At 46.5% G+C, this 142,929-nt stretch overlaps 1 protein-coding gene across 2 annotated transcripts; it reads left to right on the top strand.

Annotated features, from left to right (window-relative positions):
- The first annotated feature begins 37,110 nt into the window (after positions 1 to 37,110).
- Iqgap1 (IQ motif containing GTPase activating protein 1) lies at positions 37,111 to 131,497 on the top strand. Of its 2 annotated transcripts, XM_021663848.2 has the most exons (38): positions 37,111 to 37,278; positions 40,038 to 40,137; positions 70,070 to 70,226; positions 72,357 to 72,434; positions 75,568 to 75,644; positions 78,089 to 78,156; positions 79,584 to 79,697; positions 80,218 to 80,396; positions 81,883 to 81,967; positions 84,803 to 84,966; positions 85,810 to 85,894; positions 88,729 to 88,892; positions 89,076 to 89,236; positions 89,678 to 89,802; positions 91,748 to 91,911; positions 96,798 to 96,888; positions 97,055 to 97,222; positions 97,824 to 97,966; positions 100,554 to 100,724; positions 101,485 to 101,568; positions 101,659 to 101,730; positions 101,824 to 101,893; positions 102,248 to 102,456; positions 104,311 to 104,466; positions 104,987 to 105,150; positions 106,439 to 106,663; positions 110,943 to 111,083; positions 111,177 to 111,261; positions 112,333 to 112,565; positions 113,117 to 113,249; positions 114,359 to 114,461; positions 115,181 to 115,316; positions 115,632 to 115,719; positions 117,184 to 117,396; positions 117,989 to 118,155; positions 121,535 to 121,657; positions 126,328 to 126,436; positions 129,197 to 131,497. In XM_021663848.2, the coding sequence occupies exons 1-38, from the start codon at positions 37,224 to 37,226 to the stop codon at positions 129,308 to 129,310; spliced, it is 4,974 nt and encodes a 1,657-aa protein (XP_021519523.1). In that variant the 5' UTR covers positions 37,111 to 37,223; the 3' UTR covers positions 129,311 to 131,497. The 2 variants fall into 2 exon arrangements, with proteins under 2 accessions (XP_021519523.1, XP_021519524.1); XM_021663849.2 differs by lacking the exons at positions 37,111 to 37,278; positions 40,038 to 40,137; positions 70,070 to 70,226; positions 72,357 to 72,434; positions 75,568 to 75,644 and adding an exon at positions 75,661 to 77,586.
- The last annotated feature ends 11,432 nt before the right edge of the window (positions 131,498 to 142,929 follow it).

Below are 142,929 nucleotides of genomic sequence, written 5' to 3'. Positions count from 1 at the left end.
GCCAGGGTGAAAGGTGCTGTAGGTCCATATTAGGAGCATGCAGATTTTAATTCTCTTATTTAAAAGGTATTGGAGCATGGACTCTCACCATATTCCCATGTCCATCGGGTTGCTCCAGAACTGGAAAACTATAAAACTCAGATACATCTTCTCCATTCTGCCTGGCTTCTTGTAAAGAAGCTTGTAAAGCAGATACAGATGTTCGTACAGTGGACAAAGGGAAAGGTCCCCTTGCCTTCTGGGCCATTGAAACTGTAGCATTCCCAGGAGGAGGGCTTCAGCCTTCCACCAATGATGGCATTGGAGTACGAGATTGAGCCTCATTTTCCTTAGTAGTTAATTCTCCAATTTTTCTGTTTATTTCCTCCAAGCCATACTCCAGTCTTTTAATTTCTTTTTGCCAAGGCTTATGCTTTTTAACATGCATAGCCTGAATTGGAGGGTATCTCTCAGAATAGTACTGATCAGGATCTTCCTCCAACTCTGCAACCTCATTAGGTTGCAAGTCTTCTTCAAAGTCTCCTTCTGGCAAGAAATTATTGTCATCAGAAGGGAAATATAACTCCTCTGGAGGAGCTGATGGTATAATATCATTTTCTCTTGAAGCCTGCCATCTTTCTAACCTCCTTCTCTCTGAGCCTGAAAATTTAGCTTTCTCAGTTTCCTGTTGCTTATACAGACTACCTTTAATTAAGTTCCATAAAGAAAACACTAGGCTAATGCCTTGTCCCATTTTTATTCTGGGAATTACTCACCGCACCCTTTCTATTTAATGCGAGCTCGCCAACCAAACACTGCTGTGTCCTTCACTGAATCCCTGTATCTCAAGCCCCACGTTGGGTGCCAATCTGCCGGAGCCAGCCAGCAGAGTCCAAGGGTTCTTGAGTCGGGAGTGAGGATTAATATTAATAAAATAAACACACAGCACACAGGAAACCTTTTTTAAAGGTCCACACTCGACAGCCACAGCAAAAGGCAGGCTGCTGCAGCAAGCAGCAAGTCTCAAGTCTCTGCCTCTGCCTCCTCCGCCTCCAGCCCTCTGACCTCTTTTACTGTCAGGAGTTACTTTTAGGCAGTAAAACATCTCAGAACAATAGGCTAATTTGCACAAGGAGCTTGAGGAAGAGGTGTGACCCTCACAAGCTATCCCACCTGCTGTCACAAACAAAAGGAGATGGACTTGCAAGTTCTCCTCTGCCATTAGTAAAGGCCTGCTCAAAGCCATCTCTCCACCGAGATTTAAATATCAAAGCCGGCCGCTGGAGTCATGGCTCCCAACAGTAAGGTAAGTTAAGTAAGGTAAGGTGAGTAAGGTAAGGTAAGGTAAGTAAGTTACGTAAAGTATGTAAGTTACGTTAAGTAAAGTGAGTAAGTTAGGTAAAGTGTGTAAGTGACGTAAAGTGAGTGATTTACGTAAAGTGAGTGAGTTACATAAGGTAAGGTAAGTTAAGTAAGGTAAGTAAGTTAAGTAAAGTGAGTAAGTTAAGTAAAGTAAGTAAATTAATAAAGTATAGTTGAAGAGCTTAAGATAGCCTGTATATAACTCCATTTTGAAATAAAGATCTTGACTGGGAACTGAATTCAGGTACCAGGAAATATCACAGAATGTACACCTGGCAGAAAACAAAGTTAACTCTCCTAGCAACAGCCTCCAGGAAATATAACAGAATAAATGCTTCCTAGAAAATAGAGACAAACTCCCTGGCAATAATCAATGGGAATCGGTTGAGAATCAGGTGGGAAAATTCTCCCCAATGTTTCACATATGGTTTAGAAAAATAGCCATTGTGATTATATGCCTTAGCCATTGTGATTGTGTGCCTCAGAAAAGGTCACCCCGCCCTGCTAAACTTCACCCAATTCTGTAACACCAAGGCTTGTGCCCCCCTGCTTGCTGCCATGGAAACCCTCTGCTCACAGATTTTCCATTTAAAAATCCTGTTCACTCAGAGCTCTGGGTCCCGCTTCTCTACTGCTGATCCAGTGAGACTTGGGTCCCGAGTTTTATCGCTCTCATAATAAAGCTCTCTGGCAATTGCATCGAGTCATCTCCTGGTGGTCTCTGAGGGTCCCGTGAACCTGGCATAACATAGTAAGTAAGGTAAGTGAGTTAAGTAAGGTAAGGTAGATAAGGTAAGTTAAGGAAGGTAAGTTAAATAATGTAAGGTAAGTTAAGTAAAGCAAGTAAGTTAAATAAGGTAAGTAAGTTAAGTAAAGTAAGTAAATTAAGTAAAGTTAAGTAAGTTAAATAAGGTAAGGTAAGTTACATAAAGTGAGTAAGTTAAGTAAGTTACGTAAAGTGAATAAGTTACATAAAGTGAGGAAGTTCAGTAAAGTGAATGAGTTAAGTAAGGTAAGTAAAGTAAGTAAATAAATAAAAGCAAGGCTAATGATTCTTGCATTCTCTTTCCATCAGTCACATTATCTCCTGCAAGTGGCCACTGTGTGTGAAATGAATCTATACTTAATAGAATAACAATGAAACAAAATCTGTACTTAAAATTCTCAGAACAATTTCAACCTGCTTAATGACATCATTATAATTAAGTTTTGTTTGTCTGTCTGAGTTTGGGTGTTTTTTTTCTGGGGCGGGGGCTGGAGGGTTAGAGAGTTTCATGTTTTCCACTTACACAGCTGGGATCACAGGCTTTGTGTGGTGCCAGCGATCCAACCCAAGGGCCTCCTTCATGCTAGACAAGCGCTTACCAACCAACTGAGTTTGTAAAATTGTTTTAATCCAGAGAATTGGAATGTGATCCTATGGTTTGATTTGGTTTTGTTGTTGTTTGTTTTTTTGTTTTTGGTTTTTTTTTTTTTGTGAAACAGGGTCTCACTATATAGCTCTGTCTGTCCTGGACCTCACTCTGTAGACCAGGCTGGCCTCTGCCTCCCAGGTGCTGGGATTAAAGACACGTACCACTATGCCTGGCTTGGTTAAATAAATAGGACCGTACCTTATAAATGATCAATAGCAATATTAGTAAGTACGTAAAATTTTATGTATGTGTTGAAGTAGTAAACAGGGATTTTGATTGATGGGGTTAAAGATCGGAAAGACTAGAACCCCAACCCATCTGATTGTTTTTCTCCACTGACATGGAGACTTTTTAGTAACAGGTAGTTGATCAACTGGCTAAGTTCCGTTTCTTTCTACTGGGACTCCGTGTGCCTGTGTGCCTGTGTGTATGTGAATGTGTCCATGCACCTGGAGGCCAGAGGTCAGTGTCAGCCACACTCTACCTGAGTGTGCTTTATCATTACACAGTAAACATTTTTAATGGCTGAAGGAATCACCAACTGATTTAGTAGCCAACGTTGACCATCCTCCCCAAAGTCTGTGCTCGTCCTGTCAACTTAGGAATATAACTGTAGATCCAGCTCTCAAGGGTTACGCTTTATGCTTGTCCCATTGGCTTTCAGTTACTTTTACAACTTAGCTGTGTCTTTTTAAAAAAAGATTCGTTTTAAATGACTTTAGCGGCTGGAGAGATGGCTCAATGTGTAAGAGCGCTGTCTGCTTTTCCAAAGGACCTGGGCTCAATTCCCAGCACCCACATGGCAGCTCACAACTATCTGTAATGCCAGTTCCAAGGAATCTGACACCTTCACACTGATGCACATAAAATAAACAAATTAATTAAATAAATTTAAAAAACAAAACGGTTGACTTGTGAGTGCGGATGTCCATGGAAGACAAAGGCCTCGAATTCCTCTGGAGCCGGAGTTACAGGCAGCTCTGAGCTGCCTGATGTGGGGTGTGGGTGCTGGGAACCGAATCAGGTCCTTTGGAGGAGCTAAATCGAGGAGGTAGTCATACTGCCTAAGCCATCTCCCCAGCCCCGATTTTTCTTATCTTTTTATTTTCTATCAATGTCTTAAGTCACATTTCTGATTGTATTAGCCTTGAAGTAGAATGGTGCCCAGCATAGTTCTTTTCCGGTATCTACACGGGCTTTTTCTTTATTTTGAAGTTGGCATTCTCACAGCTAAAATTAGAATGCAGTCATTCCACACTTTTTTAACTTGTTGTGGAAAATGTCGTTGGAAAGAATGGAAACTTTTCTAGAAATTGAATTATTCATGAAATCTGACTCATGTGTACAAATAATGGAAACTTTTTTCCACTTCAAAAAGCTAATGGAGAAGCCAAGCAGAGGTGTTGACAGTGGTGGTGCACAGCTTTAATCCCAGTTCTCTGGAGACAGAGGCAGGCTGATCTTTATGAGTTCAAGGCCAGCCTGGTCTGCAAAGTGAATGCAGGTCAGCCAGGGCTCTGTTACACAAAGAAACCCTGTCTCCAAGAAAAAAAGAAAAAGGAAAAAAAAAAAAAAGAAGAAGAGGAAGAAAATAAACAAATCTAGAAATGGATACTTTAAAATATATATATGCAAAAGGCTAAGATCTTTAGAGATCTGTGTGGGAGGCTCAGGCTTCTCTTGATGAAGGAAAATTTGGGCAAGGGGAGGACCATGAGAAAACAGAACAACAGGAGCACCCTTCTGTGGCTGACAGCAATGACCTCAGGACTGTCAGAGTCAGGGGAACTTGTGTTTAGGGGTGCTGGTGGCCAGCTTTTGGTTCTCAGAAGATAGTAAGAATACCCAGGGAGCTGTTAATGTATGTAGGGGGGTTCTTGCTGTAGAGGCCTCTTTGGCTGTAGAGACCACTGTGGCTGGGGACTTCAAAGAAGAGCTGGTTACCTGGACATCTTTTAGAGTTTTCTTTAGGGATGCCATCAGCGCTGCTGGAAGAGTCGGTTCTCAAAGGGTACAGATGCCCTTCTTTAGATTTAGCACTGAAGTGCTGTGAGAGGACCGCCCTCCGAATGGTCTTTGAGGACATTGGTTTCTTGGAGCCTTTCTAACACAAGAATGACTCCCGCTTTTATGGCCTTTCATGGTTTGCAGCTGCCTTTCCTACCGTCTTCCTCCTATCTTACTGTAACCCTTTGACATAACATACTGCTATTCCTTCTTGCCGTCTAGGGACAAGTCAGAAGTGAGATGGCAAAGGTGAAAGACTGACCCAGGTCTTCTTGGAAAAGGGAGGACTGTTCCCATGGGGCAGTTGCCTGTCACTTAAAAAACAAACAAAGCCGGGATGATACTTCACATGTGTAATCCCACCACTCAGGTGGTGTAGCAAGAGGATCAGGAGTTCACAGCCATCATAACAAGGCCAATAGCCCTTGGCTCTTGCAGGGGATCCTAGTTCCTAGTACTTGGGAGGTATAAGCAGGTGGGTCAGGGGTTCAAGGTCATCCTTAGCTACAGTAGAGATTTCAAGACCAGCTATGTAGTACCGTTTCTTTTCTTTTTTGAGACTCACTATGTACATCCTGGAACTCACTATGTAGACCATGCTAGCCTTGAACTCACAGAGATCTGCCTGCCTCTGCCTCCCAAGTGCTGGGATTACAGGCGTGCACCACCACTGACCGGCCAGACCTTTCTTCTTACGAAAGTCTCCACTCGGCCTCTTGGAAGAAAAGAGCAAAGTGTCTTCATTTTGAGCAGCATTTCACTTCCTAGATTGTGACATGTCTTAAAGGAGTTGCTCAATTTTGACAATCTTGATATCATACATTATCGTACTAGAAATCAAACCTAGGGCCTTGCCCTAGCTAAGAAAGACCTCTGTCACTTAGCCATACCCGGAGTTCCCAACAGAATTTTCGCAGTCAAGAGAAGAGTGGTTAAATTAAGTGTGTAGTCTTGTCAGAAACATTGTTATTTTTGCAGTGTTTATTGTCATTTATTCTGTGTTCTGTTAATTTTTCAGACTTTGTATGTTAGATGGCAAAACTCAGCCAGGACATTTCTGAGATAAAAGAACAATATGAAACTGCTTCAAAAAGGACTCAGTAATAATATTTCTCATGCTTCTAACTGGGGAGGAACCTGGAGGAGGTTCTTGAGTTAGAAGAGCATCTTTGAACCCTCCTGGGCATGAGGCACAGATGCCCTTGGCATAGGAGAGAGACATAAGCCGTCTCCTGCATGGATACACAGGAAAGAAGGCTGTGTGTGCAGAATGTGGGGAAAGCTTTCACTAGAGTTCCTGAGAACCCGTGCTAGTGAGAGGCCTTATAAATGTGGGCAGTGTGGGAAAAGCAGCAAACAGTTTCCACCTTGTCACTCACCGCAGGACACACACAGAAGAGAGGCCCTACCAGTGCAGTAGCTGTGAGAAAAAAACTCAGCAGCTCCACGCTTGTAAAGCACCAGAGAACCCCACAGATGAGAGGCACTATGAGTGCCCAGATGTTGGGAGGCTTTTGGGCACAGGCCGCATCTCCTAATGCACCATCGAACACACACAGGAGAGAAGCCCTGCACTTGCCTGGAATGTCCTAACAGCTTTAGTCAATTTTCATCACTGACCAGATGATGTGCATGGGGCAAAGCCTTCCTGGTGTAAGCACTGTGGGGACAGTTTCAGCCAGAGCTCAGGCTAGATCAAGCCTGGAACAACCCACAGGGGAAAAAGGCCTTTTCAATGTCCAGAGTGAAGGAGGCTTCAGGGTCAGTGCTTGCTTTGTGGCTCCCATGAATAGACAGTCAGAAGAAAAGCCTTTCCGTTGTCTCAAATGCCACAGAAGTTTCAGTCAGCACTCACCTCTGGTCACTCCTCAGAGGACATACAGGGGTGAGAGGCCTTTTAAGTGCAGAGACTGTGGGAAAGGATTTGCTGATGGCTCCGCCCCCGTTAAACACCAACAAATCCGTATGGGAGAAAGACCTTCAGCCAGAGGTCACACTTCACAAGCCCTCACAGCGTCCACCTAGAACACAGACCCTATCTATGCCCCGAGGGTGGCAAGACCTTCAGCCAGCATTCCCATTTTCTTACCTGCCAGAGAACACATTCAGGAGGAAAGCCTTGTCACCGTGGAGACCGTGACAAGAGCTCCCAGCAGAAAGCACATTTTTCATGTCACCGCTCACCCTCTTGGTTTAGGGAATGGCTTCAGTGGCTCTGCGGTCTCCATCCGGGCTTTCCATGGCCATCTTCTGCTGCCCCAGACAGAAAACCTGAAGATCGGTAGCTCCGCCAGACCCTGATCTGTTCTTTCTATTTTATGTTGTAGTGAACAGGGTCCAAATTTACAGGGTCCAGTGTTCTAAACAGGAAAGACATTCCTTCACTGTGCCTACGTAACTGATTTTCGTATCCCCATGCCTGATACTAAACAAGATGTGAGACTGAGCCAGGCAGTGGTGCACACCTTTAATCCCAGCCCTTGGGAGACAGAGCAGGCAGATCTCTATGAGTTCAAGGCCAGCCTGGTCTACAAAAAGAGTCTGGGACAGCCAAGGCTACACAGAGAAACTCTGTCTCAAAAAACAAAACAAACAGAAAAAGAAGTGAGAGAATGATGACCTTCCAATCCCACATAAACTACTGAATGTGGTCCTTGGTGCAGAGTAGATTAATATCCGAGGTCTGGCTATAATGTACTTATCTGATTTAGGGAAGCTGGAGGATCTGGAGTTCACGTCCTCCCTAAGCTACACTGTGAGTTAAGGCAGCCTGGCCTACATGAGACTCTTCTTCCTTCTAAATATGAAATCTTACGGTTGTGTTCAGGGTCACAGGTTTGCTCCCAGCACTACAAAAAAAAAAAAAAAAAAAAAAAAAAAGTGGCTCAGGACTTGCAGGAGGGTAGTAACAGATTTAATAAAATGGAAACTCTCTCCCAGTGAGTTGCTGTTCAGCCATTAGTCACCATCTGTTCCGTCGCCATGACAAGGCAAAATTATCCTCGTGGGTGTCTGTGGTTAGACGCGGAAAGAATCTCAGGGGCTCTCTGTAAAGAAGTAGTACATTTGGCCCTTCCCGGCCTCTCTCTCTCTTTAGCAGCTTCCTCCTCTCCTGCTTTTCCTGTTTCTTCTTCCCTCCCTCCCTCCCTCCTTCCCTCCCTCCGCCTGTGTGTGTGTGTGTGTGTGTGTGTGTGTGTGTGTGTGTGCGCGCGCGCGCCTCTCACTGAATGTGGAGATTATGACTCACTCAGGCCCTCGAGCCCCAGGGTTCCTCATACGCTGGGATCACTAGTGTGTGCCTGACATTTTTAAACGTTTTGAAGATTGAACTCTGGTCCTCCTGCTTTTGAGACAATTATGCCCCACACACCCCACTCTCCTCACACTAGACTCAAGAGCCCGCCCAGCTAGGTAGCAAAGGAAAACCTTGCTCTCCTTCCTGATCGTCTGGCCTCCGTCTCCCGAGCGCAGAGGTCCAGGCATGCGCAGCAGCTAGTCCACCTCCCTGGAGTTCACCTGCCTTGTCCTTGCTGCGCCTCCCACACCTGCAGTCTTCCTCCTTTGGTTACAATAGTGCTGTTCCCTCTGCCCAGAATGTTCCTCACCGGCTCTTCACAGAGGCTGTTTTCAGGCAGGTTTAGCCTAAACTCGCCTCCTTACCAAGACTTCCTGTCTGCATTTGACCTCCGACCCCGACAGTCACTGTTGCATCTCCTTTTCTGCTCACTGAAGCCCTTATACTTACTGCACGATTTCCTGTTTGTTTTGATAAGTCCCATGAAAGGAAGAATCCGTTTATCATTTCCATTCTGTTCTGACGAGTGCTAAAGAGGTGCTGGTTGGATGGATGGATGAATGAATGAGTGAATGCACGCTTCTGCTTTTAGTCAAGGAACTTGCTATTCTGGAAAAGCGTCACACTGGGATGTGCCTGATTGCTAACCGGGGAGTCCGGAGGCTCTGCTCTGAAGAATGGGCGCTGTTAGCATGTTTTCCTGCACTGTGTACACTTCGTTCATTCACATGCTGATTTATCCACCCCAATATCTGGTTTCGATCCAAACATCGCATTGTAATGTTTATTCTAAGCATCTCCTGTCTCAAGTTTGTGTAAACATGCCCATCATTTGTTCTCTGTTGTGACAACAAAGAAGCCAGCTAGCCAATGCTGAGCAGAGAACAGGCTAGGACGTCTGGGTCCAGTGAGGGGCTTGAGGAGAAAGAAAAAGGAAGTAGGGATAGAGCCATGAGGAGAGGACCGGGAAACACCAGGAGAAATGAACCAGACCTGGGATATGACCAAAAGACAAGTGTAATATGGGAAATCTGAATAGGCAGAAGCTAGACTAGCTGGGAGGCTTAGGATAGAGTAATTATAGCTCAGTATTGTGCTCTAGGCCAGTTAAATAAATCCTAGTCTCTCTGTGTGGTTATTTGGGTACATTAATGGTTAGGGAGTAACCACTGCTTTACTGATAATACAAATCAATATTAAATATTAATAATCACTCAACAAATGTGGTTTTACCAACAGCTATCCAGGAGCAGAGAGTCATGGTCAGCGCCAGGAAAGGTAGACTTGGCAACCATGTGTAAGTCCTATTACCCAGAGGAAAGCTAAAGGCATTAAGACAGTGCCTGACATAAGTCTTCAGTAACTGGTCATGGTGAGTTCTAGAGACAACACCCCAAAATAGCAATCAGGAAGCCATTATTCTTCCTTTTCTTTTTCCTCAAACTTCTAATCATTGTGTTTATTCTCAAAGCTTTTGTGTCCAGACCCTTTAAGGATGATTTCTATGAAAACATGCTCCTGGAGTTGGCCTCTCAAAGGTCTTCTCATTTCATTTTATTTTTTTTTAAAGATTTATGTATTATGTACACAGCATTCTGTCTGCATCTACACCTGTACTCCAGAAGAGGGCACAAGATCTCTTTATAGATGGTTGTAGCCATCATATGGTTACTTGGAATTGAACTCAGGACCTTTGGAAGAGCAACCAGTGCTCTTAGCCTCTGGATTATCTCTCCAATCCCTCATTTCATTTCTTTCTTTCTTTTTTAATAATAATCCTCATTAATTTTTATTTCATTTATTTATTTATTTATTCATGTATTTATTTATTTATTTTAAGATTTGGTTTGGTTTTCAAGACAGGGTTTCTTTGTGTAGTCCTGCTGTCCTGGAACTCACTCTGTAGACCAGGAAGTCTGGCCTCAAATCTGCCAGCTTCTGCCTCCCAAGTGCTGGGATTAAAGGCAAGAGCTACCATTGCCCAGCTTTAAAATTGTTTTTTGTTTGTTTTGTTTATTTTTTGGTCTTATGTATACCAGGCTAGTCTCAAACTCACTGTGTAGCCCAGGACGACCTTAATTCCTAAGCTTGCTGTTTCTTCCCAAGTGATGGGAGTTGTGTTTTATTTGGTTGAGACAGGGCCTCAGCTCTAGCCCAGGCCAGCCTCAAACTTGTGGTAATCCTCTTGCTTCCGCCTCCTGAATGCTGGGCTGACAGGTATGACCCGTCACACCAGGCTCAACAAGTCTTTACTATTCAATGACACTGTCCACCCCTTCTGCCGGGAGTGAGGCCCTAACCGACAGTCTTTTCTCTACCAGCACGTTAATCTTTATAAACACACATAAGTATAAGCGTTTGTGCGTGTGTGTGTTCCCCTGCCTCCACCAGAATCCTTCAGAACATGGCCAACAAGATGGCTCAGCAGCCATGGGTGCTAGTGGCCAAGCCTGACAACCTAAATTCCACATGGTGAAAGGATAGAACTGATTCCCAGAAATTGTCCTCTGACTGCTGCACGTGTGTGCATAAGCATGCCTGCGTGTGCACGTGTACACACACACAAAACAAATGTAAGAAAAAATGAAAACACGGGGGGGGGGGTCTGCTTTTATTTTTCTGGACTTTCAGATCTGTAAGTTCAGCTGCGGCTTGACTACAGTCAGCCTCCCCTCCCAAGAGCATTCCTTTGGTCTCTCTCTCCCTGGAGCAACTCCTGCTCAGCCTGGCTCTTCCTCTCCCGGTTTCCTTTACATTGTTGGTGCCAAATCTTGTAGTAGCTGCCTCTGTACTGTGTGTGTGCTGAAAGCATTGTAAAAACACCTTCTGTTTGTTGAAATTAAATAAATAAATAAATAAATAAATAGAGCAGATGTACCCAAAGCCAAAGAACGGGAATGCCACGGGTCTTCCCGCCCCTCCCCTCCCCCAACCTCACTCCCTAGATCTCAGTTCATCTGTCTGGCAAGCCAGGTCTTGTTTCCAGCTCTTCGTTTCCATCCCCAGGGCCATCATCTGAATCACAGCAATGGTTTTCCATCTGTCTGTTTAACTTTTCCTTTCAGTTCATATCAGCAAGCCTTGAGAGCTTTCCACACACAGAGTCCTACCCTGAACCCTAGAGCTATGAGAACAAAAGATCCACATTTAAAAGCTGCTTGTCTCTGGCCACGTTACTTGAGCTTCCTCGTTTCCTTGTGTGTAAAATGAGCAGGGTCCCAGTCCCATCCTTATGGGGTTGGCTGACAGTTAATAGGATGATACTCAGAGCTCTGGACAGGGCCTGGAACACTATCTGCTCCATAAATGGCAATGACGACAATGCCAGAGATGACAATCTTGTCTTGGGATGAGTTACTGACCTTCCTACTTAGTATTTAGGTGAAGAAGCTGGGCGTGGTGGTTTATGCCTGAGAGGCAGGGGTGCTGCCATAAATTTGAGGCCAGCCTGGACTATAGAGTGAGACCTTCTCAAAAAAGAAGAGGCGGGGGAGGAAGGAAGAAGAAGAGACTGTAGAGATGGCTCAGCAGTTAAGAACAGTGGCTGCTCTTCTAGAGGACCTGGATTCCTAGGACCCAGGTTGTTTTCCATCTATAACTCCCCATCTCTTAGCCTCTGACTCTTCTAGCCTCTGTGGGTACCAGTCATGGAAGTGGTGAAGAGACATACCTTCAGGCAAAACACTATACACACAAAATAAAAACTGGCGTGGTGCATGCCTGTGATCCCATCTCGGGAGGCAGAGGCAGTTGGATCTCTGTGAGTTTGAGGCCAGCCTGGTCTACAAAGTGAGTGTAGGACAGCTGGGGCTACACAGAGAAACCCTGTGTCAACAAAAACTGTTAAAAAAAAGAATGAAAATCTAGGCCACAAGAGAAAGGCAAACTTTTTTTTTTTTTTTTAAAGGCAGGGGAACAATGTAAACAGAATTAAAAGGCTGAGGACGGGGCTGGTGGGATAGCTCAGTGCGTGAAGGCACTCATCGCCAGGCATGATGACTCCAGATCCCCGACACCCACATGGCAGAGGGAGAGAACTGACCACTCTCCTCTGTCTCCACATGTGCAATGTGACATGGGAAAAACCCGTGTGTACACGCCAATTCACCCTACACAAAATAAATAAAAATGTAATTAGAAAGAGAGAGGGAGGGAGAAACCCTGTCTCAAAAGGCCAAACACCACAATGACAAATAGGAAAACAGAACATTCTTCCAAAGACTGACCTTTCTACTCAAACCTCATAAAACTGAGTTATAGCAAGTGGGAGTCAATCCAAGTTCCTGGTCCCTGAATAGACACCAAAAACTTCCTGCCTCCCAACCTTTTTGCTTTTCTGTGGTACTGGGGATTGAATTAAAGCCTCAAGTGCCATAAACTCACCACCACCTTGAATTGGTCAGTTAAAGAAATGCCCAGAAGGTTCGTAGGCTCAGGCAGCCCATAACCCTCTAAACTTGGATCTCCTGTCTGAGCAGGGAATGCCCCTTCTGTTAGCAACCCTCCTGCGAACACCACTTTCCCCCCTCAGAGAGCAATGATTGTTTTCACAGGGTGTGAACATTTTACAGCTCTAGTCACTCCTGCCAAATCTTGTAAGTGGATCTGCCACTTCATAATGTTATCAGCAGTAATAACTGGCTACTGCTTTCATCACGCCCTCCTCCGTGAGAAGCAGCTCTGCTCAGCTAACAGGCAGGGTTCTCACATGCTGCTTTAATTTGTACATCTTTGAATACTCGTGAGGCTGAACATTCTTTCATGTTAGCTACTTTCCTGTATTTCGTCTGTCCATGATCCCGTGCCTTCCCAAGGCAGGATGGGGAATCAGAAACGTGACCATTTGATTTTGAGAAAGTCACTGACCTTTTTTTTTTTCTCCTCTCCCTCCATCCGTCCCTTCTTCCCTCCCTCTCTCCTTCTCTCCCTGGAAGATCATTTTGAAAACATTCTAAGCTATACATGTACATTTACAGAAATATTAGAAAACACAACAGTAAACAAACAAGAAAAAAAAATCTCCTGTATCCAACCAGGTGAGGCTCTACACACCTTTAATTCCAGATCTCTATTAGCTGAAGGCCAGCCTGGTCTACATAGTGAGGTCCTGGCCAGCCAGGGCTACACAATGAGACCCTGTTTCAAAAACCAAACCAACCAAACCAAAGCAACAGGCAGAGGTAGGTGGATGTCTGTGAGTTGGATTCAAGACAGCAAGGCTACAAAGTAAGACCTGTCTCAACAAGAAAAACAACAAAATGGCACTACTACCTCCAAATTGAAAATTACAAGAGCCACAATATGGAAAGGGCTTTTTTTTTTTGGGGGGGGGTTGTTGTTTTGTTTTGTTCTTGTGGGTTTTTTTTCGAGATAGGGTTTCTCTGTGTGGCCTTGGTTGTCCTAGACTTGCCAGAGACCAGGCTGGCCTCAAACTCACAGAGATCCTCCTGCCTCTGCCTCCCAGAATGCTGGAATTACAGGCATGCGCCCACCACACCTGGCTGAAAAGTTATTTTTAATTACAGTGTTTTGATGTATTTATTTATTGAGAGTGCTGAAAACTCCAAATTATTAAAAAAGTTTGTTCCGAGGTACCACACAGACACACAGAGCAAAAGCCACTAGGCAAGGCAAATTACTCTTGGGGGGCGGGGCTGGAGTGCCGGCTCAGCGGTTAATATCTCTAACGGCTCCTCCAGAGGACCCAGGTGTCCCAGCATCCACACGACAACCCCTAACTGTCTGTAACTCCCGTCCCAGGGGGTCCCTCTCCCTCTTCTGGGTTCCTCAGGCACCGAACCTTCATGTTGTGCCCAGTCACCCATGCAGGCAAACCCTTATACACACGAAATCATGAAAGCAGTTTTTTTGAGGTGTCAGGCATGGTGGCTGTTGTAAATTAGGCGCGCTATCAAGTGACTCCGAGGCCGCAGCTTACTTCGCCACCCTCTGCTGCCAGGTGCAAAGTATAAAAGGCCCCAGTGGACGAAGATATCTCCTCCGCCCCCTCTTTCCCCCTCCTCTGTCTTGTCTATTCTGTCTCTCTGTCTGTCTACCTCTCTCTCTCTCATGTCCCCACTCCAAAACAGCTCTCCCTCCCTTCCCCCAATAAACTTCTTGCCCCTGATCTGTGGCATGGCGTGATTTCTTAGAGGCATACCTGGGCCCGGGCCCACCAAAGGTTATACACACACACACACACACACACACACACACACGCACGCACGCACGCAGGCACGCACACACGCTCATGCATCAGCTTTATCTTAACAGTTGCACACACATTCAACCCCAGCACAGTGGGAGGCAGAGGCAGGTGAGTCTCTACTAGTATCTTGGGCTACATAATAAGATTCAGGCCAGCCAAGGCTGTATGGTAAGACCTCGTACTTAAGCATTTTTAAAGGAAAAAAAATAAAAAGTAACACAAGGCCCAAATGGGGTAAGCTGCCATATTGGGGTGGGTCACTTGGTTTTACTCCTGACAGAGGATGGTGTCGGTCTCACCTCACTGATGAGCTTCCTCCTTCACAATCAGATGTGACAGGCTAATTCATAATGGACACAAAGGGGAAGAATGGGATGACTTCAAGGGCCGGGAATGTCTGGCATCCCCGAGCGGAACGAACAGGTGAGAGTTTCACAAGATGGGGGCCATTTTTTAAATATTCGCTCTTGTGAGCTAGCCATCTTTGACAGGAAAGACTGTTTCTCACAATTTTGCCCTCTAGAGCATATATTTTCATTCTCTTCTTCAAACTCAGCCACCATATGATGACTTTCTGAAGTCTCTAATAACGGAAAAGTACTGTCGTAAGTGTCTGGAGATTGTTTGGTGAAGGTGGTCTTGATATGCTCTGGAAGAATGCCCGACACAGGGATCATTATTCCACCTGCCTTCCTAGCATGGCTAACAGCGAGCCCCACCATTCTAAGGGCAGTCCTTTGACTGGATGATTGACATGGCCTGACCTGAATGTCCCGTGTCCTTCCAGGCTAGAGTTCTATTCTCTTGACCAGTGGGAGTTTTCCTAATGGGCTTTTACTGGTGCTCTAACATCCTTTTCTGAAGAGATAATCCTGAAATCATTTTGGAATCAGATCAAAGATCAGAGCCCTCAGACACTTCTGGAATCTCTGCCCTCTAACAAGGAGGCTGCTATCTCAGTCAGTGTCCTATTTCCGTGAAGAGACACCACGACCACAGCAACTTCTACAAAAGAAAGCCTTAAAGTGGGGCTGGGTTACAGAGGTCTGGTCCATTAATGTTATGGTGGGAAGCTTGGTGACACACAAGTAGACATGGAGCTGGAGAAGCAGCTGAGAGTTCTACATCCAGATCTACAGGCAGCAGGAAGAGAGAGCACCACTGGACCTGGCCTGGACTTTTGAAACCTAAAAGCCCACCCACAGTGACACACTTCCTCCATCAAAGGCATGCCTACTCCAACAGGGCCACACCCTCTCAAATAGTTCCACTCCCTGATGACCAAGCACTCGAATGTATGAGCCTATGGGGGCCATTCTTATCCAAAACACGACAGCTGCCAAGAGGCCCAAGAATTTGGCTTTTAACCAGGAAAAGTTAAAAGCGGGAGGGTATTCTTACTTAGTCAGGGCTGGAGAGATGGCACAGAGGTTAAGAGCACTGGCTGCTAACAACTCCCAGCAACCACATGGTGGCTCACAACCATCTATAATGTGATCTGGTGTCCTCAGGCAGAACACTGTCTACATAATAAAGAAATATTAAAAAAAAAAAAAAAACTTAGTCAATTTCTATCTCTTGTCCTCATATCACCCACCCCCACCCCAAGAAGGTAAGCAGAGCTGTCCTTATGCAATTGGGGCAACCACCGATGTGGTTTCTTCAAGCTGAATGGTGGTCTTGAGCGGGGCAGTTGAAGTACTCCTGAGAGAAGGGACGTGAGTGGGGAGTAAAAGCAAGCTTTATTTACACTGAAAGCCCTTCTGCTAATGGAGAAGCCAGAATGGAGGATCTTTTTTTCAAATGTCCAATCAAAGTTCAATAGAATCTCTTGATAGGCCACCCGGTGGTGGTGCACACCTTGATCCCAGCACTCTGGAGGCAGAAGCAGGTGGATCTCCAAGCTTTCGAGGCCGGCCTCGTCTACAGGGTGAGTTTCAGGACAGCCAGGGCTGCATGGGGAAACCGTTTCAATAAACAAACAAACAAACAAAAATAAAATGACAAAGTCAAACTTAAACTACATACGTAGGATAATGTAATGAATTAATGTTACCTGTGTGAATGTCGTTAAACTGTAATTGTAATAATATATTTTAATATGCCACACATAATCGATCTGGTAGGAAGAGATTTATTGTATGTGGAGAGAAACAGAGAACGTAGAAGAGAAAGAGGAGGAGCGTGGGGCGCCCCAAGCAAGAAAGTCAGAAAGCAAAGGAGAGAAAAACTGAGGCAGAGAGGTCAAGAGAGGAGATAAAGAAAAGAGACTTTTATCCTTTTATCCTGGACCCCTAGCACTGGAGACCAATGACGATGTCACAGGTTGCTAAGCAGCCTAGAGTCAGGCTGCCTACATGCTAACACTAATGCTTTCTAAAGTTTCAGGAAAACCTCCTTTGTTGTTGCTGTTGTTTTATTTGACACAGGGTTTCTCTGTGTAGCTTTGGTTGTCCTGGACTCACTTTGTGGACCAGGCTGACCTCGAACTCACAGAGATCTGCCTGCCTCTGCCATCCTGGGTGCTGAGATTACAGGTGTGCGCCACCGCACCCAGCTTTCAGGGAATCTCTATAGAACACAGAAGGCAGTCAAAAATCTTTTATACACTCTGTACGGCCCCGAGCGTAAACGACCACAGCAGTGCTTTTAGGTTTTGAGTGAGTGCCAATAGCAGCTACAAGCAACAGTGAAACCTCATTGAACTGATGATGTTTGCAACTTCCAGCAGAAATGGATTAGAGAAGCCCTGTTAAGTCATCATGCTGGAGACTACAGAGAGATGTTTTCAGACAGAGGGTTCTTTCTGTCTGTCCTCTCTGTGGAGTGACTGTCAACCGTCTGTTTCTGTTTGTTTTTTGTTTTTTTTTTTTTTTTGTACCTGTAATTTGGAGACTACAGAAAACTAACTTCTACAAGAGCTTGGAAAAGGTTGGCATCAGCCTGCTCTCTCTCCTTAGCCTGTCCACCAGCGTAACTGGGAAGGAGAAACTCCATGGCGAAGAAACCAAAGCAGACAACCAGCATGGAGCAGAGGAGTCTTGAGGAGGGATGACTTTTTTATCTCCATTAGAGGAAAACAGGCCTGGAGATGCAAGACAGAAAGAAAAAACAAGCTTAGACCCAGCAGAGTTCAGCCTCTCACAGGAACAAGCGCTTTGCCTCAGGCTGCTGCAGTTGCCGAAAGGTTAGCTCCACCTGGCAATCTAGCCTTTGGGTCCTGATTGGTTCTGTGCTTCCCAAGCCTCAGCACTGGGCCACTCACTGCAAATTCACGGGGCCAGCTGGAAGTGTTAGCTTCTGCGGATAGCTGGCTTGTGCAAGAAGCACTGGATATTTTCTCTAGACACCAGTAAATACATCAAGCAAAAACAATTGTCAGAATTGAAAGTAACAAGCAAACAAAACCAGCATGAGGTCTGGTATTACCTTCTCAGTTCGATGTAAAAATGAACTGAGCTCATCACTTGGCAATAAAGCCTGTTTTTAAATCTCCTGTGGGTCGCCCACTCCCACGATCCCATTAGGCAACCAGGAAGGTGAAACCCAAAAGGCGAAGAATGTTGGGAATGTGTGACTGACTGAATGCCTGTGGTGCAGGAAAACTTTAGAAGCACTGTAATCTTTTGAGGGCTCAGTGGTACCAGGGAGGTTTAGGGGTACCGCCACTTTGCCTTATGCCATGTAATTGAGTTAGCCAAGATGGCAGTGAGGTCATAGGGCCTTCGCCATGCTTCTGAGTCACCAGCCAAGATAGCGACAAAGCCACGTGGTTACTTTTTGCTTGTGGGAAGCTCAACTCAATAACAGTAAAATGTAAAAGTAATGTAAATAACAATACTAAATAAACCAATAATAAAAAGATCACATTTTCTCATTGGAGCACAAGCACCTGTGGGATTCATACATCTCACGGATTAAACACGGACAGCCACCCCTTTTCTAAAACAATCAACAACAACAAATCTGAGTAAGGAAAAATTGTCCTTGGCACCATTGGTCCCATTGGAGCATGGCAGAGGCTGAGCTCAGATAGACATCTGTGACCTCTGACACTCCTTGTTAGTGGAAATTTAGAAACCAACTTGCTAAAAACAGTTAACCCAAGGGGGCAGTGGTGGCACACACTAATCCCAGCACTCAGGAGGCAGAGGCAGGAGGATCTCTGTGAATTAAGGCCAGCCTGGTCTACAGAGTCAGTTCTAGGACAGCCAAGGCTACACTGAAAAACCCTGTCTCAAACAAACAAACAAACAAACAAACAAACAAACAAACAAGTAATCCTGATTCAAAGCCTTAACAGCACCATGTGGTAGGAAAAAGTGCAGGAAGCACAGTCTAAGCTCTCCAGGGAGCTGGCTGCTCTCTCTTCCCTGACTCTTCTCTATCCAGACTCCCATGTTGAGGGAAAAACGGGAGAGATCGTGGAGAATTAAATAGCATCATTTAGATCCTTACACATGATGATCAGGTCAGTGAGCCACAGAAGCCGGGGTGGAGGGGGAGGGGGGAGGGAAAAAAAATAAAGAAAGGTTCTGGGTTTTTGCTGTTGTTGTTTTATCTCCTCCCCGGAAGACAGAGCACCATAGCCCCTGAGACAAGACAGATGAAGGAGACCGCCTGTTTTGTTTTCAGAGGGCGCATCACCAAATAGGCTACTGGATTTTTGGTGTCCCCCTGTGGCTGTCGGATGATACAGGGGGAACCTGAGTCCTCTGTTGAGGTTCTTAATCTCACCAATAAAACAATATAAGGGTGGATTCCAATGAAAGCTTAAAGGCAATTTTATTAGACTCTAAAAGAAGAGACCCCAAAGCAGGCAAGTCATAAATCTCAGCTATTGCCTGAGGAGAAGAATGAAAGAGAGAATGGGGAGGGTGGACGCGTGGGGGAAAGAAAGAGGCTTTAGCTTCTTTTTTGGGCAGTTGACCTCCGGGCCAGTCAGAGAGAATTAACAAAACCAGTTTCCTCCTGCTGGAAAGACGTCCCTCAGGGAAAATCAAGTCTGAAGTTTGCCTCCCAGGACTGGAAGGTTTTGAAGCTTCCTTCCTTATGGTACAATTTTTTGTTTGTTTTTCGGTCTCTCACTATCCTTCCAATTGTGAAGCATGAACTCTAAGGGGCTGTCAAAGGGGATTTTATTCCTCCTTTCATTTTCCCAACAGTTCTTTTTATTTTGGCTGTCTCCCACCACAGCCTTCAAGTCTGTGAGTTCCTTCTTAGAAGCTGAGTCCCCTTCCCTGAGGTAGAGGTTTCTTGCACACCAACTCAACTACTTTGCCCATCTCCTACCAATTCATGTTGGGGTGTTCAGTGCCAGCACCTCTTGGCAGCAGCAGTTTGGTGCAAAGCTCTGACGAGGTCTAAGGGACTGCTGCTGAGCCTCGTGAGGTGGTCTGAACACCTGTGGAACTGTGACTCTGGAAAGATTCTTCCTTTGTGTTCAAAGAAAATCTCATTCACTCTCACAAAACCTCTAAAAATATGTCCTGACCCTCAAGGAAATACTTTGCCACTTGCTCACTGAAGCACTTGCCTGGGCCCTTCCCTACGTTGCTAAGAATCTTCCCATTCTGGAAGGGATCCAGAGTATCTATGGGCTGGAGAGATGGCTCAGCATTGACGGCTCTTTAAGAGGACTGGGTTCTATTGCCAGCACCCGAATGGCTGCTCACAGCAGTTTGTAACTCCAAATTAGGGGATTTGATCCCCTCTTCTGGTTTCCACGGACTGTGCATGTGTGTGGTACACAAACATGCATGCAGATAGAACACCCACACTCGTAAATGTTTTTTTTTTTTGTTTTGTTTTAAATGGTTTTCTTTTTTTCTTTTTTGCCAGAGACCTTGGAGACACTGCACAGGGCCATTGGATATGCCTTGTCCAAGGGATGGGATCTGAACACCACAGGTTGTTGAAAAGAATATTCCTGGTGCCTCACAAAGAGAAACACACACAAAAAAAGTAACTCCGCAAGGCAATAGATTTTTTGGGGGGTTTGGTTTAGGTTTTTCAAGTCAGGGTTTTTCAAGTCCTGGACTTGTTTTGTAGACCGCTTGGCCCCGAACTCACATCGATACAAGTGTCTTTGCCTCCCTGAGGGCTGGGACCACAGGCGTGTGCCAATGCGCAGGGCCAAGGCAAGTGATTGTTAACCAATAGGTACATAACCATTCAAACCAGGTGAGCAGGGTGAGCGCTGCATGGGAAGCTCACCCCATTGGTGGGAGCCAGAGCTCACAATCTGATGTAATTGGCTAATCAAAAGGGACACAAAGGGTGTCCGGTCTCAAAGAGCCCCCCCCCACCACACACACACACAAGGCTAACTGGGTTCCTAGTTAACATGTCAAAGCAGAGGTTCCCCCAGTCTCTCTCAGCATCACCAACACCTATTGGTGGGAAGAGCCTTGAACTCATTGGCACAGGAGACAACTTCCTGAACAGAACACCAACAGCACAGGCTCTAAGAGCAATCAATAAAGGGGACCTCATGAAACTGAAAAGCTTCAGTAAAGCAAAGGACACTGTCATCAGAACAAAACGACAGCCTACAGATTGGGAAAGGATCTTCACCAACTCTATATCTGACAGAGAGCTAATATCCAGAATACATAAAGAACTCAAGAAGTTAAACAGGAAAAAATCATGTAATCCAATTAAAAATGGGGTACAGAGCTAAACAGAAAATTCTCAACAGAGGAATATCAGATGGCAGAGAAACACTTAAAGAAATGTACAACATCCTTAGTCATCAGGGAAATGCAAATCAAAACGACCCTGAGATTTCACCTTACACCCATCAGAATGGCTAAGATCAAAAACTCAAGTGACAATACATGCTGGAGAGGATGTGGAGAAAGGGGAACCCTCCTCCATTGCTGGTGGGAATGTAGACTTGTACAACCACTTTGGAAATCAGTCTAGCACTTTGTCAGACAATTAGCAATAATGCTACCTCAAGACCCAGCTATACCACTCCTAGGCATATATCCAAAATATGCTCAAATATACAACAAGGACATTTGCTCAATGATGTTCATAGCAGCTTTATTCTTAATAGCCAGAATCTGGAAATAACCCAGATGTCTCTCAACTGAGGAATAGATACAGAAATTGTGGTACATTTACATAATGGACTACTACTTAGCAATTAAAAACAAGGAAATAATGAAATTTGCAGGCAAATGGAGGGAGCTAGAAAAACTCATCCTGAGTGAGCAATCCCAGAAGCAGAAAGATAGATACACATGGTATATACTCACTTATAAGTGGATATTAGACATATAGGATAATCATACTAAAATCTGTACACCTAAAGAAGCTAATCAAGGAGGATCTTGGGTAAAATGCTTAATCCTCATTCAGAAAGGCAAATGGGATGGACATCGGAAGAGGGAGAAAACAAGGAACAGGACAGGAGCCTACCACAGAGGGGCTCTGAAAGATTCTACCCAGCAGGTAGAGTCTTTAAAGTAGATGCTGAGACTGATAGCCAAACTTTGGGTAGAAGGCAGGGAATCTTATGAAAGAAGGGGGAGATAGAAAGACCTGGAGGGGACAGGACCTCCACAAGGAGAGCACAGAACCAAAAAATCTGGGCCCAGGGGTCTTTTGTGAGACTGATACTCCAACCAAGGACCAGGCATGGAGATAACCTAGAACCCCTGCACAGATGTAGCCCATGGCAGTTCAGTGTCCAAGTGGGTACCCTAGTAAGGGGAACAGGGCCTGTCTCTGACAAGAACTCAGTGGCTGGCTCTTTGATCACCTCCCCCTGATTGGGGAGCAGCCTTACCAGGCCACAGAGGAAGACAATGCAGCCAGTCCTGAGGATACATGATAGGCTAGGATCAGATGGAAGGGGAGGAGGACCTCCACTATCAGTGGATTGGGGAAGGGGCATAGAAGGAGAAGAGGGAGGGAGGGCGGGACTGGGAAGGGAAGAGGGAGGGGACTACAGCTGGGATACAATGTGAATAAATTGTAATAAATAAAAAAAAATTTTAAATGGCAAAACAAAACAAAACACCTGTTAAAAGTTTTGGCTCCTCTCAGCGCAGTCTTAAGCCGCCCCTCCCCTGAACCTCGCCAGCTACTGAGCTTCCTTACCCCCGCCACCCCCCCACCCCCGATAACCCAGCTTCTCTGACTCCCATATAACCCTTGGTGCTGTTGGTCTCTGGGTCACCAGGTACCCTCTTTGCTCCCTCTGTCCTCTTCCTCTCTCGGTGCCCCACCCCCTTCTGTCGTCCCCTGGCCCAGTTTAGTCCGGACCCTTTCCAGCTGCCTCAGGCTGTTTTCTCCCGCCTGTCTACAATAAACCTCCTCAGCCCATACCGAGAAGCAGTTGTGTCCTCATTTTTCCCGTTCAAAGGAGAAGAGTGTGATGGAGTCAAATGTCAGGAATGTCTGGCATCCAGGAGCTGAGCAAATAGCCTAGAGTTTCACAAGATGGGGGCCATTCTCAGAATACTGGCTTTGGGTGGGCTAGCTGTGTTGATAGGAGACGCTTTTCGCAGGGCGCTTCTGGGGGTCAGAGGACAGTTTGTTGTCAGCTCTCTCCTTCTGCCATTGGATTTATGAGAGCAAACTTTGGCTACATGGTTTGGTGACAAGCACCTTTACCCATAAGCCATAGCAAGAGTATAATGTCCAGGTTACTATGAAATGCAAGCTGCTGCTCTTATGGCAAAATCGCCTCTATTCTGCCAACCAGAATGATGACGCTTTGTTCACTGAACAGTTGTGTTCTTGAGTACAGTTTCTTAATGTTTTCTCTCTAGAATGACTTCAAGTGTGTGTGTGTGTGTGTGTGTGTGTGTGTGTGTGTAGGCCACAGATCAATGTCTGGAATCTTCTTCAATTGCATTTCATGGTTTTGTTGTTGTTTGTTTGTTTGTTTCTGAAATAGGGTTTCTCTGTGTAGCCCTGGATGTCTGGACTTGCTTTGTAGACCTGTGTAGCCTTGAACTCAGAGATCAACCTGCCTCTGTCTCGAAAGTGCTGGGATTAAAGGCATGCCTGGGTTTTTTGTTGTTGTTTGGGGGAGGGGTGTTTTGTTGTTTTTTGAGGCAGAGTCTTATCTGGGACTCCTACTGTGAATTCTGCCTTCTGAGTGCTGGAAATTCAATCTAGAACTTTACATATGCTAAGAAAGTAATTCTATGACCCGGTCGCATCCTCAGCCTTTTCTTCCATTCTCCTGGAAAAGAGAAAATGTATTTCATTCGTGTGCTATGTAGAAATTCTCACATATTTACTGACATGATTGCATAACATTTAAACTTCTCCATGGGTATCAAACTAAGTATTCTATGTGTTTTTTCCATCAGTAGTTTGCTTTTCTTCCTTCCTTTCTTTCTTTGGACAGACTGTCCCCTGTAACCCAGGCTGGTCCGGATCTCACTGTGCAGTCCAGGCTGGCCTCGAACACCCAGCAGTCGTCTTGCCTCAGACTCCTACATGCTAGGACTTCGGGCATGAGCCATCCTGCCTGGCTCTTCCTTTTCAGTGTCATCTGGGGAAAGCCGTCTGCACTAATATAAGACCTATGTCTCATCCATCTCTGCAGTCTTAGTATTCAGAGCACACCCCGTGGTTTATCCGTCTTCCTATTGTGGTCATTCTGGTACCTTGGAGGGTTTAGTGTTGCAGGCGCTCTGCTGGCATGTTTTCGTACATGTTGTGTAAACATGTCTCTGGGGATGGAGTTCTGAGGGCACAGTCTCGGTGTGTAATTGATCAGACTATTTCCACGTTATTGTCTGCAGTGATTGTACCAGCTTCCTCTCTCAGCAGCGGGACACAGAAATCCCCATCACCCCAGGTGGATGTCAGTACGTCTAGCTGCCACAGTCCACGCTGGCCGCCAAACCCAGGGATTCCATTGCACTAGGCAAGCCCTCCGCCAACTGAGCTGCATCCCCAGTCCCTGACACGTGGTTTTGATGCCAAGAAAAAAAAAAAAGAAAAAGAACTAGAGAAGGGCTACCTTAAGAGATAAGGAATTCTTCCTGGATGTGTCTGGAAAGATCCGTACTGGTTTGTGGATGAGCCCACGAATGTTCCTCCTTGTCTGGAATCTTACAAGAGGCCCTGTAAGATTTTTCTTACCTCCTCTTCTTATTTCGAGGAAGAGGCTCAGGTTTGAAAGAAGGTCTTGTGTAACGTAGGTTGATCTTGAACTAGCTCTGTAGTTGAGGATGACCTTGAACTCTTGATCCTACTTCCTTTACCTGCCAGCTTCTCTTGTTTTAGTAGGCACCATCATGCCTGGCTTAATTTATTTATTTTTTTCTCTTCTAGACAACATTTCTCTGCACAGGCCTGGCTGAACTTTCCCTGTAGGTCAGCCTATCCTGGGACTGCCTCTGCCCCTTGAATGCTGGCCTTAAAGGTGTGTTTGCACCGCCACCCGGCTTACTCTGCTTCTAAAGAGTTTTAAGCGTCGATTTATTATTGCTGCGTGCGGGCATGTGCATGCAGTGGCAAATGTGTGGTGGCCAGAGGACAACTTCGTAGAGCTGGTTTTCTCTTTCCACCTTTTTTTGTAGATCCCAGGGATTGAACTCAGGTGGTCATGTTTACAGAGCGAGTGTCTTACGCTCTGTGCTATTCCAAGGGACCTGTTTTTGTTTGTTTGTTTGTTGTTTCGTCTTTTGACACAGGGTCTGTGCTCATTATTTTATTGCCAACTGGCCACAAACTAGAGTCACCTGGCAAGAGAAAACCTCAAGTGAGAAACTGTCTCTACCAGACTTGCCTCTGGCAGGTCTGTGGGTATTTTCTTTATTAATGATTGACGTGGGAGGGCCCAGCCAATGGACAGTTGGCTACGGGAAGTATTTAAAAAAAAGAAGAAAAAAAAAAAAAAAAGATGAGCAAGGTATGAAGAGCAATCTAATACCAGCATTTCTCTGTGGTTTCTGCCTGCAGTTTCTGCTCCTGAGTTCTAGCTTGGCTTCTCTTGACAATGAACTACGATTCCTAAAAGGAAATAAACCCTTTCCTTTCCGAGTTGGTTTTGGTAAATATGTTTTCCTGTTTTGTCTTTGTTGTTACTTTTTCCTAATATTTATTTTTTGAGGTGTGTATGTGTGAGAGTGTGCATGTGCTCGCTTGCACGTGTGAACACTAATGCAGTTGTCCGTAGAGGTTAGATGAGCAGGACCTCCCTGAAGCTGGTGTGTTCGGCTATTGTGAGCAGCCTGCGTGGGTGCTGGGAATTGAACTTGGGTCCTCTGAAAGAGCAGTCTGCTGAGCCATTTTTCTGTCTGCTCGGTCACTGTTTTGTCATAGCAACAGGAAAGTAATTAGGAGAGGGTCTCATGTAGCCCAGGCTGGTTTTGAACTTGCTAGGTAGTTGAGGATGGCCTTGAACTTCTGATTATCCAACCTCCGCCTGTCAAGCACTGGGATTATCGGCAGGTGCGGCCATGTCCAGTGGCGTGCCTAATTCAGTCCAATACCAGTCCTAATGAGAACAAGGAGGAACAAAGTGTTCCCCATCAGCCAGCAGTTCAAGGCATGCAAGAAGAGAGGAGGGGCCACTCTCTCCAAGGGGCAGGGCATCTTCCCAGAGTCCACTTCGGCCCTAGGAAGCATGGTGTGGCTTCTGCTCCTGGAGAAGACTGGAGTGAAGGCAGCCAGGCACTCAGGAGGGCCAGTCACACGCACACACCACAGGCATGCTTCTGACTTCATGGCTTTGTTGACTCCATTTCTCTAAACTTTCTTTCTGATGTCTTTCCCCAGCTGTTCTCAACCTGTGGGTTATGACCTCCTTGGAGGTCACATATCAGATATTCAGGATATCAGATATTTAAATTGTAACTCAAAACGGTTGCAAAAAATTACAGTTATGAAATAGCAACAAAAACAATTTTATGGTTGGGGGTCACCACAACGTGAGAAATTGTGTTAAGGGTGGCAACGTTAGGAAGGTTGAGAACTACTGCCTAAAAGCCTTTAAATAACATTTCTAGGAAACCTCTTAATACGGCCTAGTAAAAAACTGACTGTTTTCACTGAGGTCTGTAGGTATTCACCTGCATACAGGTACGCACCTAGAGGTATGCATAGCACTCAGGAGGTGGAGGCAGTAGGATTGCCACAGTTTGAAGCCAGTTTGGGCTATAGAGATCTAGACTAGCCAGGGCTACAAAGCCAGACCCTGTCACAAACAAAACAAACAAACAAACAAACAAACCCAAAAGGCAAAACCAAGCAGAGCTGTGAGACGGCCTGGCCACTAAAGGAATGCTTCATCAAGTCTTAGGACCCACGTGGTGAAAGGAGAGAATTAACTCCCCCATGTTATCCTCTGACCTCCACATGTATGTACAATTACACACACACACACACACACACACACACTGTATTAAAATAACAACCAAGCAAAGCAAAACCAAAAGAAAACAACAACAACAAAAACCTGAAAGGAGTACTATCACCATTTAAAACAAAAACAAGAACCAACTGGCTGTATCCCCAGATCCCTGTCAAAAAAATCTGAGAGTTCCTTGAGAGGCTTTGACACCTCTGTGACTCGCACATTTTTTTTGTTTGTTTGTTTTGAGACAGGACTCATTATCTCACCCTGGTTGTCTGGAACTCACTATCTAGACCACCGGCCTCAGGTCTGTGATACTCATGGGACTGAGGCACGCACCACCACATCTGGCCCGTGATTGTCACATTCTTTGTTTGCTGAGGCCTCACAGATCTGTGTAAGAAGACTGTGTAAGCAGGCTGGTCCCCGGGAGAATGAAGCGTATCAGTGGAAAACAGAGCTCATTCCTCGGAGGCTCTGGGCCAAGCGCAGTTTGATCCTGGCAGTGTCACCAACAAGTGTACAATCCTTGGAAAATGAATGTGTCAGATCTCAGTTCTTTGAATTGCAGAATTCTACACATACATACACCCCCCCCCAAAATAAACAAAATGTTAAAAAACAATAAGATGAGGCATATCAAATACTTATAAAGAGTACCCAAATGTCAGGGTATGTAGCTCAGTGGTACAGTGCATGTTTGGCATGTATGAGATCCCGGATGTGATGGCAGAGACTACCAGAACAATAATGTGTTACAGAAAAAAAATTGCATTTGGAAGGCATACACTGCAGGTCAGCCATTGATACTTATAATTCACTGTCATCCCTGGAGACCTGTCAGCCTCGTCTCAGAATCTCATCTGCACTGAACTGCCATCTCTGGCCCTGGTTACTTCCCCTTTCTCCACACTTTGAGTATTAGAGTTCCCCAGAGAACAGAACTGGCAGAACAGATGTATACAAAGGAGATGTGCTATATTGTTTTATATGATAAGGCTGCACAGTCCAATGATGGAGAGACTGAAAATACAGTAGCTGCTCAGTCTACGCAGCTGGATGCCCCAGCAGTCCCAATCTGGTGCTGACTATCTGGATGGCTCCTGGATAGCCACTGGCCTTGCATTGCAAGCGTTTTTTGTTTGTTTGTTTTTAATCTCATATAACCCAGGATGGCCTCATGTTTGTTAGATATCTGGTGTTAGCCTTAAAAATCCTATTCCTCTCTTCTCCAAGTCCCTAGCTGCTGGCATTTTCGAGTGTGGACCACTACACCTGGGTTAGTTTTCTGCTATAAGATGTCACTGGACTAGGACACTGTGTATTAATGTTTGAGGAAGAATTTCCAGAGGTGGATAGGAAGTAAATATGTAAATAACTTTGTTGATAAAAACAAACAACAAAACCAATCAAACAAACAGAAAAAAACACAGTTGCCCTCTCAAGTGGAATAGGAGAGCCTTTTAAGCCAAATATGAGTGACCTTGGCCCAGAGTAGGGATTAAGGTTGTCTGAAGTTCATGTTCCATTATGGAAACAGTTTAATGAGCTTTTACAGCCTCAGAACAAAAGTAAGAAAGAAGTCGAAGGATTTAGCAAATCCTCCGATGAGGACATCAGGCAGGTGGGCTTCAGCAGGACAGGAAAAGCTCTGCTCTGGGCCTCAGATGCTATCTGAGGACATTCTTAGCTAGGGCTAGGTAGCAGTGAGTGGTCTGCTAAGAATGCATTTCAAAGGTTTAACCAGATAGTAAATGGAATGCTTGGTCAGGCACAGAGGTGGGTGATAAATAACTACTAAAGGGACTGAAGATAGCACAAGATATTTTGACACTGGATCTGCGACATTCCACTTCTCCACAGTCATGGAAGTTCTCACAGGTCAGTCGGTGTACAGAATCCTCGACACAGGACTTTCCCAGTGAACTCGGTCCGCAACCTTCTCATCGATATGCTGTCCATAAAATGGGAGGTGATGGTCGGTGATGACTTGTCCATGATTCTGAGGTCAGAAAGACCTGGGATTCATTCTCAACTTTGAATCCTTGGACCTTGAGCAAAATACCTAATTAATTTGTTCCTGTACTCCATCTTCAATCAATCAATCAGGCTGTGTCTATACTGTAAACGTATTTTTTCCAAGCCCGCCCTATTATATTTTTAAAAGCTTCAGGTTATTTAGAATTTCTGGGCACATACTCAGCTATCCTAACCCAACTCTACTGGCCATGGCCCATTACCTGCCATCTTAGTCTTGTCCTGGCTGTTCCTTCTCCATCTATGTCCTGATGGCAACTCCCCTGGGTGTCCCACTGAGACCCTCTCCCTCTCTGAGTCTTGCCTTCTCCTCTCCTGACCAGCAAACAGCTGTTCAGCTCTTTATTTGACCAGTCATACTAAGGTGATGGAGAACCACGTTTATAACCCACCGAGACAGGAGATGCTTCATAACAGTTACAACGCCAAAGTCCAGATCGCACCCAGGTCTCTGGGATCAGAAATCAGCATTTGAATACACAGTGCACAAAAACACAGCTCTGGCACTATACAAAACACCAGCATGTTCTAGAACTTGGAAAACAGTGAGTGATGGTGGTCATTACAAACAGGAAGTTGGAGCTTTTGCTCCTTTCTGAAAATCAAGAGTTGAAGTGTCTGAAGTTAGGCCTGGCTGGAACTGCACAAGACACAAGATATCTGAATACCTGAAGGACAGGGCAAGATAGCTTCACGTGAGGAGGTCAGGGAGAACTAAGCTATGACGCCACTTTAAAGGGTTACAGAGACCAACACCGGAGCTGGAAGTAAGCCTCCGTGGTGGTACCCTGTCAGCGAGTGCTGCGCTCTTCCTTCTATCTCTAGAACCGGGTCATCCAGGGTGTTCAGTGGGTAGGAATGAAGAAATGAACTCAGATTGTGGGACCAGATTATTATGGGCTACGTCAGACCTGTCAGCAAGAAGTAAGGCGCTCAGCTAGCCGATAGTCTTTATTTGCACAAGCTTCTCTTATCTGTTTAGTTGACAGTGCTAATTAGGAGCCACCTCAGACTCCTCCTCAAATATCCAAAACGTTCCTGGGCATTTGTATTAGTTTTCTATTAAAAACCAAGTGGGCACCTCCTCTTCCTCCTCCTCCTTCTCTTCGTCTTCTTTTCTTTCTCCTTCTTTTTTTCTCTCCTTCTCTTTTTCTTCTTTTGAGACAGAGTCTTTCTATATCACCCAGATTGGCCTCAACCACACAGCAATCCTCCTGCCCTTACCTCCTGAGTGCTGGTATTACAGGCATGTACCACCATTCGCAGTTTGTAAAGCACCCCGCGGACTAAATACAGAGTTTTATGCATATCAGCATTCTCTCTATCAGCTGAGCCACATACCCATCTCTGATGTCACACACCTTTAGGCAATGGTAGGTTTCTTCTCCAGCTGGTTTTTTAATGAGGTTCTTCGCTAGTTGGTTTTTGTCTGTTTGCTTTGTGCTGATTCTGAGACCTATCATGATTTCAGAAGGACTTACTTGTGAAAACGTCTCCTACTTCTTTTTGAAGATATATGATTTTCAAACTGCAACTGGGAACTCAGGGAGGAAGTGATTAATTGAGGGAAGAAAGCAACATTTCATTCTGGTCTGGGAAGGTAAGTGGGAGATTCCCAGGCAGGTGACAGGCTAAAGTTATTCCAGGCCCAGGGAAACCTTTATTGACATTAGGGTGTTATCTCAAACTACTCTGTTAAGATTGTTCCCCTCCCATAAGTTTATAAAGCCCCTGAGGTCGTGGACCAATGTGACTTCCTAAAATGTCCAGACAGCTCATCATTTTGCCATTTAACTTTTATTTACACATTGATTTAGTATTTAATAAGCTTTATTTGTGTTTGTCTTCGCTGACAAGATTGTATTTCTAGTATTATACTGTGGAGATCATAGAGACAGAAACAAACTAGGCCCATACAAATCCAGTACTACCCAAAGAACCCACTGTTAATAAATTGTCCTGAATGCTTTTTTCTTTTTCTTTTTTGAGACAGGGTTGTATCATGTAACTGTGGCCTGTCTAGAACTCTCTGTGTAGATCAGGCTGACCTGGACTTCATAGCTATCTGCCTGCCTTTGCTTCTAGGCATGAAAGACAAGCACCATCATCCCAGATCCCCCACTCCAAACCCCAAGAGAGGGTCTTGGATCCACTATTCTCCTGTCTCAGGCTCCTGACCCCTGGGATATACAGATGTGCATCATTACTCCTGACTTTGTTTTCTCCTCTTCTTTTTCTTCGTCCTCCTCCTTTGTCAAAACATGGTCCAAGATTGGAGTCCAGGGGAAGGATATTTCTGAGTACCTCTGAGAAAACTCCAAGAAAACAAAACAAGACTGGTGACCTCAGTTTCTTCAAAAACAGGAAATTGTGCTTGGAATGTGTTTTTGTGACCATTGCGGGTGTAGCAGATGGGAGAGAGCTTACTTCAGATTACTCATTAAATCTGGCCGTCATTATTTGTTCATGTGCCGCTATGGAAACCTCTATGAATGCTTGGCCATAGGGAGTGGAATTAGTAGGAGGTGTGGCCGAGGAGGCGTGGCCTCATATAGTTTGTTGAAGGAAGCCTGTCACTGGGTAGGTGGGCTTTCAGGACTCCTATGCCCAGGCTCTGCCCAGTGCAAGCAGTAGTCTCCTTCCGGCTGCCTTCAGATTGGAGAGGTAGAACCACGTCTGCCTGCACCCTGCTGCTGTGCTTCCCACCATGATGATAATGGACTGAGCCTCTGAAACTGTGAGCCAGCCCCAATTAAATGTTTGCCTCTATAAGAGTTGCCTTGGTCATGTTGTCTCTTCACAGCAATAAAACTCAAACTAAGACAGAAGTTTATCTATTTTAAAGCAAAAATAGTATCATAATTTGTTGTGAGTTCAAAATTTACCTTGATTTAAAAATCATTTCAGAAATCCTGATGTCTCTTGATCACCCATCTTTCTACTAATGAAATACAGCTTCATCGCGGGTGTGGTTGCACATGCCTTTAATCCCAGCACTCAGGGAGGCAGAGGTAGGCAGAACTCTGTGAGTCTGAGGCCAGCCTGGTCTACAAAGTGAGTCCAGGACAACTAGGGTTACACAGAGAAACCCTGTCTCAGAAAACCAACCAACCAAACAAAACAAAAAGGTAACACAGATTCCCTTCTGCTTATGGTGACATGTCTCAAACAACCCACATACGCTGAAAACAAAAATTCACTAACACAGCCAGCTTAGTGGATGTCACAGCTTAATCTCACTGTGCAGAACACTTATCCCAAAGATGAGCATCTACTGACTATCTCCAGCCCAAGAAAAAAATTAGTTTAAAATTTGAAATATGGTTCCTATTGAACATGTAGCTTTTGCATCCTCAAAAAATTGAAAAGAATGTCTTCATTTGTTTACTTTGTTGTTGGAACAAGCTCTTACTATGTGGCCCAGGCTGATCTTAAATTTGTTATTCTCCTGTCTTATCCCTTCAAGTGTTATGATTAATATATATGTATTGGGCAGAGTGCAAGGAATCTTATTAAAGAAGGAAGAGATAGAAAGATCTGGATGGGACTGGAGCTCCTAAGGAAAGCAACAAAATTCTGGGCCCAGGGTCTTTTCTGAGACTGATACTCCAACCAAGGACCATGCATGGAGATAACTTAGAACCCCTGCATAGATGTAGCCCATGGCAGCTCAGTGTCCAAGTGGGTACCCTAGTAAGGGGAACAGGGACTGTCTCTTTGATCACCTCCCCCTGAGGGGGAGCAGCCTTTCCAGACCACAGAGGAAGACAATGCAGCCAGTCCTCATGAGACCTGATAGGCTAAGATCAGAGGGAAAGGTAGGAGAACCATCCCTATCAGTGGACTGGGGGAGGGGTGAGGGAGGAGAAGAGGGAGGGGACTACAGCTGGGATACAAAGTGAGAAAATTGTAATTAATAAAAATTAAAAAAAAAGGAAAAAATATATATGTACCACCATATTGGGTGGTAACTAGAGCCGTTATACGACCCGGGCCATTATCTATAACACAGTTTTGCATTTTTCTGTTCTTAATTGGCATCTAGTGCAAGAGCAGCTACAGTGGAAGTTTTGGTGTCTTTAAGAGCCCAGTTATGTTATCTAAACATGTTTGTGTTTTAATCCCAGATGTATGGAGCTGCTTTAGTTTGTCCACAGCTGTTAACTGTGATTGTCTCGTGTGCTGGAAGTGGGGGTGGTGATCTTTGCCAGTTGCAGATAATTTAATTCTGAAAACTCTGAGAGGATATGAATACCAGTGGGTGCCTGTGTGTGTGTGTGTAGGGGGGATTCTGGGAAAGAAGAAAGCTGCTGTTCCCTCCCTCCCCCTGTTGCTCCTGGTTGCAGTTGATGCAGTTTGACAAGAAGAAGTTAGAGATATTCTAAAATGGAGGTAAGAGTTGTCCAAGGAACCCAGCGATACGAAACAGTAGAAAGTAGCTAAGAGGCCTATGCTCCTCTTCCTCACTAACTTTCTTTCTCTCCTACCTGGTGTTGTCGGGGTGGTGGAAGGGGTTGGGGTGGAGAAGGGAGAAAGAGATTAAAAAATACTCGATATAGGCAGCCTGTCTGTGGGCTCATGTCAATGAGGTAAAAAGACGAGTTTAGATAGTTTCATGCCACTCAGTAGGTTACGGAATTGGGCAGCTGAGATGATTTTCAGTGGAGCCATTGCTGCAAAGAAGAGCTTTAATCGAGACCACGACAAGGAAAGAAGAAACAAAAGTTGTGAGGCAACAGCAAAGAATAGGGTGGAGGGTGATGGGGGTGTTCTCTTCTCTTCGTGAATGGCAGGATGACCGGGAAAGGCCTTGACCCCCAAGATAGGTGCAGGTGTCTTGGAAAGCTGCTTGTTTCCGCAGGCACCCAGTGACCTCTCACTGGCTCTCGAAAATCCTGTGAAGAGGGTGTGAGTTTCCCTGCGAGACACCTGACATGCGGCAGGTCTCCAAGGCGAACAGAGCTGGCATGTTGGAACAATGGAGGCTTGTGCGTGCTCATGCACAGCGCCACACTGCCCACGTGGAGCTGAGAGGATGACTTTCACAGCGTGTGAGTCCTTGTTCTCCATCCACTGTGGAGGACCCGGGCCTCAAACCCAGGCTCTGAGGCTTGCCAACAACTGCCTTTCCTCACCATCTCAAAGACCTGTTAACACAAACTTTGGCTCTGTCTGTCTCTCTGCAAATCCTCAGACTGGAAATCACAATGGAAGCCAGGCCAGGCTGGAATGGCTCTAAAGCACTTCAACCCCACACTCAGTGACCTTGGACAAGGACTGCCCTAATTTTAATAGCAGAGATGGCAGCCATCTTACATTCAAGATGGATCACACCTAGAATTGTGCACCATCGGATCTGGACTGCCCTCCTTTGAACCTCATAAATGACACACCTGGAACTACACATAAAAACAACTTCATCCTAACATGGGAAAACACCTGTCCCCTTGTCCCATGTGACCCTTTTATTAACCTATAGGTGGTTCCCTACTTGCCATTAGATAACTGAATTAAAAAGAAAATCAAATATAGACATTATTTTAAGTGCTTGAGGGTACAGAAGTAACCAAGTTACTGAATGTAACCAAGAGTATTTGGTTTCCAAAAGTTACTTGTGATGTCTAGAGAGATGGCTCAGAGACAGAGCAGCAGTAGCCACTCTTCCACAGAACCCGGGTTTGAATCCTGGTGCGGTGCCCACATGGGTCACAAGGGGCACCCACTGGAACTCCAGTCCCAGGGGAGCCAATACCTTCTTCTTGCCTCTGAGGGCACCAGGAACACACATGGTACAGAGATATACACATAGACAAAAACACTCATTCATGGAGACTGGACAGATGGCTCAGCAGTTAAGAGCAGTTAAGGGGATGTGAGTTTGATTCCCAATTGTAACTCCAGTTTGAGGGGATCCCATATCCTCTTCTGACTTCAGGCGTCAGGCACCCACATGGCACACATACATACAGGCAAATCACTCATACACAAAAAAATAAAATTGAAAAAAAAAAAGCCCTCTTCATATAAAACAGATTTTAAAGCTGGGCAATGGTAGCACATGTCTTTAATCCCAGCACTTGGGAGGCAGAGATTTGAAGCCAGCCTGGTCTACAGAGAGAGTTCCAGGACAGCCAGGGCTATACAGAGAAACCCTGTCTCAAAACAACAACAGCAACAAATAACATTTAAAAAATGTTTAAGAAGTGACTTGTAAAAAAACAAAAAACAAAAGAAGAACCAAACATGCTGGACTTCCACAAAGGATGAAACTTGCAAGTTGAGTTTAAAGGCCTGAGAAAGATGACCTGGTGCTCTGCTATGCACCTGGGGTCGCCAGCTGCGCAGCCTGGGGTAGAGGGGTTGGTTGAGCTCAAGGGTTCCAGGCAAGGAATAGCCAATATATTTGGATTTCATTTTAACAAATCAATAAAACTATCACTGCGTGCACACACACAACAAAACAGCAAAAAAACAAAAACAAAACCACCTTGAAAAAATAACTTAAGAGTGGTTATGAATAAGCGTCTGCATATTTTATGTATATGTGTTGCTGTAGATGAAACCTAGGGCTCCATGCATGCTAGGCCAGTGTTTTGCCTCTGAGTTGCATCCTCACCCCTTATAGGTTTTCTTTTTCCTATTTATTTATTTATTTATTTAAAGACAGGGTCTTGTACCCACTTGCCTACCCCGCTCTTGCCTCTGCCCCAGGAGTACTGAGAATACTGGTGAGCTCCAGCTGCTTGCAGATTGTCATGTATCTTCTTCAGGGCTTGACCAGCATAGGTCAGGGCATGAGCTGTATCCTTAGCACCATAAAAAGGAAGTTTTAAAGTTTTTAATTTTCTTTATTTTTGAGGCAGGGTCTCTCTACATAGCTCTGGCTGTCCTGACACTCATATGTAGCTCAAGCTGGCCTTGAACTCATAGAGATCTGCCTACCTCTGCCTCCCCGTGCCTAAAGAAGGATGTTTGTAAGGAAGAGTCAACAAATTGAAAACGGCTGGGACAAAAAGCCTGGAAGTCAGGTTGCAAAGGTGCTCGTCTGGCATGCTGAGGGACCTGAACCATATTTGTGAAGGAGAGAGCAGGGAAAAAGTACAAGAGCTCTGGAGCTAGTTGTGGTGGCGCATGCCTTGAGTCCCAGCACTCAGGAGGCAGAAGGCGGGTAGATCTTCAAGGCTAGCCTGGTCTACATAGTGAGTTCCAGGACAGCCAGAACTACACAGTGAGACCTTTTCACATCACCACTTCCCCCGCATCAAAAAAAAAAAAAAAAAAAAAAAAAAAAAGAGAACTGTGTTTTGGAAAGAACAAAAGAACACACTGGTGATGCTGGCAATCTGGTTCACAGAAATGAGAACAGAGATTATGATCATGTAAACAGTGTTATCGCAGGTGGGGACAGAAACAAAAACTAGATGCTTCAGAAACAGAGTCCAGGCAAGGAAGCTGGGGTGTGTGTGACTGGTGAGCGAATAGAGAATGGAGGAGGATGGAGGAGGAGCAGGATCTACGTTCGGCGTGGGAAGCTTTTAGTGTCTGTGGGACATGCAAGCTGAAGTGCGTGCTGGATAGCTTGAAATTACTGAGAGGCTTCCAGACGGCCTAGACTGTCGGTAGAGGCCTTCAGTGGTTTATGGTGAGCGGAAGGTCACTGAGAATGAGACTTTTACTTGAATTACTGTTATTTTTTTGGAGGCAGTGGCTCACTCTGAAATCCATGCTGGCCTCCAATTTGATCCTTCTGCCTCAACCTCCCAAGTATGGGCTGATTATTGGCATGCACCACTATGCCCGGCAAGTTATTGGTATGCACCACTATGCCCGGGATGGGGAGGGGAGCGAGATGAGAGAGAGGCTCAGGATAGAATTCGGTTGAATAATGATACCTACCGATCACAAGGGCAACAAGAAGGGGCATGCTTAACAGGGTCAAGATCCCCCTAAGAGCTTGCAAAGAAGAGTTTTCCCGCTCCAGCATCTTCACCTCCCCGATCTTAAGATACTGAGCGGTTCTAGACTCTAGCGCTGCTAGGGAGAACAGGGGCCAGATTGACAGACTGTGGCAGATAGTAGGGGTGGAAGTCTTTCCTTGTCAGTATGGGTCCTATTTGCGTCCACCGAGAACACCCTGGGCGACCTGAAACGGCTCCTTCAACGAGCCGCGGTGCAGAGAGGGTTAACTCAGCCGTCGGGGCGAGGCAGGCGGCCGAAAGCGTTGGGATTTCGAGCTGCCGACGGTGGCGGCCCTTTCAGTTCGAGCCGCGCGTAGGAGCCTCGGGACCATGGACCGAGCAGGTCTGAGGACTCGCCTAGCTCGCTCCGCCCCCTCGCTTCCGCCAGTGGAGAGCGAGGCGCGCAGGGGCGGGTCCCGCCCAGGCGACCACGCCCCTTCCGCCCGCTCTGGGTGAGGCCTCAAGGGCGGGGTCTGCGGGGCGGGGCCTGCAGGGTGGGGCCGATGGCGCGGGGCGGGGCCTTGGGGACAGCGACAGCCCGCGCACTGGGCAGGAGTTGCCGCTGCTACCGCCGCCCGCGTCTTCAAGGTCTCAGCGCTTCCTCGCCGGAGACCGGGACTCGGCCGCCATGTCCGCCGCGGAGGAGGTTGACGGGCTAGGTGTGGTCCGGCCGCACTATGGCTGTAAGTGCCGGGGGCTTCGGGGTGCGCGGGTGAGGGGCCAGGCTCGGCTCTTCCTGGGGGCTCAGCCGGGCGGGTGCTTGGGACCCGGAAGAGCAGCCCGGCTGGGTGCCTGGCAGCAAGGTCGGCGCCCCAGCCTTCCCGGGCTCCGGAGGCGGCGGGGAGGAACCGGCGCCTTCACTCGGCGCTGCGGCGGGGAGCCCCACCCAGCGCCTCCGCCGCTCGGCTCTGCCGAGATTGGGGAAGACGGCCTGGGGTGAGGTGGCAGGAGGATTGTGCAGGGCGTGTCCTTGGCACTCCACCCGGGGGTTCTGCTCAGGCGTGGTGGGGACGGTGCTGCCCCGATCGCCGCCTGCGGGGGTTACCCGGGGTGCAGACCCGCGCGGCTTCAGCCTAGCTGCGAGTTAACCTTCCCCGGGCTGCGTTCTCCGGTCAGCATTTCAAAAGTAGAATTAAAACGTACACACCTCTAACCCCCTCCCCGACTTCCTCATTTTCTGAGGCCATCCCTCCCTGCTACACCTGTGAGTTCACCAGCTGTACGTGGGATAGTAATTACAAGCCCATCCCTTTGAGTCTTGGGTTTCGATTTTGTTTATGGCCTGGAAAAAGTACATTTTTTAAAAATATTTTTTAATGTACATTTGACATACATACATACCCGTGTGAGGGAATCAGATCCGATCCACTGGAGTTACAGACCAGACAGTTGTGAGCTGCCGTGTGGGTACAGGGAATTGAACCAGGGTTACCCTGGAGGAACAGCCAGTGCTCCTCACCGCTGAGCCATTTCTCCAGCCCCGGAAAAGTACATTCTTAAAGGGTACTTTGACACACCTACAGTTATGTGTTGGGTAGTATGCCACGTTTGTGAAATTGGGAATGACTAAGACCAAGCAGGGCCTTTGAAAACTGTCAGAGAGAGGCGGGTGCACGAACGATTGATAATAAGATGTGGGGTTTAGGAATTTAGCCCAGTAGTAGAGTTCTTTTCCTGGCAAGTCAAAGGGTTCAGTCTTCAGCTGCAGGAAAGGAAAAAAAAAAAAGGTGCAATAAAGACGCAGGATGCATGAACTAGGTGTAAAGAGTAATGAGGGTGAAGAGAAGGGACTTGGGGAGGCCGTGGGAACACAGTTGGTGACCTTTGACCAGAGATTTGAACGGTGCCGACTTTGAGAGGGCAGAGAAACTTAAATATGGTATGGAAGAGTATAGCGATACTTGTATTGTGTGTGCGTAGACTGAGTGGCTTGCAGTGTAGTGGCAGAATTGAGTGGGAAAGGAGAAGGGTAAAAGGTATTTCTAAAAGTAGTTGAGGCCAGAGTGAGAACGGCTTTGATCACCTTCCCCAGGAGCTAGGGATTCATGGCATGCCTTGGCATAACTGTGGAGGAGGAGGCAGGTTGCTTTAAGGTTATGTCCACAAGCCCTGGAGACAGGCGGATTTGAATGTAGGCCCCTTTATTAGCCCCAGCCCTGAGTTCATCCAGCCTCAGTTTCCTCGTCCATCAAGTAGTGGTAATCACAGGCTTGTTCTGGGCTTTAGTGGGAGAATGAACATAAGCCGCTTAGTCTGATAGCCGCTGTCTTTGTTGATGAATAAAGAAGGGAGAGTATGATGCCCTCTGTTTAGTTCTGACCAACAGGACAGACCTTGGTACCTTCTGAGGCTTCAAGAAAACGTAGTACATACATATTTAAGACATTTAAAAATCTGATTTCGTGAGAACTTCACGCAGATAAAAATTGAAATATGATTGTATCTACCTCCCGTCTCTCCCCCTAATAATTTATCTGAGACAGGGTCTCACTTTTTAATTCTAGCTGGCCTGAACTTGCTATTTAAGACAGTATGGCTTATTCAGGGAGCCAGTGGCAAGTGGATTGCCTGGTCTACAAAGCGAACCAGGAGAGCCAAGGCTACACAAGAGAAACCCTGTCTCAAAAAAAGCCAAAAAAAAAAAAAAAAAGACAATATGGCTTTGGACTCAGAGATCTGCCCTCCTCTGCCTTCTAAGTGCTGGGATTACAGGGTTGTGCCATCATACCTGGTTCTTTTCTTTTAAGAAAATTTTATGTGTTTGGGTGGCTTGCCTGCATGTGTGATAGCTGTGTGCTGTGTGTACCTGGTGCCTACAGAGGCCAGAAGAGAATGTCTGATCCACTGGAACTGAAATTATAACTGGTTGTGAGCCTTCATGTGGGTGCCAGAAATCGAACCCAGGTCCTCTGCAAGAGCAGCTAATCCGCTTAACTGCTGAGTCATTTCTCCGGCTCCCAGACTTCTTAAAAAAAAAAAAAAAAAAAGGCCAGTTAGTGCTGCCCCTATGTGCATTGGCGCTTGGGCAGCGAGCTCTTCAGTGACTTCCGTACCTGGTGTCCTTGGAGGTCAGAGACAGGACACTGGATCTCCTTCAACTAAAATAACATACGCTTGTGAGTAGCCATGTGGGTGCTAGGAACTCAGAGGCTCTTCAAAACCAGCATGTGTTCTTCAGCTCCTTAACATCATACATCCGTGTGCGTGTGTGTGTGTGTGTGTGTGTATACACATATATACACATATATATAAGTATAGTAGAAAGCACATGGCTTGTTTTTCGGAAACTCATTTGTAGTGTACCTCATTTGTAGTGCACCACATAGCCACTAGCTAGCCTGCCTTTCTAGGCGGTTAGTAGCAATTCGAGGACTGTGGTCCTCGTTTATTGCTGAGGAAAAGTACAGACTTTGGAATTCATTCTCTTGTCCTCTTGTTTTAGCTGTCCTGGATAATGAGAGACTCACTGCAGAGGAGATGGATGAAAGGAGACGGCAGAATGTGGCCTATGAGTACCTCTGCCATTTGGAAGAAGCAAAGAGGTAAAGATGGACTAACTGCAGAGTAGGCCGGGAGAAGGGAACTGATGTTCTTTTTAAGAGATTTGTTTTTATGTATGTGTTCATTTTGGTACTTGCATATGGGTGCTTGGGAAGGTTAGAAGGAGGAGGTACGGTCACCTGACGTGGGCGCCGGCAGCCCAAGTCTGGTCGGTCCTCTGAAAGAGGACGTGTGTTAGCAAGTGTCCTAACTGCTGAGCCATCTATCCAGCCTCCACAGGTAGCTTTCTTTCTGTGTGTTGTATTTTAGGTGAGAGTGTTGGAGGCTGGTAGCTGAGAGGATAAGTAAGTAGGCTAAGTGTAGAGTGCTGATTCATGGGATCAAGTGGTTTATCGTGAAACATTGTGTTGAATATCTGTGCATACTGAAAAGATTTCCAGATTTGTGTTATTTAGTGTTTCTATTTATACTGGTTGTTTCGGGTGCTGCCAGCTGTCTGTGACGGTTGATCTTGGTTTATATATTGAGCCCTGTCTCCTCGAGACTCATGGAGTGGGCATTAGGTTTGGGGGCTAATGACAGTGGAGCTGTAAGGGGCTGAGGGTGTGCCTCAGTGGTTAAATGCTTGTCAAGGGCCCACGGTCCTGGAAGAGACACCACTACCAGAAGAAACTGCAGAACTTGTCTAACAAGGGCAGTGCTGTGGGTATAGATCATCCATTCGGCAGCACTGAGAGCCCTGTCATCAAACTTGTGTGCTCCTGGGTGCCACCCCCACCCCTATACACACACACACACACACACACACACACACACACACACACACACGTTTTGAGACAGGGTCTCAGGTAGCTCTAGGCTGGCTTCAGACTCTTTCTGTTGCTGAGGCCTGTCTGATCCTCCCGCCACCACCGCCGAGGGGCTGAGATCACAGGCACGCACCACCACGCCCATCTCCTCTCCACTCATTATGGAGTGCACGCACAGCTGCTGCTTATCTTTCCCACATATCTCAGGACTTGTGATCTTAATTTTAGGGTGTCAATTTGTTATCAGGAGTTCCTTTTGTTCTGTTGCTTACATGCTTTATGTAGGGTTCCAGAGTAGATAAACACAATTATAGACCCTGTACAGTGAGGAAACAGTGGAAGCTACTTGTCATCCAAGTTTTATGAAAATCAAGGATGTTTCAAGTGGGGCTGATTAAAACAAGAGGGAAGATCTTCTTTATTTCTTTATTTATTTTTAATGATTCTAAACCTGTTAAGATCACCCAGGGAGGTCAGCAGCAAATACAGGAAGTGTTCCTGAGGCCAGAATAAGCCCTTCAAGAGCTTCCCTTTCTCCAAAAATGACAAAGTCGGCCTCAGTTAGGGTCCCCTTGCTGCTCCTCTCTGGACTCTTTATAATATTTACTTTTTATTTTTAAGTGTGTATGTGAGGCATCAGATTCCCTGGAACTGGAGTTGAAGGAGGTCATGAGTCACTTGACATGGGTGCTAGGAACAGAAGCGTCTCTTAACTCCTGAGCCACCTTTCCTGTCCCTTATTCTATTTTCTCAACTCAGCTGCTTCTCTGAGGTTAATGCCTTTTCTGAGAGCCAGAGAAAGATCTTAGTGATAATTAGGTAAGGATTAATAAGAATGACACCAGTTTCTCTCTCTGTCTTTTTTTTTTTTTTTCTTCCAGACAGGGTCTTTCTTTTGTTTTCTGAGACAGGGTCTCTCTGCAACCCTGCCTGTCCTGAAGCTCACTCTGTAGACCAGGCTGCCCTCAAACTCAAAGATCCACCTGCCTCTGCCTCCTGAGTGCTGGGCTTAAAGGCGTGCGCCACTGCTGCCTGGCTGACGCTAGTCTTCTAAATGGAAGTTTATTACGATAGTTTTGGCAGTGCCAGGGGATGAGGAGTAGAGGGCATTTGCCATAGCGCTGAGCTTCTCTGTTGGTTTAACAGGCAATGAAAGCATAGGTAGCCAGAGAAGAGAACACTTTGAGAAAGGGAACCTTTTCTCATAGGAGGCTTGTAAGGGAACAGAAATGCTAAGTCCTCTGTCATTTAAATTGTGAATTTCTCCCAAGGAGTTTGTAAGCTGCAGCTGATCACAAAGGCCATCTTGTGCTCTATGGAGCCATTGGGGAAGAGCAGGAAGGCAGCAGCTTGTTGATTCCCTTCTCCTACCCGTGTCTCTTCTGCTTAGGTTTCAGTAGGGTTTCTTCTGTGACATCACCATTTTACAGTGTGACCCTGACATTTACATTTTACAGTTCATTCACAGTATTTCAAAGCATCTTCCCAATATCTACCATGATATTACCATACCTCTAGTCTAGCTTAAAGTTCTACTTTTCCTGAAGTGCTAGGGATTTGGGCCTTGTGCTTGCTAAGTCTACTTGTAGCTTCTTTTTCAGGGGTGAGGTCATATAACCTAGGCTGGCCTGGAGCTCGCAGTATAGCTGAGGATGATGGAAACCATGATCCCCGTGCCATAGTTGTCTGCCACCACGCCTGGCTTCTCCTGGTTTCTTGGTTAAGGACTGTTCCTTGTTTGTGCAGTCAGTGGTCATTAACTGGGTATGTGGTATGTACATTAGAATCCCCTGGGAAAGTTTTTGCGAATGCAGGCACTCTGGGTTTTAGCGTCAAACACTTAAGTGACTGCTCTGCCATACCTAAATATTTTAAATGCCTTAGGAACCTAGGTTCTTCTTACCCCGGCTGAGAAGTAGGATTGTCATCCTTTCACACATTTAAAAAATTTGAATGGTTCCTCGGCCATAACCTCTTAGGGAGTTAATGATGCTCTTAGCACTTTCTTCTCTTGCTGTATTTCAGAGCGTGTGCCTCCCAACAGGAATGTTTCCCTGTATAGGAAAGTAGCCCGTTTATAAAACCCATCGAGAGAAGCCGGTAGTCCCTGAAAGACTTTTCAGTTAGTTGTTTTCAAGAGCTTAGGAAGGAACTTGGGCAGTGGGACACATCTGTGATAGTCTCTGTTACTCATTTATTTGGTTTAGCTTTGGAATAATAGTTGTGCGTTGCCTTACCATACCCTGGCATTGTGGAGCTGTCACCTGGCTCAGGGAGTGAATGGTATCAAGGTTGGGTTCAGTACTCTTCCCCCGGCCCTCCCCCAAAAGCCAACAACAGCCTCTGATGAGAAAATCAGTTTTGGAAGTGTCCACATTGTGACTAGAGAGAACCAAGAGACCTCGGAATGTCTTGGTAGGACAAGAGGAGAATGTCTTCCAGTCTCCTAATGTGATGCCTGCCAGTCAGTCCTCATTAGCCAGGACTCCCTCTCCCTGCCCTGTTGCCTTACCTGGGCAGCTGGGCTCATCTTCCCCTCCAGTGAAAGCCCGGGTTATCTTTTTGGATTGGCCTGGTCCTATTTTTTCTCAAGTTGGAGGAGCCCCAAGATCTGGGGTTTACATCAGCTCCGAGGCCAGGAATAAAGATGAGAGAGGTCCAGGGAGAAAGGTTCCCACCTCACTTCTATTTATAACGCCTCTGCTCCTCCCAGCGAAAGCTCCACCTTTTCTTACAGAGGCACCATTGTGTGACCTGGGACTCTCTGTTTCCCCTGTGCCTTTAATAGAATTTGTTCTTGGGGAAAGAGAGGAGTTTAGAGAGTGAGCTTGAATATGTGGGGATTGTTGTGTCTCTGTGTGGACAGAGACTAGAGAATGCTGCAGGAGTGGGTTAGGGTTCATAGCTTCCCAAAAGGTTAAATAAGAACATTCATGAAGTGTGGGTTTCGCAAAAGTATGTACTGGGAATGGTCAAGAATATAATGCAGAGATTTCTGCTTTATTGTTTGAAAAGTGGCTTTGGTATGGAAATTAAGCTGATAGTCTTTTTTTAAAGAAAGATTTTATTTATTATTTATACAGTGTTCTGCCTGCACACCAGAAGAGACCATCAAGTCTCACTATAAATGATTATGAGCCACCGTGTGGTTGCTGGGAATTGAACTCAGGACCTTTGGAAGAACAGCCAGTGTTCTTAACCTCTGAGCCATCTTTCCAGTCCCTAAGCTGATAGTCTAATAAAATATTTTAGAATGCTAGGGGCTATATATAGTAGAGTTAATGGCTATATAGCAGAGCAAAGACTACCAAAAGACCTCTTTTAGTGCCTACATCTATCTATCTATCTATCTATCTATCTATCTATCTATCTATCTATCTATGTATCTATCTATCTATCTATCTATGCATGCCTGTCTTGATTGGGCTTGACAGTTATTTTAACTAAAGACTAGCTGTATGAGAGGAATGCCCTTTTACCCAGGTGAAGGAGGTGACATTGACATGTGAGGTATGTAGGTAGGTACTTGGGTCTTGAGGCAAGAAAATGTAACAGAGAAAGATCAGAAGGTGGCTTGAGTAAAAAGAGAAAAGGAATCAGGAGAGAGTGTATTAGATAGGTCAGAGGAGTGGGCAGAGTATGAGTGGGTTTGGAAAAGAAGGGGAATTCAGTTAGGTTAAAGGTCACACGAATACAGTTAATCCTAGTTCTCTTTCAACTAGTCTATTTAGACCCTTCTTTCCTTTGAACCTTCCCTGGGCCACCTTCTTCCTGAGTGCCCACACCCCACATTAACCACTATCGACACTCCCCCAGCTACCCTTGTGGAAGGGCAGGTACAGGCTGTTGCTGTTGGAGATTGTCGGTGACTACATGATGTTACCAAGAGCTGAGCATTAACTGGAAGCACTTTACCTTCAGTTGAGGGGAATTGAAGGTATTTTGGAGAGAAAACAAGTTCTCTGTCTCTCTCTCTCTCTTTTTTTTTTTTTTGCATACATCTTTGTTGTTGGCATAGAACATTTTCTGGGTTGCCCTTTCCTGAATGGTAGTAGAATTCTAGGAACATGTGGGTATTTGGGTATTTCCTGGCTCAGACTCTGTTCTTGAAAACAGAAGTTAAGATATTTACAAGGCAAAGCCCTAAATGCATAGGCGAGATACTGAGGAGGAGTAGCACGTCCACCAGCGTTTGGGGTTCTTGGGTGGAGGGGCCAGCTTCGATGGAGTGTAAGTCTTAGACGCTGGTTTTGCAAGCTGCTTAATCTCAAGCAGTGGGTCTGCCTGACTCTGCAGAGTGAAGGCTGTGGTTTTACAGAGTGGTGGGTGTTAAGTGGTGGCCCAGGGAGATACAGAAAACACTCAACAGATGGGTTTTTGGAAGCCTTGCTTGCTTAGTGAGGGTTTTGCCTGTATACTTGCGCCTAACCTCTGAGCCATCTCCGTGGTCCCAGTGAATACCTTCTTTATCCTGGTCTGTGGCCAGAGGGAGATTTAAAGAGTTAATAAGAACTTGATGCAAGGTTAATACACTTTAGAATCCCAAGCAAGTTGTAGTCCTATGTGGCCGAGGGTGCTGTGACTACGGCCCAGCACATTTGTGCGCAACAGCCCATGTCCTGATGGCAGAAGTTACACACCCCTGTAAGGCTGCTGGCCCTAATGTTTCCATTGGAGACTTGAGGAAGTTTTCGGAAGGAAACACAGTAGCAGGAGAAGACTAGAGGTAGAGGGAAAAAGAAGACCGCCCTTTTATTGACGCCTGTACCCTTGTCTCTAAAGTCCCTTTGCAGTGAGCTAGCAGTAAAAGGAAAGGGGGAATAAGCTATGTAAGTACATAATTTTAGATAGTTGTTCGCAAATTTGAAGGTTTGAAAAGATTCATTGTATTTTTACATGTATGTGCATCTGTCTCTTTGTGGGTGGATACGAGCACATGTGTATAAGTGCTTGGGGAGGTCAGGTGGAGTTAGGTCTCTGGGGCTGGACTCGCGGGTACTGTGTGCCTCTGACATGGGTGCCTCTGACGTTTAGGTCCTCTGCAAGGGCAGCATATGCACCTAACCATTGAGCATCTCTCCAGAACCACAAATGCAAAGTTCTCTTACTGTCTTCAGCATCTATATACTATCTTAATTTAGATTTATACCAGTTTAAAACGCTGCTTTGATTGTTGTCCAAGCTGAACACTTTCTTGCGTTTCTGTCCATAGTTTTTATTTTCATATCCAGGTTTTCTATTGTCTACCCACCTTTTACGGCTGTACTGTTAGCTTTTGTAAGCTCATACACACTTGTGTTATTTGTGTGCATACATGAGAGTATGCACATCCCTGTGGGTGAGAAATACGCTCATAAATATGGAAGCCAGATGTCAATTCCTCAGGCAAATATCCCTGCCCCCCCCCCTTATTTTTTGAGACAAGGTCTTACTATCCTGGCATTTGTAGAGTAAAGCTAGGCCGGCCGGCCAGTGGAGTCACCTGTTTCCACCTGCCCGGCATTGAGATTACAAGATGCTACCATGCCTGGCTCCTTCCCATGGTGCTGGGGGAACTCAGCTCTTCAGTTTGTAGTGAGCTCCTTCCTGTCTCTGCCCACTAGTGCTATGATTACAGGTCCACTTAACCTGTTAGCTTTTCTGTGATTTAATAATTTTACCTAAAACGATTTTTAAAAACATTACACTGTTTCAGAATACCCATCACCACCACCATGTGTGTGTGTGTGGGGGGGGGGGGGGATTTCAGGCTTGTTTTGAACCTTTGGTCTTCCTTCTTCTACTTCCTAAGTTCTGGGATTACAAATGAGTGCAGGTTAGCTGGGTGTAGGGGCACATGCCTTTAGTCCAGACCGGAGAGGCAGAGGCAGAGGCAGAGGAAGAGGCAGAGGCAGAGGCAGGCGTGTCTATGAATTTAAGGCCAGGCTGGTCTGCATAGTGGGCTCTGGGACATTGAGGGCTACATGGAGAGAGAGAGAGAGAGACCCTGTCTTAAGAAACCGGAAACCAAACCCCAAGTCAAAGCAAAATCACGAGTTTGAAGCTTAAAGCAATCTTTATTGTCTGGTAGGAATTTACGTCTAATTTGTTAAATATCAGATTATATAGTTGAGTTGTGGACTTGCCTGTTAAGGAGAATTGTCCACTCAGCTCATGGCTTCCTCCGCTTTCCTTCTTACTGAGAAGCTGAAGCCGTTTCATGTCGGTGCCCTGATAGGCGCTGTGACTTGTTTTTTTACTTCTATAGAATTCTTGTTCCCTTCTGACGGGTGTTGTCCTGCAGCTTTGTCTGTAATGTGGACCCTTCAGCGGTGGGGATTGAAGCCAGGGCCTCAGGTGTGCCGTGTGCGAGAGCCAGGCAGTCCACACCAAGTCAGCCCTCATTCTAAGACTCTCCTTGATTCATGTGTTTAAAAGCACCTCCCTCGCCGTTTTCTTTCTTAAAATCAGTTTTCGAGTTAGCATGCAAAGTACCGGGGTTTGCTGTGGCATTTTTATTTTAATGCATACGTGTCGTTACATTTTGTTCTTCGCCGTGTCCTCTGCCCTCCCTCTGGCTGGTCCCTCCTGTAATATCTTTTTGTTCATCTTAGCTCTAGGAAATTATCCATCTCCCTTTAATAATGGTTTTGATTCATTGGTTCTGTCTTGAGGGTGAGCGCTGCATAGCTTCCTTTTGACTCCTCTTCATTTCATTTGTTTACGTAAAGTCGTAGCCACACAGCTGTAGCATAAATCATCTGCGGCATCCATCCTAGGTGTGCGCTCACATGTCTGCCTTGATGTTCTGCAGTCTCGGCTTTGTTCTCACTGGCTCTGTTGTCTGACTTCTCACAGCTTTCATTTTGATCTCTTAGGCCTTTCTACTCTCATTAATACAGTCTTTTTACTTTCATTAACAGTTCATGAGGAACACCGGGGTATATAGAAATCCCCTTGGAGGTGGAGGAAAGGAGGGCTCATGGAAGACCTGGGTTTGACACTTTGTTGTTGTTTTCAGACAGGGTTTCTCTGTGTAGCCTTGGCTGCCTTGACTCACTGTGTAGACCGGGTTGGCCTCCAACTCACTAAGAAGCGTCTGCCTCTGCCTCCCGAGTGGTCAGTCTTGCACCACTGCCCAGCTGTGGGTTGACACTTTATAGTTCTTTTTTCAGACAGTGGTGTGGAGGTGGATATGACCACAGACAGAGCTAACCCACGGCTGTGTGTACATGCTGTTCACCAGTCAAGACTGAGAAAGTCTAGAGCTAAGCAGCCTGCTCATTTGACCTAATTTGGTGTCTCTTTCTCCTGGATTTAGAGATCAAAGCAGTCATCGTGCTCACGTATTTTAACCCCCAGTGACAAAATAGTAAAAATGGATTTGAAGTCTTAAGTTAGCCTATTCTAGGAGTTTCATTTCCTGGTCTTCTAGGTGTCCTGTCCCTGATTCTATGTATTTCCTCCTGCTTCAGTGTGTAGCAGTTTGGAGATAGCTGCTGGTAGGTGGCAGGGCCGGTTTTGAGTATTTTTAAACTTTGTGGTATTCGATGGGGTCCTGGTTGCTTATAATTGGGGCTGCCTAAATAAACCCTGTGACAAGTATTTGTGTAAAGAAAGTGCTGGTGGGCAATGTGAGCCTTTCCGGAAGTGATTCATATTATGGCTGCTGTTTGTTTAATTTGGGACTCTGTTGCTTAGAGACCATATCTTCAAGCAAGCTGAGTGTGAAGTCCTAGTCGAATGTCAAGGGCCAGGGCCTACCCGAGCAAGTAAATTGCAGCTCCACTTCTTCATTTTAATTTTGGAAGGCCCCTGATAGTGCCCTGTCAGTGTTTTTAATAAAAAAATGTAAACATATATATGAAGGATTTGGTTAGTGATTTCATCTGAAAAGCAAAGATTTACTTAAGTTTGAATTTCCAGGAAACTTCTTCTAATTGTTTGGGAAAACTTGGTTATTTCAGTCAGGCATTATATTATAGAAAACTTAATCTTTCTGTTTAAGACAGCTAAAAGAAAACCAAAAAAGCCCCATGAAATCCGAGGCTCCACAACCTGCAATTCGGCATGATAGAGTATTCCCTGTGTGTCCTGACGTCGGCGACTTCCTGGTGCTCGGCTCCCTGTCCTGTGGTCATCAGGACTGTTTTTTGAGCACTGTCTCTGTGCCCGGTGTGCCGCGCGCTTCACATTGATCTAGTCCGCTTTCTGCATGCCGATGATGTGCTCATTGCCCACAGTTAGTGGATGAGAGAGCGAAGCTCGGCGAAGCTCATCCGCCACTCCCATAGCAGATTTCTAGTTTGGCCAGGACGCCAAAGCCCTTGCTCCTGATGGCCACGTCCTCGCTGCTTCGGTGTTGCTGGCGATTGTGCAGTGACAGCAGTAGCCACTGTTAGTAAGCTCACTGCTCTTGATGATGATGAGGCTTAAGTCGAACATTATTGTGATGTAGGCTTTATTTTTATTCCAAGGGGAAAATGAATTAACTCTTGTCCCAAGGTCACTTCGCTGTTGGCATATCTCAAGGCTTGGTCTGTGTAACAGCAGCCATCGCCAGTGCGCCTGACGTCTGCAGACATGAAAGGACAGACAGCAAGGTCCAGTATTAAGACAGCTGGGGTCCAGGAATTGGAGCTGTGTCAGCTGCTCATTGCAGTCTGGTCCACCTGCTAATGTCCACTTTGTCTTTTAGTTTGTTTTATATATTGAGGATTGAACTAAGAGTCCCACACATGCCAGCCTAGTTGTCTGCTGCTAAACCACACCACAAACCCTGGAGATTTAAAAAAAAAAAAAAAAAAAGTTTGAAGCAGGGTCTCCTTAAGTTGTCTGGGCTGGCTTCAGATTTCATTTCTCCTGTTCTGGTCTCATGGGTAGGTTGGATTTACAGGCACAATCCACCACACCCAATTTGTTATATATTTTTGTGCTTAACTGGGTTGTTGGACTATTCCTCATAGTTTTTCTACTTTTTAATCTGGTCTCTGCCTTTGGATTTAGCTTCTGTCCCACCAGACTGTCGTTTGCTAAATAGTGACCTCATGCAGACAGGAGTGGCAAGCTGGATTGGAAATTGTCTTCCATCCCTTTGGCAAGAATCGTGTTTGGGGTTTGTGGGCGGGGGAAGTCCTTGTCTAAAGGCCTCTATTTCTTCTTTACTGAGAATGCCTTCCTGTTGACTCATTGGAAATCATAACGAAAAGCAGAAGGAGCCCTGGAGAAGCCGCTGCCAGCCCAGGGCTCTGCTGTTGCTGGGGCAGATGCTGGAGTTCTAAGGAGACACTGGGCTCTAAGATTTGTGAGATTTTTGAGGAAAGAAAGTAGAAGGGAATTTTGGTATTATCGTGAGAGGTAATTTAAAAAAAATGTCCCAGCTTATGTTCCAGGTTGGACTTTATTTTTTTAATTCAAAACCAGAGAATACATGGATGTGGGTACATAATTCAGAAGGTAGGGGAGGGTGTGCAGGAGAAGAGCAGCCTACCTCTCCTTGGTCCCATTTCCCACCCCTGGAGCACCCTTTCCAGACGGAAGGCTGATAGAACTGTCCCCTTCCAGAGCTTCTCTGCCAGTCAGGAGGAGCCACTCCTTCTTCAGTGGCTGTGCATCGTGGGACTCTTCCACCTGCAATGAAATGCCTCATCTTCATTTTCTGCGACTTCGCTTTTCAGTTACCGAGCTGGCGGGCATTTCTTGCCCCCCTTAGCCCTTTTATTATAAACAGTGCTGCAGTTAGCAATGTTGTGTGGGGGCCATTGGCAATCATCCTACCTCAGCCTCCTGAAAGCCAGGATTATAGACATGAACCACCAGGACTTATTCTATTGGTTTGTAGGAGCTTTTTATATAGTGAGGGGTCCTTTTTATGACATATGTGTTGTAAATATTCCAGTTTGCTGTTTAAACTTTATTTCTGTAAGGTGTTTAAAGTAACAGCATCTTAAAACATGGTTGAATTTATTAATCTTATTTTTTTTAGCTTCTGGGCTACCCCTTTCCAGGCCATTTTTATATACTCCTAATGTATATGAAATTACAGGAAAATCATTCTGGGGCTGGAGAGATGGCTAAACAGTTAAGAGCACTAATTGCTTTTCCAGAGGACCTGAGTTTGCTTCCAGCACCCATGTTGGGTGACTGACAGTTGCCCAGGGATTTGTGTCCTCTCTCTCTCTCTTACACGTGCACACACACACACACACACACACACACACACACACACTTTGTAATAGCAAAAAGCAAAAGAGCTTTTATTGAATGTAGCCATGCTGGGAAGAGGGACAAAGAGAGCCAGCACAGTTCCTAAAGTGCTCCCCAAGGGCCTGCCCTGAGGGTAGGGTTTGAGTAGGAAGCAAGATACACAGCTAAGTAGTCCAGTAAGGTGTGGCCCACCTCATCTCAGCTCTGACCAGGACTAAGTGATCTTCCTAAAAACAAGTTCTCTCCGGGTGTCCCCAGCGCGGCCCTGTGTTCCTCTCACAGCAGGAGAGTCCTGGGGACTCCGTAATTTCTTGGGGTCCATTCTTTCAGCAGTCTGACAGCCAAAGAAGGAGCACGCACATCTTCTTAAGAGCATATCTTGCTAAACAGACTTGTTACACACTTACACATACACATAATTAAAAATTACCAAAAACTAAGTCTTAAAAATATTCTCTTGTGTTTTTTCTCTCCCCCTCCCTTCAGTGGTAGAGATTGAACCCAGGCCTTTGACCATGAAAGGCAAGTATTCTGTTGGGCTTTACCTCCAGGCCAGCCCCTGGCCTCCATGTAAATGTAGTGTCATTATATATATAAAATATGAACGTGTATAATACACGTTAGCACACACACACAACATATAAATGATAAAATTGTACAGATATATACACACATATATGTTGAATTTTAGCATTTCATTTAACTCTTTGATTAATTTAGAATTTTGACTTGAGGACTTGGGTGGATGTCTTTTTTGTTTTGTTTTGTTTTTTGAGGTCAGGTCTCACTATGTAGGTCTGGCTGGGCTGGGACTCACTTGTGGACCAGGCTGGCCTTGAACTCACAGAGATTCACCTGCCTCTGCCTCGTGGGTGCTGGGATCAAAGGTGTGTGTAACCACATCTAACATGTGCATTTTACTCTGTTTTTGTCCAGATTTTTCTACTATATCATAAATTCTGTGTATCATTAATAGCTGTATTAATACACAGGCAGGAGAATGTACTGTACCTTTAGTATCTGAGTTGATACCTTAAATTTAGTGTGCGTGTGTGTGTGTGTGTGTGTGTGTGAGTGTGTGTGTGTGAATCTCTAAGGAAGAGGTTGGTGTATTCAGCATTCCTCAAGGTTGTTCAGTTTGTTGTCTCTCAGAGACTGCATGCCTTGGAACCAGTATTTTGGTTCTGGTCTGGGAAATATTGTTCTCTGTCAGTTAGGGATTTGAGCAATGATTTCATTAAGAACTTGTGATGTTTATTGTCATCTCTTTCCTACTGTATGTGTTATAAATATACTTTCCGTTGTCACTCAGTTCTCATTCCTGGAGGCTGACAGAGTTTAAATGAAAGACTTTCACTAATTGGTTGAATATAGTTGCTGAACTGTTGTCCTTGATCTTTAAGACAGTGGTTCCTTCCCTCCTTTTCTTTCTTTCTTTCTTTCTTTCTTTCTTTCTTTCTTTCTTTCTTTCTTCGATCTCAAGTAGTCAAGACTACTCCTACTTCTACTACTTCTACTGCCTAAGTGCTGGGATTACAGGTGCATACCATCACAGGCGGGCACCATCACACACAGGCATTGTAAAGAGCAGATCTATGATTCTTAAGAGCTGGGATTGCAAATGTACTAATTATTCAAAAGAAAAGAAAACATATCACAAATTCTGATGGAGTGAACCAGTTTCTGACAAAACACAGGAATGGCAAATTTCCAGGGCACATTGTCAGATAGCCCTCTTACGAGGATTTAGTGAGAACAGAAGGGATGCTAGGAGCCACACTGACTCCTCACCATAGACTCCTTTGGAGAGCTGTGTTGCAGAACCATCTCTTGAACAGGGTCACCAGACTGGTGAGTCAGAAAAACAAGTAATGTCTAGATTGCAGCAAGGCCTTTGCAAGTGTGTCTTGTGATACTTTGCAGAGAGGTTGGATAAATATGAGTTTGATTGCAGAGTAATTAAGATGACTTATAGCTGCCTGAGTAAACCAGGTTTTAAAAGGGGTGCAGGAGGGGAGTGGCTGCTTGAGGGGTGCCAGGCCTTCTCTTCAGGTGGTGACAGTACTCTGGGACTATATTATAACAATGCTGCACAGCGTAGTGACTGAACAACAAAAAACCACCAATCTGCTTGCCTTAAAATGGTTAAAAGTGGTGAGCCTGCAAGGCTCACTCAGAAAAAGAGCTGTTGGTTTTGCTCCCTTTGAGATACGGGATCTTGTGTAGCTCACGCTAACCTTAGCTGTGTTAGGCAGCCGAGGGTGGCCTCGGCCTTCTGGTCTTTCTGTCACTACCTCTTCAGTGCTAGAGACCTAACCCCGGCAGGGCTTCAAGCACGTCAGGCCAGCAGCCAAGCAACTGAGCTGTACTCCCAGCCCCTCCCTGCTTTTTGTTTCTTTGTCTTAAGGGGTAGGGTCTCGTGTAGCCCAGGGTGGCCTCCAACTCACTGTACAGCCAGAGATGACCTCGATGACCTCTTGATCTTCCTGCCTCTATCTCCCAAATTCTGGGATTACAGGTATAAGCCATCTGCCATCACTCTCAGCTGGATTTTTAACTCAAAGAAAGCTCTTTAGGGCATCTTCTGTGTCAAACATCAGATCATATGAAGGCATAAATGATGTGTCAATCAAATTTGAATTGCTAGGGAAATGGTTAATAGAACAAATTCTCTTTTTAAAATACATTGACTTATCAACAGTGTAATAATAATGATTTTCTACATTGTAGTGAAAAAGAGGTCTAGGGGCTGGAGAGATGGCTCAGCAGGTGAGAGTGCTGGCTGCTCTTCCAGAGGCCCTGAGTTCATTTCCCAGCACCCACATGGTGGCTTACAACTATCTATAACTGTAGTCCCGTGGAATCCAATGCCTTCTTCTGGTATGCAAATGTACATTCAGGCAAAACACCCATATCTATAACCTACATAAATAAATAAATCTTTGAAAAAGAAAAAGGTTTAAGCACAGACTAGGAGAGAAGTTGAATTAGTGGGAAGAACAAATGAAATCTGAGATATTTGTTCACCACTGAGTCTGACCTGAATTTGACCCCTGGAACCATTGAAAAGATGGAAGGAGAGACCCAGCCCTAACCTCATGTGTATAGTGTGGCCTGGAACACACACATAAAAATGTTGCAGGATATTTGATCCCAATATATTTTGATATATTCACCCTGAGAATATATCAAAACCTGTTAAAACCTGTTTCTTGTTTGGTATGGCTCAGCCGGAACACACACCTTTAATCCAAGAGCTTTCTGTACACAGGATTAAATAAAGTTTAACCGTAGGTCAAAAGAGGAAGCAAGAAACCAGCTGACAGGAAGTAAATGGAAAGGAGGGGCATTGAGAGGAGGGTGTTTAAGACATCTCGGAGAAGGAAAGGGGGCCTTCGGCCTTTTCCTTCTGGGACATGAGTAGAAAGGGCTTTTTCTTTCTGGGACATGAGCTGAGTAGACACCCCCCTCCCCCACCCGGACTTGAGCTGAGTAGAATCAGTTCTTTCCTTCTGGGATGTCAGCTGAGTCAGCTGGGCGCTTTCTCTGCCTCTCTATGCTGGTAGGCTTTTACCCCAGCATCTGGCTCCTTAGTCTTTATTGGTAAAATCGAACAATTGGGATTTTCTTCTTTAAAACAACACACATTCAATAAAAGTACAACACACACGCACATGCACACACGGTGGACAGCACCTGAGGAATGACATCTGAGGCTGACCTCTGGCCTTCACATGCCTATGCAAGCGTGTGCATAAGGCACCCTTTCCAAGAGCACTCACACGTGTCAGAGCCACTGTGGAAAACCAGATTGTAGAGGATTTTCAAGCATAGACTCAGAGTCAATGGAAGCTTCTTACTATGCTGAAACGATTTCTGAATTATTTAAAGATTCCTCCCTCCCTCCCTCCCTTTCCTCCTTCCTGTATCCTATCTGTGGGGTGCTTTGTCTGGGTGCACATGTATACTGGAAGAGGGCATCAGATTCTATTATAGACAGTTGTGAGCCACCATGTGGGTGCTGGGACTTGAACTCAGGACCTGTGGAAGAGCAGCCAGTGCTCTTAACAGCTGAGTCCTCACTCCAGCCCCTGTTTCTGAAGTTATTTAAAGTTAAGTTTTGTTTTCATTCCCATGTTTTTTAGACACTGTCTGGAATGACTTGATAATATTACACTGTCCATTTTTCTCTGATGTGGAAAAGTATGAGAATTTTTTTTATTAATTTAAAACAAGTGAAAAGCATTAAAAAAAAAAAAACCTCTTCCATTGTTCAGGATAGTTTGGTGGTAGTACCAGGGAGAATTTGAAACACTAAGTTAGCCTTGCCATTAGGAGGTTTCCATGTAGAACCTGGAGAGATGGCTCAGCAGTTAGTGCCTGCTGTTTTTCCAGTTCCATTCCTGGCTACCTATGTATGTGAAACTCCAGGCCCGGGGGGTTCTGGGGCCTCTTAGTCTCCTCTGTACCTGCACTAGTGTGTACAGAGCCCCCCAATTAAAAATAGCAAGTCTATTAAAAATGAGGCCTCCATATTAATTGGACAGAGAAGATGTAAGCATTGAAAAGTCACCCAACATGAAAGAGCTGACTGTCACAAGGCAGCATGTGGTGGCTGGTGGGTGATGGAGAAGGTTCCTGCCTAAAACTTGAGATGAGAGGGAGGCCATTTTTTGGCTGGGTTTTGCAAGAAACACTAAAACTGTGAAGGAGCATATGACGTCCGTATACTTGGTGTCCCCTTCCCTTACTTTTGGCACTCGGGAGCGCCTCTGACCATGGTGTGCCTCGTCAGGCAGGCACTCTGGTCGAGGCTCGGTTCAGAGTGTGGGGTGTGGGCGTTGTGGCGGGCTAGTGGTATGGTGTCATGGCTTTCTGTAGTTTTCTGGGTCTTATTTGTTTCTAGTTTCTTATTGTTCCGTTTGAACTGAGTCCAGGGGCAGTATGTTCCTAAAGCAAGAGAGACTGAGAGATCTTCCAAGAGCCAGGGCGCTTTGACTCAGACAAATGGGAGTCTGCTTTCTGTGGGTGATCGCTGCTTTTAGGAGTAGAGATATAGAGGCACTTGGTATAGGAGAGGTTACAAGTTTTGGTGGCGTACTTTCTGATCATGGGGAAGGTGAGGCTTTGTTGGGATTGGTAGGGCTGGTGAAGCTAGCTGATCAGCAAGTTCCGCCAGGCCTTTATTCTTGGCAGGCACCGCCAGCCATCCTTAGCTTCACTACATCGTGGCTTGATGACATTTGTCTTCTCCATAAAACCCTTCCAAATGTGTTCCACCCCAGCAGATCCCATTTCATTTGCTCTGCTCTCTTGGCCTCTCTTCCTGTTGTCCCCTCGTCTTTAGTGTGGTCGTCACAGTGTTATTTTCCTAACAATAGCACGCTCTTTGTGCCTCATGTCTTCCCACCGGGCACAAACCTCAGAACCCACTTACTCTGCGCCCCTTAGTGCTGTGCTGTCCTGCTCTCCCCCTGAGGATTGTCCCTGTTCCACCGGGGACAGGCTCCTCTGTGTGTGGCTGCTGGGCCTTTCTCACGCTGATGCTTTTTGCTGAGCTCAGCGATGACCCTGATTCTGTGTCCAGCGATGCTTTCTAGGGACTTGCCCCACTCTGACGCCAGAGCCTTTCATCTGTTCCCCACGTGAAGCCCTCTTCCTTTTACCTGTTTTTACTTTTTATTTTTCTGGATTTTGAACTGTGTGTGAAAACTGTTTCCTTTGTGAGAACATGAGCTCCAGAGTTCTCTCTCTGCACACGTTAAGGGGGTGCTGAGTTGAGGGCGCCTCTCTGCAGCTTTGCTGGCGCTTTTCACACCCCTCTTTCTAGGATGATATAAACCTCAAGTAGAGCTGTCCTGACTGAGATCCTAGTTAGGCGCTCCTCCGACTTTGTCCTTCCCAAGTCATAGACATGGAAATTAAAGTTGTGATGTATATGACTGTAGTGACCTGCCTTATTCAGGGCTCCTGAGAAGATTGCCGTCTCTCACAGAGAAATAGGAGACCTGTCTTCTACTTCCTGTCTGGGCTGCTCATCCTTTCAAGTGGCCTCTTCTTTTTTGTGAAGAGTTCTTAGGATGAAACCTAGGGCTTCACAAACTACACACCACCTCACCACTGAGCATACACTTGAGAGTGGCTCATAGCCACCAAAAGTAATCTAGAGCTGCTGAGACTTAGCTATTGTCTAGGCTTAATTCCGTTTCTGACTTTTTTTTAATTATTTAAAATTAAAATTTTAAATTATTATTTTTTTATGTTTAAAATTAAACATTCTGAAAGGTGGCTCAGTGGGTAAAGGCTTGCCACTAAGCCTTTCAAGTTCAGTCCCTGCAAGTTGTCCCGTGACCTCTGCATGTTCTGTGGCACACACACAAATAATTAAATGGAAAAAAAAAGATCTGTAGACTCTAATTTAAACGACATAAAGTTCACTTGTAATAGTGAGTGAATTTGCTTCTGCAACCTGTTTCCAAAGTCTGGTTTTTATCATTTCAGTCAGAGGTCCCATTGAGAGATGTGTGACACTTTTTCCAATTCAGCTCTTAAAAATGATTTGCTCAGGGATAGGTCTGTATTAGGTATAAACAAACACAGAAATTAAAGATGTTACTTAAAGAGAAAAAAATTTCTGTTTGTTTGTAACTTATTCCTACTTTTTTTCCCAACTGGTTTAATTTGTATTCAGAAATTTCTTTTAAAACAGATGCTATCAAAATTTCTCATTTTGCTGCTTTAGCCTGCAAATAAGCTTTTGTTTTTTTTTCCTTTACTGCAATATTTTCTTTTATTTCATGCCTTCTCTCATTAGTCCCGCATATCACTCACAATACTCTTTTAAAATCAAAGTCTTTATTTATTTTATTTTATTTATTTATTAATTTTTTGAGACTGGCTCAGGTAGTTTGATCTGTAGATGAGGGTAACCTTGGACTCCTGATCCTTCTGTCTTCACCTCCCTGTTCTGTTCCACACCACACCCGGTTTTAAATCAAAATTTGCCCCTTCATTCCTGTTTCAGATAGTCAGAGGGTTGGTGCGTTCCGGTTCTCTTCCCCCAGCTCGGAGTATTTTCTGCCGCCACACCCTTTGTCCCGGGACTGGGGAAAATGCACTTTCCCTGGGAAGCTGGATGCCTGTCTGCCCTGCTGGGATACACAATGCTTTCTTATGCTTGCTGCTTCTCTCTCGCTGGGCTGCACCTGCCTCGCGCTGTTGACTTTCTTGGGCCATTTGCACGCCTGGGACCTGTGAGGTTGTTTTAATGGAATCCCCAGTGCAGGGCAGGCTGACCGTATTTGGGAGGTTTGAGCAAAGGGCAATCCTGGCTTGGAGTTCCACTGGGCAGGATGGGTGTGGTCGTCGAGTTTCTGCTCCTGGAGGAACTGAATCTCGGTGGTTGGGGCGGTCAGTTCCGGCATTGGTCGGTTCCCCTTCTGTATTGCACAGAGCTGGGAAACCGCTGAAGTCATGTGCTCTGTGGAACTTGTTCAGCTGGTTTCCTCTTCACAGACCCCTAATTCAGATTCCCACCCTGATTCTTTTCTGCATACGCTCCTGGTCCAGGCTTGTTTTAGTGTTGCCACAGTAGTGTTCTGGGATAGTCTTTGTTTCGCTGGTGGCGGAATGGGTAGGGCAGAAAATGGAAAAATATTATCAGCAGGTAGACAGGTAGTATGTAATCACCGAACTCAGCCTCTACAAGATTTTTTTCTGGGGATTGAGCTGTTAAACACACACACACATATACACACACGGAGAGACAGACACACACGTTTACATACACATTCACAGAGAGAGAGAGAGAGAGAGAGAGAGAAAGACAGACAGACATACACACAGATAGCTACCATTACTTATTGCCTTCCAGCTATTGGGGTATATTATGTCCTAATCCTCACACCAGTTTTAGAGGGTGTTACAGGCTCCTAATCCGTGTTAGAGACAGGAACCGGAAATCCAGTGCGGTCTGTTAGATAACATGTCATTCTTGCTCATTCTTATTTCCTTCCCTTTTTTTTCAGGTAAGGAGTCGGGTGTGCTCCTTCCTGCAGCTCGTTGCCACCTCTGCTCTTCCCAGTCTTAGCTTTATTAAATCCTCCAGCTCTCCATCCTTTGTTTTGTTCTTATAGGCGTACCTACATCTTACGCACAAGAATTGAACAGACAAGCCTTTCCTTGGATTTCCCACTGTCGTAGACTAATCCTTATTCCTTAATCTCCCACCCCCCTTTTTGTTAGTTGTTGTAAAGGTAAAAAGATTCTTGTAAGCTTTGGGAGAGCCACTGGCATCCACAGGTCATGATCCATGTAAGCACTGCCAATTAACAGCCTGTTTCCCAGACTCCCCTGGTTTTGGGACTCCCCTCCCCCAGCTACCAAGACCATGGGCCTAAAAGTTAAACTCCTTGACTTTATCTTCTGTTTCTAACATATGTATGTTCCAGCATCCTGTTTCCTCAAGGGCTGCATCCAGAACTCAGGTGCTCCGGCCTAAATTTCACAGACTCATCAGCTGGACAGATCCTAGACAGCAAATAGCACAGCCTGCTCTTGGGACTTGGCCAGCATTCCAGTGTTTGCCCCAGTCCCCCAAATCAGTGCCCCCCAGTGTCAGCTGGAGTAGCCAGAAAAGGTTTTCACCTGCTATCCATTTCTTACCAACCAAAGCTGCTGCAGGGCGTGGCTGCCCTCTACCTAGGGACGGGGCTTCTCTCCCAGAGGCCCTCCACTGTATAATCCAGGCATTTTGGATCTGCCCCTCCTCTCCCCTTCCCTTTTCCCCTCCTTCCCTCTCTCTCTCTCTCTCTCCCCCCCACCTCCCTCTCGCCCCTCTCCCTTTCCCCTACCTTCTCCTTCCCCCGGGCACACTTCCCCCTCCCCCTCCCATTGCTGCTCCTAATAAACCTGCATTTATATATTTCAGCTTCGCTTCACCATTAGCTCATTCCGTTTTATTTAATCAACAAGTCATGTCTTTTATCAACTCATACATAATGATTTGTTAGAACACCAAGTTAGGCGCTTTCCACAATAGTGTCTGCCGGGGTGCCTGGCCATCAGCCTCCATCGAAAAGTAAATCCCTGAAAGCAACCAGATTCTAGGGAAAGGGGCTTCAGGATGGCCAATTGAGCTAACTTTACCCTGTCGTCCCTCTTCCCCATCTCTCCCTTTCATCTCTCTTTCTCTACTCTCCTTTCTCTTCCCTTCTCTCCCTCTCTCCCCTCCCTCTCTCCCAGGGTCTCACTGTGTAGTCCTGGCTGGTCTGGAACTTGCTGTGTAGACCACCCCGCCTGTGGACTCAGAGAGAGATCCTCCTGCTTCTGCCTTGCTAGTGCTGGGAATCAAGACCACTTTCTCTTGTAGTTTAGGACTTTTTTCCTTTCACTCGTCCTGAAGTCTCTGTACTAGGTGGAGGGTGGACCCTTGAGCAGCTCCCTCAGAGGAGTCAGACTTGCTGTTGCTTGCAGCAAAGCCCTGCCATTTAGATTGGGAGGGAGTCCTTTTCCTGGACCTGGGCCTTTATAAGTCTTTGTCATATCTGAGGATTCAGCCTCTGGTGTGCTGGTCTGACCTGTTTTGTTTGTTTGTTTGTGTAAGTGAAACCTGCCTCCTGGCTGTGGCTGGAAAACTGCTCTGTGTTTCAGCTTGTTGCCTTTGCCACTGCCACTCCTAGTACTTTTCTGTTTATTTTGTTTTGTTTGTTTGTTTGGTTACTGACTGCAGAGCATCCCACTGAGGACTTTGTTTTTGTCACATCCTTTTTCTTTGCTGTATTTTTTTGTTTGTTTGTTTCAGCATTTGAAGGCATTCAGATTCCTGGAGTGTTTTGTGACTGCGGGGACTCTTTACCCGAGGGAGGCTTTGTCTTAGGCGCTCTCTCCCTTTGTATAAGTCTCTCTGGAGAGCCCTCCCTCCCTAGGCTTGCAGACTCTTTTCAGGCTTGTCTTTCCAGGTGTCACTCTCTGGATGACCCTTTGACATTTTGGGTCCCACAAGTACTTCCGTCTTGTCTCCCCCAGTCTCAGTCGATGGCTTCATCTCCTATTTAGTCATCCGTGCCACAAGGCACCAAGTCACTTTTTAAAAATAAAACCTTCTCTCTTTCCTTTTATAGAAGTTTCTGTAAGTTGCTATAGATGGCTTATGGCACCAGATTTTTTTTTTCTTTTTTTCTGAAACTGTGTGATTGTATGGGATTTTTCCCACAAAGTGAATAATAAGTTATTATTTTTACTGTTTGGCAGTCTGGCAGATGGGGATACTGTTACTTTAATTTGCATTTCGTGAATGACTGGGAAGACTGAAGGTTTTTATGTGAGCACTGGCTATTTCTATTTTTCCTTTTATGAATTGCCTGCTTATGTTCCTAGGGAAATATTTGTCATTTAATTTTATTTAATTTTATTTACTTTTTCAGAGCAAGGACCAAACCCAGGGCTTTGCATTTGTTAGGCAAACACTTTACCACTGAGCTAAATCTCCAACCCCTTGTTGTTTTATTTGAAGTGTTTAAAATATATATGTATAACTTCAGAAAACTCAGCAATTATTATATCTTGCGATTTTACCCCTTCGGTTTATTTTTGTTGTTGGATTTTATGTATTTGTTTGTTTGTTTATCTGTTACTTAGTTGAAGACCAGGTCTTGGCTCTGTAGCTATGGCTGGCCTGGAATTTACCATGTGGATCCGACTGGCCTTGAACCTAGAGGAAAAAAGCATGGACCACCATTTCTGGCCTAGCTGGTATCTCCTACCGTAGCTTCCTGAGTGCAGGATTATAAAAATGTGTCATGCCACTTTGCTTTGTTTATTTATTTTTATTTATTCAGTTTTTGTTGTTATTGTTGTTTCTTTTGTTGTTGTTGTTTTTGAGGCTGGCTTCAGCTTGCTCTGTATACCTGGAATCTATAGGCCAACATCCTTGCACATGGCTAAATATTTAAAATAGTCTTTTTTTTACATTTGTTTTGTGTGCTGTGGGTGGGTGGGTATGCACATCTGTTCATGTGGAGGTTGGAGACAGCCGGGGAAGTTGTTGCTTCACTTCTTCTACCACGTGGGTTTGGGAGATGGAACTCTCGTCAGCATGCTTGGGGTCAAGCACCTTTACCACCTCCAAGCCCTCTCACCTCCTCATCGCTTTTCTCTCTGGTTTCTGCCTGTGTAGTCTTGTTTTTAAGCTCTTTTTCTCTTAAGATTGTGTAACCTCATATAGGCATACCTGTGCATGCACACATATCTCTAAATCAACTTTAGTGCTCATATTAATTGCAAAATGTGTGGTGAGAAGCTAGCTCTATACATTGAACATAGTGACATTCATTTATAATCCTGAATTTAGAAGGCAGAGGCTGGAGGACTGGGAGTTTGAAACTAGACTGAACTACTGTCTCAATATGCACTCACATAAAGAATTTCTTAAACACTATTATGTAATTAGACAAGCCCTCAGTTTTCTTAATAATTATGTCAGCAGCAGTCCCCGAGGTTTAATCCTGTTGAGGCCCTTTGCTGAGGGCTTGGTACTCACAGCACAGGCTGTTACTGAGGTCGTGAACTGTGCTGCTGCTGGCCCGAAGAAGCCCAGCTCTGGAGCTTGCGTTTGTGTTGGCTCGTGAGTGTTCCCCAGGGTGTGCCTGTTACCATCTTTGAAGGAAGGAGTACATTGTGGTTGAGTGTGTGGACTTGGGCCTGTAGAGATCCTCAGCAGTTCGGAGCACGCTGCTCTTCCAGAGGACCTTGGTTTGAATCCCAGCATCCATGGTGGCTCGCTGCTGGAGTGACTCTAGTCCCAGAGGAACTGACACCCTCCCCTGGCCTTCACAGGCACTGCAGACGCACGGTGCAGAAACATAGGTGCCAAGCTCCCAGGCAGACTAGAAAAAGGCAGGTTAAGAACGGTGTGAGCCTTGGATCATGCCAGCCTAGGTCAAGCATACTCTGACGAGTGTGTGATCCTGGTTTACTTTCCATCTGATCTGTGACTGATGAGGTTGAGTCAGAGATCACGTGAGATAATGCACACATTTAGTTCCATAGCTGCCATACGGTGTTAGGGACTTTAAAAGTTTTGTTTACATTGACAACCAGCCTTTCGATCTAATATTCTGTGAATTCCAGATCTGAGAGAATTTTGTTTCTCTTTAAGGTTACATGCAAGTAGATCTGAGATAAACCTGACGAGGAGAAATGTTGAATGTCTATACCCTTTGTGAGAGGAGGAAGTCCATTTTCTATGGGAAGCAATTTTGTCACCACGCTGTATCTGGCTGAATCCTGATCACATGCAGCATGTCCATAGGTCATTGCTTGTTAAGATATTCTCTGAACTTAAAATCACAGAAACACCTTTCTGCTTTGTTCTGTGGTTTGTTTTTTGTTTTTGTTTTTGTTTTAAGACAAGGTTTTAATTGTAGCCCTGGCTGGCTTAGACCTCACTATGTAGACTAGGCTGCCTCGAACTCAGAGTTCCGTTCTGAGTACTGGGATTACAGTGCCACCATGCCTAGAAGACTGTTTTAGCTCAGAGTTTGAGGGTGTCTTGGTGAGTCACATGGCAGTGTCAGTGGGCGGAGTGACACCTGCTGGTGCCCGGCTGGCCTGGCTGGTGCCGCGGTCAGCCTGGGATGAAGCCTGTAAGTGGAGCTGCTCACAGCAGGGTGGGCTTCTCATCCCAGTTCACCCATCGAAGAGCCCCTCACAGACGCGCTCAGAGATTCGTCTCCCTGTGACTAGATCTGGGGAGATGACCGTGCTCGGTTGGAGAATGGTCAGAGACAAGTGAGGAAGTCGCTGAGGGGCCTAAGGAGCAGGCCCCACACTCCCGTTAGCGCCAGGTGGCATTTCGAGTGCATTCTCTGTGCCAGCTGGCATTCTCAGCACCTACACCTACCGTCTCACCACCCAGCACATTCTGGGAGTACGTGCCATCATTATCCTTTTACGAGAATACTCGAAGGAACTGGAGTCATTGTGCTTAACGGAAGGAGCAAGTGGCGAATGTGTGACTCAGAGCAGGAAAGGCACAGATGTCTTTTAATCAGCAGCCAAGTGCTATGCCAGCAAGACCCTACTCGTTAGCTTACTGAATTCTTATCAGCAAACCAATTTAGAAGGTTTTGCTGCTATCCCCTGTTAGCAAATGAAGAAGTTTCAGGGTGTCGAGGCACAGGTCTCTACAAACCACCACTTACTTGATCCTAGCACTGAGGCAGCTGGGACAGAACCATTAAGGAGGACCACAAGTTCGAGGCCCACCTTGGCCACACAGTGAGACTCTCACAAATTGAAAACCAAGACAAGGGGCACTCGGTAGCTGGCTGTCTTATTATATGCAGGTCTTTCTAAGTTCAGGGCCGGCGCTGGTCACATGATTTCCTCATTCTTATGTCATTTTGCAACAGAAGGCAGCCTGAGTGGCCTGCAGAAACCTGGTGCTGGTGGCACAACGGCTTCTGGCTAGCTGGGTGTGGTGGCGCACGCACTTTGGGAGGCAAGGGCAGTGGGACCTCTGTGAGTTCTAGACCAGCCTGGTCTACACAGTGAGTCCAGGGCCACCAGGGCTAAGATACACAGAGAAATCCTGTTTAAAAAAAAAAAAAGCTTTCTGGCTACAAGTGGCCAGAAAGGAAATGTTTTCCCTCTAATGTTTTTGATTTCTGTAAGTGGCAGTGGCCCAGGCTCCTGCTTACTGCTTTGGCTGAGATGTTTTGGGAACATTATTTGAGGCATCATTGGGCTAGGGAAGAAAATTTTGGTTGATGAGTAACCTTTTGTACAAGGTTTTTGTTTTGTTTTGTTTTTTTTCAACCATTTATTTATTTCTTATTTATTTTGCAGTGCTGGGGATTGGAGCGAGGGCCACAAGCATGCTATTCAAACACTCAACTGCTGGGCCATATTCCTTGCCACAGACATTAACTTTTTAAATACATTTATAAAGATAAATTAAAATGCTTAAGTTAAGAATAATAACGCATTTGTTTGGGGGAGGGGTGCATGTGCTGCAAGTGTGTATGTGACGGTCAGAGGGTGCTTTTGAGAATGGTTTTCGCACCACATGGATCCTGGAGATCAAACTCAGATTCTCGGATTTGGAGCAAAGTGCCTCTACCTACTCTGCCATCTTGCTAACACTGAACACTGTTCCATATAAGAGAGTTTTTGTGTCTGGTTAAGAATCATTGGTGGCTTTCTTTTCTTTCTTCCTTTTTCTCAAGTCAAGGTGTCTTTTGTAACCTTGGCTGTCCTGCACTGGCTTTGTAGACCAGGCCGGCCTTGAACTCATGGAGATCTGCCTGCCTCTGCCTCCCTGACTGCTGGGATCACAGGCGTGCGCCATCACCCCAGGCTCTGATAGCTTTGCTATTGAGCTGTCTAAGACAGGCCATGAAGGCTTCCCAGGCTTTTCTCCCTACCAGCATGGGATTTCTGAACCTTTGCCCCTGTTTAGGCATCCTGTGATGCCCAGTTCTGGTTAAACAACCCCGTGGTGCTCAGTTCTGTTGGAGTCTTGGGTTAGTGTGGCCACAGCAGCAATGGTGCTGTGAGAAGGGTTCCAGATCAAGAGTTTGCCACTTAGTAGCAGAGACCTTGGATAAGTCGTTTGTAATTGACAAATGAGTGATTTCTGCAAATGATATACAACCTTGGAGTAGCCTCTTGGGCAGTGAAGGACACTTGTAAATGGTTATGTATGTGAGGTCTGGAGCAGTGGCTCAGTGGGCAAGAACACTTGTTAGTCTTACATAGGACCGTGGTTCCGTTCCCAGCACCTCCGTGGCCTCTAGCAACCCCAATTCCAGGGGATCTAGCCCATGCTTCTTCTGATTTCCGGGTACCGGGCACACACACTGCCCGTATGTACATTCAGGCAAAAGACAATTTAAAAACCATTTCCCATATCAATGCTTAAAACAACTTTTTAAATGTCTGTGTAATGTACATATATCTCTGTTTCGTTTTTGATTTGGCTGGGCATTAAACCCTGGGCTTTGGCACTTTCTGAGTATGTATCTTTCTATGCATCTTAGTATCTTTCTAAGGGTCTCTCTTCAGAATGAATTCTAACACTGCACAGAGATATTCTTGCAGTATTGTTTAATGGTTGGAAACATTTATAAATGACATAAATGCCAATAAAGGTGACCAATCCCTTGGTAGAAGCTTTATATAACTTAAAAGTCTTCAGAAACTACATAACAAACGTGAAAAATAGCCATACAGTTGTGAAAAATGTTGAGTGATGTGGGGAATGCTGAGGTGAGCCTTTTGGAGGCCCCTAGGGAATGGCGAGTGAAGCGTCAGTATCTCCTCTGACTCCTCAAAAGGTCCGGCTCCGCTGCACATGGTGTTGATGTGCTAGGGCCTCCGAGCGCACTAGTGAAGTCTCGAAGTGGATCCGAGGCAAGGGCGGTGACTGCTTCCCTCTTCTTTAAGGAAGCATCCTACAGTGACCTTGTCCCCCTACGTCTCCCATATTTCCTTACAATCACACCAACCTGATTGATTGTTACTGGTGCTGGGGGCTAGCACGGGATGGTCCGATTGGCCTTTTAGTCGTTTAAAGGCTGTTATACTGGACAATAAAGGCAGATCTGCACCTTTGCCTGATCTCCAGAGTCTAATTTCTGGGATTGTGCATGGCTTCATCGCCACTCACACCCCTTCCCCCAGTTCCTGATCCTTACAGAACGATTTTGGTTAATGTTTATTCTAGACTAACAACCAAACAAGCCAAAGGATGAAACCATAGAGTTCTGGGCTAGAGGCACACTCGCTGCTCGCAGACTTTCGGACTCTGATGTAATGGTAGAAGAGAGTCCATGTGAGCTGTAGAGGCCTGAAAAGGCAGCTTGTTTTTAGAGTTAGAGTCAAGAGCTGACGCAGAAGTTACAGGAGCACAGCAAGGCACGGCGCTGCACACCTGCGGCCCCGGTGCTTTGCCAGCAGAGGCAGAAAGATCCTGGCTTTGAGGCCAGTGTGGAGCCTGGGCTTTGTAGAGATTCTGTTGGTTGGTCAGCATGGAGGCACTGTACTGACAATTACCAATGAAAATTGGAGTAATGCAGTGTGCTGGCTGGTTTTATGTCAACTCGACCCAAGTTACGATTATTTTGGAAGAGAGAAACTAGCAAACGCCCCCACCCAGTTAGCCGATGGACAAGCCAATGGTGTGGTTTTCTTTCTTTTTTTTTTTTGACTGATGATTGCTGTGAGGGCCCCAGCTCACTCTGGGGTGGTGCCCTCACTGTTGGGCTGATGGACCTAGGTGCTATAAGAAAACAGGCTGAACAAGCCATGAGGAACAGGCCAGTAAGCAGCACCCCTAGATGGCCTCTGCCCCAGTTCCTACTTCCAGGTTCCTGTTCTGAGTTCTTGCCCTGACTTCTCTCACTGATGGTGAAATAAACACTTTCCTCCCCAAATGGCTCTCGGTTATGCTTTATCACAGCAATAGAAAGTAAACTAGGACACACAGACTCTTCTTTCCCCAAACCCGGTTTATTCTGTTGTCAGGAACAGAACGTTGGGGAACTGCTGACTCAAGGTGAGTGTGTGCGCAGTGGCTGGAGCCAGTGCCTGCGATTTCCTCTCTCTAGTCTGGCTTCTGCCTCTGGTGCTCTGGTCGCCAAATCACAAGCTCTGGTTTGTTGTGCTATGTCTAGTATCCTTCCCTACTTCAGGAAACTTAACAGGTTAGACATTAATCAGGGCTGTTTGATAGCTGTTGGACCTCAGAGGGCAAAGACAAAAAAATTGTAGCTCACCTAAGTCAGTCCTGTCTTTTATTTTCAGTTTAATTTAGTAACTTCAGAGAGAAGGACGATCTAACCGCCTAAGGGAACTGTCTCTGGCCCGGGCAAATGAGTCCACAGTCCTCCCTATGGACTGACATCATATCGTGCAAAGAATAAATAATTTTTCTTTTGTCTATTGTGTGCCATTTCTGGCTTTGGCTGTTGTTCTGAGGCTTGTTCCTGTTAATGAGAACCCGAGTTAGAAGGTCCCCTGAGAGCTGGGGTTGCCAGCAGCTGTTTGTCAGAATGGTCGTTCAACCTCTCCCCTGTGGTTTCTGAGACAGGATCTCGATACCTAGCCTTGGCTGTCCTGGAACTCAGTGTGCAGACCAGGCTGACTTTGAGCTCACAGAGATCCACCTGCCTCTGCTTTCCAAGTTTGGGATCAGAGACGTGTGCCAACACTCCTGACCATCTATTCCCTTTATAGCAGTAAGATAATAGAAAAAAATAATGTGACATATATCCTTTGGCTACAGCTCTTTCCATCCTGGAAGCTGCCATTCTCTTCCAGACTGTTGTCCTGATTTTTAAGGCTCCAGCAAACGTATAGTTTGATTTCTGTAGCCCTGGCAAATTTAGTTGCCATGGCAACTCTTCTGGGCAACTTGCCTCTTTTCTTTATTATGATACTTGAAAGGAGAGTCAGAAGAAAAGCTTGTTGTCATTGTGTTCAGGAGACAATCAGAAGGTTTTTCGGTCTATCTCTATGTCTGTGGAGCCTTTACTTAATTGCCAGCTGCGTGAGACAGTGCAGGATGCACTGAAAGAATAGATTTGAAAATAAAACTCTTACTGCTCTATAGTATTTAAAGGAAGAAAGGAAAATTGTATTGATGTTATGTGTATGGGTATTTGCCTACATGTATGTATGTGCCTGGTGTCCATGGAGGTCAGAAAGAGGTTTTAGATCCCCTGAGCTGCCACATGGGTATTACGAGTAGAGCCCAGGTCCTCCGGAAGAGCAGCCATTGCTCTTAACCGCTGAGCCGTCTCTCCAGCCTGTCTTTTTAGTTCTGAGGAGGTACTGGGTACTGATCTTAGGGCCCAGACCCTGCTAGGGAAGTGCTGTGCCTCCAGACTACTTCTCTGTCCCTCTTTGGCTCGTAATGTAAACTTTGGGTACAGTCACAATGGGTTCCTAAAGTCTGGAGTACTCTGGAGGCGGAGGCAGGAGGATTGCTAGAGTTCAAGAATTGAAGATAGCAGAACCCTGGATTTGAACAAAAAACCCCAACCTAAACAACAAAATAAAAATTCTTGTATTGATACATTTTATACATGTTTTATAAAAGAGACTCTGGCAAAAAGTAGTTAAAAGATGGCTCAGTGGATGAAAGTGTTTGTTACTGAGTGTGCTGACCTGAGGGGGGTGGGCACACTGTGGAACGAGAGGACAGGCTCCAGCAAGTTATTTTATGACGTTCACACTTGAGCCGCGCATGGCGTGTGCTGTTTCCCGCGCACACTCACGTACTTCCTTATATGTGTGTTGATCTTAAATGTTAAAAAATTAAAGACTGGTTAGAATCATTACTGTAAGCTTTAGTTATCTGCATTTCTATTAGGAAACAGAAGCGTCTGAACGCTCTTTGTCTTCCACTCCCTGAGCTCTTGAGACCAGCATTTGGTAGAAAAGTAGTTTCTGATTCCTTTTATATGTAGCCATCTCTTTTCCTGTCTCCAAGAAGCTGATTAAGAATTCATTATGCTACCAAAATAAATTAATTAATTAAATAAGAGGGAAAAGGGGGAGGGGCGGGGAGGGAGGAGAAAGCTTGTTATTTACCTTTTCCTTAAGAGTTTCCTCCCTTCAGGATTTTAGCTGATTGACTGTTAAAAGCAACCCTAGTGCCTGAGCTTAGGTCACCGTCCTGAAAAGACCACCAGTGACAAACATGGGCAGTTCAGGCCGTGGCTACAGTTGCAAGTACTTCTCTTGGCCTTGCTAAGGGGTAACAAGGACGGACAGGCTTAGAATGAGGCTTGTGGAGCAGCCTCACCCTGGCGGAGAAGGTGGCATTTGGCCTCCGCTTAAGGTCCCAGCTCCCAGCTCTGAGCTGGGAAGCGAGGCCAAGCGGAAGGTGTCCAAGAGTGTTGTTCCATTTGGTTTAGGAAAATTGACGTGACCCTCTGTAAGGCATTTCTGACCCTCGTTTCCTCTCGTGCAGGTGGATGGAAGCGTGCCTAGGGGAGGACCTGCCCCCCACCACGGAGCTAGAGGAGGGGCTTAGGAACGGAGTCTACCTTGCCAAGCTAGGGAACTTCTTCTCTCCCAAGGTGGTGTCCCTGAAAAAAATCTATGACCGAGAGCAGACCAGATACAAGGTGAGTTCTGTGCTCGGTGCTTAGATTACTTCTCTGAGCTTGAGAGGGTCAGCACACTAGTTCCGTGCACCATCTGCTGAGAGACGCATCAAGGTGTGTGTGTGTTCGAAACGGAGAACCAGCCTTAAGAAGTTTGGGGCAACGGGGAGTAACTACAGCGGGAAAGGGTGTCCGCTGTGCATTTCCGGTACCGTGCTCCGGCAGGGCTATTTATCCACAGTTTCTCTGCCCTGTATGATTTATTTGTTCATTCTTAGAAAGTAGAGGAAGTAACTGAGGCAATTAGCATTGTCACACTGGAACAAGGCACTGAAGTGTAGCTATAGCGACTTTGGGAAAATTCCTCCTGCAATACTGGAGGAGTTCAAGATAAAATGAGAAATAGCCTTAACTTCAGAAAGCTTAGGTGAGTGAGTGGACTCAGTCCCATGGCCCAGGCCCTGAGAAGGATAGTTGGAATGTTGAGAAGGACCCGATTTCCCATCTCCAGAGCTCCTAACAGGAGCTTACCCCTGCAGTACTGTCTGAAAGGCAGTGGAGGGATGCATAGCTAGAGTATCAGGGGTTGACTTTCAGGACCGAGCCAAAAGCGGGGTGAGCTAGAGCTGCAGACTGTGAAGGTCGTTTTTATGTTTAAATTCAGGCCGAGAAGGTACAGGTCCTCAGCCAAGATCACTATATGAATTAATCGCCTGAAATGAGAAGAATCACAGTTTCCTGGGTACAGTCTGTCATTTTGCTCCAGTCTTTCTTGGCTGTGGTGACCATCCTAGCAGGGAGCAAAGCTCACAAGAACTCATGTCATGCTGGCTGAGAAGTGGGGGAAGCAGGGAGGCAGGAGACTGAAAGAGGATAGGCAGGGGGAAAAAAGGAAGAAGAGAAGACAGACTTTTCAGAGCTATGTCCCCAGTGACCCACTCCCACAACTAGATAACTTCAATTTTTTTTTTTTTGAGACAGGGTCAGCCAAGGCTATACAGAGAAACCCTGTCTCAACAAACAAACAAACAAACAAACAAACAAACAAAAGCCCTATTTGTATATCCCTTGTAGCTGGGCATGGTGGCATACACCTTTGATCTCAGCATTTGGGAAGCAGAGGCAGGTAGATCTCTGAGTTTGAGGCCAGCCTGGTCTACAAGGAGAGTTCCAGGACAACCCGGGCTACAAAGAAAAACTCTGTCTCAAAAAAAACAAAACAAACAAGGAAAAAAAGTGTATATCCCTTTGTCCCTTTGTGCCCCAAATTAATAGACATAGGGTTTGGGGCTATAGCTCAGGGTGTAGAGCTCTTGACTAGCATCCATGAGGGTTTGATACTCAGCACTGTTTAAAAATAATCAGGTGCACATTTGCTGGGAACTCTTTCTTTCTTTCTTTCTTTCTTTCTTTCTTTCTTTCTTTCTTTCTTTCTTTCTTTTCTTTCTCTCTCTCTCCTTCCTTCCTTCCTTCCTTCCTTCCTTCCTTCCTTCCTTCCTTCCTTCCTTCCTTCCTTCCTTCCTCCCTCCCTCCCTCCCTCTCTCTCTCCCCCTCTCTCTCTCCCCGTCTCTCTCTCTCTCTTCTGAAACAGAATTTCCCTGTGTAGCCTTGGCTGCCCTGGACTCCCTTTGTAGACCAGGCTGGCTTTGAACTCCAAGTGCTGCCCCTGCCTCTGCCTCTCTTGAGTCTGGGATTAAAGGCGTGCGCCACCCTCCTGGCTGCAGGTGGTTATTTCTAAGTGTTTTATTGATATGTTGAATAATAGTTCTCATTTTTGGCTGTCTGCTCAACAGCACACCAACTTACGTGGTTCATATGGGCACCATCTCACACAGCCTCACAGCGGGTGCACAAGGTAGCGGTAATAGCTGAAGTGCCTCAGACCGCAAGGGGGGAATGGCTTGTCAGCTGCGACCAGTAGATGTCCGAGCCTGGGAACTGAGTCTCCGCTAACGTGATTCCAGAGACCACGATGGTCAGGGAGGCTCCAGGCAGGTTCTGAGTGAGAGAGGGGAGGCTGTAGCTTCTTGGTGCTGAGCTGGCAGTATATGACCATTCTGGGGGCGGTGTTGTAGGTCTCGCACGAAGAGAGTCACAGGGAGAGCTTTATGTGGTATTTGCCAACAGCACCTGATGTTCTTGTGTTTTTAGGCTACTGGACTACACTTCAGACACACGGATAATGTGATTCAATGGCTGAATGCCATGGATGAGATTGGACTGCCCAAGGTAACTTAACCTGCGATTCAAGTTACTGGTGATTTTGACATGATAATTATTCTCCAAACCAACCATTCATCTCTCCATCCTTCCTTCCATTCATCCTTCTTTTTTTGCTTCTCTTCCTTTCTCCCTTTACTCCTCTCTTGTTTTTTTGAGATAGTGGCTCAAGCTCAAGCTATAGCCTTTGAACTCCCAATCTTCCTGCCTCAGCTTCCGGTGTGCTGAGTTTATAGGCCATAACAACATGTTGGCCAAGTTTTTCCTTCTCCTTAATGATAAAGGGTCTTTTCAGCTTGATTCAGGAAATGAATTTTATTCATTTTTATTTTTTAAAGATTTATTTTTTATTTATACAGTGTTCTGCCTGCATGTGTGCCTACACGCCAGAAGAGGGCACCAGATCTTATTATAGATGGTCATGAACCACCATGTGGTTGCTGGGAATTGAACTCAGGACCTTTGGAAGAACAGTCAGTGCTCTTTAACCTCTGAGCCATCTCTCCAGCCCATGAATTTTATTCTTTTTTGTTGTTGTTATTGTTCTTTTTCCTTGTATATATTTCACCTTAACCCTAGAGAAATTGCCTAGTGGGATATTTATTTTGACTATGTACATTGTTGTGTGTGCTTTTGTTTTTGTGATTGGGGTGCTGGAGATGAAACCCAGGCTGTTGCGCATGCCAGGCAAGCACTCTACCAGCTGAGCTAGAGTTCCATGCCCAGCTTGGTCCTTTGGATCAGATCTTACTCTCTGTAGGACAGTCTGACCCTCAAGGTCTTCCTGGTGAAGCCTTTTGAGTGCCAAGGTAGCAGGCAAATCCAGTCCATGCCTTCATATCCGCCTCGTGTACATCAAAGTGTGTTTTCATAGATGAGCTTCATGTAGTATAGAGATTCATCATTTTGAAGTGCACAGTGGGGGTTTACTTACAGCATCGTTATATTAAAAATCTGACCTTAGCGAAACCAACAAACTATTTCAAAGATGTCACCTTCCAGAGCATACAGATCTGCAGGGAGGATGAAAGCTACTTCACATCTTTAGTTGTTGAGAATATAATCAGGTGTGTGTGTGTGGTGGTGGCTGTGGTTTTAATGTCAGAGTATGGATCCTGAGTGTTTTGTTCAGTTTATGTTGTGATGCCCTTGGTAGATTGTCGTCTCTCGCCTACTCAGTGGTCAGCCATAGAGGACGTACTGGACCTCCACACTCACAGACATGGGCTTTGTTTTTGTTTTTCTCTTTATATATATATAATAGGGTCTCACTATGTAGTCCTGGTTGACCTAGGACTCACTGTGTAGACCAGCGTGGCCTCAAACTCTGCCTGTCTTCTGCATTAAAGTGCTAGATTAAAGGCTTACCAAGCTCAATGAGACATGGCCTGCCTGCCTGCCTTCCCTCCCTCTCCCTTCTGCCATTCCCTCCTTCCTTTTTTCCTTCCTGTTTTTGACATACTTCCCGGAATGTATTACACCACCCCCAAAAAAGTTAAACAAGACACAAGAAGGGGTATATGTGTGTGTGTGTGTGCATATATATATATATAGTTTAGTTTTCAGGAGTTCTTATGACAGGAGAAAACTGGAGCAAACTACGTGTCCTGTAGGGCCACTATTGGTGTTCAAGCTGCAGATATCATTGCCTTTGAAGACTGCCTTTGAGAGGCTGGAGAGGTGGTGCAGCAGTTCTGAGCACTGGCACTGGCTACTCTCCCAGAGGACGTGGGTTTGCTTCCCAGCACTCACAACCATCTGTAGTTCCAGTTCCAGGGGCTCCACTGCCGCCTTCTGGCCTCCACAGCTGCCAGGCTTTGTGTCCAGACAAAGCATTCATGCACAAACATTTTCACCAGCTTAAGGTTTTAAAAGCTTGTTTTCAGTAAAGCTGAGACCACTATTTTTGTGCAAAAAGTAGGTGAGCTTATGAAAAACTGGTGAGGAAATACTTTTCATTACTGTGATGGGATTAGAGGGTGGTTTTTCTTTTCTTTATAATTCCCCGTGGAGCCCAGGTTTTTGTAACTGAAGAAAGAATAAGAATAAAAGTGAGCGTAGAGTGCCACAAAGTGACTGGAATCACGTGGTATCCAGTCTTTGATGAGCACAGTGTTGAGCTCATCATTTTGTATGGCTCTGTGGAGCTGACTAAATCCGGATCTTTGCAAGAGGCTCAGCTTTTGTGCTCACTTCCTTAAAGCACACTGCCGATGTGCTCGCTCTTCGTTAAGGGTGCGTTGGAGATTTTGGTCTCACAAGTGTCAGGAGAGGCATTGCACCAAGTCGCTGTGTTTACCTGGCCTTTCTGGGCACCTGTGCCTTCTCTTCCCATTTTCTGCAGTGTAGGATGCATGCTAGTATGAAATGCTATACTGTGTGCCTGTGACCTCCTGCCTTTCATTCAGTGTTGTCATCCGTGGACAGTGGCAATTTAGCCTCCTTTGCATGGTGTGTAGAGCATGTTTATGTCTACTGTTGCCAGGGGTCTTTGTTGTTTTGTTTTGTGGTGACACTAGAGACAAACCTGGGCCTTCATGCATGCTCTACCCTTGCGCTATCTCCTCAGCCTTCATTGGTTTTTCTTTTGAGACAGTCTCACTAAGTTTCCCAGGCTGTCCTTCAACTCACAATGCACCCAGGCAAACTTTGAATTTAGGATTCTTTTGACTTAGCCTCAGAAATTTGGAGATTTCATCCAGTCCCTCCCCTGACTTCCTTCTCTTATCAGAAATGCCTCTTCTCTCCATCTACGATCACAACCACTTTCCAGCCTGCTTCTCCAGTTTCCATCTCCCCCTTAGTGAGTGCTGCCTGGGTCTTGTCTCCCGTGGGCTCTCTAATTGCTTCCAACCTTTGCTCCAAAGCTAGGGTACATCTTTTCCTACTTGCCACGTCTACACTTGTCTGGCTTTGAACATGATACCAATCTTCTGATTCCATTCGTGTTTTCTGTTACTTTCTGGAATATATTCTGTGCATTTTGGAAAGCTTTAGGCTCTTCCTTCACTCTCTTGCAAAGTATTTGCTATTTCCCCTGAAGATCTTGTACCGAGGTCTTGTCTATCTTAGTAAAAGTCTTTATTTTTTTCCAGATTCTTCTGACCATTCTATTCAGTCTGCTTCTTTGATTTCTTCCTAGATTTTTTACCCAGAAACCACAGATATCTATGACCGGAAGAACATGCCAAGATGTATCTACTGTATCCATGCCCTCAGGTAACCAGGGCTTCTTGGTAAAATAAGTCACTTAAGGATAACTTCTCAGTTGATTGTCTATCTCATTTGTCCGTGGTGTAAGAATGAAAGAGGTTTTATATCAACTTCAGGAGTTTGAAATGGAATAGAAGGCTATTATCCTTACAGAAACAGCTGTGTTTTTCTAGGGAGCAGAGAGAAGGGATTTGTTTATTCCCATAATACATTACTGTTGCAGAAACATGGTATAAGCTTTCATTTTTTTATCTGATGTTTCTCTGAACTCTGCATCTTAATCAGGGTGTGGTGTCCTCTATTCAGTCATTAAATAATTTTTATACCAACACAAATATGATAGGAAGGAAAGTGTAAGTTCATGAAGAATGACTTAATTCCAGGTTTCCACTTAGACTCATCAGCGTACTGAATTATCAGGAAACAGCGCTGAAGGGAAGTAGGGGGCACGGGGAATGTGCACTATGGTAGTTGGGAATGGTAGTATGATGTTTTATCAGGTTCACTTCCTGGCTAAAGAAGGTTGGGGAGGAAGTGGGCCATGAGGTGAGATGTGTTTGCTCAGATTCCTCTTGCTATATAGCCTCTTGTATATGTGCTTAATCAGTGTTAATCCTGTGAGTGAAAGTGCATAGCATGGCTCTACTAGAAGCCTGTTGTCTCAAGTTGACTCGGACCTCACGCGTGCTATGCATACCTTCTGCCACTGAGCTGTCCCGTCTCAGAGTTTTGATGAGACTTAGCTGGACCCTTGCTGTCACCAGCACCATTGTGAGCGTGCAGGAGAGCCACTACAGCTGGCTAGGATGTCTCCTGCGTGAAGAGTGTAATAAATTCAAGTGTGTGTATCTGAGCCAGAGCCTGAACAATCCTCAGCAATGTGGTTGGCTTGGTGTGCTGAGGCCTGTCTGTAGTGGAAGCCTTAAAGTCCATGGCTATGGCTGTCTGAGCTTGGCAGGTATGGACGTGGGGGTCCATTCCAAGACGTGCTGTGAGGAGGCCCTGAAGAGTTAACAACCTCTTCCCACACACTGTCAAGGGTTGCTAATTTACCTTTCAGGAAAACCCCAATGGCAAGGAAAGAAGCCATAAATCCCAAGCCAGAACACTCTGCTCTGTATATGCTTTCTAAGCACGGACTGCATATGCCAGAGAAATGGAGAACAATACTGGACTTCCTCCCTTTGTCCTGATTCAGTCATTAGAAAGGCACAGTCAGTTCTTCATCTGTAGTTCAGAGGGTTGAGGGCTTGAGACCCAGGCTGCACCTGAGGCCACAGAAGGAGCAGAGAGGAACTCTGCCAGCTTGGAGTTAGAAGGATGAGGAGTTCTAGGTTCTCCTTGGCTACATAGTGAGTTCCAGCTAGGCCTGCGTAGTAAGATCCCCTACCCCAAAGCAAATTGAAATAAAACCCCACTGATTTTGGTGTTAAATAGGCCCATAACCCCTCACCTTATATTAAGAAAATAAACCCTTCGTGTTATGAAAATTGAGTTTACGTTAGTATCAGTTCATTCGTTGGTAAAACCTGGTGAGAATTAACTTAGATTATGTAGAATATTTATCTATAGGGTATGGTTATTTTGGAAGATTCCAGAATATTTACAAAACTAGATTACCCTGTTGCACTTTTTTCAATGATTTTAAAACTGTCTTATTTTGCATGTGCACAAAGGCATGCATGTCAGGGTCTTAGGACAACTTTACAGGAGTCAGTCAGTTTTTCCACCATGTGGGTCCTGGGGATTGAACTCAGCTCGTCAGGGTTGATGGCAAGATGACGGGCCAAAACGCCAGCTCCTTCTGATACTTGTATTTGTTTCTGTGTCTTGCTGAGTCAGTGTCTGTAAAGGGTGCATCTGATCTCTTTTAATTCACTGATTTTGATCTGTTTGAGCTTGAGAATCAACCGAACAACACAGGCTTATAGACATTTATCTCCGAAAGGTTGGTTGCTGAGATTTGTTGTCTTCTCCTTTAGACTCTCCTTTAGAGTCTTTTTATTTTCTAAAGGGCAAAGATAAATAACATGTACTTCATCATTTTAAACCTTTAATTAACCTGGATTAAGCTTCTCTGTCAGTCAGGAATTCCGTTCAAGCAAGATTTGCTATCTGAATTATTTTCATGGCACTTGTTTAAAATGTCTTATTACTAAAACTTACAAGTGAAAAGACCTTACTCGTGCTGACAGAATATCAGTTATGTTAACATTAACATCTAATTATACATTAACTTTGTGCCACAACTGGGACTTGAATTCTGATCTAAGGGAAATCTTTCATTATATTGTGCCACTCACTGCGACGAAAAGTATGCAGAGACGCTGTCGCTGCAAAGCTCTGTCTCTCTTCCGTGTTCCTGTTTCTCCCGGTTTCACCCCTCCACCTGAGAGCTGTAGCTGCTGCAGCAGGAGGCCTCACTCTCTCTGCACGTTGGTCTCTTCCAGTCTGTACCTGTTCAAACTGGGCCTGGCTCCTCAGATTCAGGACCTGTATGGGAAGGTCGACTTTACAGGTAAGGACTCGCTGAGGCATCATGCAATCGGTAATTGCCTAGAAAGTTCATCGATCCTTGCCTTAAAGGAGAAGGGCTTAGAAAATACTCACACAAGGAAGATGAGAGGAGTTTAAGTAAACTGCTTTTTTTAGTGTGGAAGGAAGAACATAGACCTGGGAATTGCAAACTCTGCTCTTTCGTTTGTGACATGGGGGGACTGGTGAATTTAGTTTTCTTACGTGTATTTTTGTATGTGTGTCAGTTATGTGAGATAGTAACATCTAAGGCATAAGATGGTAGTATGTGGAGGTAACATTAAATGTATACATGTTGTGGAAAAGGCTTTATAACTAGTACCTGTTGGGAAAGAACAAGAGTGGAGAGCGAGGTGACTCAGAAACAACAGCGTAGTTAAAGTCTGAGCTTTTTGGTCCACATTTCCTGTGTATTGCAAGTATGATGAAATACCTTCTAGAGAGACTGGTTGGAGACTGGAAATAGAGAGTCAGACAACCCGTTGGTTTGGCTTCTGATGAGAGACTAATTGCAGATGGCCCGGTGGAAACGCATACACCAGAGACTGACTGTATTGCAGACTAGAGCCAGAAGACTGGGTGGGTCCAGTCTTAGCTTCTCTAAGAGCTAGTTGTGAGAAGTAAAGTTTTTGTCAGAATAACCTTCCCACTAGACCTGCCTCTTAAAGGGCTCAGTACCTCTCACAACCCCACAGTGTGGGTAAGCCTCGAACACGGACCCTTATGGGATAAGCCGCATTCCGAGCCACAGCATTTTCTGTGTTTGCTCTAGTCAGGTGCTTGAGGAGATGGGGGCTTGGGCAGGGAATGGGCAGTGGTAGCATTGGTCAGGAGCAAGGTTCAAGTCTCTCAATTGGTGATTATTTTGTTGGTCTTGGAGTTTAAAATTAGTAGTACAGCTGGAGAGTTGGCTCAGCCGTTAAAGGCTAAGCTCACAACCAAAAATAAAATTGGTAGTAAAGCTTTTATCTATAATATTTTTCCTTCCAGGAAGCTCATTCACTAGACTCGGGGAAAAGGTCAAAGCTTGCTGGATCATTTGGCTTTCTGCTTTAAAAGGGAAATTGAGTAGCAACTAGTGATTTGGATTATAAAGACTGAGATAAAGGGCTTGGACTCAGTCATTGAGTCCCCTGTAAAGCCGCTGTTCATCCATAGATTACTGTAGGGAATGCTGTAAGGAGCAGTTCTTAAAAACTATGTCCACTGGGCCTTCTTCTAGTTAAGTTTGGTGCTATTGATAATAGTAGTGAGCTGACATTTATTGATGACATGCTGTCTGGCAGGTACTATGCTAAGTGCTTTCATCCTTCATTAATTAAAGGCAGAGGCTTAGTTTATTCAGTTGAAGAACTGATCCTCCTGAGTTAATGAAAACTTGCTTGTCTGGGTCTTCATTCTTTTCTGCAGAAGAAGAAATCAACAACATGAAGATCGAGCTAGAGAAGTATGGGATCCAGATGCCAGCTTTCAGCAAGATTGGGGGCATCCTGGCCAATGAACTCTCGGTGGACGAAGCTGCGCGTAAGAAGGGAGCTTTTCTGGGCTGAAAGAGGCTTTACTCACAGTGGCCAGTCCTGTGCTGGGGTCTCAGGCATGAGCAGCTTTGCTAGCAAGCTTTGATCTATAGATGTAGACTGTGCTCTAGGCTATGCTGTGGTTGTTTGGAAATCGATTATCGATTTTTGTTAAAGACATTTAGAAAGTGAGCCCTGCATTTTGGTGCCTTTTGGGGATTTATTTTTATGGTGTTTACTACATAATTAGGGGTGAACGTTTTTCCAGAGCAAATATACTTGGCAGAGTTATATTATGAATATGCAGCATGAGCTGAACATTCAGTGGGTCCCAGGTGTAACTGCCTGCTCAGTGCAAAGAGAGAGACGGCAGGTGGAGGGCCAGGCTGTCCTCTAGCCCTGCTGTTCTCCGGGAAAGGAGGCTTTGTCTGTAATGGCTGCTCGTAACACTGTTGTGTCTGTATGGTGCCCACCCGTTGCCGTCTGTAGTCTCGATGTGCTGTGTCTCGATTTTGTTTGTTTTTCAGTACATGCTGCTGTTATCGCTATTAATGAAGCTATTGACCACAGAGTCCCAGCCGACACCTTTACAGCCCTGAAAAACCCCAATGCCATGCTTGTCAACCTGGAAGAAGTCCTGGCTTCCACCTACCAGGATGTCCTTTACCAGGCCAAGCAGGACAAGATGACAAATGCTAAAAACAGGGTAAAAATGCAACATCTTTTTAATTGACTGTGTTCTCCCATGTTTGGTAAATCTGCATCTTAAAGCCGTACTGTTGAGATGTCATTTGTGTGCAGTATAGTTTGCCCATTTTCTGTGTGCAGTTGAGTTTTGGTGGACGTGTATGCGCTTACTAACTGTCCCTGCCCAGAGCTGCTGTTGCTCATCTGCCATCAGTCCACTTTCCCATCTGACTCCAGGCAGCTACCAGCCTGTTTTTCCTTTTTTATTTTTTCGAGACAGGGTTTCTTTGTGTAGCCATGGCTGCCCTTAAACTTATTGTGTAGACCAGGCCAGCCCTGAATTCAGAAAGTCTGCCTGCCTCTGCCTCCTCAGTACTGAGGTCAAAGGAGTGTGCCGCCCACCTAACTCAAGTCTGTTCTCTTTATTACTGTGTTTTACCTGTCCTAGAATTTCCCATGAAATGGAACTGCATAGTCTTCTGGTCTTGACTTTTTTTTGGGGGGGGGGGGGGAGGTGGTGCTCCATTTCATGCTTTATGTGGCCACTTAAGGTCAGTTTGGATAATTTTCTTTTGAAAGATGATCTCCAACTATTGTTATGGCCCTTCTCCATTAGGGTCTCTGGGATGAAATTTATATTCAGTATTGTTGTAGGTATGTGGATGTTAGCCGAATGATTCTGTTACGATTGTAGCCAGCCTGAACCACAGATGAGACTGTCTCAAAACAAAAAAGCTGTGGCTCATGCCATTGATCCCAGCACTGGGGAAGCAGAGGCAGATGGACTTCTGTGAGGTAGAGCCCAGCTCTGGTCTGCATAGTGAGTTCCAGGCCAGCCAGGGATTTCTAGTGAGACTCTGTTTCAAAACAAAAACAAAGGCTTGGCGAGATGGCTCAGCAGGTAAGCCACAGAAGCCTGAGGACCCGACTTCAGCCATTAGAATCCACGGTACAGGTGACAGCAGAGAGCCAGCTGTCAGAGTTGTCCTCTGACTGCCACGTGCACACGCTGCGCCCACCCCTCCGTCATCCCCGCACACAGTAATAAACGAGCAAGACTCCACACACCTTTAGCTCTTGGAGTCAGTGACTGAAATGTCTTGGTTTGTGGAGAGGTCTGTGCATATGTTTTTTTAATGTCTCTCTGTTATGGAGCAGGGATTTTAAGCCCCAGAGTGAGTGCTGGAAAGGCTTGCAGGCAGGCGGGAAGGCTCCTGCACAAGCCCTGTGCTCTGGGCAAGGATGTGGGTTCAGCCCACTGTCCCCAGGCAGGTGCTTCCTCTGGCCCAGCTCTGCAGGAACCCCTTGCTGTTTGTAACAAGTGGCCCCGGGCCTTGTGCTTGTAGGTGTAGTCATGAGACTTTGTCACTTCCAGAAGATCTGAACTACATACCTAGACTTGTTCTTGGTTTTGTCATGGTATTGGGGGAAGCGCGCACATACTTCCCCCTTCCCCGGGCTCTTCGGAGACCTGGGCTCATCTCTTCCCTTTTCCTCATCCCCAGACAGAAAATTCTGACAGAGAAAGGGACGTGTATGAGGAGCTGCTCACTCAAGCTGAAATTCAAGGGAATGTAAACAAGGTCAATAGTAAGTATGGCCCCGGTCAGAAGCCCAAGCGCGGGGAGAGCGGGCCGAGCTGCTCAGTCAGGGCGTGCCTTAAAGTGCGGCTCAGGCCAGCAGCGGGTCGCTCCAGAGCCTGCTTCCTATCGTTTGCGTTCCTGTGTCTGCTTCTAGTGTCCTCTGACAGGTCTTCATTCATGTACCTGTCTAGCTTCTGGGATGGTCTTTTTGGCTACAGCTTTATATTCTTTTACCCTGTGTTACAAATGTAAAGACTATTCTCTGTCCCTCCCCTCCCCCATCCTCTTTTTTTGAGATAGGGCCAGTAAGAAGCCTCAGCAAATAAAAGGTGCCTGCTGCCAAGCCTGTTGACTTGAGTTTGATCCCTAGGACTCACACCATGGCACAGTCATTCATACACATGCACACAAATAAATAAATGTAGAAATAATATTTTACAAAAAATTAATTGGGACTGGCAAGATGGCTCATCAAGTAAAGACATTTGTCTGATGACCTGACTTCAGTTTCCACTTAAGATCCATATGATGGGACTGGAGAGATGGCTCAGAGGTTAAGAGCCCCGGCTGTTCTTCCAGAGGTCCTGAGTTCAATTCCCAGCACTCACATGGTGGCTCACAACCATCTATAATGAGAACTGGTGCTCTCTTCTGACATGTAGGCAGACCAGTGTATACATAATAAATAAATAAAAATGTTAAAAAAAAAAAAAAGACCCACATGATGGAAGGAGAGAAACCAACTCCAACACGTGCCCCTCCCACTAAACACAAACATGTAACAAAAACTGTACATTGAATTAAAAATGGGATTCTATTTTTTATATTGATTTTTGTGAACACATGCAGCACACACTTTTGAGAATAGTTTCTCTGGACTGTCACTTCGTTTTGTCCCTCTTCTTCTGAAGAACCTGCATTGGGTCGCGGTAACTTGCCGGACAGTGCAGCATGCTACCCTGGGAGAGCCCTTATACAGAGTCTGACGAACACAGCCCTCTCTAGGGACCCAGTTGTCTGGCTTTCTCCCAGGTTCACTCGATTCATTTCATGACTTAGACAGAGTCTACTCTAAAATGTTCCAGCCTGAGGTTTGCTCTCTTGTTGTCTGGCTTCCTGCTTGTTCCCCCCTTCCCCCTCCCCCCTTTCCTTTTCTCTCCTGAGTATAGAACCCAGGGCCTTTGCATGCTCAGTACAGCTTCTGCCACTAAGCTGCTGTCCCAGCCCAGTCCCCCTGGCATCGGTGTGTCAGGTGAGACTTGGTGAGACTTGGTGAGGCGTGTGTCATTTGGACTCGGCAAACATTAATTGCAGCATCCCGTTGTTTGTCAGACCATATGGTGCATCCACAGTGATGCCTCATCTAAACCTGACCCTCTTTGCAGTGGGATGCCAGTAAGTGTCAATCGGGTGAGTTTAGACTTGTAGGCAAAGCGTCACGGAGTAGAGGCTCTTGTAGATAGCTACGCTGAGACCATCAAGGTATTTGGAGAAAGCCTGCCTGTTGACTACATTGTTTTGTTTCTTTTCTATACCTCTACTGCTGCAAAAATGCCATGAGTATGAGGGATTTTTGTTGGGGGTACAACATGAAGGCCATCATGAAGACCTTTGGGAATGTTGTGTCTAGATTTTCTGTCTCCTTGCTTCACTGAGGGACCCACAAAAGAGCTGGCAACTAAGTCCCATGCTGTGGTCTTTTCTGTGTGAAGGTCTTTTCAGCAGGAGACAGCCCTGTTCTTTTCCACTCTGAAGTCTTTGGACTGAAAATGGGACCAGCAGGGCTCCCCAGAATTGCTTAGCTTCATAAGATACCCAAGATTTTGAATGAGCGCAGTGGCGATTGGCCTGCGCGTGCACTCGCGGAGAAAGCCGGCTTTCCCAGTCAGTTGGTGCTGAGAATGGTGGAGTTGTTGGAGGCTAGTGGAGTATAAGCAGCTGCTGCTTGCTGCCGCTGAGCTACACCCCAGCCCAAAGAGGGAGTTTTTTTCTTTTGTTTTTCAACAGGGTTTCTCTGTGTAGCGTTGGCTGTCCTGAAACTCACTCTGTAGACGAGCTAGCCTCAAACTCAGAGATCCACCTGCCTCTGCGTCCTGAGCGGCGGGATTAAAGGCGTGCGCTAAAAGCGTGCACAGCCATTGCCTAGGCAGCTCTGGCTGCTTTTATTTTTTTAATAGAACCCAGAACCACCAGCCGAGGGAGGCACCACCTACGAAGGACCGGGCCCTCCCACAGCAGTTACTAATTGAGAAGGTGCCCTACGACGCTGCCTACAGCCTGAGCTTATGTGCGTTTTTCTCAGTGGAAGTTCCTTCTCTTCAGATGACTCCACTTGTGTCAGGTTGACATCAACTATGCAGCATAGGAAGACAGCAGGCTCTCGGATTCAAATGCTGTGGAGGAAGCGGTTGGAGGAATTAAGGCTCTTAGTGCCGAGTGTAGGGAAGTTGGGTAAATTCATTGTGAACCCCAGAGACTTAAAGATTTTTTTTTTTTTAAACAAAATTGTCCAAAGCTGTAAATTGCCATGGAAGAACCTTTGTTCTGTTTGTGTTTCACAGTTTGGAAGCATCATTGAAAAAGACATTGAGGATTGTAGGCACTGTATGGGTAGGGTTTGGTGGGCTCACCTTGGTACCAAGGTATGCACAGCCGGAAGCTTTTAAGTTGGCCTGGGATGTGGTAGGAGCCTGTAGACTGAGGAACGGTCTGCTTGGAGACCCTGCTTAATGGCTTTCAGGTTCTCTGACTCCAGAATCTTGAGCTTCTGAGCCGTGGTAGCACTGAGACTGAATTGCTGTGCTGTTGTCAGGTTGGTCTTATGCCTTTGCTTTCTTCTCAGCACATTCTGCCCTGGCCAACATCAATCTGGCCTTAGAGCAGGGCTGCGCGCTGGCCCTGCTCAAGGCTCTGCAGTCACCGGCCCTGGGCCTTCGAGGGCTGCAGACCCAGAACAGCGACTGGTATTTGAAGCAGCTCCAAAGTGACCAACAGCAGAAGAGACAGGTACGCATGCCAAGTGGGGGACTGTGGGCTGCCTGGTCCACTTGGTTCCGGGGTGCTCCCCCCCCAGGTGTCTGGCCATCGATGGCATGCTGTCCCCCGGGACATTTACATGCTCTTCTTTTAATACAACTATTTTCTTCGCACAGCGTAGGCCGGTGGTGTATTTAGTCTCAACTAGAGTACACACTCTCTAAAGCCCCATTTCACTTTGAGAGCCGTGAATCCTCTTTTAAAGTACATGATGCCTCCTCTCTCCATTACCCGCTGGAGTGGGATCTTCCTCCCTCTAAGGAAAGTCTTTGTAGGAAAACCTGAAGTTTTTTTCATTCGTACTTCAGGAAATTCTACTTTTAAAAAAAGAAAACCCCACATTTCCTCTGGCGGACATTGGAGAATACTTCAGCTGTTTCAAAGATGGCTCATGTGGGGTTAGACTTGTAGGCTTTCCCCTGAGGAATAAACAAATAGGAAAGTCTTCTCTATTTTCATCTAAATAAAGACAAGTGTACATTTTACAAATTCCCAGAATACATTAGTTGGCATAAGCCACATTAATGCCCTTGTGAGTCCGTAAATATTTATTCATAGAACATTTCAGGACTTTACGTGCTAACACACACACACACACACACACACTTACACACAAATATACTGGCATACAGATAGCCGCTCTATCCTAGATTTGGCAAGGGCTTTTGTCTCTAGTCAGTGTGGCTGCATGAAGCCGGAGCTGTCATTTCCATCGCTGGCTCTCTGTCCCTTGTGACTGCTGTTAAGAGGACTTTCAGGTCTAGAGGTCTACGCGTGAACAATCATCTCATCAGCATCCTTTGCTTTCCATAGAGTGGCCAGACTGACCCCCTGCAGAAGGAGGAGGTCCAGGCCGGAGTGGATGCCGCCAACAGTGCTGCCCAGCAATACCAGAGACGTAAGAGTCCCTCCTTCCGGGCCACAGAATGTTCAGGGGGAGGAAGGTTGTGACTTTAGAAGGGTCTAAAGTTCTGTCACTTGGCACCTGAGCCTACTAGTCATGATAAAAAGCCAAGTCCTTTGGTAGCAATAAGATTCTTCTAGTTTTGGAAACAAACTAGAGTCCAGGCAAATGCACTGTGGTTAATAAACTCTTTGTGGGTAGCTCGGAAAGAAGGCAACACTTTAAGGGCAGGAAGTTTTGGACTATGAAAGAGGAGAGAATACTCCTGATTGTAGCCGCAAGGAGAATAGGAGTAGGGACAGACAGTGCTCTTGGGGAAAGGTGAGTTTAGAGCAGCGACTGCTGTGGATTCTTGTATTGTTTTGGGCCGAGTATGAGATACTGTTGGGAAGCGTTGAAGGGCAGCCTCATGAGAAGGCTTCTGGGGAAGAAAGAACTGTTTTAGCTCGTGCAGTGTTAGCACAGGGATGAAAGTGCAGACAATAGGGGTGAAAAGGGAAGGGACTCTGTCTCCTAGACCCAGGCTGGGTTTTATTGAGGTACTAAGAGCAAGCACATGTCAGGGGATCCAGGGGAGGGAGGGCAGAGGTGTAGGCTGTGAAGCGATTGATGACAGACCCTGGCCCTGCCTCCCCGTCAGCCATGGGTGAGTAAGCACAATAACGGTGCTCCCTCCCCGAAGCATGCTGAGCCTGCAGCTCCTTCCCTGGGCTGTATTTTGTTCCCAGGTCAGGCACTGGAAGCACCAGGTTTTATCCCTCATTATGGAGGAGGCATGCAGGAGAACAAAAGATGCAGTTCAGGACAGGAGTGGCCTTCCTCAGCTGGAGATCTGGGCGATTCAGGGAGCAGCACTGGAAAAGGAGGCTGTGGGCCTGGCCTGTGGAGGCTGGAGTCAGCCATGCACCGAGGACAAATGCTCTAGGGATCCAGAAGTGCAGACAGCCCTCGAATGAACTAGTTTTCAAAGCTTGGGGTTGGGATGAGGAACAGTAAGAGGAACTGCTCCCAGCAGTGGGGCAGGGTATTTTCCCGGACTTGGCCCGCTGTGTGAGTGCCCTATGGTTGGCATGGTCTAGCCACATTGTCTGCAAACTGAGAAAGCTCTCATATAAAGTGTGGCAGAGGCACAAGCCAATAGCTCAGTAGACGGCCAGGCAGGGTGGCTATTGGCATGGGGCCCTCAGTTCGTGGGGCATGGACAGCAGAGTCAGCCTATAGGAAACCCAGGCACTGTATGAAGACATGTAAACACATGTGAGCCAGTGTCCATTCCCCCTGGCCCATGGGGTCACCTTGGCCTCCTAAAGCGGCCCCTCAATCATGGTGCAGACAGTGCCAGCCCGGCATAATTCAGCTGGAGATTAGGTTCCAGGTAGATGAGTCACTTGCCTGAGACATACTGGGTGACAACCACCTGGCACAAGCTTCTGGCCTGATGGGCTGCCAGCTGGACTGTATACCTCCCATGCTGCTGCGGGCCCCGCTTACACACACTAGAGGTGGATCCTTGCTCATGGGCTATAGTCCACTCAGGCTCAGAATTAGACGAACAAGGGTCCTTATGGTAGGTGACCTAAAATGTGGGTGCCTGGCTCCTCTTCAGCTCAGCCACACCAGCAAGAGGCCTGTGTCCACCGCCATAGCCTCTGCAGCTTGTACTCACAGTAAAGCCATTCTTTGGCTTTCTGCATTCAGTGTGGGCTCAGCCTTGGGCCTGGTCTACCCCTGCCCAGCTGGAGCCTGCTCTGCTCTGATTGGGAGGCCGTGCCCCTGGGCTGCCCCTGTGCCCCACCCCCGCTACAGCATGGCCACTACCATCTTCAGTGAGGTGGTGGGTTTTCAGAGATGAGTTCCGCTTCAAGCGCCATGACTGATGCTATAGGTACAGAATGGAACTATAAAAATTGGTACCTCCATAGTCGGGCAGTGATAGCTCACAGCTTTGATTCCAGCACTCCGGAGGCAGAGGCAGGTGGATCTCTGTGAGTTCAAGGCCAGTCTGGCCTACAGATGGAGTTCTAGGACAGCCAAGGCTACATAGAAAGGCCCTGTCTTGAAAAACAAACAGACCAAAAAAAAAAAAAAAAAAAAATTGGTACCTTTTAGCCAGACTTGGTGGCCCATACCTATAATCCCAGCAATATGAGGATGAGGAACAGGATTCTGATCCTCAGGCTCTGTATATAGAGCCCAGTGGGCACGACAGCTGCCTTGTGATCCCAGTGCACAGTAGGCAGGATTGCTAGCCAGACTAGCCTGAAACTAGCAGACTTAGTGCATAAGATGGAGAGCCATCAAGGCACTGAACATCAGCCTCCACACGTGTCCTGCCGCGTGCATCTACACACACGTGGACATGCATACACACATATTCCACAAAACATTGAAAGCAGGGTGTGGGGCTTGGTGTATGGTGCTGCAGGCGCAGGGGTTGAAGCACGTGCTCTGTAGAGGACCAGGTTTTGCCCTCAGCACTCCCATGGCAGTCTACAGGCTCACTGTAACTTATTGTCACTCCAGTCCTGGGGGATCTGATACCCACGTCTGGTCTCCATTGACACCAAGCACACACGCAGTACATATACATACATGCAAACAAGTCTTTTCGAAAAGCAGTCAGCCATGGTGGCGCACACCTTTAATCCCAGCACTTGGGAGCCAGGGGCAGGCAGATCTCTGTGAGTTCGAGTCCAGCCTGGTCTACAGAGTGAGTTCCAGGACAGCCAGGGGCATATAGGGGGACCCCGTCTCAAAACCAAACCAAGAAAAGACACTGTTTGTGCACAGGCCTCTAAGCCCCCTGCCGTTGACCTGCTTTCCTGCAGGGTTGGCAGCAGTGGCAGCCATCAATGCAGCCATCCAGAAGGGCGTCGCCGAGAAGACGGTTTTGGAGCTAATGAATCCCGAAGCCCAGCTGCCCCAGGTGTATCCGTTTGCCGCTGATCTGTATCAGAAGGAGCTGGCCACTCTGCAGCAACAGAGCCCCGAAGTAAGCTAACTGAGCCTGTTCTGTTTGGGAGCAGAATGGGTGGAAGTGAATTTAATACCCTTGTCTCCATGTGTTTGAGTAGAAGCTTTTTCCAGAAACTTGGTTTCCATGTGGAACTTCTCATTCCCTTCATGTTGGGGAGTGTCCTTCCTCACAGTTTCTCCCTTCCCCCCTCCTGCACAGCATAGCCTCATCCACCCTGAACTCACCGTTGCTGTGGAGATGCTGTCCTCTGTGGCCCTCATCAACAGGGCGCTGGAGTCCAGAGACATGAACACAGTGTGGAAGCAGCTGAGCAGCTCAGTCACGGGCCTTACCAACATCGAGGAAGAGAACTGCCAAAGGTGGGCGCCCACAGCATGTGCCTTGGGTCCATTGCATGGCGGTTATCTCCGTTTTCTTGTGTCTACACATCCATTTTCATTCCGGGCTCTATGTCTTCATAATGTACTGTCAGTATGCCACAGACACCATTCTGCTTTGTTGGTGCTGGGTGTGGAAGCTGGGCCTCACACTTAATAAAGTAAGGCCTCTATGACTGTCCTCAGCCTCCAGCTTGGCCCTCTTGTCTGTCTTTGGATGAGTCCCTTGCTTCTAAAGTTCTAAAGTCTCCCAGAACTCGGAGACTCAGTGATTTCCTTGTGTGTTTACGTTTTAGGGCTACTTCTCTGCAGTCCCAGAAACTTACATGAAACACTTCCTGTAACCTATAGACCTTTGCTCCTTGAATAATCATTCTGATGGTTTCTTTTTTTCCCCATGCTTTTTATTTGGGGCTGGGACAGGTATCTGGATGAGTTGATGAAGCTGAAAGCTCAGGCACATGCGGAGAATAATGAATTTATCACATGGAACGACATCCAAGGCTGTGTGGACCATGTGAACCTGGTGGTGCACGAGGAACATGAGCGTGAGTAACCACCGTACCCCTCGGAGAGCGTTACTGTTAAGGTGCTGTAGCGAGCTGCCTGCCCCACAAGCCTGGAGTTGTGAGTTCAGATCCCCAGCACCCGTGTAAAAACTCGGTGTGGCTGTGTACATCTGTGACCTCAGTACTGGGGAGGAGAGGGTCAGAGCAGAGACAGGCTCCTGGGAGCTCCTCAACCAACCAGCCTAGTGACGAGGGAAAAGACCTGAGGTCAGCCTCTGACCTCTGAATGCATGTCCACACATCTGTACCGTCCACCTGCCACCGGCAGACACAGACACACAATGCACACACAAACACGTACATACTCCACAAGAGCTGGTTCTAAATGCCACTCCTCCAAGGGCTTTTGAATGAAATATTGAAATACATGTTCGTCTATTTCGCATACACATATGTATAATTATATAAAACTCAAAAAGCTATGATTGGGTATGCCAGACAATTATTACTGGCTTTGTGTCTAGTAAATACATTTTTGTCTTGATAGTGATGGTGAATGCCTTTAATCCCAGCACTCAGGAGGCAGAGTCAGGCGGATCTCTGAGTTCAAGGCCAGGCTGGTCTACAGAGTGAGTTCCAGGACAGCCAGGGCCACACAGAACAAAAAAAAATAAACAAATGATTTTGCAGAAAGGTGAATTGAACAAGCTCTGTTATAGCTATAAGAGATAGTTATAAAAACTATATAGCATATAACAGGTAGTTCTAACAAAAACTGCCTGAATTGTGTCATCAAGTGTAGTTTGAGGACATAGTCCTCCACAAGATGCTTTCTGGGCAGGCATCAGACATGCAAGTTGAAGCGAGGCCTCTCTTCTGAACAATTAGCTACAAAGTTGAGGGTTCCTTCTGCTATCTCAGGATTAATGGTTTGCTAGAACGGGCCATAGAGCTCGGAGTCACGCTGGACTCGGTGTTACAGTTTGATTGTAAAGGGTGTAATCAGGCTACAGAGGGCCAGGGACTGTGCCTGGGAAGGTTCTGAATGCAAAGCTGCTGTGACCTTCGAGTGTCGTCCTCCGTCTGCTCACGTCACTGACCAGGGTTGCCCACCTGAGCATTGAACATTCAGAACTGATCGGATGGTCTGACTTCAAGCATGGTCAGCCCCGCCTGACACTGTCCTTAGGTCCACCATAGGATGTCTCTGTGGGCACACCTTCAGCTGTGGTGGGAGGTACTGCCATAAATGACGGGTGCTCTGCTCTGGAGACTACTGCAGGCTTCCTCCCAGAGACCAGCCAACTGCCGAAGCACACGGCAGAGTCATCCCCAAAGCAGCCGAGCTGCCTGAGTGGGTGTTGCCAGTTTTAATTTGTATTTCCTGTGAGAAACACTCAACTGATTTGTAGGACTAGACTGGCCGGGAATGGGAAATCCTGGGCCAGATCTTCAGCCTGACTCTCATTTGTTGTGTAATCCTAGGGAGGAGGAGGTCCCCAAGCCTCCTGTTTCATTCAGTCAAAATGATGAATGATTTGGGTTGATTTGGGTTGCCCATGAATGTTCCCGAAAGCTGGGAAGCCAGTTTAATGGACGCTCAGCATGTCCTCGGCCTGTGGTCGCCTGGCTTTTACAATCTCAGGACTCAGGAGGCCCGGGCAGGGATTAGGTGCCCTGCCTGAGCTTTGCAGTGAGGCCGAAACAAAAAGCAAACTGTTAAGTTGGTACATTAAAAATGAAACAAAAGAACCTGAGTTTCTTGTAGGGATGGATAGGATGAGAGAGTTTAGATGAAATAAAAACTAAATTATTTTTGAAATGCAGTGCTATTTAATTGTAGTTTGAATCGGGATTACTCTCAGGTGAATTTAACTCTTATGTCATCTTACTGAGTGGCTGAGACTCTAGGATTGTTTTGTTTTGTTTTTTCCCTAAATTTCTTAACTTAAAAAAAAATCACCTTTTTTCTCTGTGTACTTAGGAATTTTGGCCATTGGTTTAATTAACGAAGCCCTGGATGAAGGGGACGCTGGGAAGACTTTGCAGGCACTGCAGATTCCTGCAGCTAAGCTTGAGGGCGTCCTTGCAGAAGTAGCCCAGCACTACCAAGACACGCTCATCAGAGCAAAGAGAGAAAAGGCGCAGGTGAGCAGCCTTGTTCTGACCTGCAGCAGCCAGCCTCTGGGAACAGCGGTGGGTGGGGCCATGCCACCCTTGTTTCAGCAAATGCTCCACCTCCTGGGAACTCATGGCATTTTACACCTTCCTCTTTTCAGCAAAATTTCTTTTTAAATTAAACTCAGTGTTCTTGATTAGCTTCCAAAGTGGCAGGTGTCTTCATGGCATTTTTATGCTTAGTTTTGATTGGCTCTCGCGCCCACCTCCAACCCCTTATGCTTGCTGATACTGTTTGAGTAATTGGAATAAAAGGCCCTGAAAACAACGAGTCACAAAAGAAGTGTTTGGTTGTATAAACTTTGAGAAGTGAATGTACCTGTGTGATTGACACTCAGATTATACAGCAAGAGTCGTCAGCACCCCAAACTCTCACTCATGTCTCCCGTCTGCACCCACCCACTCCCCATTTGGTGGTCCCCACCGTCTCAGTTTCAGACACCACGGCTGACCCTGCATTTAAGTGCATCGGTATGTTGTGTGCACTCACTTCTGTGCTAGGCCTCCTCTGTCCAACGTGCTCGTGACAGCCGTCCACCTCACCATCGTTGTGTCCCATCCTGTTGTGTGATTGTTTTCTGTTTCTGGGAGCTCAGGATTCCTACTTCCTGACTTACTGGATGGTCCTCTGAGAATCCTGATATCTCTTTTGGTGAATAGACGCATGTAGGAGAGGCAGCTCAGTGGTGGAGTGCTTGCCTAGCATGCATGAAGCCGTGTGTCTGCTCCCCAACGTCTTAAACAAGCGAAACCAAAACACTTCAGTGGAGAATACCTTAACCTTTGCTTTACAATACTTTTACTAAAATATAATCCACATTCCATATAACTCAACAGTTTAGAATGTGTGTCAGTGGTTTCTAATGCAATCATAGAATTATGAACCTTTCACAGCACTTTTAGGCTATTTTCATCATCCACAGAAGAAATCCTGTATCTGTTAGCGGTCCCTCATCGCTCGGTCTCTCCCAGCCCTGTGCCACCATCCATCTCCTGTTCTTCGGATTTTGAGTTCAGAACACTTCCTATAAATAGAATCGTATGATATATTGACTCTTGTGACTGGCTTCATTTATCCTTGTTTATCCAAGTTGTAGCCAGTGAGTGGAGTTGAAGCTTTTCATTTTGTTGTGGAATAACTTTGCAAAGTTCATCAAGAATAGGAGAAAGGGAGAGCTACAGGGAGCCTTGTGGAATCTCCCAGGGCCAAGTGGGCACACTGCACTTTGGGTAGAATTGTCTTTTTTAGGCATTCTTTAGCTTCCAAGTCCTACAACCCTTCTAGGGGATAGTTTTTAAAAATAGTTACCATCAAATTCTAAATTTAACAAGCATGAGATGGTAACTTAAATTTAGTCTGTAGCTGGGCGTGGTGGCCCATGCTTGAATCCCAGTGCTGGATGAGGTTGAAGCAGAACAGGAATTCGTGGTTATCCACAGCTACATCGTGAGTTTGAGGCCAGCCTGGGATATAAAGTGAATCCAGGACAGCCAAAACTACACAGAAAAACCCTACCTCGAAAAACCAAAATAATAATAATAATAACAATCAAAAACCCACACAAAACATTTAATATGTAGTTCTGTTAGTGGTGTCTTTGTGTATGTGGTGATCATGGGAATTAGAGAAGTTTCTAATGGGCTAGGAAATCCTTTAAACACAGAACTTGCCAGAGAAACTGTCTCCTGGACCCTTATTTTGTCTTGGTGTATCCTTTGATTGTTGCTGGCAATAGTCCTCCCTTTCAGGGAACCCGGCAGAGTTCACCTCTCACGCTTTGCCTTCATTCTCTTGTCAATTTTCTGATTAGAGCATTGGAATGGACCTTTCTTCAAGCTGACTTTTTTTTTTTTTTTACCTTTGTACACTCTCGAATCTGCAATTAAGTCCACGGTTTATATCTCAGTCACTGTACTTTTCCGTTCTGGTACCTGGGTTTTGGTGTGCTTAAGAATGCGGCTTCTCTTTAATGTTCTCATGCTTTAGTTCTAGATGGGACCCTCAGTGGCTCTTTAGCTTGTATGAAACAGCTGAGCTGAGCCTTTGTCTACAAGTTCAGCTTGAGGATTTTCAGGGGTGGCTTCTGCTATCTTGTGGGTTTTGTGTCTGTGCTGTCCGGTCTCTGCAGGCCTTACATTTTGTTGTTGCTGTTTTGTTTGACAACCAAACATTCTCATGATAAAGTGGTTAACTCCAGAAATCAGATTCTGCTCTCTCATACATCACTTGTTTGAGGGTTTTTGATTTTGCTGAGGTGGGATCTTGCTTCAGTTTCCTGAGTTTGCAGGTGCATGCAGCTGCTCAGTGACATCCTGAATTCTGTGAAGTCTTTGTCATGTACATGCATGAAATCTGCCTAATCAGCTAGTGATTTGCTCACAGTCAGACCGCTTTCCTTGAATCCCTGGAAGCAGTGCAGCCTCCCCACCCTGCTGAGGGCCCTTTGTGCCCATTGTGCATCCCGCCCCATGGGCACTTTACAGCTGTACAGCTTTCACTCCCTACTTGGTCACACCCTCAGGGCGTCCTGAGGTGAGTGAGTGAGGGTTTACAGCTTTAAAAGAGAACACCATGTTTGCTTTACAATGCTTTTATTGGACTATAATTTGCATACCACGAAACTCATCTTTTAAAAAACGTGTGTCAGTGTTTCCACTGTATTCACAGACCTGTGGGACTCTCACAGTCACTGTTAGAAGAGCCCCATCATGCCCACATGTCTTACGTGTGGCCTTCTTGAGTCTCACCCCACAAATATGTCACATTTTCACAGCTTTCTTTAAATATGGGTCCTCCAGATTGGCTTTCTGTTTTTCAGTTAGCGTTGTTGTTGTCCAGACTGTTATCTATCACCCCGCCATCAGTGATTCGAAACAGCTGGATAAGCCCCTGGTCATGCCAAAGCCACGAGTGACCTCCCGGGGAACATCAAATGGGCTGTGAATAAGTAGTGCAAAGCTCACTCTAGTGAGCCACCAAGCGCACACTCTCAGTGAGACATGCCTTGGTGCCAGCTCTGATGGTTGCAGGCCTTCAGTTCTTCTCCTCAGTTTAGGAAAGGTGACTCTCGCCACTTTTAGCCAGCATTTTGTGACATTTGTGAGGAGTGTTTACTCAGAGGTCCCTAGTCTGCCATTTTCATTGGTGCTGTTTCTTTCTTTCTTTACTTGAAACTGGTGCCTTTGGAGCACTTACTAAAAATGAATTACCAGTCTCCAGGTAGTAGAGTCTGAATGCTGAGATGCGGCTCATGGGAATCATCTTAGTTTTATTTACACGAGTGACTTTTTAAACGGTCTTCCCATCTGCGCACGTGTGTTTGCATGTAAGCCACTAGTGGCCAGTGCTAGCATGTCCTGATCTTTCTCTTGCCTTTTATACCTTGGCTCCATTGCTCAATTCTCAGGGGATTATGTTCTCTTTGTTTTAGCCTGCACAGGGCAGGAAGTTGGGACTGTGAGTCGTCAGAATTCTTGCAGTCTCTCTCCCTACAGGGAAGGCTGTGTTCAGCCTCCCAGCTCTGCTTGAGAGCCGATTCTGCTTGGGATTGTGTAAGGTCAGCCGTGAACCAGCGATGGCTGGCTTCAACCCATGAAACTGTTCCTGCCTTGACAGGGTTTGCAGTCTTCTCTTGCAGACTTGGACCATCTGGCCTGTCACTATTGACCTCTCAGCTTTTGTACTCACACGCTGTGGGTAGAGCTCATTGTGGCTTCACATCACACACACACACACACACACACACACACACCCAGTTGATGGTTAGCATTTCCATTACTTACCTGAGGACTCAGGGGATTGTGTGTGGCATTCTCCATCTTCAGTGTATGTAACATGAACACAGAAAGAGGGAATATTTGAGGTGAGATGGGCCAGCAAGAAGGGATGACGAAAATAAAATAACATGCATTAAGGTGCCATATTGAAACCCTTTCTATGTTAGCTCAAAAAATGAAATTGTAGCAAGAAAGAGACAAGCCACTTCTATTCCATCACCTCTGTCACCAATAGGCAAGTGAGACTGCATGGGATTTCTTGGCTATCTCGTCATTATTTATTATAATGCCTCTGTCACCAATAGGCAAGTGAGACTGCATGGGCTTTCTTGGCTATCTCGTCATTATTTAATATAATGCCTCTGAATGAAAGGCTTAAGCAGGGCATGGTGTGGTACACACCTTTAATCCCCAGCACGTGGGCGGGAGAAGTAGATGGATCTCTGTGAGTTTGAGGACAGCCTCGTCTACATAGTGAGTTCTATGACATCCAGGGCTATGTAGAGAGACCCTTTCTCAAAAGAAAAGGGCGGGGGGGGGGGGGAACCAATAACAACAAACTAAAACAACAGTAACAACTTCAAAAGCAACCCTAAAAACAGAAAGGTTTAGCCTATGATCTGATGACACCTATAGTAACGGTAACTCCAGGTTTTAAATATGAGGATTAGAAGGATCTGGCTAAAATAAGACAGGATGGTCTTGAAAGCATCAGTCATCATGGAGAATTTGAGCTGCGTCTGTGTGTCAAGGACAAAGATGCTTTCTTTTTTTAGTGTATTAATATACTTGCTCTGGCCTCTGTCATAATTGTACAAGTCCCTGGATCTCTTCCCGGTGTACCTGTTCCTGCTCCCTCTACTGAACTGTTTGGTTTGTCTTCATTCATCCTTTGCTTGCATCAAGGCCACTTCCTGTTTAGCTTAGGGCAGGTTTTTTTGATGCCTGGCTTTTTCCATTCAGTTAATCCACAGCTCACATGTGGAGCTGCTGCTTCCATAGCTGAGTCCCAGATGGCCCTCATCACATATACCCTGACATCATGGCTTGATTATTGCCTTGCTTTTTGTCATCCATAGGAAACCCAGGATGAGTCAGCTGTGCTATGGTTGGATGAAATTCAAGGTGGAATCTGGCAGTCCAACAAAGACACTCAAGAAGCACAGCGGTGTATGTAGCCATGCATCGGTTGCCTGTTTGTGTTTGGGTGGCGGGTGAGAGTGACAAGGTGCCTCTGGTCTGGTGGGTAGGAGGATGGTGGGTATGGTTGGATGAAGTCATATGTGAATGTAGGCACCTTCTAAACTGCCACCTTAATCATTCCCCTCTGAGACAGTTGCCTTGGGAATCTTCGCCATCAATGAAGCTGTGGACAGTGGCGATGTTGGCAGAACCCTGAGTGCCCTCCGTTCTCCGGATGTTGGCTTATATGGCGTCATCCCCGAATGTGGTGAAACATACCAGAGTGACCTTGCTGAAGCCAAGAAGAAAAGACTAGCGGCAGGTAGGCTATGGGGAAGTGTTTACATCAAGAGCTAAGCACTTGAGCATATGAAGACACAGAAGTAGAAGAAAGGGAAAATGTAGGGAAAGATACTTTAGTGTGGACGGACAGTATTCAGGTTCACTTTGCAGACAACTGTGTTAACTGGACTAATTTTATGAGTGTGTACAAAGGATGGAGATACTTGGCTGTTTGCCATTCCTAGGATGCCAGTAGCTCGGACTATCTGAGCCTGTGGACAGCTGAAAGAAGTTCATAGCAGAAAGAGTTTTGTGGCTTTCTCGTTTCTGAGCTGCAGTGCTGAGTGGTCCATCTTTTCAGAACCTGCAGTTCTGACTTCAGGTCTTAGAGGCTTTGAAAGAAAAGATTAGTGTGGCCGGTTTTGTGATGGGACCTCCTCGGCATTCCCTTTGTATCATACAACGCACATGCCATAAGTTAGATACTACTTAGCCAAGGTTTAGTGGGCACGTGAGATGCCCTTCTCCTGGCAGATCCAAGGAGCAAGTTTTTGGGACATATATACGTTCTGAGAGCAGACTAGAGGTGTTGGCTGTATCTGTTTGGGAGTGCGACTCCGTGACCCTCTGTTTCCTGCCAGGAGACAACGGCAGCAAGTGGGTGAAGCACTGGGTGAAAGGCGGGTACTACTACTACCACGATCTGGAGACGCAAGCGGGAGGATGGGACGAGCCCCCGGGTTTCGCGCAGAATTCTGTGCAGCTTTCTCGGGAGGAGATCCAGGTAGGTCACCTCTCTCCACCTAAGAAGGCTCTGAGAGAAGGGGCTTCAGGGCCCGCATTGGTCCAGAAGAGCGACACTTGGAGTCAGAGTCCCGGGCTCAGAGGTAGGCTGTGTGAGGAACTATTTTGGAGGAACCATGTTTCATGGTGTGGGAGGTAAGGAAGTCTAAATTTGACAACACCTGAATTGTAGAATCCAGTGAGCTTCAGTGCGTGGTTATTAAAGAAAACTCAGGTTGGAGACATTAGGCCCAGAACAGAGCCTGTGAGTACAGGCAGGGTCCGAGGCTCTAGCACAGTGCTGTCATGGAAACGTTAGGGCAAAGTTTAATTCTGGCCCGGGGGAAGGCAGCCTGAGTGACACTTTCAACAGCTGAGTAAAGAGGAAAGAATGTTCGGGATGGAAAGCCTAGAGTGAGGAAAGTCACTGAGGGTGGAAAAACCAGGACAGGGGAGGAAAGATACACATGCTGCTCACTGGCAGGTGCAGTTGAAGAGGCCACAGTGACTCAGGTGGGGACCAGTCAGCACTGAGGACTGGAGGCTGCAGCTAGTGATTTCCCACCTCGGAGCATCGCCCCACCCTCCGTAGGCACAGCCAGGCTTAGGCAGCACTTTGCATGTGGGTCTAAGAACTGTCACGAGGGAGTGATGGTCCCTTATTTGTGGCACACGACCTAATCCCTTACTCCTACGAAGTCGGCGACTGACGGGGATGGCACCCCCATACCCCACTGTGCATCTTGCTGGATATCCACTTGATCCTTCACTGTTTGCCCTCAGGAGAGACACCTCTCCTTTCCAAAGCTCCCTGGCATGCCATTGCCTCATGTCTGTTACCATCCTTTCTGGTTCCTGCAAGTCTTGACTCCTCATATTTTCATACTTGTCTGAATTTAAAGTGCTGGGTGTGGGTGAAAGGCAGAGCCTGGGAGTCCTCGTTTCTCACTAGTTCCTAGCAGGGGTACTGCTGCTTGAAGGACTGTGCTTACAGGCATCGGCCTGCATGCATCTCTTCCTTACCCCAAACAAGTTTGAAAAGCAGCCAACCATGGTGGCGATGGCGCACCTTCAATCCCAGCTCTCTGGAGGCAGAAGCAGGTGGAAGTCTGTGGGTTTGAGGCCAGCTGGCCTGCAAAGTGAGTTCTAGAACAGCCAGGGAGACAGAGAGACCATGTCTTTAAAAAAAAGGCAAAGTCCATAGGATTTCTCTGATTTGACCTAACTTAAATTCACACTCTGTCTTAAGAGTTAGTCTGCCCCAGTTCGCTCTGTTGCCATACTCTCAGCTCCCAACAAAGTAGCTTGTCATGTGGCATCTTTCATGAAAATTCGTTCTTTAGGATCCGGGACAGCCTTTGTTTGAGTTGCCAGATGCCTTAGGCAGTCTCTGCAGAACCTCCCTGCAGTTTTCTCCAGATCTCCTGCTTCTGGTGCCCTTCCAGCATTTCTCTTGCTGCCTTGTCTCTGCTTCTGCCTGGCTTGGCCACTGGCCCTCCATTACTTCCTCTCCTTACAGGGATGGTAGTGATTAGAGAGGAGACTGTCAGGCCGTAAGTGCTAACACGATCGTGATCTCATTCAAGCCTGTGGCTCCAGCTCTCACCTGTGTGCTGTGGCTGGGCTATGCGTCCGTATCTTAGCTCTTTGGTACCATCCTCCTTCCATATAGAAACCCGATACCTCAGACACAGCCATCCTAAATAGACAGAAGAACAGAAACTGAAACAAGGGATTAAGGGGTTTTGTCCCTCTCCCAGAAGGTAATGATGGCCGTCTACCATTCAGGGAAGGTGTGGTGGCCCCATGACCTCAGAGTTCTCGGAGCCTTCGGTTTTTGTGCTCTCTTGCTCTTAGAACCTCCCTAGGGTGAGCAGCAGGGCATGTGCTCAGCTCTCTCTGTGAGCTTTTCCAAAGCATGCGGCACACTGTGATTTTGGTGTGCATGCTAGAGGCCAGAAAAAACGTTACTAATACTAAGGAAAGAGAGAGGGCATATTGGTAGGTAGTCAGATAAATGGATGTTCTTAAACGTTCTCACAGCTGGAGCCTCATTCAAGCCCAGGAGCCTCTTACTGGGATCACAACAGTAGCATTCTAATTCATCTCATTCATGCTTACTTCAAACTTCCTTTCCAGTGCGCTCACACAGGTGTGCGGGCATGCAAGTGTGTGCCTTTGGGCGTGTCCTCCGGTGCACCTGTAAGCCCAGTACTTGGGAGTTTGAAGCAAGATGATAAGAGTTAAAGGCAAGCTCAGGCTACATACTAAGACCCGGCCTCAAAAACAAAATAAAAATAACTGGATGTGGGGGTGGAGGGTGGCCCACAGAACACAACTCTTCCTCTTCAGCTGTTGTCCCAACAGCGCTGTTCTTCCAAAAAGAAATCTGATTATTCTCTTCCTCCATTTGAAAGTTTTCCTGTTGCCTGTCACCTGTAGTAACAGTCCCAAATGCTCTAGGCTGCTGAGCAAAACCCCACTCAAGACTGGGTAGAGATCCGAGCGGGGTGAAGCCAGCTTGTGTGCGCTGGGTGGTGTTTGGTGCCTGTTGTCTTGTCCCTGAGTGTGACCGAGTGCTTTCTCAGGGCTCCATCTCTGGCGTGACTGCTGCGTACAACCGAGAGCAGCTCTGGCTGGCCAACGAAGGCTTGATCACCAAGCTGCAAGCCTGCTGCCGCGGCTACCTCGTCCGGCAGGAATTCCGGTCCCGCATGAACTTCCTAAAGAAGCAGATTCCTGCCATCACCTGCATTCAGGTACTTCACACAGCGGGCAGGCCCCTCGAGCAGGAGGAGTGAACTGTCACACTATAAAACCGAAGGTGTGAGCGTGTATCTTGTGCCCTCTGTTTCTCACCTTTGGATGGTCACCTCCTGTTTGTTACACTATAATCGTGTGCTTTGGTGGCAAGAGGCATCAGGGAGCACCATTTCATGTTTGCTTTCACTGTGTCTGCAGACAGTGCTTGCACTCCACAGAAATAATAGTGATGGTATTATCGTCACAGTGGAGAAAACAAGAGTGCTTCAGTGGCAGTAACAGGAAAAATGGGATTAGGAATTTTGGCTCCTTTGATGCCAGACATCGTGGGTCTCTTTAAGTTTCCTTATCTGTGAAATGGGTATATGAATGTGTTTCTCTCTCATCTGATAACCGTAAGGATAACAAATAAGTGAACAGGTGTGACTGCATTTTAAGATGGTGACAGGTGCAGGCTGGAGACGTAGCTCGGTGCTAGAGGACATGCAGAGTGTGCACAAAGCCATAGATGGGGTCCGCCAGTACCAAAGCCCCAAACAGAACCATGTGCAGTGTTCTCCTGGTGTCGGGGAAGTAGAACATGGCTGTTGTGGTCCCCGGGTGGAGGTATGGTCTACCTGGTAGAGAGGCAGACCTACAGCATCTTCCCACAGCATCACCAGGAAACTGTGCCTAGAGAATGGCAGTCTGAGGGTTTTTTAAAACTTGCACTGATTCTTTGACAATAATGCTGCGCGTGCTCTCTGGTGCTTTTAGTCTCAGTGGAGGGGATACAAGCAGAAGAAGGCATATCAAGACCGGCTGGCTTACCTGCACTCCCATAAAGATGAAGTTGTGAAGGTATGGTGGCCCGGCAGGCTTCGTCCACGTGGGCTGGAGGATTAACATGTTGAGAAAGGCGGCCTCTAACTGCCCGGATCCGTTTCACAGATCCAGTCCCTTGCCAGGATGCACCAAGCTAGAAAGCGCTATAGAGATCGCCTGCAGTATTTCCGAGACCACGTAAGTGTCCTCAGGTCCAGCAGGCTAGTCCGGTACATTCCTCTGTGTACATGGTGCACAAATGAGTAAAGGAATCTCTTCTTTGTCCCTCAGATAAATGACATTATCAAAATCCAGGCTTTCATTCGGGCAAACAAAGCTCGTGATGACTACAAGACCCTCAGTGAGTAACCGTGGCTCAGTGAAGAGTTGAGGCAGTGCTTGGGAGCCCTCAGGTCCTGGGCACACTCCACGGATCTCTTTGGTTTTCTGAAGGCAAGGCTTGGGGGAAGGGTGCCGCTTGGGATGAAGCCCCTCTGCTAACACGTGGCTCGATGTCTTGCTGCTTGCCCGTGCAGCCCCGTGGTAACACAGCAATAACACTACTGAGGAACTGTACTTGTGGTTGCCTTAACGCATCTCAGACCCGAGTATTAATGTCTCATTGTCACTAAAGCTTTACACCAGGACTGATCCTCCTTCCTCAAGTGTTTTCTGAGAACTTGGATCTTTGTCTGATTCATATTTTCTTTGTCAGTCAATGCTGAGGATCCGCCTATGATTGTGGTCCGAAAGTTTGTCCACCTCCTGGACCAAAGCGATCAGGACTTCCAGGAGGAACTTGATCTTATGAAGATGCGGGAGGAGGTCATCACTCTCATCCGTTCCAACCAGCAGCTGGAGAATGACCTCAATCTCATGGATATCAAAATCGGACTGCTGGTGAAGAACAAGATCACGTTGCAGGTGTGGCCTGGTGCCTGCGGCCAGCACGGGCGCGTGTGCTGCTCGAGGGCCTGCCTCCTTCCTCCTAGCAGAGAGCGTGGAGGCTGACTTTCTCCCGAGCTCGTCCTCTTCTGACTCCACCCACTATCATTTGGTGCTCTTGGTTTGTGCTTGCTTACACTATCTCTATGTTTTGGTTCAGTGAATCACTTCATTTGTCCCTCTGGTGTCCATGTCAGGTTTTTTTCTATATTATTATTATAAGCAACATCCCAATCAATGTCCAACTATACTGAAGGCCTGTGTGTTTTAGGACAAGGTCTCTGTGAAACTGCTAAGCTCCGGCACCATCCTGCCATCTTCCGCATAGCTAGGACCGCAGACTCACACCACTGTCCTAGCTGACTTTGTTCCAGAATTGTATTTTGGAACATTTTGTCCTTTAGGGTTTTAAACTTTAGGATTTTAGAGTTTAGGCTGTTTTTTTATTATTTAATTTGTTTGGGTATATGTGAAGGTCAGAGAACAAGTCGCAACTTGTTTCCTCTTAACATGTCGGGACCTGGGGCTCAAACTCCCGTTGCCAGGCTTGGCAGCAGGTGCCATCACCCACCGAGCTGTCTCATTAACCCCCCAATTTAGGAATTATTTTATATGTGTGTGTGGATATATATGTGTGTGTATATGTTTTGCCTGCCTATATATCTACGTGCTTATATATCTGCATGCCTAGTGTCCAAGAAGGTGTCAGATCACCTGGAAGTGCAATCACAGAAGGTTGTGAGCTGCCGTATAGGTGTTAGGAATAGAATCTGGGGCCTCTGGTAAAGAGCAGCTAGGGCGCTTAACCACTGAGCCATCTCTCAAGCCCTCAACAGCCTTCCGGTTGTTCATTTGTTTGTTCGTTTTAGATAGTATGGAAAATTGAACCAAGGCTTCAGCAAGGTAGGCTGAGCTACATATCCAAATTGCCTCCTACCTAGCTTTTTGTAAATTGTATTTTGTGACAATGTCTTGATAAGTTGGACAACCTTGTAATTTTTTGCCTCGACCTCTTGAGTTACTAGGATTATAGGCAAATGCCACAATAAACAGCTAAAGAGCTTAATTGTTTACATGTTTGTCTGTTTATTGTAATACTAGAACGAAACCCAGAGTATTAAGCATGCTGGGCAGGCACTCTGCTCCTGAGCTGTAGCTCTACTCCTTCAGACATGCTCTCTTTGTTTTTGTTTTTCAAGACAGGGTTTCTCTGTGTAGCCTTGACTCTGCTGGACTCACCAGGCTGGCCTCGAACTCACAGTGATCCACCTGACTCTGCCTCCCTAAGTGCTGGGATTAAAAGTACGCACCACCACTACTGGTTTAAGACATGTTCTTAAAGGTGAGGATCTGTCTTAGCCAGTGGCATACTTGAAGCCCTGGGTTTTACCTCACAGATTGCATAAACTAAGCATGGTGGTGCATGTCTTTAATTCTTGCACTTGGGAAATAGAGGCTGAAAGATCAGACGTTCAAGGTCATCTTTAGCCAGAGAAGGCCAGCATGGGATACATGAGATCCTATTTTTAAAAAAAGGAGTCATGATTTTAAGATCAATTCCTAGAAATTGGTTTCCTGATTGCATGGACAATTTCCCTTCTGATCCCTCATGGAGAAAATCCCTGGCTTGGATTTGTTTGCATCAAGGTGGGAGTAGTAGATTGAGATATGGTAAATAGGATAAAAAGTGTTGTGTAGCGGGGATTGGCCAGTGTGGAACATGCAGTTATACAGGCGCAGAAGTGCTTTTTCACAACGCCCCATGTTTCTGCTCTGGAAGCCTTTTGATCACTGAGTTTTTTTTTTTGTTTTTTGTTTTTTTTTAATTTCTAGGATGTGGTTTCCCATAGTAAAAAACTTACCAAAAAGAATAAGGAACAGCTGTCTGATATGATGATGATAAACAAGCAGAAGGGAGGTCTCAAGGCTTTGAGCAAGGAGAAGAGGGAGAAGCTGGAGGCCTATCAGCATCTGTTCTATTTGTTGCAAGTAAGTGGCTCCTGGGACCAGCTGTGTAAAGCCTGCTTGATTGACTTACTGTGGGGAAACCTTCCCAGAGATCCCTCGGGAAGTTTCCACTGAGGGATATGTGAAGGGCTGTCTTGTTTTCCTTTGGTATATTGCAATCCTTGTAGTTTTACAAAGCATGAACTTAGGAGGGAAAGTTCAGGAGGCCTCAAACCTAGACAAAGAACTACAGACAGCTAAGGAATGCTAACAGCAGGAGAAACAGTCTTCTTGGAGCACACCAACTGGGTATCCAGTACCAACTAGCAGCCCTGAAAATGTATTTAAATATCAACAATTAAAGAAAAAAAAGGCCATAAGTTGAGAGAGCAAGGGTGGGTATATAGGAGGGATTGTGGGGAGGGATGGGAAGGCGGGAAATGACAGAATTATAATTTCAAAAAAATTATTTTAAAAAAGAGCATGAGTTAAAAAAAAAACAAAAACAAAAAACCAGCCTGTGTATTATGTAGAAGCTTCTGATGTGTGGATTTTATTTCAGACCAACCCTACATATCTGGCCAAGCTGATCTTCCAGATGCCTCAGAACAAGTCTACCAAGTTCATGGACTCTGTCATCTTCACGCTGTACAACTACGCATCCAACCAGCGAGAGGAGTACCTGCTGCTCCGGCTCTTCAAGACCGCACTCCAGGAGGAGATCAAGTATGGACGGGGGTGGGGGTGGGGGCGCTGGGTAGGCGCGTCACCGGGGCTGCTCACAGTTCAGACTCAGACCAACCTCTGCCTTTCCTCCGTTTCACTTTGTGAGAAATACTCTCTTTAGAAGTCTCTACGTGGACTGGAGAGATGGCTCAGAGGTTAAGAGCACTGGCTGCTCTTCCAAAGGTCCTGAGTTCCATTCCCAGCAACCACATGGTGGCTCACAACCATCTATAATGAGTTCCGGTGTCCCTTTCGGCGTGCATAACAATTAAATAAATTTAGAAAAAAGTATCCACTTTAGAAAGAGCTACTATAAAGTGTTGGTAACTGCCTAGCATGGTGGTGCCCTCCTGAGATCCCAACATTCTAGAGGTTAATGCCCAAAACAGGTTTTTACACCCAGGGTCTTGCAACACATTACCGTGTCCAGTGTGGCTGCCTTTCTATTCCTGTCTAGTTTGTCATTTATCGAGGCCATGAAAGACCTTTTAATCCTGCAACTGAATTAGACAGTCTCTGAGTCTCAGCAGTTATTACTGTAGCATAGTTAGGACAGTTAAGAGTGTCTCGAGAGAGAGCCAGGTGGGGATGACAAGGTGGCTCACTGGGAAAAGTGCTTGCTATCAAGTGACCCGGGTCCTATTCTCAGACCCACATGGTAGAGAGAGCTGATTGAGTCTCTGGTCTAGTCACACATTCTAGTTAAATAAACACACAGTATTATTATTACTATTGCTATTATTATTAACATTGGTTTTTGTTTTGTTTTGTTTTTTGAGACAGTTTTCTCTGTGTAGCTTTGCATATCGTGGACTCACTTTGTAGAGCAGGTTGGCCTTGAACTCTCAGAGATCCACTTGCTTCTGCCTCCAAAAGTGCTGAGATTACAGGCGTGCGTCCCTGCGCCCAGGTTACACATAATTTTTAAAAGAAAGAAAGAAAGCCAGGCATGGTATCCTCACCTGTAATGGCAGCATTCGGGAGGCTGAGGCAAGAAAATCATAGACCTGTCTCAGACAAAACACAGAGTCTTTCTGGGAGGCAGAGGCATGAGTCTGAGGCCAGCCTCAGCTACACAGAGAGACCTTATCTCTGGAAAAAATGAGGTTATAATACTGGACCTTTATGTGAAGGTTCCAGTCCTGACTGGTGCTGCTGTGAGCAGTTACCAGAAGGTTCTATGAATGTTGGGAATGCCTCTAGAGGAAGCCTGGACCTGTTCTCACAAGACCTCCTGCAAGCTGATAGATTAAGAGATTAAATTTAATTTGTGTTTCACATCTCATAGGTCAAAGGTGGATCAAATTCAAGAAATCGTGACAGGAAACCCTACGGTTATTAAGATGGTTGTGAGTTTCAACCGTGGTGCCCGAGGCCAGAACGCCCTCCGGCAGATCTTGGCCCCTGTTGTGAAAGAAATTATGGACGACAAGTCTCTCAACATCAAAACTGACCCCGTGGATATTTATAAGTCTTGGGTTAATCAGATGGAGTCACAGACTGGAGAGGCAAGGTATAAAAATCCTCATACCTTTCTTTCATGTATTTACTGTTTCCTGTATCTTTTTTAAAATGCAGTTACTTTCTGCTTACAAAATAGTTGTTCAAATAACATTTCCTGCCAGCACGGTGACTCGCATTTATAATTTCAGTGCTTGGTATCTGCAGGCAGAAAGTCACTCTTAGCTACACAGTGAGTTCCAGGTCAGCGTAGACTACACAGCAGACAGACAGACAGACAGACAGACACACACACACACACACACACGCACGCACGCACGCACTCAACTTTTCCTTTGAGAACTATGCTTTAAGTTGTTACGTTGATAATTCACTTACTTAGCAAATGCTTATTGAGTGCTTGCTCTATACTAGCACTGTTAAATTCACGTAGGATAAACCGTACCAGTGGTCAAGGTGTGGATGAGATAGCTCAGCAGGTAAGGGCCCTTCCTGAGCATTCCGGAGAACTGAATTCCATCTCCAGAGTCCATGTAAAGCAGAGAGCACCAGCTCCACAGAGTTGCCCTCTGACCTCCACGTGTGCTTTGTGCCCCGCACCTCTCCCCTAGAATAATAAAAAGAAACAAATGATAAAACCATAATAGTGAATGAAACAGACTCACCCCCTCACCCCTTCATAGTTTATTGGGGAACAGAGCCAACAAACACATAAATAAAAATTGCATTTGAGGAATGGTTAAAAAACTTTTTTGTAAGGTATTCTCCCGGAGTACAGCGAGCATTAATGTTGACAGGCCCTAAGGGAAACCTGCCGGGGTGGGGCTTCTCTTAGCTGGCCCCACAGGATAAGACTGTAAGAGCAGAGCATGCATGTCTGAACACCCTGCTCTGGGAGGGCCAACCCCCGAGACTGTAGCTGGAGCAGCCGAACGGGAAGGCCATGCATCTTCTCCATGAGCTGGAAAAGATGGGGCATGAATGGGGTACTGAGAGCTGAGCCAAACCAATGCATGCATTAGGGGAGCTGAGTGTGCCAGAGTGTATCCAACCTAAACACATCTAAAGCAAAAGCTTGTCAGTCAGATTTGGACAGTGCTTGGGGGCAGGGAGCTCAGAGGGCTGTGCTGCGTACTTGGTCTCTGGTTTTTGTCTGGGGCGGGTTAGTTGGCAGGAAGCTCATTGGTGCTTAGTGGAATAGCTTTTCACACCATTGCCATTCAGCCCGCAAGCCAGCCATGGTGGCTCAGCCATGGAAAGCCAGCACCGTGGAGGATGAGGCAGGTATTCAGAGCTAGCTACAGAGTGAGACCCCACAAGCAAACCAAACCAAAAAACATGTCACTTGTAGACCAGTCACAAAGTCTTCTGTGTCATTAAGGCACACCATTGATTTTAGCGTTTTGTAAGTCTGTTGCCTGGATTTCAACCTTTTCTGGACATCATGAAAACTTTCCTTGTCTCTTCTTTTTTTCTTCTTGTGCTGGGAATTGAACCACTCAGCTCATCTCTCTGCTCTACCACCTGCCTCTACTCTCTCTTTGTCTGGGTAATTTGGCCTGTCAGCCAGGCCATTCTTAGATAGAAGCCCCATGAGCAAGGCCACTAACTTATTTCGTTCAGTGATCAATGAGCAGGTCATTTACAAATTGGAATTCTACTGGCCAGTTAAGTGTTTTTTCTCATTGGTGTCTGTAAGAAACTTGTGTCTCCTGATTTTCCTGAAATGGAAATTGAATGTTTTTTAGTTGCAGTGCCTGTGAGGTGTGGGAGGCTACCCAGCAGGTAGGCGTCATGGGCCTCCAGCCTTTTCCCTTCTACTTCCCTTTACCCAACAGGACAGACTCAGACCTTGTCGCCACGTAAAGAGAAGTATCATCTCCATAGTCTTAAAAAGCTCCTCTCCTCAAGCCTGGCTGCAGTGGCTCACACCTTTAATCCCAGCACTCAGGAGGCAGAGGCAGCTGGATCTCTGAGTTCAATGCCAGCCTGGTCTACAAAGCTAGTTCTAGGGCAGCCAGGGCTACACAGAAAAACCCTGTTCTGGACAACCCAGAAAAAAAAGTTCCTTTCTCAGTATTTTTTACTTTGACTGCAACTTCTGGTCATTGCGGTTTCAATTTTTTCACTTGTTACTTTTTTTGTTTTATTTGTTAACTTTTGTGCAATGCTGAGGCTCAAACCCAGGCCCTTGTATATAGCAGGCAATGTTCTGCTTTGTCATACTTCCCAGCACCACTGCTTTTTAAAAATAAACCTGTAAGGTTGCAGTGAATGTTACTGTCTAAAAGAGACAACAGACAGCTTACAGATTAAACCCACGGTGTTTTGTTGTCCATTACAAATTCTGTACTGGATATCATTCAGCAGGCGGTGACAGTTGTCTGTTTACCATGGTGACTATAACCAACTCGCCACACTCTGGTAACCGAAGGAGATGGAATTAATCTATCAAAATTCTGGAAGTATAAATCACTGGGCTCAAATCAGGGTGTCAGCAAGGACCATCTGTTCCTTGGCTCCTTCAATCTCTGGTGGCCTTTGGCCCTGCTTGACTGGTGGCCCTGTGACTGAATCTCTGCCTCCCTGGTTGCCCTTCTCTCCCCTGTATATCTCCTTAGCACACCTGGTTTATATTTCCGGATCACTTGGATAGTCTAAGATAACCATTGCTTTTTTTTTTTAACCTTGAAAATACCAGAACCTACATTTCTTCGGTCTTTCAACTCCTTGTCTTCGTTTCCTTCTTGTTAAATGTAGGCCATGTCCCAGCACATCTTCTGTTCTCACACTAGTCAGTCAGTCTTCTTCCCCCTCCCCCACTCTTCTGGATAAGTCCTTGTGTATTCCAGGCTGGCCTTAAATTCACTATATAGCTGAGGACGACTTTGAACTCTCTGTCCTCCCACGTCTACCTCCCAAGCATGCACTCACTAAGAGGGTCTGGTTTATGTGGTGTTGGGCATTGAACCCAGGGCTCGGTGTGTGCTGGACAAACAGTGTGCCGACTGGCCTCCACCCACAGCTCTCACGCCAGCCTCGTCTTCCTAACTCAGTGATTCAGTTCCTGTGTCTGACTGTCTCCTCTAGCGTCCCAGGTCCCAGGTCACTGTGTACTGTAAACATGCCGCCCTTTCAGCTAACACCCCCTGCCCCCCCCAGTGACAGTGCAGGAACAGCCACACAATAGGAAGGGGACTACAGATAAACCTGATACCCAGCAGATCTTCTTCCTTCCCTCCTTCACTTTCCAAGGCCGGACCAGGGACTGCAGACTGGATCTGAGCTCCTGAGGTGTAAGGGTAGCCATCCCGAGTGGGAATAAACTACCTCAGCCTGTCCCGGTTGGATAAAACATGCCCGTGGGTCTTACAGCCTCCACTGTTGTTGCATCTGCGTCTTTGTTCATACTCATCATCTCTGGGTCAAGCTGGACACTGGTTTCCACACCTCTATCTGTATCTGTCTGTTCATCTTTAATTTATTCCTTACGGTGAGGAACCTTGCCTCCTCACCACAAGGCCAACCTCTCTCCTCAAAATGTAGAACTTCATATAAAAGTGTGTGTGTGTATGTGTGTGTATATGGCGGGGAGGGACACATGGAGGTCAGAGGATCACTTTGTGAAGTTGGTTTTCTCTGTCCACCTTTCTGTGGATTCTGGGGATGGAACTTAGGTCCCAGGCTTGCATAACAACACTCAACCTGCTGAGGCATTGCGAAGCTCCAGAACTTTTAACTTCTGGTGGCTACTTCTGGCTTCCAAGCCAAGTCCAGACGTGGTGTATATAGGATCCTCCAGGGCCTGGTCCCTGACCTAGCTCCTGGAAACCCCTCACCTCCTTTTTCTTGAGCTGAGATGTCTGTGCTTGGGATTGGGAGCCTTCCTTCCTTTCTCCAGTCTGAACAGACTGTCCCCCCGAGGCCTGCAGCACCTCTGACCAGCTCACTGTTTATAAGCATTGTTTTCCCTCATTGCTGGGATTAACGCAGGGCAGTGGGGGTGCTAGGCGAGTGCTGTATCACTGAACTAACTTCCAGCCATGCGGTATGCCCATGATGCTGTGAGAGACTCAAGAGAAGGTACAATGCCTTCCGTACTTTTTTGTTGCTAAGTGCTTATCAGTTTGTCTGACACATGACACAAGGCATCCACTTCACAGTTGGAAACCCAAATTCACATTCTAGCCCAGCTTTTACCAGCTCTGTGCAGAGGAGCATAAGTTAGCTAAACTTTCTGGGTCTTTCTATTTATAAAAGACGAATTTCCTGCCTGGAACTATTCCTGAGTGTTGGTCTAACATTGCTGGGGGTCATTTCTGTTTTCTCAGCAAGCTGCCCTATGATGTGACCCCTGAGCAAGCCTTGTCTCATGAAGAAGTGAAGACAAGGCTAGACAACTCCATCAGGAACATGAGGGCCGTGACAGACAAGTTCCTCTCAGCTATCATCAGCTCTGTAGACAAAATCCCGTGAGTGCCATCCGTCCGCTGTGACTCCAAATAAAGCCTGGCATGCTGGTGCGCTCTGCGGCCTGACCTTGCTCTCTTCTGTCCACCCCACAGTTACGGGATGCGCTTCATTGCCAAAGTGCTGAAGGATTCGCTCCACGAGAAGTTCCCTGATGCTGGTGAGGACGAGCTGCTGAAGGTAAGAACCGGAGAGCTGCCGGGTTCCGGCCCTGGTTACAGACGGTAGAGGCAGCTTAGAAACCTCCTGACCGTAGTCCGGCAGGAAGTGCCTGGGCACATATTCCAGTGCTGCTGGTCCTTGACTGTGAGCACCAGAAGCAGCTGTAAATAGAAGATGAAGGCCCTTCTCATCAGATAGTGCCCATTCGTTTTGAAAGGCGTGCAATGTGCACTTGAAGTAGAGCAAGTTGCATTTTGTCCTGAGTCCTCTTTTCTCTGAAGCGTTGCTCCCTCTCCTGGTGGCCAGGCGAATAGCAGCAAGCAGGAGTGCTCCTAAGTCTTTGCCGCTGGCTCTTCTTACTCGGCTGTGCTCCCTTCTATTTATTTTTTATTTTTTTTATTTTTTTAATCTGAACGCTTTTCTCTTCTCTCTCCTAGTTCTGTGCTTTCCTACAGTGAGGCCTCGGTTCTAGACTTTCTGTTCAGGTGAATTAATTTTCTTTTTTTCTGGAACTCTAGGGGAGATGCCATGATTGTCCTTGAGTTCTCCTGTGGAAGCTATGTGTGTTGAGCGAATCTCGTTACGGAGGCATGAGCGTGGCCTTGGCAGTCTGCAGCATGTGGATGGTGGGGGTGGGCAGATGGCAGTGTGCTCCGTAGGGCGTTTTAAGGCTTTTCTCCCGCTGAGCTCCATAGCTTCATAAAGTCTGCCTACAAAAACCAAAACCGCAGGTGGACGACAGCAGCCTTAGCTGCTACTGTAACGTGCAAACAAAAGACGTCCTCAAGTGTTGGCTCACACACCTTAAGTGCCGCTTACGCGTTCCAAGTCTATTCTTTCATTCATCTCTGGCAGTAGTTTTCCGTTCTCTTATTCTCCCTATACCCCCAAAACTTTATTTTGAGTTTTAGGTCTTGAAGGGAAGTGTCTGTGCATGTGTGCATGTCAGTGTGTGTTTTTTTGGTTTTTTTGTTTGTTTGTTTGTTTACCTTTTCCTCACAGGACTGCACTTTCTCATTTTCATTGCTAGCAACAGCACATATGCCGTCCTCAGCGCTGTGGCCTTTAATGCCTGTGCTTCTGTTTCAGATCATCGGTAACTTGCTTTACTACCGCTATATGAACCCAGCTATCGTCGCTCCTGATGCCTTTGACATCATCGACCTGTCAGCAGGGGGCCAGCTCACCACTGACCAGCGCAGGAATCTGGGCTCCATTGCAAAGATGCTCCAGCACGCAGCATCCAACAAGATGTTTCTGGGAGATAACGCCCACTTAAGCATCATTAACGAGTATCTCTCTCAGTCCTACCAGAAATTCAGGTAAGGGGCGGAGTGGATGCTTCTCGGGAGAGCCTGTGGGCGTGCTTTCATCTGAGTAGAAAGGCAAGGTTAGATTAGATGTCCCCCTTCCCTTCCCCACATGCTGAGATGCAGGATGTGTGTGAAAGGCTCAAGGCCTCCAGAAGTGGAGGCATGCATCCGGAAGATCTCCACGTGCAGTGGCCAGTGCTTGATGCAGAAAGAGTGTGGGTGCATTAAGCTCGTGCTCACTCTAATCGAGAAGAACTGCAGAGGGCTTTTGCTATTTGGAAATTAATGCTTCCTTTTGAATGGAGTCCCTGGGGCGGTTTCTTAGAGGTAAAACACGCAGGCATTTGAGAGCCATTTTAGGTTGCGGTTGAGTGGGTGAAGTACAGCCTGCTGGAGGCTGAGCGTCCCCAGGCTGCCAAGCAGACGTGAGCAGCGAGCGTGCAGCCTCTTCTAGGATCCCATTGTCGGGGCTGGCTTGTGTCTGAACACAGTGCTGGAAGGGTCTGAGGGTCCTTTCTACGGCTGCCGTGCCAATGCCACCTGCTGGTGCTTACTTTCAGACGGTTTTTCCAAACTGCTTGCGACGTCCCGGAGCTGCAGGATAAATTTAACGTGGATGAGTACTCTGACCTAGTCACCCTCACCAAGCCGGTCATCTACATTTCCATCGGCGAAATCATCAACACCCACACTGTAAGTGGCCTCTTAAGTGCCTCATTTCCTCCCACTGCCCTTGATTACTTTCCCTGGCACCTGCTTCTGCACCCACCCGGCCGGGTGTCTCCCTTTGCCGTGATCTCAGCTGACACTACAGGGCCTTGTTTTTTTTTTCTGTTCCTTTGCTGTTGCTGCTCCTTGATGGTGTGGGGAATCAAATCCAGGACCCAGTGCAAGCTGGGCACTCCGCCTCTGGGCGGCACCCCCATCCTGCTTCACAACCCAAGTACCTGCTGCTCTGAAAATTATTCCCAAGCTGCCTGCCTCAGTATGTCCATGCTGGCATGGAAAAGTTTGCCAGCCACGTGACCTAGAACCCTAGGAATGGACTCCAAAAAGTGCTCTGGGAGCACAGACTTAGTGGCTTAATAAAATGCCCTCCTTTATACCAGCCATTTGTCCCAACTCCTCTCACATGACCGAGAGCACCGGCTTCTTTCTCTGTGGCTGTGGGTTTTTTTTTTTTTTTTTCGTTTGGAAGCTCCCTGTTTATAGGGATTCTCAAACACAGTTTTCTTCTCCCTTTGGGGACATGTAGATCAAGAATTACATATGTGATGACATATGTAAAATGTGATGGAATTTCAGGCTCTATCCTCACTGAAGACTTTACCTGGGGTAGAAGCATGCATGAGGCTTTACTGAGTGGCACTAAGAATGACGACAGCTTAGGTCTGGATGCTTTTTTTCTGAATAAAAAGATACTGTATGTTGGCAGAGTTTAAAACTCATTGCAGGAAAACAAAACAAACAGACAAAACAACAACAAAGCAAGCTATGTCCAGCTTTCAGTATGTTGCTGTATTGGTGTTAGTGAATGAATTTAGTCTTAGCCAGGGAGCATTTGAATCTCTCAGGGTCAGGAGGAGGTGGAGGGGCCAGGCCAGGCTCTCCTGGTATTTCGCAGTGTATGCTGTCTGTGAAGTCCCGGCTGCTGCTCGGCCCCTTGCGCTGCTTGCTAGGGTAGCTGGTTTGTCCTTTGGATGCGGCAGTTTGGTCCTCTTTTGTGCAGATCCCTGTTAGGCCTTGCCGGTGGGGATAGAGGCTTGAGGGTGTAAGCGGAATCAATCCCTCATTCTTTGCAGCTCCTGTTGGACCATCAAGACGCCATTGCTCCAGAGCACAATGACCCCATCCACGAACTGCTGGACGACCTTGGGGAGGTGCCCACCATCGAGTCCCTTATAGGTAACATTCTCAACATTAGCCATTGAAGAGCGTCGAGGAGAACGTGTCAGAGGGCTATTGTCATGAGAACGTGTCAGAGGACTATTGTCATGTGTCTCTGATTTTGCACTGTACCAAATTCTTGACACACGTGGGAAAAAAAACCAGTGTAGACTTCATCTAGAGGAGCTGAGTCCAGTGAAAGATACTGTCAAATACAAAAAACAATTTTTGTCAAAGGCAAAAATTAGCATATGTAATCAGAAAGTATGTCTTCTAAAGGAAAGGCTGTTTTGAGAGAGAAGTTCAGTGTTACATTGTTGAAACTTTTTTGAGAGAGGGTGGGGAGTCGGGGAGGCGTGTCTCACTTTGTACTCCTGTCTGGCCTGGAACTCACTAAAAGACCAGGTTGGCTTCGAACTCCCAGAGTTCTACCTGTCTCAGTCTCCTGAGGGCTGGGATTCAAGGTGTAAGCCACCATGCCCAGCAAAATGAGTTTTCACACATGTTGACATGTGTGTTAAATGAAGTTACTGTATTATGGACTCTTCCTTAACCATTTGGCATATTTTCTTTTACCCCTCAGTAAAGTCTGTGCTTCATATGTTGGTTTATCAAGAGTCATATTGGGCCTGAATTATATTTATTGTATTATTTATTTGTAATATATTATTCGTATTATTGTATTAGTATAGTGTCTTTTTATTACATTGACTCTTTCTGCGCTCCCAAAACTGCAGGAGAAAGTTGCGGCAGTCTGAATGACTCCAATAAGGAGGCGCTGGCTAAGACAGAAGTCTCTCTCACACTGGCCAACAAGTTTGATGTGCCTGGAGATGAGAATGCAGAGATGGATGCTCGAACCATCTTGCTGAAGTGAGTGTTAAAAGGGAGAAGGAAGGGTCTTGGAACCCGATTTGCTGGGTCTTACCTGGAACATCCTTCCTGGCCTCCTGCCCATCATAGTTCTCATCCCTCTGTACTGTGATTGGCTCAGGACTTACTCTGCTAATATTATACAGTTACGGTCTTGGGAACAGTCCCCTGAACCCCTCTGTTGGAGTTCCCTGTTCCTTGTGCAGTAACTGCTGCCATGGAAAGGCATCTGTGGTGGTGATGGTGCTTCAGCCGCTGCTTAGATCCAGTGACGAGTGTCCAGCTGTGTTGAAACACCTTCCCATCTCGTTGCAGCACAAAACGTTTAATTGTGGATGTCATCCGGTTCCAGCCAGGAGAGACCTTGACTGAAATCCTAGAAACCCCAGCCACCAGTGAACAGGTACAGATGGAGGTTTCATGCTCATCTTCCTAACAGAATAAGCTCTTCTATGGTAAATGCATTTCTGGATGGGGCAGAGGAGATAGGGAAGGTATTGGCCTAGGATGCGCATGGGTCTAATTCAGGACAGTAATAATTAGGGCTCATCTGTGTGGGAAGGTTGGTGACTCCTGAATCCAGGTGTTCTTAGGGCATGAACCTCCCTTTCCCTTAGACAGAAAAGAGAAATGGGCAGGAAGGAGAGGGACAGAATAGAGAGTGAATGAGGATTTAATCTGGGGCAGAATTTTTGTTTGTTTGTTTTTTGAGATAGAGTTTCCCTATGTAGCCCTGGCTGTCCTGGAACTCACTCTGTAGACCAGGCTGACCTTGAACTCACAGAAATCTGCTTCCCCCTTCAGCGCTGGGACTAAAGGTGTGTGCCATAGCGCCCGGCTTCTGTCTAGTAATTTAATGACTGTCTTATCGATGTAATTGGATGAGGGACCTTGGTTGTACGTATACAAGTGTAGAGTGTGGCTCCAAACTTAAATTCCAGTTAGAAAAACTGTGATACATACATCTGAAACCATAAGCTCATTGGACATGAACTAGAGTATTGATTACAAAAATGCTGGAAGTTGACAGCTGTGGTGGGCATGGCTTTGATCCCAGCAAAGATCTCTGTGAGTTCAAGGCTGGTCTACACAGTGGGATTCTACCTCAAAAACAACCAACCAACCAACAACACAGATTTCGATGTGGAGGTCAGTGAGGAACAGTGTGTCAAGAACTCATGATGAAGAGCCCAAGCCACACTTAAAGACCAGGAGGATTCTGGTGTGATAGAAAACAAGAGAGCCCAAGGGAACAGTGGGCCCAGGGAGAGAGGAACACAGTGAGATCAGACTATGAATCAGGGTGAAGATGAGGGGGTGGGCAGTTCTGAGAAAAACAAGGCCAAGGATTGAATTATCTAGAACTCCAGAGTTGAAGTTGTTAAAGAAGAATCCACTGGGCCTCCTAAGGTGAAGGCGGAAGGGATCCTTGTTTTGGGGACCAGTGTTTGCAGCTGCTTGCGAGCAGAGGGCGGCGGGAGCCTGCTTCAGCTCAAGCCGCGCGTTGGGAGGAATTAGCAAGGGTTTACTGAGCATTAATTTGTATAGTTATGTTGAGGCACATTTCTGAATAAAAGAACAATGGCTTCTTCAACATCCTAAAATAAGCTAGGGAAAGATAGAGGATTTCGTAGCTTAGAATCTAGTCTCCTGACTATTCGTAGTGTCAAGGAAGGCAAGCCTCTGGATTCACAGATGTACTTTATAGGTGGGATGAGAGGTCTCTCTTCATGCGCTTTGTCTAGCATTTGGTAGAGGGAGGGAATTCTGCAGCAGACTTTGAGAACTCTGCTTCCGAGTGCAGATATGCCAAGTTTAGGGCTCCTGTGGTGAACTTACGGAGTTTTAATTTTTATCCCGTCTGTAGGAAGCTGAACATCAGAGGGCCATGCAGAGACGCGCTATCCGGGATGCCAAGACCCCTGACAAGATGAAAAAGTCAAAACCCATGAAGGAGGATAACAACCTCAGTCTCCAGGAGAAGAAGGAGAAGATCCAGACTGGCCTGAAGAAGCTAACGGAGCTTGGGACAGTGGACCCAAAGAACAGATACCAGGAGCTCATCAATGACATTGCCAAGGTATAGCGTGCTTGAACAGTGGTGGCCTGGCCTTGCTTACAGCTGCTTCAGGAGTTCTGAGAAACAGTCTCTGACCTCACACCAGGACCTCACGCCCCTGAGGAGGCTATTTAGTATGGTCTAAATTAACGGGGAGACAGCCTTCACTAGAGCTTCTGGTGTCTGAGTTTTTCATTGCCCTTAAAGAACCATTTGGACCTTTTTCATAATATATAAAGCTGGTGGTGATTGAATTGGTCTGTGTGACTCACCCCAACCCAGGGCTCAGTCTAATTTCACTGAGGTAACGCTGCTGGTGCCAAGGAACTTGGTTCCTTCTTGTTCCCTTCTCAGGACAGAGTGCTTATGAAGTTTAGACCAGCTTTATAAGTAAAGTCTAAAGCCCAAAAATCAGAGCTCACGCTTCCCCGTTGCTTTAGGATATGAGCCAAGGAGGCCTGAGTGTCCTTCAGGTGGAGAACAGAGGTCGCCACTGTTAACAGCCGGCACACTGGAGTTCAGCCCAGCTGGGGGGTAGCGTTCATGAACATTGACGGCCCAAGAGGCTCAGATGCCTGTCATCATTTTCCTCATCTTCATGGTTGTGTCTCAGGATATCCGGAATCAGCGGAGATACAGGCAGAGGAGGAAAGCCGAGTTGGTAAAGCTGCAGCAGACGTACGCGGCTCTGAACTCCAAGGCCACCTTTTACGGAGAGCAGGTGGATTACTACAAGAGCTATATCAAAACCTGCTTGGATAACTTGGCCAGCAAGGGCAAGTGAGTCTTTGTTCTTGATTATTCCGCGGCAAGAATTTGAGGGATGGCAAGAAGAAACAGCTTCTGGAGTGATAATGAAGGAAGTGTTTGAATTTTTCATTACATTTACTGTTGGTGCTGTGGGGTGGGAGGGTGTGTGTGTGTAGAGGCCAAAGGGTGATGCATGACGCAGGGGTTGGGTCTGTCTACCATGGCTTGCAGGCTCTTGAAGCAAATGCTTGTACTTGCCGAGCCATATTGCTGGCTTGATAACTAAATTTTTCTTTTCTTTCTTTTTAGTTTTTTAAGATAGGATCTCACTGTCTACCTGACAGGTCAGAACTCGATATGTAGACCAGGCTAGCCTCGAACTCATATCTGCCTGCCTCTATCCCCCAAGTGCTGGGACTAACGATGTGTGCCACCACGCCTGGCAGACATTGAACATTTAACTACAGCACTTAGGACCTGTGCACTGCATTAGTTGTTTATTTTGCTTCTGATGTCTGCGTAATTGCCCGGCTCCATTTGCTAGCGTGATGCGGGGAGGTGGGAGCGGCCCCCGGGCTGCTTATTCCCAAGCACTTCTTGTTCTACAGCATTAGTTTGGTCTAGAGTCATGGGAGGGCACCAACTAACTTGGCTTCCAAGTCTCCCAAGGGTGATGGCATGCACCTGTAGTCCCAGCATCTGTGTGGCCTGTCTGTAATCTGACCAACCTCCTAAGCACTTTATAAACCTTTTAGCTTCCTGATGCCTGCAGGCTGGACCACAGGCTCCAGGGTGAGCTTTCCTGTGCTGGCCACAAACCCGAGCCTGCCAGTTTTACAGAAGAAACTGCAAACTCCCAACCCTTTCTTTTTAGAAATTTCAAGTCTCAGGGAGGTTGAGGAACGGGATACCCATGAGCCCTCCCCACGGATGCTCTAGGGTTTCAGTTGCGCTTCCTACACGCTAGCTCTCCAGCTCACCCATGCTCATCCTCCCTGGATGAGAGATGGTCCCCTAGCCCACCTGGGGGAGCCAACGCTTGTGCCCTTCTGGCATGTCCCTGTCAGTTTTTGTGTGCCCCCTGGCTTTCTGACATATGGCGTGTCAGGTTTAATTTGTAGTTTGCTCTACCCAGGCCAAGAGTGATGCAAGCCACCCTAGTTTCATTTGGAAACTGAGACCTAGTGGCTTGCTATCCTCGTTGCCATGGTGACATTTCTAGGCCTTGTAGGCAGACACAGCTAGGTCTTCACTTTGAATGGCTGCATACTGTGGTGTGAGATAGATACAATGCTCTGTTACTCAGTTATCTGTGGATGAACATTCGTTTCTAGTTGTTTACCGTTATAACATTCTGTGGGGCGAGAGAGATGACTCAGTGGTTAAGAGCCTTTGATGCTCTTCTGGAGGATTGGAATTTGGCTCCCAGCACCCATATCTGGCAGCTCATAGCTGTCTGTAACTCCAGCTCCAGCAATAGACCCTTTTGGCCTCCACAGATATTACATACAGTAGACATACATACATAAATAAATAAAAATTATTCTTTAAAAAAAAAACTGATGGATGAAGTTGGAAAGATAGCACAGTGGTTAAAAGCATTTTTAACCACTGAGTGGCTGCTTTTCAGGTCCATCTGGGCTCAATTCTCAGCACCCGGGTGGAGTCCCAGGCTTGTCTATAACTCAAGTCTCAGGGAATCCAGTGCCTACCCAGGTCCCACACTTGCATACAGGCAGGCAAAGCACTCATACACATACAATAAATAAATCTAACATTTTTGCTTAAATGTCTGCATCAGCCTCTTAAAATGTCTGTGTTTCCTGAGTAAACTCCTAGAAGTGAAATGGGTGGATGGGTAGAAATTCTGAGCAACTGTCATAGGCTGTTTTCAGTTGCCTTTCCTAAGGACCATCCACATTCCCACTTCTGCCATGAGCCTGGCCCCCATCAGCCTGCCCACCCTCCTGACACCCCTCTGAGGCCAGGATCCCTGGATGGTATCCGCCTTCTTCTTCCCATGGTTACTTTTCTTAGCATTTCCATCTTTACTTTCCCTGATAGACCATTAACAGGTTTCTTTTTCCTTAACTTCCATCCTCTCCAATTGCTATGCCTGCTTGAGCTTTTGAAAGTTGTATATGTGATCACGTCTTTTTCCAACAAGACTCAGGGTTTACAGGGACTTTATTATTATTTCATGGTGACGTTTTATTTGTATTTTATATTTGCAAGAATGCATGTATCTTTTAAAGAAATGTTTCTTGTTGCTGGGTATGGTGATGCATGCCTTTAATCTCAGCACTTGGGAGGTAGAGGCAGGAGGATCTCTTGAGAGGTTGAAGCCAGCCTGGTCTACAAAGAGAGTTCAGGGACAACCAAGGGCTGTTACAGAGAAATCCTGTGTTGAAAAACAAAAACAAAAACAAACAAACAAAAAAATTGTTTATTTTTTGAGTTACAATGACTTTTAAAATTATCATCATCATCATTATTCCTATTTTGTTTGTTTTGAATTTTTCAAGACAGGGTTTCTCTGGGTTTGCCCTGGCTATCCTGGAATTCATTCCGTAGATCAGGCTGGCCTTGAACTCATAGAGATTAACCTGCCTCTGCCTCCCAGGTGCTGGGATTAAAAGCTTGTGCCACCACCACCTGGCCTTAAAAATTACTTTAATTAAATTTTACTTATTGAGTTTTTTTGCAGGGAGTCTCAGGCAGTTCACTAGGCTGGGGAACTCACCATACAGCCAAGGCTGGCCTTGAGCACCTGATCCTCTTGCCTCCACCTCAACAGTGTTTATTTTTGTTTTTAATGTTTACCTCTGGGCTTGTGTGCATGTATATGTTACATACGTGCTTGAATCACAGCACAGGTGTGGCGGTCAGAGGACTGCTGCTGGGAATCAAAGGTCGTCCACCTTGTGGAGGCAGGGTCTTTGTTACGGCTCTGTTCACTCCGTATTGGCTGGCCAGCAAGTGTGTGACGCAGTCTGCCTGGCTCCACCCCCTCTCACTGAGAGTGCTGTGGTCACTGGTACATACCACTGTATCCAGCTTGTTACCTGTGCTCTGGAAATCAAACTTGGTCTTTCAGCTTGGGCAACAAGTGCTCTGACCCTCTGAGCCATCTGCCTGCCCCTCACATAGGCTTATTTGGCGCTTGGTTCCACAGATGACATGGAAGCACACATGCTCTTACATTTGTGGCCTTGTTCCCCAGCATAATTTAAAATAAAGGTGGAAGCGAGGTAGCGATGTTGCCCGTTGCTAGGATTGCTCACATTTGTCTGCCATTTTAGATTTGCGGTGTGTGTGTGTGTTTCTGTCCTCATTTCCATGATGCTTAAGGCTTGTAGTAGATACATCCTGAAAGGCAGTGTCATAATGTGGCTTTCACCTTTTACAGGGTCTCCAAAAAGCCTAGGGAGATGAAAGGCAAGAAAAGCAAAAAGATTTCTCTGAAATACACAGCAGCAAGACTACATGAAAAGGGGGTTCTTCTGGAAATTGAGGACCTCCAAGCAAATCAGTAAGTGTTTCCTTTTTGTGTTGTTATTTTTTTTATGGGGAGGGGCAGGGCATGTGGGTGTATGTCTCTGTGTGTGTGGGTGTGAACATGGAGGCAAGGGTATAGCATGGGGTGTCCTCCTCCTCTTCACGCTCCATCTTATATGTGCACATGTATGTGTTGGTACCTGTGCATGGAAAGAAGTAGGCCCACAGCCAGTACAGAGTGTGTGCGCATGTGTGTGGGGGGGTGCGCGTGTGTGAACATGGAGTCCAGTGTCAGGTGTCCCGTCCTCTTCACTCTCCAGCTTACTTTCTGAGGCATGGTCTTTCACTGAGCGGAGCTCCTCAGTTCTGCTACGATGGCTAGCAAAACCCTGGGAATCTGCCTGTGTCCCTCACCCTCACCCCCACCCCAGTGCTGAGGTTGCAGCCATGCACTGATGTGCCCAGATGTTTACATGGATGTTGGGCATCTGAACTGAGGTCCTCATGCTTGGGTAGTGGGTACTTTACCTGCAGAGCCATTTCCTCCCATGTTTCCGTTTTAGCTTTGTTTAAGAACTGTTTTTAATTTTGATTTCAACACATCTTTTTGTCCGTATTTCTTTTTCTAGGTGACTCTTTTATCTATTTTATGCATTTGTATATAAATGCTTTTTAATGTGTAGAGCTATGTTTTATAAACAAAGTTACACTTTTGGGGATTTTTTTTGTGGGGGGTTGGGTTTGAAACAGGGTTTCTCTGTACAGCACTGGCTCTTCTGGCACCTGCTCTGTAGACCAGGCTGGCCCCTAACTCATACAGATCTGCCTGCCTCCACCTCCCAGGTGCTGGGCTTGAAGGTGTGCACCCTCACCTCCTGGCTGAGAATGCATTTAAAAAATTGTTTAGATTATATGTGCACACACGCATTCACTGTGGTATATCCAAGAAGGTCAGATGTCAACTTAAAGGAATTGGTTCTCTCCTTCTACCAACCATATGGGTCCCAGGGACGGAACTCTGGTCATCAGGCTTGAGGATAGGTGCCTTTATTCCCTAAGAGTTCGCCACCCGAGAACAAATTTCTTTTCCTCATTTGTGGAACATCTGTTCTGGGCACGTTGACTCCAGAGTGTGTGCACCCCATCTTAACTCACCTCTTAGTGGCAGGAAACCACTCTTTCGCTTTCTGCATCCGACCAGACGTACTGTCTTAGTTACTCTCCTGTTGCTGTGCCAGAAGACAATGAGCACAGCAGCTATAAAAGAAAGCCTTAGTTTCAGAGGGTTGGTCCAGGATGTCCTGACAGGAAGTTTGGTAGCAGGTAAGCAGGCATGGCACTAGAGCAGTAGCCGAGAGCTCACATCTGACCCAAGGCTGGGCCTGGCATGAGCTTTTGAAATCTCAAAGCCCATACCACCCTGAATGAGCCCTGTCTCGTCTGAAATCTCAAAGCCGGTGGTGCACCTCCTCCAACAGGCCACACCTCCTAATCCTTCTCAAATAGTTCCAATAACTGGGCAACCAAGCATTCAAACATGGAAGCCTATGGAAGCCATACTCATTGAAACCGCCACACATGCCCATGAAAAACATTCACTTTGTCTCACATGGGGATCACCCGCATCCTTTCTGGAAGCACAGCTTCCTTTTCCCTTGGGTCAGAAGAGTTCAAGTCGCAGACCCACTGTCCTCTGCCAGCCCTGGCCTACACTGTTAGAAAGCATAGACTGAGCTTGGGCTGTTGACTCTCCTTTGTCTGTTCCAGAAGGAATTTAACTCTTCTTATTCTGAAATACAGAAATACATATGTGTCACCGACCTTTGAAAGTAGGGCAAGGCATGAGAGAGACCCACAAGCTAGAGGGGAAGTCTTGGCAACAGCAGCCTTCCTTCCATGCTGTTATCGAGAAAAAGGTGACCTGTCTGTCCACTGTGTATCTAAGCAGTCTACCTCACTTTCTAAACATAAGGTAGGATATTGTTTGCTGTCATGGTCTAACTTTTATTGGTAACTCTCTCTAACGAGGCGATGACGTAGCCTGGTGGAGTGGCAACATCTTTAATCCCAGCAGTCACAGCAGAGGCAGGCAGATCTCTTGAGTTCAAGGCTAGCCTGGTCTACAGAACGAGTTCCAGGACACCCAGAACTACACAGAGAAACTCTGTCTCAAAAAAAAAAAAATCTTGGGGCTGGAGAGATGGCTCAGTGGTTAAGAGCACTGTCTGTTCTTCCAAAGGACCTGGGTTCAATTCCCAGCACCCACATGGCAGCTCACAACTGTCTGTAACACAAATTCCAAGGGATCTGACACCTTCACACTAATGCACATAAAATAAGAATTAAATAAATTATTTAAAAAAATCTTTTATAATGGCTACGTATTTTCTCTGTTGACCTAGTTTAGAATATTAAACTTTTTATTTTATCATTAATTGTGGTAACACATGTCAGCCAATGCTTGCATTAAATCACATCTTTTTTGAGATGGTACCTGGCTGTGCTGCTCCAGCTGATACTGAGTTCCCCGGCTCAGCTGGTCTTCACCTCACTCCTCTGCAGAGATAGGGCTCCACAGCAGCATGCCCAGCTTCTGTTTTGCAGTGGTTGGTGTCTCACAAGCTCCTTTATCCTTCTCTGTGCTCAGATTACAGGCATGCGCTGCCACACTAGGCCATGACTGCTTTCTAAAGTAATAGATGCCTGTGATTGAATTTCTAATCAGAGTGATTTTTAAAAGCTATTACAAAAGCACATGACATACAGTTCACACTAACTGTTTTCAAGGGTTCAATAGTTCAGAGTATTCACATCATGGGCCCATCACTGGAAGGTTTTCATCTTGCAAGATTCACTCTCTGTGTCTCCCTGCACCCGGCCTCCTCCGGCCGCCACCACGCCCTTTATGGCCTTTGCATTTGACTGCATCCGTTACCTCACAGAAGTGAAGCCATGCACTTTCTATCTTCTGTGTCTAGCTTGCTCATTCACTTAGCATAATGACCACAAGACAGGGTTTCCTTCATCTTTAAGGCTGAATGATATTCCATTGTCTGTGTGTGCCGCGTTTTGTTGGGTCCCTCGTGCACTGATGGACAGGCGCTGTTTCTGCCCGTGGGCCATCGTAAGCAGTGCTGCGGCACACAGGTGCTGACTGCTCCTGCGCGCCTACTCGCATGTCTTCCTGTGTGTGCCCAGAAGTGGGGCAGAGGGCCATGTGGGAACTCACATTTTGGCTGTAGGTACTGTTTTCCACAGTGGTTGCAAAGCATGCTGATACACTGCTGCCACAGTGGCTCCAGCAGGGCCAGTGCCCATGGGAGAGTGCCCGTGGCATTGCTCCCTGCCATCGGTGACTGAGGCAATTAATGAATAGTCCACCATACCCCGTAAGCGCTGGAGGGAAGCTCAGTGACTAGGAGCACTGAGTGCTCTTGCAGTTCCGTTCCCAGCACCCAGCCAGCTCACAGTTGCCAGCTCCAAGGATTTGACACCCTCTTCTGGCCTCCATGTGCACATATGCTCACACACACGCACACTCAGCATACACATATGTGTCTTCAGAGTTTGTGTTTTAGATTTCTGATTGAGGAGTTGGGTTTTTGGCAGGATTGTTTTGGTTGTGATTTGGGTATGGCTCATCTGCTTTTGACTCTGGTCAGTTTTTTAACTTGGGACCTTTGTCTTTCTGATTTTGTTATAGGTGATTGGGTTTTGTTGTTATGGTTGTTCTGGCTCTCTGCAGCCTGACCTTGCTCTGTCCCTTCTTTCTGTCATTATTTTCCGCTGCTATTCACGTGCCCCTGTGTTTACTTAACCTTCTTTCTCATTTGCTGCTGTGGGCATCAAAACCAGAAGACTCACCAAGTGCTTTTAAATTAATTACCGCACGAAGCAATTATCTGGAGGAAGGAAGTGCCTCGGTGAAGTAAACTGAAATCAGCCGGACTCTGAGCAGGGGCTCTGAGCGCTCCTTTATCTCCTCGGTGCCCTCCTGTGCATCCTTAGTGGTCCTCCGCTCTGTAGTGGGTACCAGCTCCCAGGGGCTCTGGAAACGTGGGGGTGCACTTTGTCCTCCTGGGGAGCAGCGTAACCCCACCTGTCACTGGTACTATCGGGCTTTCTGCCGAGGGCTGCGTGTGCTCGGCATACTTCAGTGTGCACACTTGCCCTGTCGACTGAAGCCCCTGCTTCTTGCTGACCCCCCTGCTCTAGTCACTCACCTTTCCCAATCCTCAAACACCCTCCTCCCTCAGCTTCAGTCCACTTTTTCTCTGCACCCCCAGGATTCCTCACTGTAGCTCTGTCTGCCCTGGAACGCTGTAGACCAGGCTGGCATCGAAACTCAGAGGTCTGCCTGGCTCTGCCTCTGAGGGCTGGGCACGCCACCATGCTCCTTTTTCTTACTGACTTTCAGCAGTGGCTTTGGGGAAGAGCCATCTCGTATCACCATTTCAGCCCATTGTGGCCTCTCCATGGGTCATTTTGGAACAGAATGCAAGTGCTTCAGGGAGAGGTATCCATTTCTCTCTCCAGGGCTCAAAGCAGAGGGCATGGTATGCTGTCCTGCCTGTGGCACCTGCCCTGCAGGAGGGCTTTGGGCCTGTACTTTGAGCCAGGCACCAGCAATGTCCTCCTCCCTCATCTCAGAGCATCATCACCTGAAAACACGAAGCTCAAACATACGGTGGTTTGTTTCAACAGGTTTAAAAATGTTATCTTTGAAATCGCTCCAACAGAAGAAGTTGGTGACTTTGAAGTGAAAGCCAAGTTCATGGGAGTTCAGATGGAGACTTTCATGTTGCATTATCAGGTGGGTGTGCACAGGCCTGGGCCTGAAGCTCTCTGAGGTGGGAGAAAAAGATAAGAGAAGGTCCTATGAGGAAAGCCTTGTGGATTCAAAGAGCTCCGTGCCTAGTTGATGGGAGAAGCCAAGGGTTTGGGGAGTTGGGCGGGGCCTGTGTGTTCTTGAGGTGGGCCTGAAGCTCTCTGAGGAGGGAGAAAAAGATAAGAGAAGGCCCTTTGAGGAAAGCCTTGTGTATTCAAAGAGCTCCATGCCTCGTTGATGGGAGAAGCCAAGGGTTTGGGGAGTTGGGCGGGGCCTGTGTGTTCTTGAGTTTGCTAAGGTGTCTGAGCTTTAGAGCACAATGGTACCCCGAGTTTCACTCAGCGTGCCTTGAACTGGGCTGGTTTCCTGGCCTTGAAGGAAGTGCCTGACAACTGTTAGCAGTAGGGGACTACATGCTGCTCAGTACTTGAAGCTTTTTTTCCTCCTCTCATTTGTCTTTACACGGTTACCTTTGTTAGGTGTGCTACTAAAACCATGTGAATAAGTTGCACCGTTGTAAATCTGAATCACATTTTAAATTCAAAATTGGTTTTATAACATGATTGTCCCTATTTTTTTTTTTAATTTTTAAGTGTCTTGATTTATTTTCTGGTGCTTAAGTCTGACCCTCAGGACTGGGCTTGCTAAGCAGGCTGTTTCCCACTGAGCTCAGTGTCAGCCCCAAATGCCCAATTTGGGGAGTGGGAGGACTCTCATGCAGCCTCAGCTCCACTGTATCGTTGAAGCTGGCTTTGAACTCCTGACCCTCCTATTTCTCCCAAATGCTGGGATGATAGATATGTGGCACCATGCTTAACTACCTAAATATCTATCTTTGCACATTAAAAACATCTCCCCAGTTGGGGTGGTGGCACGCCAGCACTCAGGTGGCAGAGGCAGGAGGATTCGGTTTGAGGCCAGCCTGGACTTCATTATGTATTCTAGGCCAGACTAGATAGTGAAAGCCAGCTTTAGAATCCAAGGCCAGAAACAGTCAGGAAATCGAGAGGATTCATAAGCAGGGGCCAGACTCCTCTGGCTTTGTGTGGGTACCACCTAACAGGCCTCTTGGGGGTTTTGTTGATTGCTTTATTGCTTTTGCAATGCTGCAAATGGAATATAGGGCCTCGCACATGTTCAACTTCCAAACCATCCTCCTGCCCGTCTTGTCCCCACACTGCTGTGCTCTGCTGTGATGCAGCAAGCAAGGCTGGGGCCTGTCTGGGGGCACGCATTCAGACCTCTGCACCGGATGCTCCCCCTCACATAACTGGCCGCCCTTCCTCTCCTCCCTGCCCGCCTTCTGCCTCCCTCAAACCGTGAGCACTCACACGCATTGCCTCCCCTACAGGCCTTCCCCATCGTCACAGTGGTAGCTCTTCCCTCTGCCTCAGCAGTCCTGAGAGACATCCTCTGTTGACAGTGCGAAGCTGACTCATTTCCCTGTCACCCCCAAAACTGTGAACTCCTAAAACAGTGTGTCTTAGTCATCTTCATTTCCTTCTCAGTAACCAGTCATCTCTCAGAGCATATTAAGTAAAATGTGAAAGGATTTCTTCATACATTGTCGCTAAGTACCACACACAATCCGTTATCCCACTGGTTTCTCCACATGAGTGGAGGCCCACCAGTCCGATAAGGAAACACATACATTGGTGCTCAGATTCATTAACCTTGTCTGGTTCGTAGCGCCTGGCAGTAGGATTAAGCTAGGCAAAAAAGGACACACCATGGTCCCCATCCCCATGACACCGCAGTCCCTTCATGCCCTTTGACCCTGGCTTTCTCATCACCACTCTCGACAGTTTAGGGGTGGGGACAGCGACAATGCTGCCATAAGCCTTCAGGACAGTAGAGAGCGCTGAGAAAACAGCCTGTGTCGGATCTGGACCAGCCCAAAGCCATCTCTTTCCTGATGGCCATGCCACCCAACTGTTAGAGCCTCAGCAGCTCATCTTTAAAGTTTGGATAACCACACCCCACGCGGTCCAGTGACCGTGCGGTCCCCCTGTTTCGCTTGCCTTTCCAGTAGCAAACTTTCCTTATGTGGAGTAGAAGTCAGGTCTGCTGGGACTGCAGATTTAAAATACAAGAGGCCCTGGGTTCAGTCTTCGAAAACAGGAGTCCAGTCGATTGTGCTGGCAGAATGCTTGTTTGGCAGAGCCTGGGCTTGATCCCAGCGCTGTAGAGACTGTGCATGGCGGTGCATACCCATCGTCCAGACATGGAGACAGTAGTTTGAGGCCAGCCTGTGCCAAACGAGACTTTCTCAAAAAAATATTTTTTTAAAAAGGAATCTTATAGGTACTGAGACATTACTGGCCATCCTCATTTTCAACCATTAGCATATTTTCTCATGAGTTGAAATGTCTTTATTTTTTTCCCTGGGTATTAAAACCTCTAACCTACAGCTGAAATAGAATGGGAAAATGTCATTGTAACTTTGGAAATAAGGTTTAAATGTATGTATTTTAACTGTACGTACTCGTTTCCCCCGTATTTAGAATATTCTACTATAAACCAAATGATACCCTAAGACCAAGTAGGCCTGAAGGCTCCCTCAGCCAGCAGCCCCGGGTGGATGTGCAGTAGAGGGCTCTGCATTGAGAACTTGTGTCTTGTTTGCCCCACTGCGCATCTGGCACCTAAGACCTGCCTCACCTCTCCCGAGCCCTTCACGGGGACCTTCCTTTTTTTCCGTTCCAGATTTGCTGGTTAAACTGCTTGTTTTTGTTTTTTAAACAGGACTTGCTGCAGCTGCAATACGAGGGGGTTGCAGTCATGAAGCTATTTGATAGAGCTAAGGTGAACGTCAACCTCCTCATCTTCCTTCTCAATAAGAAGTTCTATGGGAAGTAACTGGCCGTTGGCTTCCAGCCTAGAAGAATTCAAAAGGGCAACGCCTCCCGGCTGCCTCTCTAGGATCCTTTCATTACTCCTTGGAAGCAAAGACCTGGTCCAGCGGTGTCTGCATTCACACTCCTGAAGCCCCATGTTTAAGCCCTCTCCCCCTGGCGGGACATTCAGTGCCCTCTTTTCACAGTGAAGTCGTATGTCAGGCTTCGTCTAACCCCTGCTTCCCTCATTTTCTTTCATCATGTAGGAAAGAGTGGAATCCCACCGAATCCCTCTCTGTTACAGCCTCCTAGGTGGCAAACGGGTGTTTGTTTTACTTAGCCATAAGAATGGTGGGATTCAGCTTCTTGTTGAGAAGTGAAAGCTGTCAGGTCAATAGCAAACATGCACATCAGAGTCACGGTTGAGGATGGCCCATCAGCGCAGTCGGAGGATGGAGTCTGTGTGTCTTCTGTTCTGCTTGCCTTGTAAGCGGAGCTCATCCAAGTTACTATTCTCTGTCCAAATGAAGCAGCTTCAGGAGGAAAAAAGCACCTGCTTTCTGGTTCTCCACTGCATCTGGGTAGTACTGTTAGTGTAGAACCCTTCCTGGCGAGGGGAACCCCACAATCGTCGCCGGCCCTTCAGAGACTAAGAGTGGGCCGAGTCTCCCGCCTCTTGAGAGCCCCTCTCACAAAGGGATGGCCTACCCTAGCCCCAAATGTAACTGTTTTCAAAACTATTTGTGTTCAAAGAGTGCCTTACTGAAGTATAAATTTGTTTCTTAAAATGTGAGTGATAGGAATTTTAAAGATTTATATAATGCTTGAGAATACTCTGAGAAGGGTTGGTTTTTTTCATTGTGTTATCTGTATATCTGAATTCTTGAAGCTTTTCTATCGTGTACATGAGGGTTTATCTACAGAGTCGCCAAGATAATTCTGCTGGATTTTAGCAACAGCAGCCAACCCATGTCATGCTTGAAGTTCAGATCCATTTTCCTACTCTCTTCTCTGCTGTCCACATCATGCTTTCATTCCAAAAAGCCTGGACTTACGCTCTGACTGACACAGTTCAGCTCCAGACATTGAATTTGGAAATTCGTCCTCGGACTAAAGGTCATAAACTTAAAACAAAAACCAAACAAACAAAACCTCTTTATCCAAAAGTTAGGTAAATCATGCCACCAAGCCTTTACTCGGTAAAGGCTTTGAGGTTTGGTTCAGTATTCTTGCATAAAACATAAAAACTAAACTAACATCGCATACTTTACTGATATATATCAAAGGCCATTTTAACTAGTGGCAGGTTGTGTGGTATGCCCCTGTTACAAATGTAAATCTTGAGAAGTGTCCTTCAGGATGTCCAGTGGACAGGCCATGGTGGAGGCCTCAGTGAGCAGGTACAGTAGAGGCGGTGCTGAGGAAGGCTCTGCCACCACAGTGACCCTGGTTTTCATCGTGTTTTGGAGCATAGTTTTCTCAGAAAATAAGTTCTTCAGAAACTTACGCTAAAGGAAAATGCTAAGGCTAGCATGGAAGCACGCACCTGTAATCTCAGGACTGAGGCAGGGGGTTGCTATGGCCAGCCTGGACTACACAGCCCCACCCAGTCTCAGAGAGGGAGAGTCCTTTTTCTTCTTCTTCTTTTTTTTTTTTTTTTTGAGAGACAAAGGAGACAAGATCCTTAATGTAGCCTTGGCTATCCTCAAACTCACAGAGATCTGCCTGCCTCTGCCTCCTGATTGCTGGAATTAAAGGCATGAGCCAGTGTGCCTGGCTTTTAGGTATATTTCCTTAAAAAGGATGCCATCACAAACTCCACCTCCAGGACAGTGATGAATACGGGTGACAGCGTCTTAGAAAGTCTCATTTACCTGCAAGGATGCTCCTTCCCTGAACACCCAGTAACACTGCACCCAATGCCCTTGGAGGATTTTCATGGCTGTCGTGGAATCCTGCTCTAAGAAGCACAGAGGTCACCTGGCAAGCCTCAGTTTGGCACACTGAAGTGCAGCGCCTGTGTTATTTATTAGCTGTAATCATCTCTGTCTTGGCTCCCTCCTCCTCCTCTGACCTTCTCTCTGACCAGCCATCATGACATTTACTATGAATTTACTTCCTCCCAAGAATTTGGACTGGCGGTTAGATGGTTGCTACACACAATTGCCTTTGTATCCCCATATGAAATAAAAGGTCATTTGTTCCTGTTTGTGTTTATTTTTCTTGGTTTCATTGTTTGCAGTTCCTGTTAAAATGATATTAACTGGAGTAAGATTAAGTCAATCCTCTCCCCTGTGGTCCTTTTTGAAAAAGAGCAATCCAAGTCTGCCTTGGCATTAGAGTCTCTTTTATTTATTGTGGGGAATGGAAGTCAGAGGTCAGATCTCTCTTCCTACCACATAGGTCTCGGGAATCAAATTCAGGTTATTGGGTGTGGTAACAGAATCTCACCAGCTCACTGATACGGGTGGCTTTGTTTTTTTTTTTTTTTTTTTTTAACAAAAATTATGAGTGCTTTATCTGCATGTACGCCTGCACGCCAGAAGAGGGCATCAGATCCCAATATAGATGGTTGGGAGCCACCATGTGGCTGCTGGGGGGGGGGCATCTAGAAGAACAGCCAGCGTATTTAACTTTGGAGCCATCTCTCCAGCCCCCAGTAATGGGCTAATTTTAACATGGTGCTTAGCCTGTTAAAGTGTATTATGGTTAAAGCAGCCTCAACATGAATACAGCGAGGCACAGACTTGCCACCTAACTGACCGGCTAAAGCCTGAAGGTTTAAAATTGCCTTCTGTGTTATTTTATGAACAGCACTGCAGCATACTGGAGGGTGTGTCTCTTAGGGGCTTCTGAGGGACACATGTAAGTTACCAGAAACTGCTGTGGTAAATTCGATATGGAAACCAGTAATTCAGCAATTGCAAAATAAATAAAATGGGAGTGGGGAATGGTGCCGGGAAAATGGCTCAGCGCACAAGAAGCATCATGGCACAAGCATGAGTTCAGATTTCCAGTCAGCACAGTGGCACACCTATGTAACTCGGTGTCCTTACAGTGAGACAAAAGCTCCAAAAGCTGGAGGGCCAGTGAGCTTGGCATACGGGGCTGTAAAACGGAAGACCCTGTCTTAAGGCATCTGAGGTCCTCTGGCCTCCTCGTGAGTACCAGTGCACATGTACACCAGCGCTCACACAAGCTTGCACAAGAGTACGTGTCTCCGAGTCTCTTACCGTATTTGTTAGCTAGCCAGATGGGTGAGGTCAGTGGCAACGTGGTAGAGTAATCCTCCAGTAAGCTTAAGCAGCAAGTCGGAATGGTTTGTGTGAGTGGCTGCACCCACCCCCTAGGGAAGAATGTCATGGTCAGAACATGGCTTCCTTGACAGGGCCCCTTATGTACGGAACCCACGCCCTCTGAGCCACAGCTTTCTCATTCTCATGCCATTGGGCAGGCTGGTTATTGGGACATGACCTCTGTTAGCCTGTGTTCTACATTGTTCTGCAAAGAGGTCAAGGGAGTTAGGAAGGGGGATCATTAAATACAGAGAGTTAGGCAGGCAATGCATGCTCTTTAACTCCTTGCAGTGACCTGACTATGGAGAAGAAGGGTTTGTTTTGGCTCATAGTTCAGGGGAGAGCAGTGCACCATGGCGGAGAAGGCATGGCAGTTGGGACAACATGGTTGGTGATGCCAACCAGGAAGGAGAGAGGGAATGTCTGTCTAACTGGCTTTTTTTCTTTTTTACCCTTTTACACTGTCCAGGATCACAGCCCATGGAAAGGTCCTGCCAGGTCCCAGAGTGGGTCTTCCCTCAGTTGGAAACTCAAAGACATAGTCAGAGGGTTGGAGAGATGGCTCAGCCCCTGAGAGCACTTGATGCCTTTGCAAAGGACCTAGGTTCCATTTCCAGCACCACACTTTCCAACCGGCCATGGCTCCAGTTCCAGGGGATCCAACACCCTCTCTCTGGCCCCACGGGCACAAGGCACTCATGAGGTCCACAGACATCAATGTGAGCAAAATACTCATATGCAGGGAATAAAGAAAAGATACTCAGAGCTGTGTCTCCTAGGTGACTCCAAATCCAGTCAGTGAAGTTGCCATGGAGCTGACTCAGACAAAACAAAGGCCATCCCTGAGCCGATAGCCATCCCAGCTGTTCACCCCGAAAGATTTTGGGGGAAGCTTAATATTTTTCACACGTTTTCATTTCAGGTTTGACAAGTGGTTTGTTTCTGTTGGTTGGTTTTAGACGGTCTGGAGTTAGCATCTAATCTATGTTGCCAAGCACAGCAGTTATGCTTGGGATGGGATTACAGATGTGGGCTCCGTGATAGAGTTCTTGGCTGGCATGCATATGACCCTGGGTTCAATTAAAGATTTACTTACTTATAAGCATTCTATCTGCACCAGAAGAGGGCACCAGATCTCACTATAGGTGGTTGTGAGCCACCGTGTGGTTGCTGGGAATTGAACTCAGGACCTTTGGAAGAACAGCCAGTTTTCTTAACCACCCCCCCACCCCCCCAGCCATCTCTCCAGATGCCCAGCACAACTGTCTAATTGCCAGTGTGTTGTGGGTTTTCAGATAACAATTGCTTCATACCAGTATCAAGTGGAACCCACCATGGTCAGGGCCTCTACCTGCTTGTTCTGTTTTTGTTACTGTTTTGGTGCAGAGTTTCACTGGGAAGTGCTGGCTTGCCTGAAACTCAGAGATCTACTTGCTCTTGCTTCACCAGTAATGAGAATAAAGATGTGTTCCACCAAGTCAGCTACTTTGAAAGGCACATAATTGAAGTTTTGGGAACAGTTTGAATCCTTTTTGCTTTTTCTCTTGAAACTCCTGGGTTTTGCTTTCTTGTCTGCAGTGCTGGGCTAGAATTCTGGGCCTTGCACAAGCTGGACGGGTGTTCTACCACCAAGTGACAGCTGTAGCTCTAAACTCCCGTTTCTACTCTACATCTTTCAGCATTTTTTTTTCCGCCTAATAATTTTTTTATAATTTTTTTTATGAGCGAGCCCAGGGCTGAGAGCATTCTAGGCAAGTGCTCTTACTATTGAACTACATCCCTAGCCCTTTAAAAGAAATTATTCATTAGCCAGGTGAGGTGGCATTGGCCTTTAATCCTGGCCCTCGGAAGGCAGAGGAAGACAGATCTTTGTGAGTTTGAGTCTAGTCTGGTCTATATAGTGTGTTCCAAACAAGCCAAAGCTACAAAGACTGTTTAAAAAACCAAACATAATGTATGTGTGTATGTGTGTGTGCATGTGTGTATACATATATATGTATATGATCTATATATAAACAAAAATATGTAATTTTTATTACTTATTAAAACAGTTTTTATTTTGAGACAGGATTTCACCGAGTTGTCCGTGGTAGCCTTGAGATTTTTTTCTGTAGCCTAGGCAGCCTTTGGACTTAGGATATGCTTGCCTTAGTCACCCAGTTAGCCGCGGTTATGGGTCTGCTCATGACCCCTGACTAGAAACATCTTATTTTTAGTTGTTTTGTCAGTTACTCATAACAATAACAACAAAACAGGGCTGGCAAGATGCCTGAGCCAGTAAAGGCACCTGCCTCCAAGCGTGATGGCCTGAGTTTGAGCCTCGGGACCCACATAGTAGAAGGGGAAACCAACTTCCAGAAGTTAGTTCCTGGCACACCCTGGCATGTGTGCCATGCCATACACACAGAGATAAAGAAATAAATACATTTTTTAAACCGTGTGTGTGTACAACCATAAAGTTATTAAGTCATCAGAGAAATCATTGTTTATTACACTATTATTAGCACAATGTCTGATCACAATAACAACATTTTAATACATAGTTCCAGCTGAGCCGACCAACTCACTCTTGTAAACCAGATAAGAAGGAAGTCGGGATCCAAGTTAAACCTGCAACTCTCCAGATGCGGAAGCTTTCAGCCCTTTCTGGTAGGACCGATCCACCCTATGGCTCCTCCTCCCTTCCAGTGTCTTCTTGGAGTTTTATGTCACCTTGTTACCAGTTTTCCCTCAAATCCACTGGGAAGTGGCACAATTTTGCTCTTATTTCATGGGCAGGGAATACTTGATTCTGAAAGGCATGGGAATGAAACATTGATCGCAAAGGCAGGCAAGAGCCAAAGGGGATTGTTTTAACAATTCTGTAGGCTATTTAGAACTCACTTCTTGAGGTCAGCGAAGGTTCTCTCAGACTCTTTAGTTATATGTTTAAAAGAAAAAGGGGGGAAAAAAACCTCTGTTGTCACTTAGAAATAATAACATGATTAGGTTCCACCAGTTTATAAAGATTTTTTAAAATATTTTTATTTACATGAGTGTGCAAGTACCCGTAGAAGCCAGAAGAGGGCATGGTATCCCCTGAATCTGGAGTTACCAGCCTGACATGGATGCCGGGACCTAAACTTGAGTCTTCTGCAAGAGAATTAAGTGTTCTTTTTTGTTCTTCAGGACAGGGTTTCTCTGTGTAGCCCTGGCTGCCCTGGAACCCACTCTGTAGACCATACTGGCCTCGAACTCACGGAGCTCTGCCTGCCTCTGCCTCCTGAGTGCTGGGATTAAAGGAGTGCAGCACCACCTTAACTTAGTAAGTGTTCTTAACGGCTAAGCCCTCTCTCCAGGCCCCTGGGCTCCAGCAGTTCCATTGGGGGTGGGGGAGGGGTGCTCTACTGAAGACCGACCACCCAGCATCCTCAAAGACCTGGATTCTATGTCCAGCTCTGCCTCCACCCAGAAAATGTTTGGTAGGATTTGGAAAGGATTCATAATCCAGTCATTACAGCAGGTGGGATTTAGAAGATACGCAAGAGGCTTGGTCAAGATTCTCAAGCTAATACTGTAGCCCCTGACTTAAAGACAGCTTTTACCCTCCGCTATGCTGGAGATACCTTGAAAGTAGAGTTAATACTCTCGTGCTGCCTCGTTTTCTGCCAACTCCACACAAGCTTGAGCCCCCAGAGGAGGGAGCTTCAATCGAGAAAATGCCTCCGTGAAATCGAGCTGTAGGCAAGCCTGTAGGTCATTTTCTTACTTTGTAATTGATGTGGGAGGGCCCGTTCCACTGTGGGAGGTGCCACTCCTGGCCTGGTGATCCTGGGTTCTAAAAGAAAGAGAGCTCAGCAGGCCACAGAGAGCAAACCAGAAAGGAGCACCCTCCATCTCCTGAGGCAGACGGAGCCTCTGCATCAGCTGCCGCCACCAGGTTCCTGCCCTGCCTGAGTCCTGTGGAGGAATTTCAATTCAGAATGTGGCTGTTCTGGCAAGGGATCACCTCCAAAGGCCTTCTAGGTCTGTGTGATCTGGCTGGAATACAGACATGCCTTTAATCCAGGAGACAGAGGCAAGCAGATCTGAGTTCAAGGCCAGTCTGGTATAGAGCAAGTTTCAGGTAAAGAAAAGCTTAGGTCCAAGCATGGTGGCACATGCCTTTAATCCCAAACAATGTTAGTTTGTGGAAGGGTGCCCCCATGTTTGAAAGTGATGTCTAATCAAGTGGCAAAAAAAGTGACAAAGCAGAGAAAGACTTGACAGAATAGGATATGCCCAACTCTCAAGAGAAGAGAGAAGAAAGGGAAGCTACTAAACGAGCAATTCAGAGAGAGAGGAGACAGTTTTATGGGGACAGTAATAGAGAAACAGGTTGCAGAGAGAGAACAAGCTAGACACAGGTGAAGACAGAACCAGCCAGAGAATGAAAAGGAGCCAGAAGATTAGAGCAGTTGCTGGAGTTAGTTTGAGGCCAAGCAGAGCAGGAAAGCCAGATTTAATCAGTCAGCTTGGAGAGGCATTTTAGCCAGACGACTGAGTTGAACCAGCCAGCCCAGAGCTCAGGAAGAACAAGCAAGGGTGAGCTTATTAAGCAGTTAGTCTCAGTGGCTGAACACTTTCTAGGCCCGGGTTAGATTGAGGGAGGCTAGAAGCTTCCAGGACTAGGCCTAGGTTAGCAGAAGGAGGCAGCGAGCCTCCGAGATAACAGCTGAAACAGGCGGATAGAAGTTCCTTTTATGGAGTTCCTGTCCTGACTCCATCCAATGATAAACTGTGCTGTGGAAGCCCGAGCCAAATAAACCCTCCCCCTCAGCCCCCACTTGCTTCAGTCACGGTGTTTCGTCACAGCAGCAGTCACCCCGACTGAGACGATTCTGCACTACCACCCCAAAATGTTTTGATTATGGAGAACTACAAATGGACGAAAAGAAACAGAGTAACGAACTCCCACGTGTCCACCATCTGGCCTCAAAAACTGCCAGTTCCCGGTCCTGTCAAATTAGTTTCACTTACGCCCCGCCCCCACAGTTATTTCGTCCCTGATACGTAAATACTTAGGATGTGTCTCTGACATAGATTCTCAACCGGAGGAGCGTCACCTTCCAACAGATGTTTGCCAAATCTGGAGGTTAACAACCAGTGTTCCTGGCAGCTAGTGGGTAGAGCCCAAGGCTGCTGCTAACCTCCTTAGATCAACAGGACAACTCCCCACAGCAAATTACCCAGCTGCTAGTATCGATAAGGAAGGGAAAGAGAGTGGCCAAAAGGGAAGCAGGAATCCCTCCCGTGTTATCAGAGCTAAGAATAACTAAAACTCCAGAGATGGGTTGAGGAGGTGGCCCAGCAGCCAGGGTCCCTGCCAAGCGAGCGCCGGCTCCCAAGTTCAGATGCCTGGAACCAGGTGTGGCGGTGAATCAGTGAACTTCAAGTTCAGTGAGAGGCCTTGTCTCAAAAATAAAAGGTGGAGAGCCGATGAGGAGAGACACGGATGTTAACGTCTGGTCTCCGTGGGCATGTGTGCACTTTCACACTAACAGGTACATGTAACACACACACACACACACACACACACCACACAAACCAAAAACAAAACCCGTGCAATGAGTGCTTAAATTCTCTCCTCTCATGTTTGTCTTATAACATCTACAGTTTGTATGTTTGCCAAAAAAGATCACACATTACGTCTAACTTGATAAGCTTCAGAAACTCCCCTCTCGGTAAATTCTTGGGTTATTTTCTTCACACGTACCTGGCGGTGGACCTCTAGACAGAATCCCATCCTGGACTTCTTAGAGCCTCCTTGTGGGTCACTCAGCGTTGTCCTTCCAGCGAGCGAGTTTCAGAATTCCCCGTGGCACATCAGAGGCTTCTCTTTTGGTAACGGGAGCCCCAGCCTTGGCATCGAGTGTGGCCGGCTTGACTCATTCATTACAAAGCAGAGTTCACTCTATGTGGGCCTCAGTGGCCCTGGGTGTGAGGCACAGCACCCCAAAAAGAGCTTCACATGTGCCCCTCATCCTGCTTCCTGAGGCCTGAGCAGCTGCAGTTAAAGACTGACTCCATTTTTTTTAATACACCATCTTAGCTAAAAGGCCAAGAGTGATTGGCTGCATTGATTTCTGTTTGGTTTGTTGTTGTTTGTTTGTTTGAAGGCAGGGTCTCACTTGGTTGGCCTGGAACTTGCTTTATAGACCTCCAAGATCTGCCTGCCTCTGCCTCCCAAGTGATAGATTCCTTGCAGCTGGAGTTATAGGTGGTTGTGAGTCACTGATATGGATTAGGGGACCCAAACTCCGGTCCTCTGGAAGAACAGCAAAGGCTCTTAACCACTGAGCCATCTCCCCAGGACTGCCCCCATCAGCATCTTCTAAAAATTTCTAATGAGGGGATTTCCGTCCTCAGGTACCCCCCCACCCACTTGTTCTCTCTCTCTTTGTATCAAATAAAATCATTATGGCTGGGGCTGGGATGGGGTTCCCCTGGTTGCAGCGCTTGCCTAGCATGTACGGAGTCCCCGGAACCTCATAAACTGCCGGACACCATGGCACACATCTGCAAGGCGGGAAAACCGGGAGGTTGAAGTAAAGGCCTTCGAGATGGCTGTCGTGTGAAGGCGCCTGCTACCGCCCTGATCAGGAGTTTGTCACTCGGGAGCACACGCTAGGGAGCGAGAACTCCTGAAGTCGTCCACCGACGCCCGTGCGTGGGCGGTGACACTGCAGTGCCCCCTGACACTTGTGTATTTGCACATTTTGGAGGGGCTGGGGTTAGATGGTCTCCTGTAGGCGAGGCTAGCCAGGAACTCATTATGTATTGGAGGGGGTGACCCTGAACTCCTAATCCTCCTCAGGCTCTAAGCGAGAGGATTACAGCCCGGAGCCAGCACACCCAGCTCTAAGCTTTTCCAACAGGGGGGAAACTTCCAGGAGAAAAACACTCTATGAGTTCATAAAAAAACAAAACAAAACAAAACAAAACAAACAAACAAACAAAAAAACATTTTAGGGGCTGGAGAGATGGCTCAGTGGTTAAGAGCAGTGACTGCTCTTCCAGAGGTCCTGAGTTCAATTCCCAGCAACCACATGGTGACTCACAACCATCTACACCCTCTACTGCCCTCTTAGAGCACTAATGTGCATAAAAAAACCATTTTAATACAGATGTAGCTGGTGAAAAAGAAGAGAAGTCTTGTCCAGGAGGCAGCGCTTGCAGGTGGGTAGGGTACAGCTCTGAGACGTTCAGCTCGCGCTGAGCTTCCTGTGGCCTAGCTTTCTCTGCAGTCCCACCTCGCAGAGGCTTCCTGGGGTCTCCCCTGAGCTTCCGGCCTTGTCCGGGGACCGGCGAGGGCGGACCATCTCCCCCAGCCTGCTCTGCACCACCGAGTCCCTGCAGAGGGCAGCGGGGTGGGGGAGGCGACTGAGGAATTCAACGAGCAGGAAAGGCTCAGAGCTACTTCAGAAATCTGAGGTGGGCTGCAAGTTGGAAGTCGGGACTCAAGACAAGTTGATCCGGGTATCTGTAGCCCTCCGGATCCGGTTCCCAACCTCCCCCTCTCCCCGCGCCCTGGGAAGCCGCCCTCACAGGCTGCGTGGACACCCGGCACTGTTCCCCCTGGAGCTTCGGTGAGCTTGGCCAGTGGGATGCGGTAGGAGGAGAGCGGAGAGGGCGGGATTTGCTCTGCCAGGTCACTGTGAACTGCTCCTCTTCCTACCCGGGGCTCCCAGCGGGCAGCTTTTCCAAACACCCGCTTCTCCCCTGGGCAGTAAGCAATCTCTCCCCAAGACCCGCGGGCCTCAGGCTAACGATTCTTGCTGTAACTAGCCCCTGGGGGAACACCATTATCCCTAAGCTCTTCCTTGCCTCTTAATTAACTTCTCTTCAAATTACTCCATTTGAGTCTGGCACCTGTTTCCTGCTGGGATCCTCGCTGAGACAGGAGTGGATCAATTAAGGCCTCAGTTAGGGAAGGTTTTGGTGGCCCGCGCTGGGTGTTAGGATGGAATGGGGTGGGTGAGCTTTAGGCATATTTGGGAATTGGAACTATTTGCTGGCCGTGGTAGGAAGAACAATGGGCCCTGGATTTTTTTCCTCCAACAAGCATTTCTCTCTTCTATGACCACGCAGGCTGGGGTTATTCCATCATCCTACACACAAGTTAAATACATCAGCGGCTCCGGTATTCTCAAAAACACTTACTTTTATTTTTGACTATGCGCCTGCGTGTGCTTCATGGCAGGAGCAGCAGGATGTGTGTGTGTGCCTTTGGGAGGCTGGAGAGAGCTTTGTGCTGAGGAGCCTTTGCTCTTGCGGAGCAGGTGCGTTCTGGTCTCAGCCCTCACATCGGTCGGCCCCACTACCTCCTGTAACTTCACTTCTGACGCCCTTTTCTGGCCCCCACAGACACTCACACGCACAAACACACATACGACACATATAACAAAAAAATAAATAAATATAGCTTTGGTCTTGAATTTTGTCTTTTGCTTCCTAGAAAATAATGTTGATGTGTATATATAAAATACGTGTGGTGTGTAGTGTTGGCCCAACACAGACAATGCCCAGCCTCCCCCCCCCCAAAAAAAAGCATGCTTGATAAATTTACTCCATCACAACTTGTGGCCTTTGTTGCGGGAGAGAACCACATCCGTGTGGATACACACGGCTCTGAATGGTGGCGGTGAGCTGTAGGGAGGCATGAGCAGACACTCCACAGAAAGGGCGGTGTGACACGAATTAAATAACATCTTCTATAAAGGGCCAGCTCCTCCTCAGCTCTCAAGACACTGCCAGAGGCTAAGTTCTGTTAGTGGGAAAGGGACAGAGGGGGAAGCTCGCTGGTGGCCGCTGTGGACCTCTTTAAAAAGAACAGATGAGGAAGGCAGATGGTAAGGCTGGGATTGCTTCCCTCCTGAACTGTGACTTTCAGGGAACTGAACTGTGGGAAAGTGACCTCTCCCCTTGACCTGAACTTACTTTATTTTATTTTGATTTAGGAAGTGTGCAGGGGTGCCTATGGAGCTCAGGGGACAGCTTGGGGGAGTCGGGTCTCTCCTTCCACCACACGGGTCCTGGGAGATCAACTCAGGCTGTCAGGCTTGATGCCGGTGCCTTTACTCACTGGGCTATCTTGCCTGCCCAGAATCTGTGGGTAATATCTTTGGATCTGGATCAAAGGCAGAGAGGTACTGGCCTTGAGAGGGCTGATCAGTCCTGACGTGCTTGCCGCACACACAGCAGGGCCCGGGCTCAGGCCTCCGCACCCTCTTTCAACAGCAACAAAGTGGGGTGTGCCTGTCCGTGCTGCTCATCCCAGCTCCGGAGCTGGAGGCAGAGACAGCTAGATCCCTGGAGCCGACTAGCCAGCCACTCCAGCCTCATCAGAGAGTTCCAGGTCCCAGGGAGAGATCCCATCTGAGACCAGATCGTTAGACTGCGACATACTCTTAGGTAAACACGCTCTTTAGATTTAAGTTGTTCTAAATTCGAAGAGCCACGTCTTGGCATACAGCAACAAAACTGCAAAGTAACCGAAGGAAGATAGGGTCACCTAATGAGAAACAGCTATCCAAGGTGATGGCGGTGGGGGCACAGGGGTGGGGATGAAGCTCAGTGGTAAGCGTTTACCTGGTAAGAAAACACCTAGATTGACCTCTGGCCTCCTCAGGCACACACACATAGACAGGAACAACCATACATGTGAACACTCGAGAAAAAAAAAAAAAAGAAGGGGGCTGGAGAAACGGCTCAGCAATTAAGAACGCTGGCTGCTCTTGCTGAGGGATCAGCTTTGGTTCCCAGCACCCACCTGGTGTCTAGCAACCCCCTGTAAATCCAGTCCCAGGAATTCTAAGGCCCTCTTCGGGCTCTGCAGGCACAGCATATATGTAAAAGCAGGAAAAACACTTACACACATTAAATAAATAAACGAGTAGGTAAATAAGCAGGTAGGAGGGGAGAGGACAGAGGGAGGGAGCGGAGGAAAAGGAAGCAGGGTATCTTGTTGGGGTCAGGGTAGCAGACGAGGTGAGATGAATGACTTACTCCCAAAATGGCTTTGCTAGAGAGATGGGCCTCTTAAGATAAAAACAAAACCCAAAGAACAATTTAGTTGGGCAACATCTGTTATCCCCGTACCAAGGAGAAGATAGGGATTATCTACAAAGTAACAACCATCAAACCGACTGGAAAAAACAAATAACAAACAAACAAAACCCACCCAGAGCCCTGGGGCTGTAGCCCAGTTGGTCCGGGGCTTGCCTAGCCTACATAAGGTTCTGGGTTGTGCCCCAGCACACAAACACTCGCTCTGCTTGTGCCCACCTGGAACCCCAGCAGCTGGGAGGTGGAGCTAGGAAGCTCA

The sequence above is a fragment of the Meriones unguiculatus genome, chromosome 14, assembly GCF_030254825.1.
Source record: "Meriones unguiculatus strain TT.TT164.6M chromosome 14, Bangor_MerUng_6.1, whole genome shotgun sequence".
NCBI lineage: Eukaryota > Metazoa > Chordata > Mammalia > Rodentia > Muridae > Meriones > Meriones unguiculatus.
Note: the sequence above shows the minus strand (reverse complement) of the source record. Positions and strands in the feature narration are given on the sequence as shown.

Bases quoted from the DNA above. Each gene is read 5' to 3' on its own strand.
- Iqgap1 (XM_021663848.2), top strand. From the start codon at position 37,224: ATGTCCGCCGCGGAGGAGGTTGACGGGCTAGGTGTGGTCCGGCCGCAC. The intron at 70,227-72,356 runs GTGAGTTCTGTG...TTGTGTTTTTAG, and splicing joins GAGAGCAGACCAGATACAAG to GCTACTGGACTACACTTCAG. The intron at 101,569-101,658 runs GTATGGTGGCCC...TCCGTTTCACAG, and splicing joins ATAAAGATGAAGTTGTGAAG to ATCCAGTCCCTTGCCAGGAT.